A 144,179-nucleotide genomic window follows, 5' to 3' on the forward strand; every position below is an offset into this window, starting at 1 on the left:
TGAGAAAAAACAGAGGTGATTTGTAGCAATGTGTACATGAGCTACAGTGTAATAACAAACTGGCTTACAGTATTACCCTATATATCGACGTAAATTCAATAAGCACTGAATTGATCAGTGTTTTAGTATTAAGTAGCTATGATAAAAAAGTCATGGCATACAATACTCGAGAAGTATTCAAACCTAAGACCTCCTGATCACCGGATGGGCATCATCTTCACTAGACCACCTACTGCGACTTTGCTTTGACAGCAAGAGTTGGTTCTAATCCTATAGAATGTATTGTAACGGGTACTGCGTAATTATTCAAATTCATGAAATTCTTCCGTTAAGATGTTTTCATTATTCATTGCACCTGTTGACAAATTGCCCTGCATCAACGTAAATAAGCACTGAATTGATCAGTGTTTTAGTAGCAGCCATGATAAGAAATCATGGGCATACATACATACATACAGGATTCGAACCTATAACCTCCTGATCTCCGGACAGGCATCGTCTTCAGTAGACCACAGAATAAGGATTAGAACCAACACTTGCTGCTTGACAGCATTCTGGAATAAAAATTCTGTATTAGGCCTACTGATGCAGGAAACTCCGCAGATAAATTTTATGTTCTCATTCACTGGTGGAAACAATGCACATGTACACATGCAGTGAAAGCCTGGCCAGACTCTTCAATGTGGCATGTGATCAGTGGCCTTGATTCTAGTATTATACAATCACAGTTTATTAGGCTTCCCTCCTTTGTTTCAGTTCAGCATAATGTTTAACACTGCATTTGATTGTTTTCACCACAATCTAGCTCAATTGAGTGTTAAAATTTGCTTATGTTGGGGGGAACTAGTGTTTATAGTCGGTAACTCGCGTTACATGCCGGTAACTCGCGTTACACTTTCATTGACATTTTTTAATGTGATAACAGTGTTTATTCAAGTCAACATCCTGTGTACAGTATCAGGGGGTGATGAATTTAGAAAATTTTGATTCCCAACAAATTACCTCCACAGCTTCCTTCAGAATGAAAAATATTTCTTGCTTCGGTAACTCGCATTACATGGCTCAAGGGCTGAACTCTCATGTGGCGATTAAATTTTTTTGAAGGTGCCATAAAAATTTCCTAATTGGACACTGAAGTAGAACCAATTTGCTTCTTTAGAATAAATTAATTGAAGTGCTAGCAGAATTTTTCTATTAAAAAAAATTATATTAAGTTAAGCATGCATTTTAGCAATTTGGATGACTGAAAAATTGTATTCAACATTTGTAGCTGTTTCTTGTGAAATATTTGACCGATTGATATAATTCTTTTAGTTTCTTCAACTTCAATATATGGGTAATACGTAATGAGTAATTCTTTTGCAATATATGATAAACTATGTCCACATTCCCATGGAATTGCCCATATGGAGAATAGAGTTGGTTACATTTTGAGTGCAATAAAAGTGTTTCATCTAACTTATCCAAAGTAACAGCTCTGTTGATTATTATAAGAGAAACAATGATTAACGTTTCTTCAAAGACAAAAATAACACATTTCTAAAAGTGAACAAAAGTACAGTTTACAAAACAATCACAAGTATTCCTCCAAGTGTGAAGAACGAAATTGAACTGACGACGTTACAAGAGTGCGTTGTAATGTGTCATACAAAGCCGTGATATCTCAACATTGAAGTGAAGTGTTACTCACTTTACAAGTAGTAATGTTTGTGTTTATAAGATATGTTGCTATGGTTACACATGTAGTAAGGTTGAATGTAAGAAATAAGATATAGCAAGTCAAACACGCCCATACAAGTAAAGTATTTTCATTATTACTCAAATAGGACAAGTATATTGTGTGAACAACGTATCAAATAATTGCCAAGATAATCCTAAAAAGACAATGCCTTATTAATTAAGTTTCAGTGGTAGTTGATAAATGAAAAAATCTGTGTGAAAAAGAGAAACTTTACTTTTCTAAAGAAAGGGAGATGCCAAATGTTTGAAATTAGTACAGTTTGAACGCACAGACTAGTGTCTAGCTATGCAGCACCAACCGGTTTTGCCGAAAGGGTGCGTTGGGAGCGTTGGGTCGCGTCGCGTTGACTGGAACCCCACCCTTCGTCCAAAGCCCCCCCCCCCCCCCCCCCCCGGTTTTGCCGAAAGGGTGCGTTGGTACTTTTTCTCATGTAATATTAAAAAAAAAATGAATTTATATTTAACCTTCAAACAACCATTTCAAAGAAGCTATCGTCCGGATCGGTTTACACTCTATTACAACTTGGTCTACAGCCAGTTGGTCTAATAGACTGTTTAATATCAGTTGGTCTAATATATACCAGTTGGTCTAGTCATCATTTCGTCCAATTACTGTTTGGTCTAATTGCTATTTGTTGTTTAATATCAGTTGGTTAAATATAGTTTAATATAAGTTGGTTAAATGACCTCCAAAATTCATCAGAGATTCTTTCTTTTATATGCTTTGCAGATGACACAAATTTATTTCTTTCACATCGTAATTCTAATACGCTTATTCATATGTTAAACAGCGAATTGAAACTTGTTCAATCCTGGATTCATGCCAACAAGTTATCACTAAACATTGATAAAACATATTATATGCTGTTCAGTAACTCTTTGCAATTTATTCCTGGTTATGTCCAAATTAATGGCATTAATTTAACGAAGGTTGATATTGTTAAGTTTCTAGGACTGTATATTGATAGCGATTTATCTTGGAAGTCTCACATCAACTTTTTAACCAAAGTTTTATCTAGGAATGCAGGAATTCTAAATAAACTGAAAGATTACTTCCCAACCAATATATTGCAAATTATATACTCGACTATGATTTCCCCTTACCTCAACTACGGAATACTGGCATGGGGTAACACGACCCAGTCTTTGCTTGACTCGCTCTTTCTCTTACAAAAGCGCGCTATTAGAATAATTAATAAGACTGGGTATCTATCTCATACAGATGAATTTTTCCATAAGAACAAAATTTTGAAATTGTCAGATTTGTTTTATTACAATTTAGGGATATTCATGTACAAATTATCCAAAAATGATCTTCCTGATATTTTTTTGCATATGTTTAAAAGAAATTACTCTATTCATAACTATCCCACCCGCCAACGTGACGATTATCACCTACCACGTACCCGAACCATTTTTGCGAAAAAAACAATTATGTATACAGGGCTGAAGTACTGGAACGATCTCCCCATAGAACTCGCAGGTTGTTTGTCTTTGTCGACCTTCAAATATAAATTAAGACATAATTTATTGAATAATTACATTGCGTAAGTCCATTGAAATTTCCTTCTTTCTTGTTTATGTGCCTTTTCCTGCTGTGTTGGTTGTTGTTATTCAAATCAGTTAAGCCTCTCTGTTTGCGCTCTTAAATTCCTTCACACCAGTAACCCTTTTGGTACCCTAAGACTTCGGAACGCGTGAACAGCTGGCTTGTTGTATTCCCCTCAGTGCTATACTGGCTGGTAATTCTAATTAATTCCAAATTTTCTTTGAATGTTAGTACTTGTATGTTCACTCTTTAGGTTTCCCGTATCTCCTCCGAGGACTCGCATGTCGAGCTGTTCTCTTTTCACCATTATTCAAATCATACTACTACACTATTGTCAACATTGTTAAATCAACTGTTCTTACATCTGCAGAATGTGGTTGTCTGTATATCACTATTAATGTATTGAGAAGATTCTGTTAGTGCACCAGGTATTTTTGCCTTTCATTTTTGTTTCTCTTTATTTTGGTCCTACGTTGCATCCGTGCTCCTCATCTTTACACTCTGTTTAGAATTTGGGACCTACGCTTCACAAGCTCGCTTTTAAGTAGGTTCCGTCATATTTCTTTAGCGTTATACATAGAACCAAACGTACGATGATTGACCACTATATGTTTTATATTCTTACATTAATTTACTGTACATCCAAACCGGATATTATGATTCACTATGTTTTTATTATATTTGATGTACATTCCTTCATTGAGAAGTATGAAATAAAAATTGAAAAAAAAATGAATTCAAAACTCGTCTTTTAACCCTATAAAGCCCGGGGGGGCACATTGTGCCCCCTACCAGATTTTCATTCGCCACTCCTTCGCCCTTAATCCAGTTTTAACCAAATTTGGTGACTTTTCAAAAAATCTTATTCCAAACATTTTGATATATGATTTAGCTATATTTGATATTGCTGGTTGCCATGGCAACAATAAAACTGACAACCATGTCAGTCAGATTTTGCATATCTTTCTGTTCCAATTCCAATTAACCATATTATAATGTATGAAATGGGCGTTTCTTGGCTGAAATTTGCTGAAGGAGCAAAATGTGAAGTAATTATGGCCCTGAAATGTTTTTCCTATTATTTCCTTTGTTTTTCTGTGACAATGCCATAAAACAGTAGATATAATAGAGATACTTGAAAATAACAGTATTTTCCAAAGATTGCCATTCTATTTTGTGTCATTTTGATTCCTCCACCCAAGTTATACCTCTAATATCATTTGTTTATCACATTATCAATCTGCAAACTTAAAATTCCGATATTATTGGAATATGAAATATGATAACTATGCATGTACCTATCCCTAACAATACATCACAGGTCTCATAATGTATTTCTTTATTTTGTTATGAATAGCGCCCCCATGTAGTGATCTTGAGAAATTTCAACCATAAAAAATAATGAGCTTTGACTTGCAGATCATTTGTGGCAAATATGAAAAATATTGGTCTATGATAAGACATACTGGGGATAAAGAAATTATACAGAAAAATCATGTTTTTAGCATATTTCCTATGTATTTCTTTATATTTTGGTAAATAGCGCCCTCTATGTGTCACCATGAAAACAATCAAGTATGCGGTCATGTAGACTATGAGTTGCTCTACCCATGTGCCAAATGTGACGATGAAACATCAAACAATAACATCAAAATAGCTTGGGCTTTATAGGGTTACATGAGAAAAAGAGAAAAAGTACCAACGCACCCTTTCGGCAAAACCGGGGGGGGGGGGGGGGGCTTTGGACGAAGGGTGGGGTTCCAGTCAACGCGACGCGATCCAACGCTCCCAACGCACCCTTTCGGCAAAACCGGGGGGGGGGGGGCTTTGGACGAAGGGTGGTGTTCCCATTTATAGTCCGGGAGCCAGCGGGGGTCAGCCTAGCTGAAAAGGTTACCAATTTTTATGTGTATAGCAATTTAGTACATATGCCCCTGAGTATGGAAATGCACGTCTGGCTGGTCATCGGTGGTGGGTGTGGCCAGGAGGGCCACAAAAAGGACCCCCCAAAATTAGGCTAGCCTAGCTGGAAAAGTAACCCCATGAAAACAACTGGAACTTGTTCGTTACACTTACAGGATAAATGAATGACCATTGCCAGACGTTTTAAGTGGTGGGGGGTAGCCGCCAGACGCTCTTAAAGACCCAACTCCAGCTAGGCTAGCCTAGCTGAAAAAGTAACCCCATGAAAACAACTGGAACTTGTTCGTTACACTTACAGGATAAATGAATGACCATTGCCAGACGTTTTAAGTGGTGGGGGGTAGCCGCCAGACGCCCTTAAAGACCCAAATTTTTCCAGCTAGGCTAGCCTAGCTGAAAAAGTAACCTAATGAAACCCACTGGAACTTGTTCGTTACACTTACAGGATACGCCATAATGAATGACCATTGCCAGACGTTTTAAGTGGTGGGGGGTAGCCGCCAGACGCCCTTAAAGACCCAAATTTTTCCAGCTAGGCTAGCCTAGCTGAAAAAGTAACCTAATGAAACCCACTGGAACTTGTTCGTTACACCTACAGGATAAATGAATGACCATTGCCAGACGTTTTAAGTGGTGGGGGTAGCCGCCAGACGCCCTTAAAGACCAAACTTTTTCCAGCTAGGCTTGCCTATATAGCTGAACAAGTAACCTAGTGAAACCCACTGGAACTTGTTCTTTACACTTACAGGATATATGCATGACCGTTGCCAGACGTTTTAAGTGGTGGGGGGTAGCCGCCAGACGCCCTCAAAGACCCAATTTTACCAGCTAGACTAGCCTGTAGCTGGAAAAATAACCTCCTGAAACCCACTGGAACTTGTTCTTTTGATACACTCAAAGGATAATTGAATGATTGTTGCCAGACAATAGCCGCCAGACGCCCCAAAGACCAAACTCTTACCAGCTAGGCTAGCCTAGCTGAAAATATATATTTCATCACTTTATTGATATACAAGTCGAACAAAGGAATACATAAATACAAAACATAAAAGCCCAGGACATAACTGGATGAACAGAATAAGCAGGGCATATACATAAATATCACACAATGTTACAGAAGATTTACGAACATAAACACACATAACTTTGACAGAATCCTACACATATTCAAAGTGTGAAAAAATATTGTATAAGCAGGCAAAAGGATAAGAAATGAGACCAGAAAGATTAGGAGTAGAGAAAATGGAGACATAGAAAGAAAAAAAGGAGAAAAGTAAAATAGCATGAAGAAGAAGACGAAGAAGAAGAAGAAGAAAACTCGGCCAAGTGTAGTACATACATGATACACTTTTCTCTTGACGGCATTTAACATACCTATTGAATTTTAACAAACATTTGCATTATTTTGTATTCCAGTGAGTCCAATATAATAAAGTGGGGCGATTCCGCATACATAAATTATTCACAATGAGACACGGTCATTCATTCCGCGCACATTAACATAACAATAACAATAAATTACATAAATTATTAATATCACATGAGACGACTCAGCCCCGGGGAACCGGAAAAACCCTGGAAAAGCCCAGACCCGGATGGGGACGCACCATTATTATAAACCTTTAATTTATATTCATATACATTAAAATATATATATATATGTTATAATGATAACCCGTCTCACAAAAACTCATGCCCGACAACAAACCCTCCCGAATATCAATCCGATACACAATTAATCCAGTGGCCTCAACCTAAACAAAGGGCCACGGATTGATATAAAATTATGTCAAAACAATGAATTTTGACATTCCCATTTTAATTCTTCCTTAGCCGAATAAATTAAAAATAAAGAAGTGATTGCAAGTGACGGCAATCTGTCCCAGTAAGTCTTAAAAGACACTGGTTTCCCTCACATAACTCAAAATAACAAAATGTATTCAGACTAGATGGACAAAAGAAAAGCCCTTTCCAAGCCTCAAGCCAGAGCCCACCCGACGGCATAACACACCCATCACATAAAGCAATGAACTCGACTAAATGCAAACCCTACACACATCTCAACTATACTTCATAATTATATGTTATAATGATAGCCCGTCTCAGAAAAACTCATGCCCGACATCAAATCCTCCCGAATATCAATCCGATACACAATTAATCCAATGGCCTCAACCTATTATAAACATTGGGTCAAAAATTAAAATTGAATTATGTCAAAACAATGAATTTTGACATCCCCACTTTGGTTCTTCCTTAGCCGAATAAATTACAAATGAAAAAAAAATGATTGCAAGTGACGACAATCTGTCCCGAAAAGTCTTAAAAGACACTGGTTTCCCTCACATAACTCAAAATAACAAAGTTTATTCAGACTAAACGGACAAAAGAAAAAAAAAACCCTTTCCAAACCTCAAACCAGAGCCCATCCGACGGCAGAACACTCCCATCACATAGAGCAATAAACTCGACTAAGTGCAAACCCTACACACATCTCAACTACTTCATAATTATATGTTATAATGATAGCCCATCTCGGAAAAAAAAAAAACTCATGCCCGACATGAAGCCCTCCCGAATATCAATCCGATACACAATTAATCCAGTGGCCTCAACCTAAACATTGGGCCAAGGATTAGAATTGAATTATGTCAAAACAATGTATTTTGACATTCCCACTTTGGTTCTTCCTTAGCCGAATAAATTACAAATGAAGAAGTGATGGCAAGTGACGACAATCTGTCCCGAAACGTCTTGAAAGACACTGGTTTTCCGCATAACGCGAGAAATTTCTTCAGCCTTTGCACATTGTCATTACTAACAAAGCCCCGGGAACCTATTTCAATAGGTAGAAAGACAACAGTGTAACCATTTGCTTCGATGTCAGATACCAAAGATGCATATTTGTTTGACTTCCGTTCATTTGCCTTGAGCAAATTTGTTTCAAAAGGGACTGTGAGCTCAATAATTGCGAGTTTCTTATCGCTTTTCCAAAGGATGCATAGGTCCGGGATTAGGTCAGTTTGCGTGCATTCCAGAGGAACAGTGGACCGATTGGGCCTTATTTCACCTGCAAGATCACTTTGTATGATGATATCCGGTGAAGCTTCACCGTTCCCATGGATACCTAACCGGGCGACCTCAACAATGTGATGTAAAATGTTGTTGTGGTAACCCCATGAAACCCACTGGAACTTGTTCTTACACTTACAGAATAAATGCATGACCGTTGCCAGACGCTTTAAGTGGTGGGGCGTAGCCCCTAGACGCTCTCAAAGACCCAATTTTACCAGCTATAAGGTTCACATATTTCAGAAATGATAGAAGTGTAATTCCATAACAATACCGCATGCTTGCGAGTTCACCTGTCTATAATCTATGCATGCCTTATTCTTTTGTTCTGATTCCTTGAGCCCCAACTCATTCATTCTTATGGTGACTCTCCCATGTCATCATCATTGTTCATTGCAATTTGTTCTATTTTTTGAAAATATTCTTATTCTTCATCCCAATTATCACAAATTCTGAAACTCTGTCCTCAGTATAACTAATTCATAGTTGTACAAATGTAAAAATCTGAGAATCACCCGGAGGTCTCCTTTAATGGGGGAGTTTCTTGAGCGCACAGGGAAACATGCTTTGAAATATCAATAGGGCAAGTGTTGAGACGAAATACTGTAGAAATATGAGAATATACAGTGCTGTGGTTTTGGTAGAAGAAATAGGGTATCTGTATTTGTCCTCAGTGATAACCAAAAAACTTATTTGGAAAGAATAATAGACAGCAAAAAAGAATTGCCCAATCAAACATGTCGGGATTTTTCTCAAACATCAGTGTTCTCATTTTCTTTGCAGTGTAAAACAAAAGTAAAAAACAAAAAACAGGGCCGGGTACAGTATCCGGAAGGAAATTGGTGGGATGGGCCTAAACCCGCGGGTATTATAACATACTGACGTGAAAAAAAAGAAAACAAAAACTACTTTCTTTCTGTGCCCTGAGGAGAAATATTCATCAATTGCATTTTGGAAATGTTGAAAATCACAACTTTTGATGAAATTGTGTCCTACAGTATCTCTTCTTATATGAACGCTTTTTTTTATAATTAAGTTTCTTTCCTCTATGACCGTGATAAAACAAACCCCTGATGATTAAAACAAAAGACAATCAAAACTTGGCAAATGAACTCTTTGGACATTAGCAAAAGGGAATACATTAACAGTTTTTGCAAACATTTGATACAATTGTCTAATACTCCATCAAGCTCATAAAAAATACAATTCTACTGCAACAAGTAATCCATTCAGTAAGACTCGTACTCGGTGTACATAGCTTAAAATGCCAACTTTTTAAAAATAATGCCCCAGCTCTTAAATTTACTTTAAAAAGGGGAAGTAAAGCTCAACACCTTTGGCCTATGACTTTTTAGGTACTTTATCACCTTACGGTTGAGGAGATGGGTAAAGAAAAAGTATTAACGAAATAAAACTTCTAGGAACATGCTTCACATGACCTCACCGTTTTCTTCTCTTAAGAAAGAAACGAAATCTGAAAATTGTTCAAGAGTGTTTTTGAACATAGTACATTGCAAAAGCAGAAAAATTCAGTGTTTTTAAGAAACATAACTCACAACAACAAGGAATTCCTGTCGTGTCTAGTATTGCACGTTTTTGGTTTGGAGGGTTTTGGATGCTAGTAGTTCAAGACAAGTTTATGCTCCGGCACTTCAATGAACTTAAATGTAAAGTAATGATCAACCTCTCTTGCCAATATACTCAACATTTGCTGTTCTTCAGTAAAGCATATGACAGAAACATATGAGAAACATGTCTAAAATTCATATGAATAAGCTCACAGCAACAACAAAAATATTATGTTATCTATAAACTAATACTGCATGTACTTAGTTTCGAGGTATTAAGATGCAAAATGTTATGACAAAAGCCCCTACGTGGCTACCAGCAATTAAACATCCTTCAAATTCTTTAGCAAATGAGCTCATGTGTATCATCTTCTTGTTGAGAAGACGAAGATGAGTAATGATAAAATAACCAAACTATCAACTTTCCTTAACATGTTTTACATGAAATCATTATTGCCTTCTCGTAACGAAATTGAAAAAAAACAGAACATCTGAAATTGTTCAAAATCGCTTCTTGATAACGATGAAAGCGAAGGAAACTTAGTGTTTGTAACCACTATGACGGTTCTGAAATTGTTCAAAATCGCTTCTTGATAACGATGAAAGCAAAGGAAACTTAGTGTTTGTAACCACTATGACACGTGTCTACAGATCTGTCATGCTCATAAGAAACGTAACTCACAGGAATATAATTTTATACAGTAAGTACTTGGTGTGGAGGACATTTAGATGCCAACTTTTCAAGAATGATACTCCAGCACTGACATTAACTGATGAAAAAAAGGAATGCTCAGCTTCTTTATCCAATTAGCTCATAGGTAATTCCTTGTAGTTGAAAAAAAAACAACACGAGTACACATAAAAATATAGACTTCCCGTAACATGTATCACAGGTCATGATCTCCACATTTGCTCCTCTTAACTTAAAAGAAATAAATATATATTTTTTTTTTTTAAATGACCTTTAAACAATATGAAGAAAAAATTCTGTGTCTGCAAAGGCTTGACACGTGTCTAATACTGGGTCACGCTCATATTAAACGTAGCTCACAGGAACAAGGAATTCACGTGTGTATAAAAATACTGCAGAGAGGGTGCAAAGTTGAACCCTTTATTGAGGGTGCGAAAATGTTCCCTTGGGTACATCTTTCTATAGATTGCACCTCTTCTTGAGGGTGCATCTTTCCACCCACACTAAGTGGTGCTAAGTTGCACCTTTCTTGAGGGTGCGATCTTGCACCCTTTACCTTTCGGCGCACCTTTGCACCCCGTGTAGCCTTTACATCTTAGTGCAACTTTACATCCTTTCGTGAGGGTGCAAAGAAACACCCAAAGTTCCAAGATTGTGCCTTGTTTTGAGGGTGCAATCTTGGAACTTTGGGTGCTGCTTTGTACCCGCAAGAAAGGGTGAAAGTTACACCCTCGGGAGCAACTTTGCCCCCTTGAAAAAGGCGCAACCTCGTACCTTTAGGTGAAACTTTATACCCGAAGGATGCAAGAATGTACCCTCTCTTGAGGGTGCAATGTTGTGCCTTATTGGGATGATGTTGCACCTATGTGGTGCTTATTTGCTCCATGACTGCTGCAAAATTGCTCCTTTAAAGGAGCAAGTCAGTATCACTGCCTGCTCCTTCATAGGGGCAATATTGCCCATCATCTCAAGGTGCAACTTAGCATCACATAATCGGGTACGGTTTAGTTCCTTAACTACTCTAAACCTTGAATAGTGCGAACTGATGTATAAGCCTATTTGCTCAGTACATAACTTATGTTGTTGTTGCACTCTGCAAATTAAATAGGATTAGTGTAACTTGGATCTTGTGAATCATGAAATGTGTGTGCGTGTGGAATTTGTGAGTTGTGAAAATGTTGTGTTTGAATTATATACTGAAACCAAAAAATTACCCAATTACCTTTTCAATAAGGTGAGCACTATATCTATCAAACAAACCTTCTCGGCAAGAGTATACTTCTGCATGAAGGAAGAGGTGAAATATGATATGCAGTTGTCTGGATACGTTTTATTCAAAACGTTCTTGAATGCGTACTTATTCACATAATCTATAAGAATAACATATGCTTCTTACCAGTACTCAAAGCCTCTAAAACAAGAGCATGCTTCTAACACTTCTAAGGTATACACCATATCTTTAAAACAAAATGTAAGAGGATTTAAGAAGATGTTTGTATGCATTCAAACGAATCCATATTTCTATCTAAAATCTAAAACGTGTCTTGTCAAAGGGGAATTCGTTTTATAATGACGATGCCAATTGTCTTAAAGTCCTTATCACGACATGTCTTGGAGTTCACGCTTATTGAAAACATGAGATTCTTGGCACGTAGATTATCACAACTATGGTTTAAAGAGTTAACTGAGATACGCATACTGTATACGGGCATTTCGATGAAAACATTTAAATACAAGGTACTGTAAATAATATGAAAATCAAACTTGATACCAGCCCTTATCGGCAACCAATAGAGACTATGGAGGACTGCAGTTATGTGTTCAGATGTTGTTTTGGGTGATACACGCTGCCGACTGATTTGGGATCAAATCGAGTCCCTCGAGCTGAGATTCCGGAACTGCAATGAGCAAACCATCATTATGAATAACAAAGTGACTGAGAATAATGCATGCACCAGTTTCTGTTTCGTTGTTCTATACACAGAAAGTTGTTTCGTTTTCCAATCCTGTGCAGGCACACAGGGATTTACAGAATTCAATCATCTTTGGCTATAACGCCATGGTCGCGTGCAAAATGAATGCAGTTTAACTATGAAACTTAACCTGTAGTTACTGAATAGGGGACTACTGTATATTCAATTTATACATTATAAATTATTAATCGGATGATAGAACCTGTCAAAGAGTAAATTGCGGATATCATTTACCATTGTCAAATTCACTTTTTGTTCTATACATAGTATCAATGGAATGTTATGAACCACTTCAGCATTACTAAATCATGAAGTAGTATATCATTCCCTGAAACGGCTGCATTTGTATGAGCGGGAAGAGTTTGGCATCATACAATAACAAGAGTCGTGACTAAAAAACTAAATGCATGTATTATACAAGGTTTTAGGACACTTTGAATCATGCCCCCCCCCACAAAAAAAAACACCAACAACTTAGTGAAATGTTGTATACCCTACTTCCATATGATCTTTGACCTTTGAATACATGGCCTGCATTTTTTTCAACGAATAGGCATTTGGATGCAACGTAGGTATATATAAAAGAAAAAATGTTTTAGGGAAATACATTTAACCACTTCAGAAATAATTATGGAACAAATAGCAAAATATTGACACGTTCACTTCTTCCGTAATGACATGACAGAAAACTTTCCTCACCGAATCGTTCTGCCGTAATTCATGAGAAAGTCATGGATATATACTTAGTTCGATTATAGGTATACATTGAGTCATTGCAAAAATATCTAATGAAGAGTGTGCTTCAGAACTACCAGAACTACATCATTGTCATTTATTCTATAACACTAATAATATAGAGCTATAGGTCCGCCATATTGCCTAACAGGTCGTTGTCCTCCTCCGACGTTTGTTCAGCAAATAAGGCACAGAATTTAATTTTGCACTTGTTGCCAAAGACTCTAATCTTCTTTACCGCTATTCTCAGACATGATATGCTAGTGCTGTATGAATTAGAAACGGAAGCTTACAACTATATTCACCATCTAACACGGCAAAAGCGAAGTGATGTCTCGTCCACGTATCGACTTTGTGATTACAGAGATTTTCAAATGGTATACTAGTAGTTCATTGACTTTTTGACTGTTGACGTAGTCGGACTTTACCAATATCAACACTTGACAGCAATCATTAGATTATCTGAGGAGTGAATTTGGTGGTCCTATATGGCTCAAAAGTGTGGAAAGTTATTGAAAGAACACCAGAATACTATGTCGACAGTGTTTATCAGGTGAGATACAAACATAGAACAAGTTCCAGTGGGTTTCAGGAGGTTACTTTTCCAGCCAGGGCTATAGTCTAGCTGGTAAAATTGGGTCTATGAGGGCATCTGGCGGCTACCCCCCCCCCCCCCCACTTCTTAAAACGTCTGGCGACGACCATGCATATATCCTGTAAGTGTAACGAACAAGTTCCAGTGGGGTTCATTAGGTTATTTTTTCAGCTAGGCTAGCCTAGCTGGAAAAAGTTGGGTCTTTAAGGGCGTCTGGCGGCTACCCCCACCACTTAAAACGTCTGGCAATGATCATGCATTTATCTTGTAAGTTTAACGAACAAGTTCCAGTGGGTTTCATTAGGTTACTTTTTCAGCTAGGCTAGCCTAGCTGGAAAAATTTGGGTCTTTAAGGGCGTCTGGCGGCTACCCCCCACCACTTAAAACGTCTGGCAATGGTCATTCATTTATCCTGTAAGTGTAACGAACAAGTTCCAGTTGTTTTCATGGGGTTACTTTTCCAGCTAGGCTAGCCTAATTTTGAGGGGTCCTTTTCGTGGCCCTCCTGGCCACATCCACCACCGATGACCAGTCAGACGTGCATTTCCATACTTAGGGGCATATGTACTAAATTGCTATATACATAAAAATTGGTAACCTTTTCAGCTAGGCTGACCCCCGCTGGCTCCCGGACTATAACGCGACGCGCCACCACCCAACCCACCCTTTCGGCACAAGCCGCACCAACCAATCCCCATAGAGATGATGCTGTTGCTATGCTCTATAGTTGCCCCTCTCGAGAAACCCCGGAGGTAGATGTACTACCTCAGCAAACTTCCTTACTTGCACCCAAGACCTAGAAGAATAAAAACATATCAACCTATCACCTGCGTGTTAACAAAGTGTGCACATATACTTTTTGACCAGTGTCCGTTTCTTCCCTTGGGCATCCGATGCAATCGATATCGCTAAAGCATTTGCATTGTTCAAACTCGTCTTGATTGTAATACAACAAACGTAATTACTGCCAAGATCGTGTTCTTATTCTGACTGATTAAAGAAACAACTAAGGAACTCTCTAAATAACAGCCTAAATATTACAGTCGTCATCCTTTGACATCTCTTAGAGATGGGCAAAAGAGGGTGACATTTTCAGAACATGCTCATCACACCTTAGTTTGATGACTATGTGCCTTCTGACACCATTTTTGAAAAAAAGAACGAAAAAATGCGAAATCCAGGGTGCCCCGGCCGAAATCGTAAAGAATCCAAGCTGGTCGCCGTTTCGGCTTTAAAAAGACATTTCTGGTTATAACTCGGCTATTTTTTGGTCAGTTGTGATGGTTTTGGTGTCTAACCCCATGTTTTTGGGGTCAAGGAAATGGATTATATTGATAATTTTAGTGTAAAACCTAATCTTCCACATGATACTAACCTTTTGCCCATATTTAGGCATAAATTTTCCTTGCCCCGTTTACCCCTATACCCCAACTGCCATTTTTGCACTTTTTTCTGTATTTTTTCAAGTAGTATTGACTACCATACTCTTAATAACAAGTTCTAGCTATCAATCTGGTGTTTTCTACCAACAAGAGTACAGCAAGGGTTGTGTCATGCAGATACCGGTATGTGGCTGGTGCATTCAGGATGCATGAATGGTAACTGTGCAACCAGTGCTAATACTGTTTCTGCATTATAGTGCCCATTGCCTGTTGGAAGATATTACCTTTTTACACGTTCAAGTCTTTTCAGGCACAGAATATTCATATTTTTTTCTGTCAATTATTTCTTCGACATTAAGAATTGTAATGATGTTCAGATAAATTCACAGTCAACATAACAAACGAAAATTGCACAATGAAATTACTAACAGTGACATACAGGATAGTAACTATCATAAGAATCTAAGATAAAAATCATAACCCCATTAAAAGGGTATTTCTAACAACATATTCCTTTGTAGAGGGAGACAAACTGAAGAAACTCAAAAACTTGAGCCTTCACCCCTCTGAATGATATCTTTCTTTCATTTAACGTATTACTTATCATAATCAAGAATTGCAAAAAGAAAAAGAAAATCATCAAAGAATGGACTTCTTAAAATATTATAAAATAATGAAGAATAACAGGTACATGCTAAGGAATGAACTCTCCCCTCAAAAGCGTGTTTCCGTCAATGTGTTTATCTCTTGACTAATTTTCAGTGATAAAATGGACCTGCGTTTCTACTTTTTTCGACATTACATGTAGCGTGTACAATGGTAAAAACTTTGTGCTGAGATTTCAAAAACTTTGTTATAAAGATGGACGTGTCTTAGGTAACGCCAACTTTAATTTAAATTTTATATAAAAAGAATACTGTTTTTACAGAGATGAATTTAATTTTAATTTCTAGGACACACACACACAAAAAACCCCATCTCTGTTCAGTATGGGATTGTCCCCCAGGAGACGTCCCAAGGGCGCGGGGCAGTTGTCAGGTGGGAGTTCGTCCTCCGGGGAGTGGTCCCCCGGGGGAGTGGTCCCCTCGGGGGAGTGGTCCCCCGGGGGAGTGGTCCCCCCGGGGGAGTGGTCCCCCGGGGGAGACGTCCTCCGGGGGAGTAGTCCTCCGGGGGGTGTAGTCCTCCGGGGAAGACGTCCTCTGGGGAAGTTGTCATGTGGGAGTAGTCCCCGGGGGAGTCGTCCTCCGGGGGACAAGTCCTAGACCCGTTATGCATACTGCCAGTAATTGCCAGCAGTTGCACCCGGTGCAACCCCCCCCCCCTTAATTTCCAAAGCGAAAAAAAGTATAGCTACAAACGGCAGTTTTTGGACTGTAAAATGTCAAATTTCAAGATCGCTCGCTTCGCTCGCTCGCATTTAATCGTTATGCTATTCTCCTGATGTAAAATATAGCTACAAACGGCAGTTGAGCCCGGTGCGCGCCCCCCCCCCCTTAATTTCCAAAGCGAAATAATATATAGCTACAAACGGCAGTTTTGGACTGTAAAATGACAAATTTTCAAGCTCGCTCTCTTTGCTCGCTCGCATTTATAATCGTTATGCCATTCTCCTGATGTTGCTTCCAGTAATTGCCAGCAGTTGAGCCCGGTGCGCCGCCCCCCCCCCCCCCCCGTTAATTCCCAAAGCAAATAATATAGTCTAGCTACAAACGGCAGTTTTTGGACTGGAGAATGTCAAAATTTTCAAGCTCGCTCGCTCGCATTTAATCGTTATGCCATTCTCGGTGCACCCCCCCCCTTAATTTCCAAAGCGAAAAATATAGCTACAAACGGCAGTTTTGGGACTGTAGAATGCCAATTTTTCAAGCTCGCTCGCTTCGCTCGCTCGCATTTAATCGTTATGCCATTCGCCAGATGTTGCTGCCAGTAATTGCCAGCAGTTGCGCCCCGGTGCGCTCCCCCTTAATTTCCAAAGCGAAAAAATATAGCTATAAACGGCATGCAGTTTGGGGACTGTAAACTAAATGTCAAAATTTTCGAGCTCACTCGCTCCGCTCGCTCGTATATTATCGTTATGCAATTCTCCTAATGTTGCTGACGGTAATTTGTCGTTTCACACCCTCATTCCATAATCCATGTAAGGAAAACTTACAATAGACGTTTTCACATCAGCCCGACTCGAAATAGCGCGCTATTTTCTGACTCGGGAAATTAAAAAATATCTCGAGCTTGGATTTTTATCGGGCTGATGTGAAAACGCCTATAGTTGCTCAATGACTGCGCAGTTGAAAGTATCACATTCCGTAATGCAGCCAGACCGACAGCCGACGCACACACGCACAAGCATACACACCCTCAAAATTACTTTTCCACGAGGTGCCCCCCCCCCCCGCCCCCAATGTCTCGACCCACGGTACGCCACTGAAAATGAAAATAATTAAACAATGAAAAAGTGCCAAATTTCATTGTTTTTTTTAAATCTGACAATAAGGAGGCAGATATTTGATAAAATGTCCGCACTTATATGGAAGACCAAAGAATACATGCCCGGATCTTGGACAAAAATTGGCGGTGATGCGGGATAATGCGAGGTGATGCGGGATAACGCAGCTGGAAGCTGATGACGTACTACAAAGGCTTCTATATCGGGAAATTGGGCGATTTTCAGCATGCTTATAAGTGGAAATCACTGATTTGTGTGGTTCAGAACAAGTGGTGGAAATGACCTGTTTGGCGGAGGTATGCGCTCTCAGAGTGCCTTCATTTTTTTATGCCTCCGCCACGAAGTGGTGCCGGAGGCATTATGTTTTCGGGTTGTCCGTCCGTCCGTCCGTCCGTCGGAAGTTTGGGGTCATGGGGTCATGGGGTCATGGGGTCATGGGGTCATGGGGTCATGGGGTCATGGGGTCATGGGGTCATGGGGTCATGAGGTCAAAAGGTCAAAGGTCAAAAGGTCAAGTAAAATGTTAAATTTTCACTTTTTTCTCTGTATCTTGGAAATTGTTCAAGGTATCTTCATGGAACATAGCATATATATGCATCTACTGACTGGCATTGGTTATCTAGGGAATTTAGGGTTCATGGGGTCAAAGGTCAGGGGTCAAAGGTCAAGGGCAATACTTCAAAATTTTATTATTTTCCTTATATTTATGCAATGCCAGCAGGACTTTTTTTAAAACTTGCTGTATGCATGTATAACCCAATAGAGATTCTCTGGGATTTTTTTTTTTGCTAAGGTCAAAGTTCAAAAGGTCAAAGATCAAGTGAAAGTGCTGAACTTAATTCTTTCTCCATATCTCGGAAGTGGCTCAAGTTATCTTGAAACTTAGTACATGCTGAATTTATGTATGTTCTGCCTGACAGTGATTCTCTTATAAATCAAAGGCCAGATGAAAATGATAACAATTTACTGTTCAATACTGAAATTGCGCTTTTTCTCCATACCTTGAAAATTACTCAGTGCATAAACTTATGAAATGGTCAAAGTCAAGTTAAAGTTCTTAAATCCCCAAATACATGCTGTCGTATTCATCCAATTAAACAGAGGTCAAGGAAGGTAAACATTCGATGCATTTGTGACAAACATGTCATTTTAATATTTTGCCAATTTTGTGAAAATGTAATCACACATTGTCCACATGTACTATAGACCTATTAGGAGAATCATGCATTATGGCGGAGGCATACCAGTCGCCATAGCGACATTTCTAGTTTTCTTTTTATTTTTGTGTTTTTTGTGTTTCTCAAACTTTTCATTCGCTATAATAATATGTATACTCGATTCCACGGATTCGACTTGATTTTTCACTACTCGTCATGCAGTGTGAAGGTTGTATATCCAAAAGGAGTTTCTACAAGACTAGTCTGCGTAAAATTATCATAACATTAACCAGAGTGCTAGTGGAGGACATGACGGCCGAAATACGACAGCCAACCTTCGCAGCTCTCGACTTGGAAGTTACTAGTACGCGGAACCGCTCGCTGTATTGCGCACTGACTGTGTGGTGATGTGTACTAGGATTTCTGTGGAATAGGCTTCCAGCAGGCTAACACTCGCCGCGGAGCGAGTGCAATGCATCACCCTTGACGTTAGTAGTTGCGAGCATGCAAAATATTCGCAGCGCAGCTGGCTCAGCACAGCTAAACATTCTCGTGATCGTCGCGGCGTCGTTGGTCTGTGCAACTTTCTGTACAAAATTCCTGTTGTGTTGAGTGATAATAACACCGCTTTTGAACCCGTAGTCGTCAAAGCTATCGTGAATCGTCTTCACAGAGGAGTTTAATGACCCGCATCGATTCAGACTGGAATGCAGTTTAAATGACCGTGACGACACGCCGTATTCCAGTACACACTTTTCGTTTTATTCTCGATCTCGTAAGAGCATTTGAACTGTTTTCTCACTCAGCTCAGTGTGTTCTCTATGGACATGGAAATGGTGTATACAATCGTCATAGAACTCTATCTGATGTGACCGATTCGTCAACACTGACCTCCCCTGTTTTTCGAAGGCTAAGCTGGTATTTAAGTGAAGCTTTATAACGTTGTTTGTACACCGGCATACTTCAGTTTTAGGATCGTATCGTCCGAATCTGAGTGAAGTCCAGTATGAAGGAAAACGATGACAGCTCATCAGATTCAGACTCTTCTACGGCGACATTTATCATCAATGACCTCCCTGAGGAAATATTAGAACGCGTATTGGTACATCTTTCACCGTACGGTGAATTACAACTTGCCGCGCGCGTGTGTAAGCTATGGAGGCGGTTGATACAAGGTAGGCCTAATAGAAAAAGTGGGATTGTTGGATATCCATGACTTTGTAGGCCTTGTTGGGTAGACCCTTCTGTTTCTGTTCCGGTTCCGTCGGTATGCTCAGAATTAACTGTACTCCACCAACGTTATAACTAGTATGGTCGTTTATGTGCAGGACAGGAAAAGTGTTTCACATTTGAAGTCTATAACTTTATTTGAAGACTGTATATTGGATGTAACCCATGTGTCAATTATACAATGCCAATCAATGGATGAAACAAACGCGCCCATTCCAGTAGCTACATATGTAAAAGATCTTGGAGTAAATTATGACAAGAAGTTAGATTTTACTCATCATGTGGACACAATTTGTACTGCAGCGAATCGTTGGATTGGAATTATCAATCGTACATTTTCTACTTTCAATGAGAAAGGATTTATTAATAATAATAATAATAATACATACAATTTCTATAGCGCCGTTCTCCACTTTGATTAAATGCTCAAGGCGCTTTACAATTGTACATCAAAGCAAACAGATTGAAAATACAAGTACATCACAGTAATAGAAGACAATTATTCATTATTCAACTGTAAAAGTCTATTGTTCATCAGTGTGGCATCCTCATTGGAAGAAGAATGTTGTAAAAGTAGAGAATGTACAGCGTCGAGTTACCAGAATGATACGTCCACTTAGACCTTTGAGTTATGAAGCAAGACTTAAACATTTGAAATTGCCTTCATTGGCATACAGACGGCATAGAGCCGATATGATACAGATTTTTAAGATTGTGAATGGGATTGATGATATGAAGTCCTCAGACTTTTTTGAGTTCTCAGTTGGAGGAAGGACGCGTGGTCATAAGTTTAAGATGATGAAGAAACATGTTAAGTCCAAAGTGAGACAGTGCTCTTTTTCTCAAAGAGTTATTAGTGAGTGGAATAAGTTGCCATCATTTGTAGTCGACAGCCCATCCGTGAATAGTTTCAAGTCTAACTTAGAGAGGTTCTGGAGTCGAGACAAGAACAAATACAACCCCGATGGGATATTTTTTTGTCCATGTTATACTGCACAGCGCCTAACCAAAAGTTATTAATGTCATGTAATGACGACACCGAGGGGCAAATAAGTTAAGTATAACTTTACGCCCACATCCAAGGTATGTAAGGTATGTTAAGGTATGTAACGTTAGACGTGACTGTTTCCTCGTCAGGTTCCAGTCTACTGCTGTCCTATGTGGAAGAATTGTCACTAACTCAGTAACTCACTGTTCTAGACTTCAGTTAGGCCTATCTAACAACAGTACTACTACTAGTCAATAGTCCAATTCCGTAAATTATTTCTATACATATTGACTGTAGCTAGTCTCAAAGTTTAGTCGCATTGTCCTAGTAAATTTAATGGATAGGAGTCGGGACGTTTGTTTCAGTGTTTGAAATAAGAATTCTGATGAACCCACCCACAATGCCCACCTAGTAGAATCTAACGTTAGAGCCTGTCAGTGTCTAGTAGTAGTACAGTAGTACCCGGTACATGTAGTAATATAAAGGCACTGTCCACTGTTAAATTTAACCGTTACGGCGTAAGGGTAGAATAGGGTTCTACTCTAGAATCTTCTATGAACCGACGTTAGAAATAAATTTACATCAACCAACAACCACAAATCAAATTGATTTTATGTAATGATTTAATTATGTTCACCAAACTTATGACTAGACATCTAGAACCTCTATGTTGTTTATTTCAGCTGTGTTTGTAGACCAGTCAAAAGTGTCTAACGTTATACGGTGCAGTGAGTTCGTTTTTTTCTTCAAATTTCTGAATTTTCCTGATCTAATTAATATCCCAAGGCCTATTTGGGAGTGCTTAACATGAATCATATCTAACATTAACAACAGCAAAACAAAACTTTAAAGGTGCATAGTCCCGGTAGTGTAGAGGGCGCTGTTGATGATACTGCCGATCACCGTTAGCATTCATACGAAGATTACCGAAGTCGAGCTGTCATCAAGAGTAAAGTGCATACATGTACAATGAAGATGTTGCTAAGTAACATTGCCTTTGTTGTCTTCTCTGCGCATCGCGCAGTCTGTAGTAATGCTTGGGTGCGTGCATATGTGCTTGTTATTATGACATCACAAAAGAAGTTTGCTAAAGCTGTCATCCCCCTCAGCCGAATCATGAGCCGAACTGTGATCGGAACACTGACTAGATCTACAGTGAATCGGATTTCTTCGGACTCGGGGAAGTGGGCCACAGCATAAGCGCTAAAGAGGAGTCGATAGCATAGGTCTCTATAGGAAACTTGCGCCGTGCGCCCGCGTACGCATTTGACTAAACCACAGGGACCATGCACCTTTAATAAGTGCTCCTTATATGCTGTAAAGCCACCCTTATGAAGCAGTTAATTTGTATTGAAATTCTCTTAGATCTCCGAAAAGTTTTGAAGTTCTAGACCAGCCAAAATACACTTGTAAGTAAAATACTGTAATGAAGAAACAGTCACGTCTACCGCCAGTGTAACCGCACCAGGGCAATTCCATGGTAACTGACTTACTGAAGGATTTTCATGAAATTGTTTACAATCCATTGTAGTTTTGTGAATGAAAGCACCTGGGGCTTGTAATTAGCATTGATGAATGAGTTCATGAGAATGAAGAAATAGGTGGAAAGTTTTTCTCTCAAACTGTATTTCTTATCACATAGCAAGTGAAAATGTGTTGGTAACTGATGTTACGGAAAAAGGACATTGGAAATTATGGTGCAGATTTAAATGGAAATATCTCATGTCCCTGACTGCTAACCTTTATGTTTTTAATATGGCAATATACCTAGGTTCACTTAAGATATTTCCTTTAGCACCATGCCAATTTCAGTGAAGGCATGATGGTAACTAATGTTATGCTTCCATTTGCCATAGGGTTTACACATGCAAAATCATGATTGGGAATACAGTTTTGTGATGTTTTATAATTCTGACCTTTCAGAGTGATTTGTTTGATATGGAATCATACCTTGGTTCATCAATTACAAATACACAAATGAAATGAAACATAAGTCCATTTTCTTTGTGTTCTATGAAAACTTAAAGGTAAACATGTCAGTAACTGACGTTACACATACTTTTGCTATGGGGTTTACAGAGAACTAATTTATTTAACAGGTTATTATACTGCTGCAGTATATCAGTAACAATCCCAGGCATTTACTTAAAAACAAATGAAAACAAAATCTAAAGACACAAATGGGATGGGGCCCTTAGCAATAGGGGGAAAGCTCCCCCCCCCCCCCCCCCCCCGCCATAGCACAGTTGAGCAAAAATAATGTAAATGCACCAGAGGATATTTCTTTACATTTTTTGTCTTAAGAGTGAATGCTTATTTAACAGTTATGATTACAAAGAGCCATTTAGATTCAGCAGTTCCAAGTATAAATATTGACATAACTAAGGGTTTTGTTTTGTTTTTTTAAATGAACAGGAAAGTTTCTGTCTAGAGTGCCCCACCCATAATACCCTGCAGTACTACACAAAACACATATATTTTTTTTGTGTGAAAAAAAAAATATAGATCTTTCAGGTCATGGGGAAAAAACACATACAAATATCAACTCATAAATATGCATTTTGATATGTATGAAATCTACTTTTATATACCAGTATTTCTTTTTCTTTTCTTTCTTCTCCTTCAAGGCATTGTTAGGGCCACAAATAAAGAAATGATCTCCATCATCAATTGACTTAAATAAATAGTGTTACACTTTTGATATTTTTCTGTGAAGAAAAAACATTATGCTTTTTTGGTCAAATGGGCATTATTGGTTTATTCCTTGCTTGAAGTACTGTAAAAGTGGAAATTTTTGCGGTGTTGAAATTTTCGCGCATTTCGCGCAATCAGAAACTAGCGCGAAAATAAAAGCACGCGAATATTTTTGCTTGCCATATGTTCCTGTAGTTGATGTCTTGATACCGCGGAATTAAAAACACGCGAAACTCTTCTTACCTCGCCGAGCGCGAAAAATTAGTTGCGCGAAAATATCCACTTTTACAGTAATATAATTGTTTTTCTTTTCCTTTTCACTGGTATATCAAGGTTTCAAATACATCCCAGATACCAAGAAATACGTAGGACTTTGCAATGAAAGAATTCTAAGATCAATAGAAAAGAATCTTCCTGTTCATAATGTATTACAACATGTCCCTGCATGAATGAAATAAAGTAATCAACAAAATGAACAATTCTTTTCTACCCTAGAATCACCTCTCACTTTGAGCAACATCAGTGTTAAGTTTCAAACAGTAATGACAGTACAATGTACATGCCTTGGTAATGTGTGTACCATAATACAAGATGTGCCATATTAACTAAACCACACATTTACAGCTGTAAGTGCAAGTGAAAAAATATATCTGTTTGTGCATTTGCCTTAAGATAGAAACTTCACTTTAGAAGCTTCCAGAAAAAAAGAAAAATGCAAGCAAAAGCAATCATTAGTAAAGATTATAAAACTGTTGGTATACACCTGTACAAAAGCTTTTTAATAGAAAATGGTGGTTACCATGCAACCACATCATTGATTAGGCCTACAAACTTTGGTAGCTTTATCATCCCGTAGGACTGTAAATATATTGTATAGTAATTTGAGTGCATATTGCATGTGGTAAACCTAAACTTTCAGATGATGTAACCTTAAACTTTTGCTGAACCGAAAATCAAAAGCTCAAGCCAAAAATAAAATGATAATTATGATAAAGAGATAAATGAATAAATGAATAAAAAAATGAAATAAAATGACCAAAAAAATGCATTCATGGACATACCATGGTGATGATGTCATTCCCTATCAAAGGGATTGCTGCTCTTTCTTTATAACCTTAGACTTTCCCGATGTATTGAAATGGCCTTACGTCAAAAAATTTGCCTCGGTTATAATTACTATCATGGTAACTGACGTTACATACTGGTATATGACGTTTCGTTAAACTGACGTTACACATTTTGAAGTGTTCACTTTGACTCTCCAGTATGCCAAGTATCCTTATTTCTGGTATTAAAAGGAATGTATGCCCATATGCCTTCCTGGAAGGTATATGGGCATACATTAGAAATCCCAAGTTACACCATGTACAGCTCATTTATTTTGATGAATAAAGTTAAAAATTCCTTGTTTTTGGTAACTGACATTACATCCATCATTGTCAAACTAATTAAAAGTTTTTATCAAATCCTTTAAAGCAACCAGCTTTTTTTTTTCTATCATGTGGTAAAAGACTTCTCTGGTAACTGCATACTGTATAAAAGATTGTTGTTTAGAGTACTGGTAAAGTGGATATACAGAGAGTAAGTTATGTGACAATACACTCTTTCTTACCAGTACTATTGAGTTATAGGCATGTTTTGGCAGCCATTTTGAAAATCAAAATGGCCGCTTTTATTGAAAAACATAATGATTCTTAAAACTTCAACTCAAGTATTGTCTAAAAATGTATGGTGTTTGAAACAAATATCATTTTGAATTTTCGGCATCTGTGCCTTATATACTGTATACGCTATAATTTTCGCGTACATAAATTTTCGCAAATTGCCGATGTCACACATTTTCGCGAGTGGTTAAATTCGCGATTGGGGGACCAGAGAAAATATGAAGTGGCAAAGAAAGTGTGAATTTTCAACTTACAATGTACTAGCACATAAGAATGATACTAGTTACAGTATACACTGCATGAAAAAGACTTGCCAAACTCTGCGAACTAGTAAGTTAGAATTCAACATTTTTGAAGTGGAAAGTCTATTGCGCTAGATTTCTGACGAGTGGTCCCCTTGCGATAATGGATTGGCTCTCTACAGTATTCGTAAGTAGACGTGGACGTGCGTAAACAAGCTTAGCCAGTATGGTCTGTTAGGTAAGCCGTGACATGGTATTCTAGTACTGAAATGTTCGTATCGTCAAGGCAAGGGATTCATTTTGGAAGGTAATATTTTCGCGTGTTGTTAATTTCGCGAATAGCTCCCGACTCGCGAAATTCACGAAAATAAAACCCCCGCGAAATATATAGCGTATACAGTACCATGGAATTGCCCGCCAGCGACCCCAACCCGTATGAGTTACAGCGCCTTGCACCGGGATTACACCTCCACTTAGGCTCCAGTGTAGTCTTCACACAGAGACTTCAAATTTACTGTGAAACACCTCTGGGTGGTATTGTTTGTATTCTGAGACTGTTTAAGAACATTCCTCAGTTAATTGTATCCCCCGAACAGAGTTTGGAGGATACTATGGATTTGGCCTCGTCGCGCCACGTCTGCCGCCGCAGAGATTTTCTTGTGAGCGCTCTACCAGCGGCGTTTCTTTTCCGGTCATCTTCAAATTTGGCATGAAGGTGTATTATGGAAAGATGAAGAGGGCTATTGTTTTTGGTGATGACGCCCTCACTTGTTCCGTCTTTATACATGAAAAGGTAAATTCAATAGGGTCTGCTTGTGAGCACTCTACTGGCTGCAGTTCTTTTTCGATCATCTTCAAATTTGGCATGAAGGCGTATTATGGTAAGACGAAGACGCCTATTGTTTTTGGTGATGGCGCCCTCACTTGTTCCATCTTTAAACATGAAAAGGTAAATTCAATAGGGTCTGCTTGTGAGTGCTATATTGGCTGCAGTTTTTCTTTGATCATCTCCAAATTGGCATGAAGGTGTATTATGGTAAGACAAAGATGCCTATTGTTTTTGGTGATGGCGCCCTCGCTTGTTCCTTCTTTGTACATGAAAAGGTAACTTTTCAAGGGTCTCCTTGTGTGTGTGACGCTGGCCTTGTTTCTTGACCAATTTTTTTTCAGAAATGGTATGTAAATATATGATAGTCAAATACATCTATACCTATTGATAATGCTGCCCTCACTGTTCCACCTTTTACAGGGTCAAAGGTCATCTTGATCATGTCAAAATTTGCAAAAGTGCTTATTTATGCAATAACTTGATTGTTACCTGATAGATTTTATTCAGACTTGCTAGGGAGGAAAATGGGTGATCATTCTACATGAAGGACACAACAGTTTGTGGTGACGGTGCCCTCAGTGTTTCGACTTTGGATGCCAATGCTCATTTCTTGTGTGTGCTCTATCAGCCACATTTCTTATAAGATTTTCTTCAAATTTGGCAAAAAGGTGCATTATAGTGAAATGAAGATGCCCATATTGTTTTTGGTGGTGGCGCCCTCGCTTGTTTCGTCTTTACACATGAAAAGGTAAATTTTACAGGGTCTGCTTGTGTGTGCGACCCTGCCTTGTTTCTTGACCCATTTTTTTCAAATTGGTATGTAAATGTATCATAGTCAAATCTATACACCTTTACCTATTTTGGATTTTATTGTATCCTGCAACAGTTGCCATATCATACAAAATTCTGGCCTAAAAAGTAATCCAGATGGAGAATGGGAGACGGGATCGGGGGATACATGTGCTCGATTGCGAGTGCTTCTAGTTTAAAGTGAAGTCCATGTCATTTTCTTCAAACTTCCCATACCGTAACTTTGAATCATCCGAAACCCAAATATGCATTGTATATAAAACCACAGGTTCATGTACTTGTTTTTCTTCTGCTGGACTTCAACGCATATTTTGTGGTACAGTGCAGAAATGATACCGTTGGAGGATAAGGCCATGATAGGTAACAAAATCTTTAAGGGCAAATTTAAATCCCCATGATAATTCATTCAAAATCCTCTTTATTTTCTCCAAATTTGCAAGAATTGCAGAGAGAGGTACCCAAAACAAGGAAAATGTTTTAAAAATTGGGGTTTACAGTACACCCTCATTCTTGAGAAAGAAAACCACCGAAATCTATCAAATTCTTGTCAGGAGCATTTTCTGTTACTGTTAGGGGTGGGCTGAAGGAATAGGTTCATAGAACTTGTGCTGTACATTCAACACCCATGTCAATTTTATGACATTTGACCAGATTGTAGAAGAAACGTTACTTGATGCAGAACAATTGTAAAAATGGGTTGTTCGTGTGCTTGTTTCTGTGCTACAATGTGTAGCAGCACCCCCATGTGACAGGAATCATTGTAAGACCCCGAGATTTGGTCATAAACCTATCCAGGGAAGCCCTGATCGTGGGTTCAAGAATCTCATGCTGTACATTCAAAACCTAGATGTCATTTTTACAAAACTTGACAAAATTGTCGAAGAAGTCTTACTACAATCGTAATTGCAGAAAAACAATAAAGATGAGGGGTTTATGCTCATTTTTGTGCTGGCAACACCCACATATGACAGAAATCATCATAGGACCCAAAAATCTGGTTATATACCTAGATCCAGGTGCCCTGAGTGAGTGGGATTCATGAATGTCATGTTCTACATTCAAAACTCTTGTCATTTTCATGAAACTTGGTCAAATTGTAGACAAAGGGTTACTTAATGAAGAACAATTGTAAAAATGGGGGGTTCATGTGCTCACTTTTGTGCTATCAGTGCCTCCGTGCGACAGAAATCCTCGCAAGACCCCCAAATCTGGTCAGGAACCAATACAGGAATACTCTGAGCCTGATAGGATGGGTTCATGAATCTCATGCTGTACACTAAAAACCCCATGTATTTAAAAAAGAAGAAAAGAAAACTTGTCAAAATTGCAGTGGTAGGGTTGAAAATATTCAGGATGGAAGGTCCATATGTGTGTTTTTTAAGTTTTTTTTTTAAAATTTCGCTTACACAGTCCATAATGAGAGTGGACTCTACACTTACAAGTTTGTTTGTTTTACCCACTTGCTGTAACTGTGCAGAAAATGATACTGGAGGAAGAAGAAAAAATATTCAAGGAAATGGGAGTTTTGACATTACTCTGTCCTCCAAAGGAAAAACAATTAAGATATTGCGTTGATTGTAGATTGCATTGTTGGTTGTTGCAGTGGTTGGTACTACAGTGTGTGTTATACGTGTAAACTATGGTGATGTACCTTGAGTAATAATTTAATTATTTAATTCTTCGATTTTCCTTTTGTTACACTAGATTTGTTAATCAAAACTTAATATCTGAATGGATATCTGAATACATGTCTGGTAATACTTTCGTGATCTTGTATTTTGTAACCCAAAGTTAAAAAATGATATTTTTTTATTAGTTATGACAAATTTATTATACAGTGTAGATTTTAACAGAGATACTCAGATTGTTTTTAGTTGTTAAACTTAAAGATGAAATGTGTGCCTTATGTTTTGTTGTTGTTTTTAACACCTACCCGTAGTCTAGTAGACTAGTAGTCCCCGACTACATTGTACACTGTAGGTACCTTAGCACTCAACTTGACCATGTTGATGAACAGATAATGAACTGCATGTCTTAAAACAGATCTACTGAATGAAAATGGAAACGGCTCAGTTCCACTGCCAAGCTTCCCTATTCCGTCGATCAGTGCTGTGCTACCATGACCATGTATACCGTATGTGGCTCGGACCGCTGAACTTAGCGTACATGTATGAGTATAGTCGCCACGCGGGCCGAGCGATCAGGCCGCCCTGCACGGCCGCGGTGGGAAGCTGTCAGGTATCCGGAAGTACACCACACTCTAGCTTGATCTGCTAGTATCTCGGCAGCTCAGCTCAGCTACTGTAGCTCAGCTCATCACTCGTGCATGTGCTTCTACACTCTTTGTTGCATCACTGACCAACCTGCCCAGCTAAGATGCGCACAAACATAACTGAGGAACGTCCTTAAGGATCCTAGCTTCGCAGGTTGGTCGGTGACGTAACAAAGAGCATAGAAGCGCACACACGAGTGATGAGCTGAGCGAGCTGAGCTGAGCAGCTGCTAGTAGAGCGAGCTAGCCTACGTTTGGATATCTGACAGCTCTTCATCGTGGCCGCACTGGGCGGCCTCGCACGCCGACTGTACGCGTTACAATCTGTACGTACTAGGCAAAGTTCAGCGGTCTGAGCCGCATATACATGGTCACAATATAGCACAACACTGATCAACAGAATCGGGAAGCGTGGAACTGAGCTGTTTCCATTTTCACTCCATACAACTGTAGATCTGTTTTGTGACATACAGTTCATTATCTGTTCATCAACATGGTAAATTCGAGTGCTAAGGTAACTACAATTGTACTTGTAGGGCCTGTAACCCCTATAGTCGGGGTACTCAAGGTATGTACAATGTACATCTCCATAGTTTACAACACGCACTTTACCAACCACTGCAACAACCAACAAATGCAATCTACAATCAATGCCATTATATTCAGATTTGTTTTTCCTTTGTAGTCCCCGTCAGACTAATGCCAAAACTCCCATTTCCTTATATCTATTCATCTTCTTCTGGTATCACTTTCTGCGCATGGTTACAGTAAGTGGGTAAAAAAACAACAACAAACAGGCATGTCAAAGTGGAGTTTTCCACGCTTGCGTCCTTATAGGCCTAATAACATTATATGGCTGTGCAAGGGAAATAATAACAAAAACGCACATGGACCTTCCTTTCTGAATATTTACCCACCCTGTCACTGCAATTGCGATGTTTGTTTTTTTTTTAACATGGGGGTTTGAGTGAACCGCATAAGATTCATGCATCCTATCAGGGTATCCCTGCATTGGTTCCTGACCAGATTTGGTGGTCTTCCGATGATTTCTGTCGCAAGGAGGCGCTGTTAGCACAAAAGCGAGCACACGAACCCCCCCCCCCCCCCCCCCATTTTTACAATTGTTTTGCATCAACTGAGTAACCCTTCTTTTACAATTTGATCAAGTTCCATGAAAATGACATGGGTTTTGAATGTACAGAATGACATTCATGAACCCCGTCTAATCAGGGCACCCACGATAGGTTTATAACCAGATTTTGGGGTCCTAGGCTTATTTCTATCATATCGGGGTGCTGCCAGCAGAAAACTAGCACACAAACCCCCACTTTTTATTGTTTTTTTCTGGAATTGGTAAGCCTTCTACAATTTGGTCAAGTTTTGTGAAAATGACATGGGTTTTTAATGTACTGTGTGAGATTTATGAACCCACCCTGTCAGGGCATTTCTGTATAGGTTCCTGACCAGGGCCCCATTTCATAAAAGATGTTAGGATGACAACTCTTGCTGGAATGACCACTTTCCACAGCAAACAGCCAATCAGGAAGCTGTATTCTTGTTGTTACCATGACAATAGTCATTCCAGATAAGAGTTGTCATCAAATAAACTCTTTATGAAATGGGGCCCAGATTTTGGGGTCTTACAATGATATATGTCGCTTGGGGGGCACTGCTAGCACAAAAACATGCACATGAACCCCCACTTATTATTGTTTTTGTGGAATTAGTAAGCTACCTTCTACAATTTGGTCAGGTTTGGTGAAAATGACATGGGTTTTGAATGTACCGTATGTCCCACAAAAAATTACACTTGGACCCTCCGCAATGATATCTTTAAAAATAGTGAATCAATCCAAGTACAAATGGTCAATTCCAGCGTAACGGACATGACATTCAGACCACTTTATTGTGATTCAAACCATCACACAGTGAAATTGGGAGTCTCCAAAAGATTCTAATTGAGTTTATCAGACACATTTAAGTATATGTAATGTACACAGAAAATTTCGTGGAAATTTATCAAGTGGTTGTTGAGAAATTGCATTTTTAGCGAGCGTAACGGACATGACACTAAATGGACAAGGCATTTTGATCTACTTACCATTATGAAAATTCCTGTGAATTTTTGGATAAGATGCAGCTGGTTTGGGTCTTGATTAAACCTTTAGGTCATGCTTTACTCATAAAGTCCTAATTTAGAGTAGTTTTACTGTTCATTCTTTTTTAATAGTTTAAAATACTGCGTAACGGACATGACACTTCGAGTGTAACGGACATGACAGTTTTGTCCACTTTTTGTAAGCTAAGATAATTTTTTTATTACAAGGTATAGCAGATGTTCAATTGTTGGCATAGTAAGGTTAGAACATAGGGACACATATCATAACTGCAATCATGTAATATTTCTTATATTTATATCATTTTAGGGGGATTAGTCTTTGTATATATTTACAAAACAAACAAATATAAAACAAATTCGCTCCTGCACCAGCTAGCTACAATTAGTGACAAATTTCCAGTTACTACCACCCACCATAGCAAAACAGGACATATTACTATCTTATACTATGGTTATTTTTTTCTTAGTGGCCTAATATTTGATACTTAGTATTATACACTAGCGTAACGGACATGACACCCTTGTAAGGTGAACCATAGTTTCACTTCTTTGTTTCAAAATAAAAAGATTAAAATAACTGCACACTGCTAACTACATTATGTTCTTGAACAAAACATCAAAAAGTCCTTTTATTGCAGGTTTCAGTGATCTAACAGCTACTCTAAAGCACATGGAGTACAATGCCCAGAGTACCACAATGACATACAAATTTTTGTACATGTACAACACAGAAGACCATGTCTCCATATCTGCGGATAGGCAGAGAAAACAGAACGAACCAGATCTGTATGAAATAAAAAGTTTGAATACAACATCATTAAAATGCACTCAGGATTGCATCAACTTTTATGCAATGAAACAGGACCACAAAACTGTTTGGTACCATTATCAAATTAGTGTTACCATCTGAAAGAAATAAGGTATGTAAATTTCATTTCTGCAAAGTTCTTTCATTTGGCATCAATGTCATCCTTGGAGTAGAATCATCCTCTGTTATCCAATCTTGGATAGACTATTGTAAAAACTACCACTGCTAGTACCAGTACTTTATCATTGTCAACAAATGCTTTCTTTTCTTGGCTATAGAGTTGAATGATCAAGCCCCTTTTTTCAGAGAATTTTCACAACATATAATCCATTTCCATGTAGAGTGGTCACCTGGGCAACAAAGTATTTCTTGTTTTCTTCATGGCAAATTCAACTCATACAAATTGTATTTAATCAACTTATTGCTTGCTTAGGCACTTCTTAAGGCTTGCCAGAGTGGTGTACTGGTTACATTATTCCCACCAGCTTGTGAGTAGGACTTTTTGAAATACTGGATGCTTTCCCTACCAACTGGTTGTAAATGATTATACAGTCATTACAGTGTACCTTTCAGTGGATAAACATCTTCTCATAGCATCTCAAAATTGTGCTTTTTGTATGATGCTGAGCGCTGTCATATATACCGGTATATCCCTTGGCATAGAGGTACATCTAGTTTAGTTGTATTGATGAAATGGATAGGTACACATGTAGCATTCAGACTGACTTTCTCTGACGATAGAGCTACAATGTATTGTCAACACGCTTAATAAAGCAAACAATTCCATTCTCAGCCCTCTTGGCAAGTGATATCTCATTAACGTGCCACTGAAGGTGTGGATTTATAGAGTCATAGAGATGAGAGAGGTACATGTATGGATGCAGCACAAACTTTAAAAAAAAAAAAATTATGAGGCAACACTATCATTGAAGACATTGATGCTGGTGACATTTGGATTCTTTGTTGTTGTATCATCAGTGATCATGTTCATTGGATGCACGAGGATCCATTTGTGCAGGAGTTCCTGGCTGTTGTGTTGACTCCATGGCAGATATGTGTTAAATGTGGTCTACGATGTACTTATATGTAGAAAGCGCTCATTTTAAGTATTGAAGGGAAGGCCAACAGTGAAAACTCCATTGTCTAAATACTCCTTGGAATGACAGCTGCTGTTTATCAGTCAGGATTACAAGAGGTGGGAATGGATCAAACCGGTGTAAGAGGGGAGCAAGATCATCTAAAATCAACAGTCTTCCAGTGGCAGAAAGCAAAGTCTGCTTGTTTTTGTTTTATTGAGTGATGTGCAGACTTAATTATTTACTAAAGTATAGAAATGTCCTACTATCCTCAAGCAATTAAAACTAATCACCACCCTGTTTCTCTGGGCCACAGTGTTATTTCTGCCACTTGTCTAATATGAGGTGTCATGTCCGTTACGCCATTTACAGGAAAACTAGAAGTGATATAGAAAAGTGGTTTCCACACATGCAAGGGGATTCAATCCTAACATAGAAAATGAATTTGCAGCAACTTTACACTAATTTCCTCTTGGCTATGAAAACTTATAGTAAAAAACGTAACGGACATGACACTTCAAATGTTATAGAAATCACACAACTTTGAGGATCAATGGGTCAAAAACTGATGAATGCTAAGGAAGTTGGTTGTGATTTTCCGTTGATATATGCACTGGACTATAAATTTAAAAGCTGAACAAGGCCTCTAGGACATATCTGGCCTTCTTTAGAGACAGGAACACTAAACTCTTTAAAAATAGCCAAATTTTTGCGTCATTGCAACACATCATACAGTATTTTCATTGACTGAGAAAAATACAAAATTTTGTAATGACAAAGATGCAACTAGTGAAAAATGAAAATATATATGTTACTTTTTTAGAATATTTGAGAACTTAAGTGAAACTCAAAACTTCATTTTTTCACCAAAGTGAACATTTCTCATGGAATTGCCCAAATACAGGGTGTGAAACTATAACTCATTGCTCACATCTTACAGAAAACCCCATTCGATTTGCGCCAGTGGTCAAAGAGAAATGAGGAATTTTGTAGAGGATGTCAAGAATCTCTTCCCTCCAAGTTCTGTCTATTGTTTTCACACGCAAGAGCATCCAAGTGCTAAACTTGGAAGAATAAGACTCATGACATGCTTTACAACAATCCACAATTCTCTGTGACCGCTTAACCAAATTGAATGGGGTTTTCTGCAAAGTAGAGCTAAGATGTTATATTTTAAGACCCTGAAGTAGCGTTTACACAGTTTAATCATATTGGGTGTTATCAATGCGAAAATTTGATTGTAATCTTTTTGAGGGGACAGTTTGTACAGCATGAGATTTATGAACCCACCCTGTCAGGGCATTTCTGCATAGGTTCCTGACCAGATTTTGGGGACTTACAACTTGTACGACGATTTATGTCGCATCGGGGCGCTGCTACAATCTGTAGCACAAAAACGAGCACATGGCCCCTAATAAACCCTAATCTTAAAACCTTTTCCTTATTTTGGGTACCATTCTCTGCAATTCTTGCAAATTTGGAGAAAATAACATGGATTTTGAAAGAATTATGGGGATTTCAGTTTGTCATTGCAGGGGCCTGTCTTATAAAGACTTGTGATAGAAATCAATCACAAGTTTTTTGAGAGCTGCAATGCACGTTGCGATTGATTTGGGGACTTGTGATTGAGTTGAAGGCCTTATAAGACGGGGCCCGGATTTTGTTGCCAATCATGGTCTTGATCCTGTAACGCTATCTATCATTTTGGTCCTGGACTACAGATTGTCATATTCTTCAAAGTCCCGTAGAAGAAAAACAAGCACATGAACCTGTGGTTTTATATTTGGGCTTTGGATGGGTCAAAGTTACGGTACATGGAAAGGTTGAGGGAAATGACATGGACTTCACTTTAACTGAGGAACGTCCTTAAAAAAGAAATCCACGACCTATACAAAGATTATTCATAATATAGTTAGGAAATCCAGGATTCCGATGAGCTTAATAATATACCTCACTTCATAACCGTTGCAGCAAACAAGATTTTTACATTTGGGAATATTTTCAGCCAAACAGTTCAAATTGCTGTACGGAATCGAAATCAATCACGTGACCCGATGACGTTTCACCCTCACATTGCTCGAGCGAAGTTTATTTGCGGAGGAGCTTAGGAGGAGGTCAATACACGTACAGTACCTTGCGCAACTGTGTTATGGTATACACTGAGCTGCATGCATGATATGCATGCTGTTCGACATCGTGCGTGCATCATAACATTGAGCGAAGATGCCGATGTGTCAGGCATACGGGCGTACGAATAAGCCTGGGAAAGGCAAGAAAAAGAGCTTCTTTCAGATACCAAATCCAGAAATGGAAGGGAACGGTGTGCAAAATGGCTCAGCAACATACAAATTTAATCCAAATCGAGTCGTATGCGAAGACCATTTTGAGTTGCACTGGTTCCAGGATGACATTCGTGCGCGCGTGATGGGATATGTGCATCAGCACTGCCAGCAGCGGCAGCCCTCTCGGTCAGTTCTTCTTGATTCCACTCTGGTTGGAAAGCATATCCAGGTGGACCCGACATGACACTTGCAGTAAAACCACATAGAATGAACGTACGGCAATAAACGGAAATTAACAAAATGGGCGCTAATTAGAGCAGAGAGAAAATTATAAACGAAAGAACAAGCGATGTATGAACTGCATGCTGTACGTATGTATATGGTTCACGGTGTAGTGGGACGCGACGCGACGCATGCTGTGAGCTGAACGCTGAACGCTGCGACAACACACGTACATACACACACACTCACACATAGTACTTTATACAAGTGGCACACACACACAATTTCTGTGGCAAGGGCAGGCAGCGATCGTAGAAAACGGAAGTGCAGGTCGTACGTCATCAGGAATTGCATTGTGGTAGAGAACAGTCTCGCTCACTTTTAATGCGTCTCGCAAAATGAAAATATTAAACAAAATGATTAAAAATATTTTCTGTCAAATATTTGTGAAATTAAGAATATATCTGAGCGTTTCATATTTTTGTCTTTCATTTGAGCATGACTTTATGTAGTCCCGGATTTCTTCTTTAAGTCTGCTGTAACAAATCAGTAATTTATATTCTGAACACCATTTTATCGCAATGTTGTAACTTTTGTTGAAAGTTGAAAGTAACTACATGTATGTTGTACATGTAACTGTGTTTTACTGTATCTTGCGCCCTCTTTGCCTGCACTTACCATTGTCTTAACTATACACAGCCCAGTGGCTGTTAAAACACGACAGCGCTGTACCAAGAAGGTCCAAACCACAAAGGGAAAATGTCGATAATGTTGGGTTTTCATTCTTGACATCATTTTTGTCGAGCCCACGGGAGGTCTTCGTCTGTAACACTACAAAAACTTGAATAACTCTCTACTGAAGACTATAATTTCAATCAAACTTGGAGGGAAGAGTGGTTATAGCAAGGAGGTTTAAGAGATGGAGTTCCAACTGGCTGTAATTATTCAAACAGCTGCCATTTTCTATTGATGCACAAAAGAATTCCACAGGTGCACTTGTGCCTTTGATTATCTTATCAGGGTTCCATGTCACCGTCTTTTTGAGCAATCTGAAGATTCATTTTAAACTCTAACATTATATCGTCTATATTCTGCTTGTTTATTTGTCAAATAGAATGAATGTTCCCTTAATAATAAAGCATATGAAACAAAAGTAAATCCCGTCTAAGATTATGTGCAAAAATGTAAACCTGAGCTGTATGTCGTGAAAATATTTGAAACTGTACTCTCACTACAAAGCTGATTTTATCATCTTTCCGATCGCTTCCGACAAATGAAACTGATATGGTATAATTTTCGAATATATAAGTTCTTTATTCATTTATATGTTACAGATGAGTGTAAAGTCATGTAAAAACAAGTAATTTTAATTTTCATTTCATCAATTTTTGTACAATTTTTATTCGCACATCCCCGTGCCTGTACTTATAATGTGCCACTTGTGTTCTAAGTACTCACTACGAAGGGATGGCGAAAAGCAGTTACCATCATAAAGACATATCTTCCTTTGAAAGTGACGAGTCATGATACAATGCCACATGAATCAATTGTCTTCCTATCTGTGAGGCAGCTCCAGTTTAGCACATACTTCAAATATTTCTGAGTGGTGGCATGAAACATGGAATCAAAGGGAATGAGACTGTTGTTACTCCATTTCTCAAACCTCCTTGGTTTAAAGGGATCGTATAGTTTTGGTTGGGACCTAATTTCAGGTTTCTAACATTTTTTTTTGGTGAGATAATGAGAAACCTCTTATGAAATATGAAAGAGGCTGTAATTCCATGAGGAAATCAACATTTATTTGATGAAAATTGGTTTTGAACTGGCTGAGATATCCAAAACAGAGCGATTCCAATAAAGTGTGGGACCCACACTTTATTACGATCGCTTTTTTTGTCCCCGCCGAACGAGTTCGAGCAGGGGACTATGAAACGGGCTCCGTACGTGTGTGTGTCTGTGCGTCCGTCTGTCCGTGCGTCCGTCCGTGTGTGCGTCCGTGTGTGATCAAAATGTTAAATTTGCTACTTCTCTGTCATTTATGAGCCAATTTTGATTCTGTTTGCTTTATATGATAGCACTACATGGGAGCTTTGAAACTTGTACACAGAATTTCAGTTGTGACCTTTGACCTTGACCTTTGACCTATATTGTACATTTTGCTACAAAATGCTACTCCTTCGCCATTTCTAACCCGATTTCGATTCCGTTTGCTTTATGTGATGGCACTAGGTGAGGGCTTCAAAACTTCTACACAGAATTTTGACCTTTGACCTTGATTTTTGACCTATATTGTACATTTTGCTACAAAATGCTACTCCTTCGCCATTTCTAACCCGATTTCGATTCCGTTTGCTTTATGTGATGGCACTAGGTGAGGGCTTCAAAACTTGTACACAGAATTTTGACCTTTGCCTTCTTTGACCTTTGACCTTGATTTTTGACCTGTATTGTACATTGGCTACAAAATGCTACTCCTTCGCCATTTCTAACCCGATTTCGATTCCGTTTGCTTTATGTGATGGCACTAGGTGAGGGCTTCAAAACTTTTACACAGAATTTTGACCTTTGCCTTCTTTGACCTTTGACCTTGATTTTTGACCCATATTGTACATTTTGCTACAAAATGCTACTCCTTCGCCATTTCTAACCCGATTTCGATTCCGTTTGCTTTATGTGATGGCACTAGGTGAGGGCTTCAAAACTTGTACACAGAATTTTGACCTTTGACTTCTTTGACCTTTGACCTTGATTTTTGACCTGTATTGTACATTGGCTACAAAATGCTACTCCTTCGCCATTTCTAACCCGATTTCGATTCCGTTTGCTTTATGTGATGGCACTAGGTGAGGGCTTCAAAACTTTTACACAGAATTTTGACCTTTGACTTCTTTGACCTTTGACCTTGATTTTTTACCTATATTGCACATTTTGCTACAAAATGCTACTTCCGGTGGGGACATATATTACGCACCGCGTAATTTCTACTTTTCCTTGTTTACTTTGTTTTTGGATGTTTCAGTCATTTCAAACCTGATTTTCATCAAATAAACTTCGAATTCCTCTTAAAATGGTGTGCTCTGTACTACTTCATAAGTGGTGTCTTGCAAAAACTTTAAAGCCCAATTCTCATCTCCACCAATACTGTACCATCCCTTTAAAATACAAAGTCACACATTAGGGCCCAATGTCAAGTTTTTACGGCGCATTTCGATTGTGGCTCATAATTTTTAATGTATGTGTCCGTTTGTGATCAAAGGTAGATGGTAGGTGTCCCTTGAGGAGTTCAAGGTCACCACAAGGTCAAAGGTCACAGACAGGGGTCAATGAACTTGTAGGGCCCAATGTTAAGTTTTTACAGCGTGTTTCGATTATGGCTCCTAACTTTTGATCCCTATGTCCATTTGTGTCCAAACTTGGATGGTAGATGTCCCTTGGGGGAGTTGAAGGTCATCAAAAGGTTAAAGGTCACAGACAGGGGTCAATGAACTTTTATGGCCCAATGGCCCAATGTAAAGTTTTTATGGCACATTTCGATTATGGCTCATAACTTTTGATCCCTATGTGCGTTTGTGACCAAACTTGGCTGGTAAATGTCCCTTGGTGAGTTGAAGGTCACCACAAGGTCAAAGGTCATAGGCGGAGTCAATGAACTTCTGGGAGTTATAAAAATATTAATTTCTTCTACGTGAATGGGTGAGACACATTTTGGCACTTGCCGTATTTTACCCCAGAAGTGGTAGTGGAAAAAAAATAGAATGAAACCTTTAAGCACATGTGCTGAAGACCTTCCTTTAATTTGCTTGTCAGCTGAAGAACACCGGAAGTGCAACAGGGCCCTGTTTCTTAAAAGATGTTAGGATGTCAACTCTTACTTGAATGACAACTACCCATAGCAAAAGCCAATCTGGAAGCTGCATTCTTGTCATTACCGTGACAACTGGCATTCCAGCAAGAGTTATCAACTTTTTATGAATTTGTGCTAAAGGCCTTCTTTATTTATTTATTTATTTTTTGCTTGTTAGCTCATGAAACCCGAAAATGCCCCCCGCCCCCCCACACACACACACAAAATGTTGCACTGGCCATGTAAAATACCATCATATTTCACATACACACACACACACGCACACTTATGCGGTTGCACAGCACACCAACACGTTATTTCTACATGACTGGCCCCTGTTCAATTTCTACATTTGTGGGTGACTTTCTACTACATTTGTGGTTGATGTATTTCTACATTGTGGGCATTTCCACATTTGTTGGTTCAACAAGGTCGTAGGTTTGAATCCTGCCCAGGTACATTGTATGTAAGCCCATGATTTTTTTTATAATGGCTAGAAACGTCTATGACTAAACACTGATTAATTCAGTGCTTATTTACATTGATTAAAGACAAGTTGTCAATCAGTTGTAATAAAAAGAACTTGATGCAAGAATTAATTTGTATTTAAAAAGAGGAATTCCAGTTCAGTACCACATGCATGTACATGACATGTGTATGTTGGTCTCGTAAGAAAGTGAAAGCTTATTCAAGAATACCACACTGAAAATTTTATAAAAATCAAGTAAAATGTTATAAAATTGTGAAGTTTTGCTAGTTTCTGCAGAACAGTTCTCATACAAGTTGATATAAAAATGCAAATGAGTGAACTGAGGATGTCATTGCCACCTAAATTTTCCATTGATCATGTACAAAAAATGAAAATTCAGTGTGTCTGTTATCGTAGCGTAAAAATGTTATTCCCAGTGGTTGAATTATAACAGAATAACTAGAAATTTGATTGTATCCCCTGGCACTGGAGAGGGCACAGAAACCATCCACCAACAATATGACCTTTGACCCTATAAAAGACAGCACACTGAAGGCAGCACTTCCAAAATAAATAAGCTTGTAGATGATATCATGGTAGAGCGTCTGACCGAATTTGAACAAAATCTGTCAAGAAATGTAGCCTATAGAGCGCACATAAATCATCCATCAACAACAATATGACCTTTGGCCCTATGAAAGACGGAACACTGGGAGCGCACATACAAAATCTATAGGCTTGTAGATTACATCATGATAAACCTCCATACCAAATTAAAACAAAGTCTGTTAACAAATGCAGCCCTCAGAGCGCAAACAAACAATCCAACTATATGACCTTTGACCCTATAAAAGATGAAACACTTGAGGCAGCAGATCCAAAATCTATGGACTTGTAGCCTATATCATGGTAGACCTTCATACCAGATTTGAACAAAATCCATCAAGAAATGCAGCCCATAAGGCGTACACAAACCATCAATCAACAATATTACCTTTGACCCCATAAAAGACGGAACACTGGGCGGCACATCCAAAATCTATAGACTTGTAGCTCATATCATGGTAGACCTTCATACCAAATTTGAACAAAAACTGTTCAGAAGTGTAGCCTAAAGAGCGCACACAAACCATCCATCAACAATATGACCTTTGACACTATAAAAGACGAAACACTGGGGGCAGCAGATCCAAAATCTGTAGGCTTGTAGATTATGTTATGGTAGACATTCATACAAAATTTGAACAAAATCTGTCAAGAAATGTAGCCTATAGGGCGCACACAAACCATCCACCAATATGACCTTTGACCCTTTAAATGACTGAACACTGGGGGCAGCACATACAAAATCTATAGGTTTGTAGATTACATCATGATAAACTTCCATACCAAATTTGAACAAAATCCATCAAGAAATAAAGCCTATAGAGTGCACACAAACCATCCATCAACAATATGACCTTTGACCCTAAAAAAGACAGAACACTGAGGGCAGCACATCCAAACTCTTTAGACTTGCATCTCATATCATGGTAGACCTTCATACCAAATTTAAACCAAATTTAAACAAAATCTGTAAACAAATGTAGCCTATAGAGCGCACACAAACCATCCATAAACAACATGACCTTTGACCCTAAAAAAGACGGAACAATGGGGGCAGCACATCTAAAATATATAGGCGTGCAGATTACATCAGGATAAACCTCCATACCAAATTTTAATGAAATCTGTTGACAGATATGACCTCTAGAGCGCACACAAACTATGCACAAAAATATGGCATTTTACCGTATAACAGACAGAATACTGGGGGCAGCATCACCCAAAGTTGTAGGCGTGGAGACGTTACTAATATGAACCTCCATACAAAATTTCAAAGAAATCCGTCCAGATTTGTGGCTGCTAGAGCACACACAAGAATGTGACGTGGCGGAGACGGCGACGTAACGCTGCTGAATCAAAAGTATCCTCCAAGCGTATAATACATCTGGGGATACAATGCTGACTGGGCCCTGTTTTATCAAAACATATTATAAAATGGGTTCAAGAATGTAGCCAATAGGAAGCGCTGAAATGAGTCACGTGTGCTTCCTTTATTCTAGTCCCATTGCGGCTCCTTTGAATTGCATGCATACGCGCTGTCAATTCTGTAAACAACTTCTAGTTCGGGCTGCCGGCCGGCCGGCCGGCCTTTCTTCCCACGTGCATAACATGTGTGGCGTACGTATACTCTACTATACGTACACTTTGTACAGTACAGTAGACCAAGCGTTGTGGGACCGGACGCGTACATGGAGTCACTTTGAAGGGCAAATCCAACGATTTAGCAGGTTAATTCTCACGCCATTTCAGAGTATGTTGTCTAGTAGGCCTATATGAGGAGTCTATATCAAGTCTTTAAGGTAAAGGGTGCATATTCTATGTAAAATAAGTAAGTTTTCATGCGGGAACTTAAGTGTCCGGAAACCCAACCCCCCATCATACTTATACTGTATGTGCGGGATTTCCGAGTGCGACATGCGTAAATGTTTGGGACGAACATCTTCGGACGTCTGACCCACAAAGGTACGTGAAAAATGCTGAAAAATGCTGTTAGTTTTAGAATTTTCGACCCATTTTATAAAACAAATGATGCACAGGATTATTTCGTGGCGTTAGTGGAGGCGTAGCTCACTCTCGGGTATTTACAATGTAGTGCAACATGCACGAGGCGAAGCCGAGTGCATGTTTCACAATTGTAAATACCCTCGAGTGCACTATACGCCTACACTAACGCACTCTATCCTGTGCATCATTTGTATAACATCGATTTTAAATTTCCTTACCACAGAAGCTGCCATAGACTTTACAGTCTAAATCAAATATAAAATCAATTTTAACTCCTCATAAAACAGGGCCCAGATATGTTAGATATGTCAGGATTTGAAACTGGGGCATTCTTCCATTTGAGTAAAAAAGTGAATATTTCAAAATAATTGAGTACCAACTAACTACAACTGTATGTGGCAAGTTGTGAGGGGAAATTGAGCACAGAAAATGGGATTCCATCTGGATTTGAACCTGAGACCGCCTGAGCTAGCCCGGTGCTCTACTGACTGATGACATCATCACTTTGCTATTCGCATATTAATATTGACTGTTCGAGAACTGTTTCCAAAAAAAAAAAAATTAGCACGACTTCAAAATGTTGTAACTTCCTTATTTTTCATCCAATTTTGATCAAATTTCCATTCTTGTGTCAAGAAAATTGTACTCCTTTTCAGACTAACTTTCAACTACATGTACTGTAAAAGTGGTTTCTTTCAGGTACAGATACTTTCGCGGTTTCCATCGGTGCAGACTTTTTCGCGTGTGTTTAAATTCGCGGTCGGCAAAATCTGTGTATTCACAGTCGGCAAAAACTGTTTTATTTTGCACATGAAAAACCCAAACTGTAATCCAATTATTCTTTCATTTATCAAATAGAAATCAAAATTAAATGCAGGCTTACCTGAAATTCCATCTCTCGAGTACTTTATAACATGCTTGTTCCTACATTTGTACATTACGCGGTATCGCTGTGTGTATGTTGACCATCAATACACTCAATGCGCGGAATCTTCGTGTGTGCAAGTGCGCAATAGCGTTGTAACAAGCGGCGAGTTCAAAACATTTTCGTGTGATGTTTAATTCGCGGTTCAACCTCAAAGCGTGAAAAGCGCGAAAATAAAACCACCGCGAAAGAAACCACTTTTACAGTACACTGGAATTCCTCTTTAATGTGCAGTACCCACTGCATGCTGTAAGGATTAGAACCAGCACTGGCTGTTGGGGGAGGCTGGGTGGTCTAGTGGACAAGACGCCTGTCCGCTGATCATGAGGTCGTACCATTGTAGGTTTGAATCCTTCCTGAGTAATGTGTACCCATTATTATTTTTTTTTATCATGACTACTAAACACTGATTGATTTTGTGTTTTTTTCGTCAATGAAGGGCAATTTTGTCAAGCAGTTGCAATCACAGGACTTTATGGTTAATTTCATTTAAGTATTTTCTACACTGACTTTTTTTCCCCACCACAGGGGTCATTCTTAAGCGGAAACAGTCCTTTGTCAATGCTGCCTGTGAGGGAGTCCTCAAGTGGAGCTCTTGTGAATGCCCCTCTACACCAGTGACAGGACGTAATTCGCACAGTGTGGTGTATATGAATGGCAAGGTTTTTATCTTTGGTGGCTGTTCTGGCTCTCGAACTGCCTTCAATGACATGTGGCAGCTGGACCTATGTGGGCGTGAATGGACAAGAGTCTTGGCCTCAGGTAAGTACTGTAGAAGCTGTTATTTTTGTGAGGGTGTAGTTTTTGCGAATTTTGTGAATCGCAGTTGGATCACAAATTTAAAGGAATAGTACAGTTTTGGTGGAGATGAGAATTGGGTTTTTAACTTTTTGCGAGATACCAAGAAAACAATTATGATATAGTACAGAACATACCATTTTAAGAGGAAGTCAAAGTTTATTTGATGAAAATCGGGTTTGGAATGACTGAAACATCAAAAAACAAAGTAAAACAAAGCGATCGTAATAAAGTGTGGGTCCCACACTTTATTAGAATTGTTCTTTTTTGATATCTCAGCCATTTCAGAACCAATTTTTATCAAATAAACGTTGAATTCCTCATAGAATTACATGCTCTTTCACATTTTATAAGAGGTTTCTCATTATATCACCAAAAAATGTTAGAAACCTGAAATTAGGTCTCAACCATAACTGTACAATCCCTTTAAAGTAGAAACATAATTCTTGGATGGTTTGAGAACCCGTCTTGCACCATTTCATATTTGCTTGCAATATCTAGTCTACCAAGAAACTTACCTGGCTGACGCAATTTACTGGGATGATGAGTTGTTCAGAGTATTTCTACTATTACCATATTTATACAAAGGCACACGTTCATTTTGCATGCACGCCAAAGAGGTTCTTTGATGAGCGCGTTGTATCAACTCGGCCCATAACTTCGGCCAGCCAGAACGCGAAGCGCTCCCATAGTACAGCACTCTACAATCCAAAGGGACAACTTTGCCCGCTATCAAAGCGAGGCTGAGTTGTCCTTGAGTCTAAGTTAGCCTGACCCCGTTCTGAGACTGCGGCTCTGGCAAACCTTTTTGGTTAATATTTCGCATTTCAATCATTATGCCTCTGCCAACGAAGTGGCCGGAGGCATTATGTTTTCGGGTCGTCCGTACGTCCGTCCCGTTTTGTTTTTGTCGATATCTCAAGAACCGTGAGGTGGTTTTGCATCAAACTTGGTATGAGGGTTTATCTTTTAGTGATCGTGAATTCTGTAATCTCATTGGTCAATCAACCACTTACAAAATATATCCCGTATTACGTGGATATGACGTCATGATACTGTATTACACAGCCAGCTGCGCGTGTACCAAAGACGCTTATAGGAAAGTGCGCGCTAATCCTGTACAAAACAAATGGACAGCGCGTGGTCCTCAAGCGTGTTGCGCACATAACCTGAGACCACTAGACGCTTGATAAACAACAGCAACTTATATCTATCTGGCTACTGCACTGCAGTATCTTATGGCGTGTACGTGTACGTATTTGTATGCGCGCATCGCATGCAGTAATCAGCTCGCGAGACGTAGGCCTAAGTCAACATGGTCATGGCTGACAGCCGGCGATTTCAACATCATTCACGAGGGGAAATCAGCGAGAAGAAGGTTAGCACTTACACTAAAAGATAAAATCGTTACCCCCTGCTTGTTCTTACGAAATACGGGAAATATCTACGGTCTGGTGCCATATTCCATTCGTCCTTCGGCCTCATGGAATATGGCACCAGACCGTAGATATTTGCCCGTATTTCATGAACAAGCAGGGGATAACTAATAATATCCTGGGGGAATGATACTTTGTTTGGATTTTAGGGTCACAGGGTCAAAGGTCAAATGTCACATGTCATTGTGAAAAAAAGGTTGAAATTTCATGTTTTTCGCCATATCTCGCAAATGGTTCAAGGTATCTTCATGGAACTTAGTATATATGCATGTACCGATGGGCAGTGATTATCTAGGGAAGTTGGGGGTCATGGGTCAAAGGTCAAGGTCAACTCCTCAAAATATCACTACTTTCCTTATATTTATGGGTCTGATCCAAAAATCAAGGGAGCGCGACGGGACGGAAATTGAATGGGTTTTTTATTTAAAACAAAAAAAGTTTAAGTGTTAGCAGCCATTTATTACTACAAATGTGTTAAGCTTACATGAAGACATCACACTGCACTATGGACAAGATCAGTATCTGTTTTGTTTCCACGGCAACAACAAATTTTAGTAGCGCGACGGGACGGACAGAAAAAATCACTGGTTTTTGCGAAGAAAATTCAAAGGAGAATTAATTCAAAGTTAATGAGCAATACAGACCATGTCATGTGGTGTTTGTTTGTCAATGTTCCAAACATTACTTGCACAAATAGAGAAACATCTAGATCTAATAGATTTTATTTTTTCGGTAATTTTCTCAAAAGCTGTTGAAGTCCGTCCCGTCGCGCGACGGGACGGACAAAAATGAACTATGTACAAAACAAATGGGAAATTCTAGAGAATCAGCTAATTTTCATCAAAATGTATCTAAACTTTGGAAAACACAGTTTTATAACATCTTAGTGTAGATTAAGCACACCAAGATTCAAACTACTAATGAGTGCTGAAAAATTTGATCAACAATTATTATCATAAGGCCAAAAATTCTCATTTTACAAGAATTCTTACACTTTTGGTATGGTAATCCTTGATTTTCTGTCTGGAGGAAAATTACTTTTCATGAATGATAATGTTGCAATGGCATTTCATTTGCCCAAAGATTGAATCTTTCCACCAAGATTTGATCACCAATGCAAAGGCTGTCTTTAATGACGATCTTGGCAACTGTGGATACTCTTCATATTCTCTGCCATTTTTTGTTTCCAATTTCCAGCGAGAAAAACAAAAATGTGCCTCTGAGTCTGATCCAAAAAATCAAGGGACAGCAATGAGACGGAATTTAAGAGAATTTTTTTGCTCAAAAAAAAAAAAAATGTTAGCATGATAGCAGCCATATGTATCAAGCTTACATGAAAGCATAAAAGTGCACTATAAACAAGGAAGACATTTGTTTTGTTTACATGGAAACAAATTTTACTGGCGTGACGGGACGGAATTGAAAAAATCACTGTTTTTTTTAAACAAAATTCAAAGGAGAATTGTATCAATGTTGATGGGCAAGACTTGCCATGCTACAATGTATGTGGCATTGTTTGCTACCATTCCCTACATTACTTCAACAAAAGAGCATTATAGTTTTTAAGTAATTTCCTCGAAAGGTGCTGAATTCCATCCTACATAATGTATAGCGCAACGGGACGAAACGATATGCCCTATGTACAAAACGAATGGGAAATTTTCAACACTGACTAATTTTCATCAAAATGTGTTCAAGCCTGTGGTTAACACAGTTTTATAACATTTTAGTGTAGAGTACCAAGATTTAAACTACTGAGAAATGATGGAAAACTTCAGTAACAGTTATGACTATTATAGTTAAAGATTTTCATTACACAAAAATCCTTGCACTTATGGTATAGTAATCCTTGATTATATTTTTCCCAGGAACATATTTATTTTTTTTTTTCATGAGTGAAAATGAGACTCATTACGTTGCACGTCATTTGCACAAGCTTTGATTCCACCTCCACGATTTGACTGACTGTGCTATAAAGTCTATACAAGTTTTCAGCGGCAACAACGCCACTCAAAGTAGATTTGGGGAAGTAATTTTGTGATAATGTTAGTATCCAGATGCTGTGTTTTTTTTTTTCAATTTCCATCCACAAGGGGTTGAGCATCATATATTAGGATCACAGTTTTTGACAACCATGCTGTAGTTTTTCAGTTTTAAAACTTCACCTCTTTTTTTGAGTTGCAGTAATATTGTTGACATTTCTTTTTTTTAATATAAATTGTATTTTTAAACTTGTATGTCGGAAGTGTATAAAGAATGGAAACAGTTTTATGTATTTTTTAGATGAAGAATTTTGAATTGTCAATTCCCCATATGTGCATTCCATCATGGGGATGCTCAAAATCAGTGTTTCAGTATTGAAATTCAAACAATTGTCTAAGAATGCTTTTTTCCCCCATTTTTCTCATAAACTTTTTGTGGCAATTTTTCTTCCCTATTTCTCAGACAGGGTAGGAATCTGCATGTTGATAAATATCAATCTCAATTTTAAAAAAAAAATACAGTTCGAACACATGGACAAGAGAATCAGGTTTATCTAATGCAGTATTGACTACCAGAGTAGACTGTGCATTTGTAATTTACAATTAATTTTTTGAAATAAGATGTCTAAATGGGAATTGCCTTGCTAAAAATAAGTTGGTGAATTACATCATGGACAAAATGAAACAAAAAGTAAGCATAGATCTTAGTACATTACTCCAAGCAGTAAAAGGCTATTCATGTACATGTAAAATGAATGCAACTACAAATCAGCAGAACATCAAACTTTAAGGGAGAGTACAGTATTGGTTGAGCTTTTACATTGATACCTTCTTTTTTTTTCTTCAAGATACTAAGAAACCACTATATGAAATAATACAGAGCATACAATTCTAAGAGGAATTTAAAGTTTATTAGATGAAAATCAGTTTTGAAATGGCTGACATATCTCAAACAAAGTAAAACAAATAATATCCATTGCCGAAAAAGGTGGAACCCACTTGGCCTTGTTTTACTTTGTTTTGCATATATCAGCCATTTCAAAACCAATTTTCATCAAATAAACTTTAAATCCCTCCAAGAGTTACATGCTGTTTTATATTTCATAAAAGGTTTCTCATTACCTCACAAAAATAGATGAAAACTTGATGCCCCATCTTGACCAAAACTATACCATCTCTTTAACTTCAATCAACCTCACTAGTCAATCAGATCATGGGATGGGGGTAGAGATACATATGATAATTTAAGAACTGAAGGGAAGATGAAGGATCCATAAAACCCCTTGACCACATACAATGATTATTCTTTTCACAAGTTTGCCAATTACATTGTAGTCTTTTTATTATGTTCAAGTTAGGGACACTCTTTTTCTAGCCCATTGTGGTATAAAAATTCCGTCCCGTCGCACCTACCATTGTTTACATGTACAGTCCGTCCCGTCGCGCCTACCATTATGTACAGTCCGTCCCGTCGCGCGACGGGACGGACATTATGTTGGACAATTATAATTTTCTTATGAATAGAGAATTATTTAATTTAGTGTCATGGATATAGAGCCCCACTAATTCATTGATACATTATGGAATATGAGTGACCAAACTCAAGTCTATCATACAGAAAAAATATAATTTTGTGTCAAAGTACTGAAAAACATGTTTTTTCAAGAAAAAACAAAGATTTCGACCCAAAATTCAACTATAATGAGAAAAATGAATACCAGATATGAATTGCTCCTAGGAAGGGTACTCTATGATAAGAATTGATGTTTCCCCTACTTTTGTAGTTTTTGTGCAAAGTACTTGAAAACGTAAAGTCCGTCCCGTCGCGCAAAGAGGGCGCTTTTCATGTTTTATCGGTAATTTACGGAAAAGTCTGACGTCAAATATATTAGACGCATACTTTTCTGAAAACTGCAGAGTCTCAGCTTTTATATGATATATAACATGAAATACAAGTATCAATATGAAAATTTAGTGCAAGTGAACACTATTTTTGGATCAGACCCTTATGCAATGCCTGAAGGATTTTTTTTAACTTGATGTATGCATGTATAACCCAATATATATTCTGTGGGAAGTTTCTTGCCAAAAGGTCAAAGGTCAAAAGGTCAAAGGTCAATTGAAAGTGCTAAATTGCACTTCTTCCTCCATATCTCAAAAGTAACTCAAGGTATTATCATGAAACTTACACATTTATGCATGTTCTACCTAACAGTGATTCTCTTTGGAACTGTGAGGTCAAAGGTCAAAGGCCAGGTTTAGATGATACTATTTTACCATTTGATACTGAAATTATACTTTTTCTCAGTACCTTGAAAATTACTCAATGCATAAACTTATAAAAGGGTCAAAAGTCAAGTAAAAATCATGAGTTCCCCCAAATACCTGCACTCTACCATTTTAATCATTCATCCAATTGAACCTAGTTCTAGGAAAGTGAACATTCAGCACATTTGTGGCAAACCTGTCATTTTAATATTTTGCCAATTGTGTGAAACTGTCATCACACATTGTCAAGACATTGTACTATAGACCTATTAGGAGAACCATGCATTATGGCGGAGGCATACACCAGTTGCCGTAGCGACATTTCTAGTTACCCAATGAAATTGATATATATATCTTGTTATTACATCATTATTCCACACATTTCTTAGGCATACTTGTACATTTTGGAGTGAAATTCAACAATTGTGCAGGCGTACCAGAACTATGTTTTACCTTTAACGACACACAATAATGTTTCAATGCACTACACTTATAGCGCAGTAATGACAGCGTCAGTGTCAATTCGCAAAAACAACATCCCACGAAAATGTCTGTGACCTCATTCGCGAAAATATCTGTACGCAAGCAGCTTATACAATAGAACAGCTTTGCAGTGGCAAGTCACCAAATTCAAGTTTTACAGCTTGTTTTCATTTATGTTATTGATTTACAGTTCTTACTTGTGGCCTTCTTTCCTCTTGAAAGAAATGAATGGAAGGAAATCATTTGTGGAACTTTAATTCTCTTTTTAGTGAAGAAAAAAAAACGCAAAATTCTTTCTGATGTTATCCTTAAAGATGTATGTTTGACCCTAATATGGGGGGAGGGGGCATAAAAGCCCCCTTGTCAAATTTTGTCAGTGCTTCCACATGCCATAATATTTTGAAACAAATTTCCATGATTTCTTTCTGTGATCCTTCTTGCACGTTTTGATACCAAATTTATGGAAATCGTACATTTGGTACATGTGTCAGATTACATTACACCAAACGCATGTCACTGAACTTTTGCTATTTCTAGATATGTATGACTGTGTATAAACCTATGATATCAGAAACTTTTCAAACTTATGTAAATACTTTCTGGAAAGTATCATAACTTTCTCAAATACTGTAAGAGTGGGTATTTTCGTGTGACAAATTTTTCACGCTTGGTGGGATAAGAAGAGTTTCACATGTTTTTAATTCCACAGAATCAAGACATCAACTATTGGAACATATGGCAAGCAAAAATATTTGCGTGCTTTTGTTTTCACATTGGTTTCTGGTTGTGCAAAATGCGCAAAAGTTTTAACACCACAAAAATTTCCACTTTTATTGTAGTGTAAAACAAATACCACACACACTCTCTCTCAGACACACACACACACACCCACGCACAGCCAAAACAGGTTGAAAGAAAATCAAAGAAATATACACGAAAATTGGAAAACATAAAATACATAAGCAATAAAATCACAAGCTATTATTTTCTCTAGGGCGTTGATGAGGAAAGTTATAAAAGACATATGCACCAAAAAATGAATAGCTTTATGTACAGTTTTGAGTTTCTTCATTTGTCTCCCTCTACAAATGAAAATTGTTAATTTACAGATCAGCAGTTGCGATCTTAAAATTTTCATTGGTAGAGGGAGACAAAGGAAGAAACTCAAACCTGAGCCTTCACCCCTCTGAATAATATCTTTCTTTCATTTAGCTTTATGTATTCCTAAAGCTTTATTCATTGAGAATTAACCAAAGCTATGTTTTCTCACATGAGCATAAATAAATTCATAAAGAATAAAAGACAAGGACTTTTGGATATTCAGTTATACATCTTTATAGATTATTTCATCCTCTACCATCATGCAAAATTTTGAGGCAATTGGGTGATCCTTGGCCGAGATCTTGAAAGGGCCATAATGCACCCCCCCCCCCCCCTGTTTTAAGAATACTACAGATACCAATGTCAGGGTTAAGTCACTTTTTGCAAATAATGATTATTTTCAGGGTTATCTGTAGCTGTCAATGAAGTGATAGTTTGATATAACTTCATTCAACTTCATTCTCTTTATCAGGAACATACCCTAGTCCAAAGGGCTCTGCAACTATGGTCAACTACAAGGGGAACCTGATACTCTTTGGTGGCATGGCTCCACCTGTGCCACACCCACCTCACCTTGCTCCGCAGATCTTCAATGAACTACACATATATTATCCCCACAAGAACAAGTGGTCAGCAGTTGCCACTAGCCTCTGCCCTCCTCCAATGGCAGGACACACAGCAAGTGTTGTCGGCACCAAGATGGTTGTATTTGGTGGCCTCTTGGATGGCCAACAAAGGTAAAAATCCTAATCTAACATTAACAAGATAGAATGGGCTTAAGAATCTCTGCAGTCTGATTGGTCAATTATCCTGCATTGATTTTTATTATAGAATGGGTAGCAAGAATCCTGCGATCTCATTGGTAGAGAGCTATGTGATATTTTGTACTGGCCGAGACAGTGGTAAACATGTTATCGCGCACTTGTAGCAAGAGTACGCGCACTTGTAGCAAGAGTATGCGCACTTGTAACAAAGGTTCGCGCATTAAGCAAGCGTTTGCGCACTTAGTACGAGACGCCTATTGGCTAAAACAACCATGCATCAGTATTTATTGGATGCATGGTTCTGAAGAGAAACCATGCATCCAGTAAAATTGATGCATGGTCGTCTATTGCAAGCCAAAAGGAAATGCATCTAGTAAATTTGTCATCGGGTAACACGATAGAAAAATGGGTTCTTGGCAAGAAAATTACCCATTCTATAAATCAGATGACGCACATGTCTTTTCGTGCGACCGTCGGAATATAGTGTGCATGCGATAACTATGGAATTTAGCCTAAACCCACTCGGCTTCGCCTCGTGGGTTAAGCATTCCATAGTTACCTTATGCACACAATTCCAACTGATGCACTCAGACCCCTGCGTCATTTGTATACTGATCCACACTGAGCCTTGTGTCCAGTGAATTCTGAACGCATGGCTCAAGCCTCGTTTGGTATTGTGTTGGTAGATGTACCGGACGCATGATGGGGGAAAAAGGTTGAATTTCATAAATTTACGGGTGATACGTAGGCCCATTTCGTGGATTGATGAGTTGGATGCTCTTGTTTAACTTTGAAAATGGTCTAAAACCCACTCACTGTGCTTGTCGTTTAAACAGTTCCAAAGTTAAACTTGTGCATCCAATTCTCACCAATCCACTCTGTCCTGTGCATAATGTGTGTATTGATTTGATTGATTTGCAGGCCAGAATGATACGTAGACAGCATTTAATGAATGCAGAACTTGTAACAAAACTGTACACAAGCTGAAAGTGATAAATTCTTCCCATGCACTGGGCTTTTTTACAGGGTCAAAGGTCATAGTTTAGTTGGTGTCTTGTGTGGGGCTTATGGGCTGCACTTCGTGAAAGATTTTAAATCCACATTTGATATGGAAGTGTGTTATTTAAAAATCTCCCTTCCTGCAGCTTTTGGTGGTAACACCCTTGTTTGTTCTGTGCACTGTACAGAAACTGATTTCCAAGGGTCTCCTTGTCTGCACTCTACTGGCCATATTTCTCAACTGATTTTTGTTCAAGCTTTGAAGTACAGAGGTGTACTATCGTCAGATCTTGACTTGTTAGTTTTGGTTATAATGCTGACCTCAATATTCTGCCTAATTTATACACTGCCATATAATATTTATTGTGTATTTATGACAATCCACATTTCCTGAAACTCATAGACTTGCTTCATGGTGAAAATTTTCTCCTGTTTAATTCTGTTCCCAGTGTCGTCTTTGTGGGTGCCTTGTGTGCTGCCATACAGTTGGTGTTTTGTGGTAGAAAGTGTTCAAATTTTGTACTGGAGTGACTGACAGTCAAATGTAGAGACCTGTTGTATTTTGTGCCACTGCCCTTAGCATTCCATCTTAGATCTTAGATCATGGCATAATGCTCAAATTTCACTATTTCCCCCTTATATACCGTAAAGTTCCGTGTATAAGACGCACCCCTACTTTCGGACCTAAAATAAAACTTTGAAAAACACAAAAATTTCCACGCAAATATTGCGTGTGTCATACATATTATTTCAGCTCAAAATTTCCCTGGAATGCAGCATGTATTTGCTCTATTTTTCGTTTCCTTTTATACTTTCTTTTAACGGTATTTATCGGACATCAGCAAAATATGGAAGACGCAAAATGCGAGACTTGTCTCGTTACTCACTTGCTATTATTGTTTTGCCTTTCAATCGTGGTACATGTATCATATCATACTCGCGAGTGTACAGTACGATCTTTGCTATCATATATAGGGTGTCTCGCATATTGACGCATGTCAGACTGGAAGGTTCATTACGAAAAATAAGAAGAACATCAACAAGTGTAGCAGAGGGATCGTACGACGAGATGTACGGTGCGTACGGTAATTACACTCACTGTTGTTCGCCCGGAGGGATTACCAGTAACATATGTGTCTCTTGTACCATGCTTGTATGCACAGTGCTAGCCTTTTGCAAAAGGCAGCTCGCTATAATTTCAGCATACGCACACAGAGAGCAATGGACTTGCACACACCGCGCGCAACGGGCAAGTGCGCTCCGATCCGATCGCTGTGTGCACACGAGTCCATTGCGAGAGCCTCTCTGCAGCTGCTGCCTTTGCAAAAGGCTTGCTAGCTAGCTACATGTAGCTATACAGTGTAGCTACTAGTATGCTATCCTGGCCTCGTGAAGAGCAAACGAACGCCATGGATATGCGTACAATTGTACATACTTCACACATCGTTTACATTACGGTGACATAGTGTCGATCCTACTCCATATTTTACAGCTTTTGTCTATGGCCATAAAACATTGATAAGTTTTACGGTATCGGTAATTTAGTAATGATACCTGCACATCGCGTATTTCAGCTACTACTCATCTGTAGGTTGGCTGTTGGTAGCTTGGTAGACTGATATACAAATGTACATCAGTAGCAGTGCTACAGCTGGTGTTGTCTATGGCCAGATTGATACATCGTTACTACACAAGGCCGATGTAAGTTTATCCCGTATTTCAGCTGTTGCGCGTGTCCAGATTGAAAGATCGCTCATTTATCCGTAAGTTTTAGTGATTGCTTACCCTCCGAACATCAATTGGCATACATGGCCCCAAGTTGACATTATAAAATTGGGTGTACGTGACAGATTTTTTTCCGTGATTCGACTGTACCCATGTATAAGACGCACCCCCGATTTTCCATGTTTTCCGATGAAAAAATAGTGCGTCTTATACACAGAACTTTATGGTATGCAATGCCTGAAGGTATTTTCTTGAAACTTGGTGTGTACATACTAGATTACTAGCACCATGAGCACTGAAAGGTGGGCCTATGTGCTTTATAAGGAGCCACTATATGTATTAGTACCATCATAAAGATTCTTTAAGGAAAATTTCAGGCCATAGGGTCAAGGTCAAATGCTCAAAATTTCACTATTTCACTATTTCCACCATACCTATGCAATGTCTGAAGGCATTTTCTAGAAACTTAGTGTAGATTCTCAGGAGAGAATTTAGATCATGTGGTCAAAGGTCAAGAGAAAATGTTAAAATTTCACTTTTCTTCATATTTCAAAAGGTATGGTTCAAGGTATCTTCATGGGCAGTGAGTTCCTAGGGAATTTTTAGGTCATGGGGTCAAAGGTCAAGGCCAACACCTCAGAATTTCACTTTTTCCCTCATTTATGCAATGCCTGCAAGACTTCATAAAACTTAGTGTATACATGTATAACCCAATAGAGATTGTGTGGGAAGTTATTTGCCGTAAAGGTCAAGTGAAAATAGTAAATTTCACTTCTTCCTCCATATCTCTGAAGTGGCTCAAAGTATCATCATGAACTTAGTACATATTTATGCATGTTCTACCTGACAGTAATTCTCTTTGGAAGTATGTGGTCATAGGGTCAAAGGCCAGGTTAAAATGCTAACAATTTACGAAATTAATACCGAAATTACACTTTTTCTCCATACCTTGAAAATTACTCAAGATGCATGAACTTAAAATGGGTTCAAAAGTCAAGTAAAAATCCTTGAATCCCCAAATACATATACATGCTCTCTTACAAAATATAGCCATTCATTCAATTAAACCTAGTTCAAGGAAAGTGAACAATCAACACATTTGTGACAAACATGTCATTTTTTTCGTCTGTCCATCCTCCGTCTGTCTGTCCGTCGTCCATCCATCTGTAACGCTACTAAAACTTGAATAACTCTCTACTGAGGACTTCAATTTCAATCAAACTTGGAGGGAAGAGTGGTTCATACAAAGTTACACATATTACCAAACATGAAGGTCACCTCAAGGTCAAAGGTCACAGACAGGGGTCAACGAACTTTTAAGGCCCAATGTTAAGTTTTTACGGCATGTTTTGATTATGGCTTAAAACTTTTGATCCATATGTCTGTTTGTGACCAAACTTGGATGGTAGATACCAAGTCCCTTGGGGAGTTGAAGGTCACCACAAGGTCAAAGATCACAGACACGGGTCAACAAACTTTTTGGGCCCAATGTTAAGTTTTTATGGCGTGTTTTGATTATGGCTCTGAGCCTCATAACTTTTGATCCTGATGTCCGTTTGTGACCAAACTTGGCATGGTAAATATCCCTTGGGGAGTTGAAGGTCACTACAAGGTCAAAGGTCAAAGGCGGGGTCAATGAATTTCCGGGAGTTATAAAAACATTAATTTATGTCCGTTTGTGACCAAACTTGGCTGGTAAATGTCCCGTGGGGAGTTGAAGGTCACCACAATGAACTTCCTGGAGACTCATTTTGGCACTTGTCTTGAAATATTTTATCTGAAACTGTCATCACACATTGTCAAGATGTACTATAGACCTATGTCTGTATAAATTAGGAGAACCATGCATTATGGCTGAGGCATACCAGTTGTCATAGTGACATTTCTAGTAGTATTTGACTTAACTTTGGGCACATGTGACCACTACAGTATGTAGATGTGCACAACACATCTTTTGTCGATGTTGAACAATGCGTTACCATGGCAAAACCTCCTAAAATTAAGGAATCTTTAAAAATATATATATCTTCTCTAGAACCAGAAGTGATAGAGCTAAGTTAATACTATGAGGTAGTATATTGATGACTGTAGTTTTGAGTGTGTTCATGGCGGAATCATGGGTGCCCCCCCCCCCCCTTGGGACCCAGGGGAGGGGGATGGGGAGGGGTCCTAATGGGGCCTAAATTGTACATTGTCATCTTCTTCTTGAAAAGCCCATGATGAATTTTCACTAAAATTGGCAGGTAGCATCCCTAGGGGGATAAAATCTCAATTCCATCAAATGGGCACTATGGTCCACCTGGGGGGGGGGGGGGGGTTGGTCCCACCCCCCAGTGAGGAATCTTTAAAGATTTTTCTGTAGAACCAGTGGGGAGGGATCCAAATGTGTACCTAAATTGTACATTTTCATCTTCTTTACAATGATCCAGATCCAGGGGTGCTCCCCTTGGGGGCAGGAGGGTTTGGAAGATCCAAATTAGGGCCTAAATTGTACATTTTCATCTTCTTCTTGAAAACCTCATGATGGATTTTCACCAAACTTGGCAAGTAGCATCCCTAGGGGGTTAGGATCTCAATTTGTTAAAATGGGCACAATGCCCCACCCAGGGGGCCTCCAATCTCCCAAAATTAAAGGACAAGTTCACCTTCATAGACATGTAGGTTGAGAGAATGCAGCAATATTAGAAGAACACATCAGTGAGAGTTTGAGCAAAATCCGTTAGGAGGTTTTGCCATGGTAAAACGGACAATCCGTGTAAACGTTATGAATTTTTGAAGTTTCTGCTCAGTCACGGCTGGATGAAAAGACTACTATAGCTTGTTACATGTATGTCACATGTGTACAACGATATTAAGAAAGAATAAAGAAAATTCAACATATTTTCACTTTTCTCTCATAACAAAAGAATACTCGACTTCTCTCTTTTAGAAGACAGGGGGAATAATATTATCTTCTCTAGAAGCAGAAGTGATAGAAGTGATAGTGGCCTAAATTGTACATTTTCATCTTCTTCTTGAAAACCTCATGATGGATTTTTACCAAACTTTTAGTTCTTCTTCTTGGAAACCTCATGATGGATTTTTACCAAACTTTTAGAAGACAGGGGGAATAATATTATCTTCTCTAGAAGCAGAAGTGATAGAAGTGATAATGGCCTAAATTGTACATTTTCATCTTCTTCTTGAAAACCTCATGATGGATTTTTACCAAACTTGGTAGGTTGTAGCATCCCTAGGGGGTTAGGATCTCAATTTGTTAAAATGGGCACCATGCCCCACCCAGGGGGCCTCCAATCCCCCAAAATTAAAGGACAAGTTCACCTTCATAGACATGTAGGTTGAGAGAATGCAGCAATATTAGAAGAACACATCAGTGAGAGTTTGAGCAAAATCGGACAATCCGTTAAAAAGTTATGAATTTTTGAAGTTTCTGCTCAGTCATGCCTGGATGAAAAGACTACTATAGCTTGTTACATGTATGTCACATGTGTACAACGATATTAAGAAAGAATAAAGAAAATTCACCATATTTTCACTTTTCTCTCATAACAAAAGAATACTCGACTTTCCTCTTTTAGAAGACAGGGGGAATAATATTACCCTTAAAATATGTCAGTAACAAGTCGAAGAAATATGCACTTTATTCAAAAAGTAAAAGTTTTTGTGAAATTCTCTTTTTATTTTCCTTATATCGTTGTACGCATGTGACATCATACACTGTAGTAGTCTTCTCATCCAGCAGTGACTGCACAAATACTTTAAAAATTCATAACTTTTGAACAGATTGTCAGATTTTCCCCAAACTTTCACTGATGTGTTCTACTAATGTTGTTGCATTCACTCAAATCACATGTATATGAAGGTGGACTTGTCCTTTAAGGAATCTTTAAAAATCTTCTTCTCTAAAACCAGAAGTGATAGAGCTAAAATTGATACTATGAGTTGTGGAGGGGGGGGGGGGGGATTGGGAGGGGCTCCAAATTTGGGCCCTAATTGTATATTTTCATCTTCTACTTGAGAATGCCTGGTCAAATTTTAGTAGAGCTGTGTGTAATTCAGATTAGTGAACTTGCAATACTCGGGTGAGCTTAAGACCCCTGGGTCTCTTGTTTTAAACAGAAAATCTTAAAAATATTGTGAATTGCACCAACTCACTCACATAAGACCATCACAGTTTTAACAGGATGATATGTGTCACATAGGCGAAGCCTGAATGTCAGACGTTTTGCAGTGCGCAGACACGAGATTGTTGATGGCAAGTTCTGATTGTTGTCGAGCCCACTGGAGGTGCGGGGAGACTAAGGGATCGCCTGCGGCGTCTGTCCGTCCATCCATAACGCTACAAAAACTTGGATCTGGTCTTGTGTCAGATTAATGGTGTAACTGATGGACAAAATGGCTAAAATTTAGAATTGCTTTTCATGCTTCAAAATGTTGTTGGACATTTCCCTTAGGGTTGGTATTTAATGGAAAAAAAAAAGTTTCAGAGCTCCCGCTTCAATGAAAAGGAAATTACAGGGAGGCAAACTGAAGCATGGAGTTAATTTTATGAAAAATTCATTTTTCCATATTTTGACATAGAAGCATAAAAATATTCAAGTTCTCTTTCCATCATTATCAATATTTCATGCTTCCAATATAGACTCCAAATTTTAGTCAACATTTTTTGATAAGGAGATGTACTTTTTTTATATTTGAGGAGGAAAACTTAAAATATGTCATTTTTTACAAAATGACCATTTCTTTTTTGAATATCTTTATTAAAAATGAGAGTAAATGAATCACTAATGGTGTATACAAAACATGCTTAGGAAGTAACACAATGATATAGGTATAACAGGATTTCAGTCATTTTAACTTGTGATATTTTTCTGACTCGGGTGTTTCGGACGTGACTGTTAACAAAAGGCTATTGTTTCGGATGTGACACAGTAGTTAACATACAATTTAAGTGGAATAACAAAATCAATTTCATTAGAATTCAATTCTTAATGGTGGCCAAGCCACAGTTTATGCATAATAACCCTGTTAAAATGCATTCAACATATTAATAGTATACATGCAGGACATTCGTTTCGGACGTGACACACAATGTTTACACAAATTTGTGTCTCTAATGTTTGATACAAAGCCTTTCACGAAGCCTTAACTATTGTCCTGGCAAAGCAACGCACTTGTATCCCTCAAGCTTGCCTCCCACATTAAAGTGGTGAGGAAAAGAAAATTTATTACCAAATGTCCTATTCACTTGTTGGAAAACGCTGTAATAGCCAATTCATGCAAAGTATTTAGTTATCAAGAAACCTGCCATTACACAAGTCAGATACAGGTAATATTGAGATACAGAAGGATTTAGTGATTCATGTCACCTAAACACATTTGAAAAAGGTCAGTTTTGCAAGTCAAGAATAATGACTGAAGACCACGAAGCTTTATAGATCAGTAAAATCCATAATGTTGTTTCGGACGTGACTCTTAAAAGTTTACATGACACAGAGTGAAATAAAGAGCTTGAAGTACATAATATAGATACATGACACCTGTGCATTCTATGCTGCCAAAAACTTAATCAACCTAGATTGTTTAGTACAAGTTTTCAAGAGTCATGGGCTGCGTTTATCAACTCCTTTTTTCGGCAGAAACAGGTTATCCAAACAGCTTTTAAGGAATTTTTACGAGTTGACAAACGCAAAGCTGTTTTGAAAGCCCATTAGGAAAGCCTTTTACGAAAGGGTGCGTTTATCAACTCTCCTTTCTCGGCAGAAACAGGTTATCCAAACAGCTTTCCAGGAATTTTCATGAGTTGATAAACGCAAAGCAGTTTTGAAAGCCCTTTAGGAAAGCCTTTTCGAAAGCCCCAAATTTGTGACGATCCAAACAGGTTTCCTAAACAGGTTATCAGAAACCTGTTTGTAAAAGCCTTTCGAAGTTGATAAACGCAAAGCTGTTTTGAAAGCCCTTTAGGTCGCCCTACTGTGGTTACGCAACCATGCGTTTCCGGTTTCTGAAAAGACGCGCGCCACGTAAAGTGCACACGAGTACGGGTACACAGGTGTATACAGCTGTGTGTAATGCACGCATATGCTTGGAACAAGGAGGTGTTTCTTTCACCAACAAGGTTTGAGAAATAGAGTAACAACAGTCTCATTCCCTTTGATCCCATGTCTCATGCCGCCACTCAGAAATATTTGAAGTATGTGCTAAACTGGAGCTGCCTCACAGATAGGCCAGACAATTGATTCATGTGGCATTGTATCATGACTCGTCACTCTCAAAGGAAGATAATCATGTCTTTATGATGGTAATTGCTTTTCACCGTCCCTTCTTAGAAAACAAGCGGCACATTAATAGTACAGGCAGTCAGGGCTTTAGGGCTCTCGAAAGGGCTATGGAAAGCGCTTTCGAAAGGGCTATCGAAAGGGCTATCGAAAGCCGTTTAAATAGGGGAAAGTTGATAAACGCAGCCGACGAAAACAAGCGGCACATTAATAGTACAGGGGAGTGGACAGGGCTTTCGAAAGTCGTTTAAACAGGGGAAGTTGATAAACACAGCCATGGAGAATACAGGATGTACAGGTAGTTTTATGTCCTAATGAGTGACCTGTGCTTTGTACATAACAACCAAGTCATGGCATCACTAGCATTTATAATCTCCTATTTATGATTTCTTACACAAATATTCAAGAATCAGTGCATAAATAATATGCATTTGATAAATTGCAACAACATTCTCCTGGTGAATTCAAACACATCCTTCGATTGAAGTAGAGCTCACTTGTCTGCTGAAATTGGTTACTAGCTACAACTTGTAGATAGATTACTACAGTAGTTACCTTTAGAACATTTGTCCAGTTCTCCTGCACATACAAACATGAAATGCTCAATTATTCTGTGCATTTATGCATATTCAAAGTGAGGAATGCTGTTATTTGTATTTTTTATACCTGTGACAAAGATCAAATCATGGCCTCGAAATTTTGTAGAACTATACTGGAATCAATTGGTCCTGCACTGTACCATTAGTAACAAGAAAAAAAATGTTATTTGTAATAAAATGCTAAATATGCTGACTACCATCATGGTATTTGTGATTGTAGGAACACAAGTTAGATAACGTTATGCATACACATATGTGCCATCAAATTTAAATATATTTGTAGGGAACCTTCGCAGGCAAGATCATATTTACATCCCCTTATACCACTTTTAGTTGCCAGTTTGTTTGATTGTTGTTTTTTTATGTGTCTATGTAATCATTAAATTCAAGTTTCATTTTACATTTTCATTTACTTAAATTTATCTATTTACAAGTGCATTGCTTGTTCAAATATATTGCACTACCCTGTCTGTCTATGATGCAATGCCCTTTACTGTATCGTATGTGTTGGGACATCATAATGTATGTATCTAGCTCACTCGGGGATGTACAAGTACAGTTCTTACAATGCGTATATACATGTCCTTTAAACATTCATTTTTATCGGCTATTCTAACGCTAAATCAGCTTCTGGTTGGGAGTGGATGGTATATGATGTGATTTCAAGTTTACATCTCTTTAATTCAATTTGGAGTTTTGATTGTTCTCCATATATTTTATGTCCATATGCACAACCTGTAAAACTTGACTTGTCATATTTTGGTAGAGCAGATTGAGATGCACAAAAGAATGACCCTTATAGAATTGAGAAGGGGAGTTGTAAAAGTATCTTACTGCTCGTAGCCCTCTCCCAGTTATTAGTACTCACACTAGTTTCATACACCTTTAATAATATCCCAGTTCAACTGCACAGTGCACTAAGGTGGAACTTCATGGGGGGGGGGGGGGGAATAGTTGATTAAGGGTAACTTGTCTGGATAAGTTACATTTCCAGATCATGTGATTATTCCTAACAAAAATGTTTATTAATGGGGCGCAGTTTATCTGAAATCAGGATTTACCCTACTCATACACTGTACAAGTAGGGAGAGAAATCTGACATTTTGATTTTCACAGTATTCTCAGTACTACAGTTTGTGTGTTTACAGAAGTTGTTGTAACAAAATATCAATGAATTATTAATGAAACTGATTCACTATTCACAGCACTTTAGCATGACACTAATTTAATAACATACATGTACTGCTGTAGCACACTTATGAGTCACTGTGCAATGTATTGTACAGGCATATAACATGTGAATGTCCAATGAGAACATTATGCAATATACATGTCCAAACATGTATTGGATATTCTTGACAAATAAAGGTGAAAAAGAAAGAAAAATAAGTAATGGTAAGTTGATTTTTTTTTCAAATAGTTTGCCTTGCATTGGTATTTTAATGAAACTGACTTAAAACATAAATGGATGTGAGCAAAATTGTATAGAATTCAAGTAAAAAGTAATGTTAACACTAATGTGTCACATCCGAAACAGTGTTTACTATAATGCAAACATCTGTTGCTTTTCAAACTACCAAAAAAATAAATAAACTGCAGAGAGACTATGTAAGAGATATCAAATATGAGTTACATACTGAAGATATTACACATATTTTGAAACTCTACTCCCCATTTTCCCTCTGTGGATGAGGAAATGAAAGACACTCAGTTATCCCAATCCCAGGTTAAATTTAGGCATACTTGTGTCTCTGGGCAAGTAGGTGCCGTTAAATAATGTTAGTTGTAGTTCATTCTACATCTTGTACCCTGTAAATGATAATGATACAAGTAGAATGAGTGAACAAATGTATATTGCTGTGTCTGGTCCATTTGTCTAAATAGGTTGTTAACACGTCACGTCCGAAACACCCTTTGTTTATATTTATTACTCCAAAATGTACAAATGAACCTGAGCTGACATAATTCATGCATACATATAACCAGTGTGTTGTTATGAAAGTCAGACAAGCAACTATTTACCTGGTAAGTCTGTTCGTGGAGAACCTGACTTGAAAGTTATCATGTGTATGTTTCGGATGTGACATGGTGTTTTGGACATGACATGTGTTAACGGAAAACGTAAAATTCCCAGAAAATTTTTATTAAAAAACAAATACTTTCCTAATATTCACAGACTCTTATGAGAGTAGCAGTGGTGACTTAGAAATGGTGAAAACTGTTAAGTTATATTTTTTTGTATTGATTATCTCAATTTGAAATTTGTTTCGGACGTGACAAGAAGTTAACAGAAAATTGTTAACAAAAAGGTATTTTTGAATGTTTTCTGTTCAAGCATGGGTGATGCCTTCATACTGCTACATGTAAATCTACACATCATTGGCCATGCATTGAATAATGATTTGATGCTCTCTTTTTGAATTTACTTATTCCAAGCACTAATTCTACTAGACCCTAATTTGTTAACGGAAAATGTCACGTCCGAAACACTCCTTTAAAGGTAGTGTCACATGCACATATGAGATGTTGTAGTGTTCCAATGGTGATAGGTACATGTATTTAGTATGACTCCTCTTCTTCTACAACAGCAATAATAAGATTTTAATTTTGGAAAGCTTTATAACATAATATTGATTATCCTAAAACCTTGTAAAATTTGTCCCTGAAGAATGGCACTTTTGGACCACATATGCCTCCCTGGCAAGGAGATGAATTGACCACATAAGTTTGTTATGCTACGGGAGGTAGCACTTTTGGTGCCCTTTCAAACTACCAAAGGAAAAGTGAATACGACTTTGTACTTATTTTTTAGAGTTCATAAAGTAGTCATTTTCAAAGTTACACCGTTGATCTGAAACAAGACCAACTCTCTATTGAGGTCTTCAATTTCAATCAAACTTGGAGGGAAGAATGGTTATACAAAGTTACACATTTTACCAAACATGAAGGTCACCTCGAGATCAAAGGTCACAGGCAGAGGCCAATGAACTTCAGGGCTCAATTTTAAAGGGGATGGCTAGTAACTGATCAGTGGGAATAAGAGGGAATGCTGGGGGATGATTGTTCCAATCCATGTGGGATTCATTTAAGAATACATTATTTATCTATTGTGTGAAAATTGATTGGTGACTGTAGTTTTTAGTTTGTTCATGGCAGATTTGGGGGGGGGGGGGCCAACACATTTTCTTCTTCTGGAAATCTCTTCATATTTATCACCAAACCCAGTGTTTATCACAAGAGTGACAATTTATATACTTAATACAAGAACCCAGAACCCCCATTTAACTCTTTGTGTGCCATGGTGGAAACCCCCTGTGTGCCACATTATTCTGAGACACCAACGTAGTCGTGCTTTGAGAAAACATTCTGTTTTTCAAATCTATATAATGTCTATATAGATTTCAGTTAGGCTGGACATTTAGTGAGCAAAGTTGTAGAAAAAATACCAAGCTTTGCTTTGATGAGAATTGTATGACAGATCGATATTTGTTTTTCTTTGAAATAACCGGTAGCAACATTACAGTAAAGGCATGACTTTTGCACACAAAGCAGTGACACAAACTTAGAATTTACATGCAAATCTATGAGGGAACACTGTTTGATAGTCTATCACCACATAAAATGCAAGCTATATATGTGAGACGAACGGAAGCATGAGAAAAGTTGTCATTGTACTTCGGCATTTGGCTATTTATCGATCCGTTTGGGCGGGTTTGTGGGTTTGAGCAGAATATGCGAAGTTGGCACGCAGTCAACTGAGTCCGATGTGCGCACATGGCACATAAATAGTTAAAAAGCAAAAGTAAAAACAAAAGTTTTGAATTAAAAATACTCTGAGAAATTTATACATTAGTGAATGCACTTCCAAAGTATCTGTTGTAGATCCAAGGGGTTGGTCAGGGATCGAATGGGGAAGGGGAGCAGGCTTTTCATGTGGTCATTTTCAAATGTGAGTGACACGACAATCTGAGAGTAAGAAGGGCACATATCTTCTCACTTGGAGGTTATGAATGGATCATGGCTATCATATTAGGTTCCATGTAGGACTGGCATGTACCATTACCAGTTGGATTTGAATTCTGCCATTAACAAGTAAACTATGATTAAAAAACAGTGCGTGAGTGACACGGCAAATTTTGGACATGGGTTTCTCAACATTAACGGTTACAGCTGAATTCGTGCCAAAGTAGTACTCCAAGAGTACCATGAGTACTAGTACATGAACATCAATAGTGTACCTATCTAACATATATAGTCACAATCAATCTCTCCCTATCTACGAAGGTGGTTAATGGTTCACCCTTACATGCCGTGAGTGACACGACATCCAAAATGTGAGTGACACAACAAGTGCAAAAATTCCACAATTATCTAAATAATGTAACTATTTCTTGGCATTATATGTTCATGGTAACTCTGCACTGATAGGCAATTTCTATTCTAATGAAAACTTAATGCACACGTTGTAAGACTTCAGCAAATGCTCAGTACGCATTTTTGCTATATGAAGGCTTTGTTTTACTTTATTTCTTCTATAATTTGTTGTATATTCACAATCCTTTCTAGGATGAGAAAAGTCTGTTTAGAAAAAATGGTTTATTTGCTTCCACATCGGCTTGAAGCTTCTAAGTGTTTAGTTGTTGTTTTTTCTTTGTTGGTTCATTGTGGGAGAAGGACTACTGCTGTGACTTAATTCTGTTCTAAGAATGGCTCTCCTTTGCTGCACTCAAAGCAATTTTGATGGATTCTTGCCTTTTCAGAAATTTCATACTCCAAGCACTAGCCTCTTTACAAATAGTAAAGTCTGACCACAGTTATCACTTTTCTTGATTGCTCTAAAATAAAGACATCGACTGCATGGCACATGAATGTCTTTGCTTGTTCAGTACAAAATGATTCCTAAAAGTACAAAACACTTGATTCTTTTGCAAAGTAATAGTAATTCAAGACATAAATGTTGCTATGATACAACATTATATTTCTACAAACCAAAATACAGTTTCTAGAAGGAACAAACTGTAGACTCTGAGGAAGGGGTTTTTCCAGCCACATTCCTTTTCATTTCCATATTATTTGAATGATGAAACATAAGATTATCATGTAAATAACTGGATTGAATAGAAAAATGTCTTTTGTATACCCCTAACCCAACTTGCATTAAGTGTCATGCTTGAACACATCTCTCTTATCTGACAAAATTATGTGTTGAGATGGCTACCAGTCACGACATGGTCAGATATTTACAATGTAGGCTGGAATGTGTTTCACAGACAAGTCAGACAGCAACTGACCATAGCAGGGATGTTCCTGTTTCTCTTCTCAAACAATGTTTCAAGAGCTCATAATCTTGCCAACACAGTGTAATCGCTCAGCATGATATGCTGTTGCTGTTACATACAAAGTTGTAGGTTGCATCAATTGTCGAAGAGTTTCATGGTAAAAATATGTAAATCTATAAGAAGATCATAATGGATGCAGAAGATTGGTCAAAACCTTGTTGAACAGTGCACTTATTGCTGATGAAAGTCTCACATCAGTGTTTAATACAAGGGCATGGGCATTCATTATGACAGATATCAATATTGCAGTGTAGAATCCAAACTATTACCCGCAATCATAACTTGATTTTCAATACTTATGCTACAAATGTGTAATGTCTGCAGCATGGCGATGTAATGTCCATAGCACCTTTTACTGAATTATGCAGGTTTTTAAAGAACTGTGTGGATGTGTTGTGTGATATCACATTTCAGCTTTGCATTTGAATTTAGAACAAAATTTGACCAAAACACTGTTTTCTACCAAAACTTGAATATGTCAAAAATGTATATGGACATGGCACTTTGAAAGAGGTTGAAATTTGAAGAAAGAATTAGATGCATATCCCCCCCCCCCCAAAAAAAAAAATTATATTTTATTTTATCAGATACCAAGGAGGATTAATCAACTGAAAGTCATTTTATAGTGAAAATTTGTACACGGCACTGTACTTCAGAAGATCTACATGCAAATTTTGCCAATATGAATATTTTCAGCAAAGACACACCATTTCAATAGCTGAAAAATACTGTTTTATTTTTCCAAATTGGACCAAAAATTGTTACATGTGTATCGGTTTGCTATGACCCTTCCTAAATACTATCCACTGCGAAACAAAGTTGTTTCTGGATATTTGTTTATTTGTTTTTTATTCTTGGGTAACATTTTTAGTGGAGTGCCCACATGGAGAAGATATGGTGCCGATTGCAAACACAAACACATCATAACATGCAGATGAACTCATCATGACCACACTATTCCTGTTGCAATGGGCAAATTTGAAAATAAATAGGGGAAGCTACAGGAGGCTTACTCTTATTCACAGGAATGACATTTGACTATATTCATTGTTTCCACTTAGTATAATGTTTTAATGATTAGTCTCTGTCCTGATTGGTGTACAATATGTTATCATGAGTGACACGACAGAACTTTGACTGTAGATTCTGGCTTTACATATTACAAATTGGACGAAGTTACTACACATGAAATAAGATATGGTGAAACTGTATTTGCTCCTGTATTGGGGAAATGTGATCTTCAAAATACACAGCTCTAGAAAACTTTTATGTTTAAAACGTTAGTGACACGACAACCATTTTTGAAAACTTTAAAGCCCTCATTTGTACTGAAAATAATTTCTGAGAATATGTAATGCTATTCAGGGGATAATACAATACTAAGGTATTATCTTATCAACAAGTACTCTTCAAATACAAATATTTTATCATGATTTGCAGTATGTGAATTTTGATGCAAAAATACACATTTTATGACATTAAATTACCCTAGTACTAAATTTGCTGTATCACAAGACATAATAAATTATTTTACATGATCTTTATGGAAAAATATGGTCTAAGATATCGAGTTTCAGAAAATATTGAAGCCTACTGATTTCTTCCAAGTTTTAATTTTCACCCTCATGTCAACTTTTGTTGAAAATGGCCATTTCAGTCTTCTTTTTTTAACAGCATATTCAAATGTTCAAAAAGCAGTGTACTTAGCAGGCATTTTTACCAGTTTGATGGAATATATACTATGTGAAAAGACACTATGCCCCCATGGAAGCCCTCAAAGCTACCAACCACCCCAAGTTTGCCATATTCTTATATAGTAGTCTGCAAAAATGCATCGAAAGTGAAGTGAACTTAGGATACTCGGGTGAGCGCGAGACACACCCCCTCCCCCCCCCCCCCTTGTTTTTAAACTGCATTGTTCAATTTTCTAGATATAGTGTAATTGGCAGGTACTTTACCAGTGTGATGGAATCTGCAAATGGACACAATGCCCCCATAAAAACCCTCAAAGCTGCCCCCACCCCCTCCCAAGTTTACAATGTTCTCAGGTTGCCAAGTGAATGCGTGGAAGGTGAACTAGTGATACTCGGGTGAGCACAAGACCCTCACATCTCTTGTTGCATTTTCTACTATCAGGTACTGTATTTATCATGGAGGCAATAATTTCTTCAGATGAATCAAAGACGAAATGACAATCATGAGGGAACAAAGACATATTAAAAGTGGTGACCTCTACATAGAGACGTCTTTCTCGTTGTGTTGTATTTTTGCAGGTCAAATAGCGTGTGGGTCCTGGATCTGCGGGAAATGTCATGGAGAGAGGTGGAGACGAGGAGTCATGATAAACCATGTGAAAGATATGGCCATGAACAGGTGAGCAATGTAGTATTCTTCAGCAATTAGGTTAAGCCTAATCATGTTGGTTTTGTTTACTTGGCCAAAATGATTGTAACACAAGGAAGTAAGCAGCATGAAGACAGAGACTTACTGTCCTGAACCAGCAGATGTGTAAAGAAATTAAGGTGATAAATAAGAAAGACTAGCAAAACTGCTAACAAATTGTCACATGTGACATACCCTCATTCAACAGAGACAAGAAATCTGGCTTCTATTCCAGCATAAAACATGTAGAAGATCAGACATGTGGGTCATGGTAATCAACAACCTTCAAGGTAGACATGGTTCTTATGTGGAATGCGGGGGGGGGGGGGGGGGGGGGGGGGGGGGGGGGGAGGTACGGGAGGGGATCCCCCTCCATTGAAGACTTTGTAATGTTCAATACAAAACAGATGAATTTCAACTAAAATGCCACAAATGAGACTTTTTCACCGAGATATAATGAGCGTTGTGAGTGGCATATTTCACAGAAACCATGCAAAAACTCCATACTTTGTATTAGCAGCAGTTCATAAATAGGAAGTGAAAGAGAGGTCAGTGGTGAAAATTCTGTTTTCTTGTAAGCAGCCTATCTTCTGGATATTGTGGAAACCGTAGTATGTGTAGCTACTTTCTTGTCCACCCAGCTACCAATGGATGGTTCACAAAAGTGAAAATGTCTCATGTAGTGGCAGAAAAAAAGTAAAAATCGCGTCGTCATTAGACTTCGCCACATGGGATGTCACATTTCACACTTGTAATACTGTATACACCAATATTTTCGCGTACAGATATTTTCGCGAATCGCGGTATCAGTGGCATTTTCGCGTGTTGTTAAATTCGCGATTGATACTAGTAACGTTAGTAGTAGGGTCTACTGCCAAGCCCGAGAAACATGTTCAAACACTTGCCAACGTACTCGGAACGTTTTTCCATTTGCGTTGTGACTTCCCAAACATGACAATAGAAAGACACAGTAGAAGATTTATAAAATGAACAATTACGGGAACTTGCAGTGAGACACTCACACACGGCATTCACAAGTACCTACCAAATGTTGCAACAAATATAGATGTAGATGACAAATTTTCAGAGCTGCGCTAGCGCTAGCAAAAGTTTTACATGCATCCCTTGGCCTCACCCAACCACATCGAGCCGGTGTTCGTTCGCGCAGGCAAACGTAGCACGTAACTGCGACCAGCAGCCCCGTACGCATAGCGTATAATGGGGCCGCGGACTGTAGCATTCAGGATCATGACAGGGGAATATCGCGGAGCAAATATCAACTTGAAATCGAAAATATTTTCAATTTGAAGACTTACTGGTAATAGTCCATGGGCCAAGACCAGATTTTTACGATATTGGTACCACTTAAAGGGACAAATTCTGCTTATGCATTTTGAAATGGTATGTATCTGTAGATGATATTTTGCTATGATAGCAATTCCAGAGAAGTAGCTTAGTCTCAGTATCAGCCGTTAACCCTCATAACCCCAAATACCTGTTTTAAGCTCCATAAACCATTGAGGGCACAATCCGCTCCCTCTATAATTTCAATATTTTTCTATTGATTGCTCTGAAATGTGGCACAAATGTAAAACAAGACATACCTTACAAAATGGCACCATCAAAACTTTTCTTGGAAACCACAAAGAGGGAGCAATACGTCAAAATACAAAGAAAATAAAGAGAATCCCATGAAATAATATTCAATTAACCAATTTCAAGACATATGTCGGGCAGTTAAGGCAAAAATGCAACTAGTTTTTGATGTTGATTTCTATGTAGACATATTAAGACACATTTGAACTTCATTTTGACCTTTTCAGAGCATTAATTTACAGGTCCAAATCTTAACAAAATGGTGTTTACCACAGAAAAAACAAGACAAAACATAAGAGGGCGCTGTAGCTATTTCAAAAATAATTGAATACTTCCTTTAAAATATATATATTTTAAAGTATGAATAATTTGAATACATTATAATGAGGAAGTTTCAACTCTGTAAGCGCAGGTTTAATACACAGGCTGTTCCGAAAATGATTTTTTTTTCCCCTTTTTTGTTTACTCCAACAGTATATCAGCTTGAAAACAAAAACAATAATTGCAGCTGTCATGTAAAGAACACTCAAACAAAGTCTGCAGAAAATTTGTCAGTCACACATAAGATAATAGATAACAAGAAACTAAAACTGGGTCAAAATGTGAAACAGAACTTGCTTATGTTTAGGCTGTTGCCATGGTAACCAAATACTTTAACACAAATTAAACATATCATCTTATACAACATATAATTTTATGCATAATAAGTTTTAGGAAACGACATCAAATTTGAAGGTGATCAGACAAGATATCAAGAAACTTATGGTGAAGAAAATTTAATTTTCATCATCAGCGGAGCACCTCCCTCTCCAAATTTTTTGCTATTTTGGGGATAATATTCAATTCCTCCACTTTCATATAATCAAATGCGAGGGCATCCCCCATTCCACACACGAGAGCGATTGTATTCTTAGAGTTGTTATTCAACAATGCGATCAACATTGTGTGAAATATTTAGGGGAAAAGAATTAAAAAACGGCATTCAAGGACAATATGAAAGGCAAAATTGTATCTGTCACCTTAAAAAAAAAAAAAATCATGATTACTATAATATTCGTAATCAAATAACTCTGTACTTCTCCAACTAAGCAGAGCCACTATCATCACTAACATTTCGATATCAGTGACCTATATAAGGCACCTCAACAAACAACCCCAAGTACCAACTCGCCAATAGCGAGATATCTACGTCATATTCAGCAAAGCGCGCAACGAGAGATAGCAAGACATCCTTCTTAATGCTAATAATTCTGCCAAACGGGTGAGTTAATGTTACTAAAATATACGAAACACTTTATAGAGCAAATTTACTTCGACACGTAATGGAAAAGGATAAAGTGACATGATATAGGATAGATAGTGCCATGATAATCATACCAAAAGATATACGAAAAATGAACATTAATATCAATTAAAAAAAATAATGAGCAAACACTAAATAGGCACGCAGATGTATATTATGGGCGTTATAATCCAAACCAGAAGGTTTTGGGCGGCTTTATTCTTCTGTTTTGTTTTTGTTAGGTCACCGCCATGTAACTCTAACAAGTCACTAAGCCTCGGTCTATAGCTGGGGAGTAGCAAATGTCTGCAAATGCAGATAGAGCTATGTCGACGGAGCAAATTAGTGTTTGTTGCAGAGTATTTGTCAGAATTTTCAGAGCAATTGCATTTTGGTGGAGTTTCATAAGTCTCGAACAAGGAAGTTACAAACGATCCCCTCTGACACAAGGTATAAAGAAAAAAATCCAAGTAGGCCCTAGATACCGAGGAACAAATAGAATTGCTTAATTGTACTATCTTCCGCTCTGTATAATCTTGTCATTTTGAACTGCCATCTTTGTTGTGATTACTCCAGAATTCCAACTTTCACTGTTCTTTCAAACAGGAAAATTCATTATCACTTATCTTATCATAATCATTCTGTTAGCCTTTATTAGGCTATATCTTAAATATTCATTGATAGTCACTTAGCCAGATGTAACCCTTGAATTGGCTGTAAAACTGTATGAAAACAATTGTTATTTTTTGTTCGGCATAAGATATGAAAAGATGCACAGTGGAATGTAGCAATTTATCGTAAAAATCAATTTCCATGGGTGTTTTTATGGAGAAAATGAATGGCAATAAATAGTAAGAAAATATCGTTGTGCAGTAACGTCTCCCATTCCATACACTTTTTCCTACATAAAGAGAGGTACCATGTAGAACAGCCTGTGGATATAGCCTCGACTGCCTTGAACGTAGACTATCACTCCACAGAGATATACCGCGTTCAAAACAGTGAGCTCCATAGAGACCGTGCTTTATTGTTTTGCGTATAGTCTCGATTCAGACGCACAGGCTTGATTATTAAAGCCCAAAATGCATTGATTAAAGACTACATTTTTCATGACTAAGCTACTCATTTGGAATTGCTATCATAGTTTGACACACTTATATATGTCTAACAAACAAAATGGCACCACAAAGGTTTTGTCCCTTTTGGTGGTACCAATATCTGACCTGGCCCATGTACTATAAAGATGAAGTATTGAAAACAGGGTTCATGCAATGTTTGGTCCTGCCGATAGTCCCTTTCTGTTCGAATTGATGACTTAATGTGACTCGGTCCAGAGGAACCTGGGAGAGCTACACTGAATTGACGGCCAGCGCATACTCACACAGAAATCTGTAAATTTGTGCGCATGTGATGTGTGCACATGCGCTGGCTGTCAATTTAGCGTGGCTCTCAAGCTCTCCCAGGTTCCTCTCGACCGAGTCACATTAAGTCATCAATTCGAACAGAAAGGGACTATTGGCAGAACCAAACGTTGCACAAACCCTGTTGTCAATACTTTAACTTTACTGGTAAGTCTTCAAATTGGAGAAATTTTTTGATATCAAGTTGATATTTGTCCGCGATTCTACTCTGTCGTGATCCTAAATGCTACAGTCCGCAGCCCCATACCGTCCGTACTAGTAGGAGTGTGTGTACGTACTGGCCGGTGTAACAGCCGTGTTGGTCTGGCCAGTGTTGGATGCATTTTGTCATCGATTTGTTCATAAGGTATGACGGGGTAATATTTTCATGTGTTTTTAATTTCGCGATCAGCCCGAAGCTCGCGAAATTTGCGAAAATAAAACCCTCGCGAAAATAACCGCGTATACAGTATGCATGTCCAAGTGATCAGAGTCTCCATGCCATTGTTCGGGGATCCAGGCAGGAGAATCTCCAGGTTTATAACTCCTTTCATAAACTAAATTATGCCAATGATATGCGCATCACCAACTTTGTCACATGCTGATTCTTAAGCCTTCAACTCAAGTATCTTTTGAAAACGTAAGGTGTTAGAAACAAAGATCATTTGGGGCATCTGTTCCCCATATGTCGTGGATTTGTCCTGATGTGAGCGCAATCAAACTACACTCAACTGGAGCATGCAAAGTCGCTCTCAAACTACTGTGACTGTGACTTGCAGGCGGCCCTGTACCCTCCCCCCCCCCCCCCCCCCCATTTGTATTAGGCTTAATCAACAGTGAACTTCTCAATCGGATCTGAAATAAAATCAAAACATCATGAGGAGGCAATTCTGAAAAGATACAAGATTACTTTTGATTTTGCCACGTTCTTTGATATTGAATTGTCAAGGAGTAATCTCTACCTGTATTGACATCCAATTGTGTGAGGATCAAGAATTCATTTTGTCAACTATACTTTAAAAGTAAAGGAATGTGCACATCGAAAGCAAATAGAAGCGTGATTATTATGATATCCCCAAATTCCACTGTATCTAAGGGGAATTTACTCCAAATATACATTCAACAATGATGACACATGGATCTACCCAAACTTTAAAGTAACTTTTTAACAGATTGTCCAATTTTCCTCAAATTTCACCAATGTGCATGACTCTTCTTTCTGCATTTACAGAATCCAAATATATATTAGAGTAATTCTTATATTATAAGCAGAGCAACTCAATGTGAAGTTAGCTAATTCATCCTATATCAATGCTGGCAACAATAATATGTTAACGTTATCTAGAGAAACTCTTGAAAAACCATTCTGTCTTTGGTGCAGGTTGTGATCGATGATCGCCATGTAATGATCATCGGTGGCTGTACCTCCTCTCAAGAGGTAAGTCATGCTCAAGTAAGTATACGTCACATAGAAATGCTGAGATAATTTCATTTACCAATGTAATAGCAAAAAGTGAATGTATTGGCATAAAACATGTCTATTTGGAGGAAGGACTCCCACAGACAGATACACTGTTTTGTTTGTGGGACTGTCATTCCCAAATGTCACAGCAGTTCACTTTCCTAAACCCTATTTCTGTCACATATAAGGTGAAGCCAGACTTCTCAGACATTTTGCAGTGCACAGACACAAGATTGTTGATGGCCATTTCTGAATGTTGCTTTTGACATTAATGTGTCATGTTATACATCATTTGAAAGCTTATAGTCTCAACTTCCATTTAACGTAATAATCTGAGTGAGGACGCCCTTAAATTTTTAGTAGGAAGCCATCTTATGTCACATAATTATCTTTGCAGACGTACTTCTACATGTTTCCACCCCATTTTTTCACACAAAGCTTCCTCTTGTATCATGAAAAAGTCTCACAAATGTTGTTGAGAATTTATTCAGCTTTCAGATGACATGATATTTTTCAGCAATAGCATTAGTACTTTTCATTTTATGAACAAAAGTTTGTTTCAATTCCAACCTAGATTTCACACATTTTGTGCAATTTCTGATTTAATGAGTGACATGTTGGCCTGAAAGTAGATAAGGCATGTGTGTATCTAGTCAAGCTGAAAAAAAAATAAATTGAATTGTGCTTTTTACTTTAAATTCAGATTTTTCATGCCCTAAGTGTAGCAAAAAAAAAAAGCTGCTGAAAACTGCTTATGCAGTAGTTGCGAGCTAATGGAGTAAAATGGAGTCAAAAGGGGCCTGAGCTTTCGATCCTAGCAGAAATTTCGTCAGAGGCAAAATGACAAATAGGCAGGGAAAGCAATCACCCTCCTGCTTTGATCCCCCTTCCTTTACCTGATGGGCTCCTTGCCCATGACCTCCTATGGTGTACCCTCCCCTATTGTTTTCTTTGTTCTGTGTCCATAGCCCTCCCATGACACTGTTCTTGTTGTGTGTAGTCCTTACATATGATTGCTTTCCCTGCCTGTTTGTCATTTTGCCTCCGACGAAGACTCTGCTAGGAATGAAAGTTCGGGCCCCTTTTGACTCCATATTCATGTCCTATAATACAATGTATTGCCATAATGTTATGATAATCTAAGGGTAAAAATTGTTATTGAAAATATTCAGTCTTCAGAGTATCCATTTCAGTTGAGTATGCTACATTGTAGTCTACAACTTTTTGCACTATCCTCATTGAAACAAATTGAACTATTGTACTGTAGTCATTTTCTTCATGATCAACCTGCATTGAACTGAAGTTTCATATAGTGACGGTTTCTTTTGTAATAATGATTAACAGTCAAACATACCCCAACTTCGAGACTGTGTAGCTTCCAGGCGACAGGCAGGAGGCTACTGCGACCCTATTGCTCCTTACACCTGCCCCACTGGCCCTGGCTAACTAGAGACCCATTGCACTGCTATTATAGTCCAGGCTAGAAGGCACCCAACCTTGTTTTTTTATATATACAATGTTTTTTGATGGTTTCTTGTCAGTTCGAGGGTGCTGATTCCAAATCCGATTGATGCCACTTGCGTAACCTTGAGCATTTTCGGCAAAATGCAAAAATCCAAAATGACCGCCAGATATGCTAATTCGGCCGTGATAAACACAATAATGTGCATTATATTATGACCAACTATTCCACCAAACTTTGTACATTATTGTTCCTAGAGTTACTCCATCTGTATTTGCAAGCGAATTTTCATTTCATATAGGTTCATTTAGCATTAAAGCTCATTTTTGTATTCAAAATGGCCGCCATTCCTATGCTTATGTACTATATGAATGGCAAAACATATGCATGGAATATAGAACAAATTTACTGTATTTCCAGTCCCGTACCTACGCTATCATAAAGTGTTGTATGTGCAATATGTTGGGTGTCACTTACAATATATAGGGGAATTACTACATTATGAGCATTTAATATTCATAAACCTTACAATGTTGAACACAATTTCTTATATATTTCATTTTGTCTCAACAAAAGTCTCAACAATATAAGTTCACTAACGTCTCGCAAGGAATGAATATACCATCATAGTCTACATGCCGGTTGAATATAAACATGAAATACTAACACAATATATCAAGGAGCCTAGATACATCGTATTTATCAAATAATGTTGAAAATGGAGGGGAAGCTAGAAAACAAAGCTTGTAATATGCATTCCCCTAAAACCATATTAACAAAGTACAGAAAAATCCTATACAGTAAGTGCAGAGATACATGGTTGCAGACAAAAACACATCGGACATTAATGGCACAACTAAAAGCCCTTTACATTGTAGATTTTTTTTTTTCCAGCAAGGAGTTGGGGGGGGGGGGGGGAGGGAGCAGTCCTGAGGCGAGTTCAAAATGGATCATTATAACCTCCATCACTTTGATATGATTTAATTTAGAAGTGCCGCCTTGATATTATCGAGCAAACCTGATTTTCTTCTTGAATTAAAACAACAACAAAAACTGTTGAGGGCATAAACGAAACTGTCATATAATGCAATACCGTACAAACTATTCATTTAACATCAACCAAGTAGCAATGTGAGATACCTCTTTCAGTTCTCTCACAGTTCCCATCAGGTGTTGATAATACATGTATACACTTTGACATCATGATCTCATTCAGTGTTGTCTTAAAACTAAAACTGTCATTTTTATTGTCTTTAAAGAACCCTTAATTTAATGGTATGTTTAGCAGCAGGCGACATCAGCCCCAAGTTTGCAGAATTCTCAGGCTAAAGATGCATATTAGTCCTGCAATTGTTTTATTTGCAACCACATCTGGTGATGTTCAGCACTTCCTCAGGGGTCAGAGGGCGATTATTTGCCATAGAAACAGGATGAAGACATGAAGACTTGCTTGATCACCACCCGTTGAAGCCCTGTGGCTTTGTTGCCAGGCCAGAGATAGTGTTGTCGGTAACTTGGGTAGTATCAGAGATGACATCAGACCAGCATCTGCACCAACCTGTTTTGGGGTCAAAGCTTTCAAGTTACAGTAGGGAAATCTATAGGCTTGTGGGATTTCAGGCGCATTGATGGCAGGTTGTTCAAGGGGGCATTTCATGAAGTGTTTTGTCAGATCTTTTCTTTTTTACAAACTGTTATAAGCTATTAAATCCTTGCATCTGATTGGCTGAGAGCAAATTTGTCAGACAAATTTGTCTGACAAAATGCTTCATGAAATGCCCCCCCCCCCATGCTATCGTGTTTGGTTGGGGCAAAGTCTCCAGAAGATGAAGTACTCCACTATTGTCTTGAGATGGGTCAGTACTCGGCTCATGTCATCCAAGGACTTTAACCCTGAGACGTAAAGGCAAGATCATCTGCAAACTTCCTACGTGAAGTGAATGTAATGTCACCACATATATGTTAAAAAGACCTCTAGTGGAGTTAATTTACAGCCACCATTAAGGAGGCCATCATTCAGAGTCCTAACACAGCTGGTCTGGTTACCGAGAGCAATCCTGAATCTTCAAATGCTGAAGATTAAAGACAAGCAGTGTGAAGTTGTTATAACACTGCTTTCAGAATAAGGCAGCACTGTACAGATCTCAGAGTCTCCCTCGACATCATGCTTAGGCCTATACTCAAACACATTCACTCCGAAAAAAAAAACCGTGGTAAAATTCATCTACCATGTTCATCTGGGTTAACATTAAAAACTTTGGGGCATTGTTTTCATTTCAGAGATTTGACAACAGGAAGTGAGGTGGTCCCTTTTTCCACTTTCCCCTGCCTCATGTTCTTTCTCGGATGAGGGGACTGAAAAGTTTGTATAATATCGCTTTTAGATAATGTAGAACAGGACAGTTAATTGGAAATTTCATTTGTGTCTTCATCTAGGATTCAGCCTTTTAATTCAGTAAATCAGAATGAATATTTTGATGTTGAACATCTCAAGGCAAGTAAGCATCAAATGTTCATATCTAATAATTCCTGATAAACGATCTTGATGTTGGCGTCAATTCAAGTTTTGGTGGATTTTTCCAAAATTTCAGGTTGAGGTAGCAAATTTGGATGTTTGCATCAAAAAATAAAACAGCCTTTATTAGTAACAACCTTCTGATTTATAATCAGCACACAAATTGGTAAACAGTGTACCTGAGTGACAGAAAAAAAAGAAAATTTGTTTATTTCACAAGCTCTGCCGTTCATATTGTGCAGGGGTATATGAGTGGTGTCCATTTTGAAGTTTTGTATTAAGAAGAATATAATAAGCCTAAAAACAATAAACTTTCTGTTTGTTTGCTTTTTTTGCTTGTTTTGCTAGTGGCACTCATCAGATTTGCATTGCACATGCAAAACTTGATAAAAGCGTAGGTATGTGACTGGAAATTCGTCTTCTATTTTTATGCATATTTTTGCCATTCATGTAGTACATGAGTATAGGAGTGGCGGCCATTTTGAATTGAAAATAAGCTTAAAATACTAAATGTACCTCTTCAAATGAAAAATTTCTTGCATGTGCAAGTAGAATTACTCAAGGAACAAAAATTTTAAAAACTTTGATGGAATAATTTGTCATAAAATTGAAATAACTGGGATTATCATGGCCAAATTAGCATATCTGGCGGCCATTTTGGATTTTTGCATTGTGCCGAAAATGCTCAAGGTTACGCGAGTGGCATCAATGGGATTTGGAATCAGCACCCTCGAATTGACAAGAAACCATCAAAAAACATTGTATATATCAAAAAACAAGGTTAGGTGCACTTTCTATGGAGCCTAGCCTGGACTATTAGTGCTGAATGAACAGTTACAACTGCTGCACTGAATGTGTAGTACTCATCCATTCTACAGATATTTATGAGGCCAATATTACTGCAACTATACCCCTTCACAGAATTTGAAAATGTTGAAATCCCTTTCTTGAATGTTTTTATCATATTTTACTATTTTGAATAACATAAAATAGGCAGAAACTGACCTGTGTGTATGACTTTTTATCGCACGCGGCAATCTTTATAACAGTCCCACATACACAGATTCCTGTAAGTTCTCCACACAAGAAGCTTGTGGCAAAACTGTACACAACACATTGCGGTCTGAATGCAAATAAATATGGGCGGGGCCACCACAGCTTCTTGGACTTTGAGAAGGCTTTTTTTATTGGTGGGGAAGCTTGTTTGACACTAGATTTAGTTTCCTTACACCGTCAACCAATCTCAAATGAGTTTATAGAGTGGTAGCACCAAAGCATTTTGAGTAATCTGTCAAGCAAAATAGGGCTGACTGAATCAGCCAGAGCAATGGCGTTGCAGGCTTTTGGCCATTAAATCGGCCCATGACAGAGATCGGGTTAAAAGAATGTATGTTGTATTCAATTGTTCACCCACAAGGACGCATTGTTATCAAGTTGAATGTATGTTTACCAAGAGTCAGTTTTGGTCATTTACAATTACCCCTTGCTCAAGTAACTTATCATGCGTCTGCCACAAAGTGTTACCGGAGGCATTAGTGCAGTAAGCCCTTTGATGTACTGGTTCGTCTGTGCTAGTTGAAATGTGATGTTTTATGATATCTGTTTTGCAGATGTCCTCTGAAGATGAACAAAGGTATTGAAAGACGACTGCAATAGATGCTCAGCCTTGGCATTCTGTTCCTTGGTCAAATCAGATGAAAGCATAACCCTGCTAGTCGAGAGCCTATGCTACCATACACTGATGGTGCTAGCGACAACACCATCAGCAATCTTGTATTCCTCTTTAAAGTTACCTGTGGTGTAGAATGGAACTTTACAAGAGAAGCATTAGCTGGAATATGATTGCTTCTGAGAATGGGTGGTGTAATCTAGCAAGGATAATTCCTTGTGGCCTTGACAATGATCTTGCACCAGCTATATTAACGTTTTCTTAAAGAGTTGATGTAAACATTCCATCATAGTCTTGAAGGAGTACGTCAGGTTGCAGAGTAAGGATTCTTCCTTGTACATGCATATCGCTCTTTGCTGGTATGGTGGCTGGTCCAATGAGAGCTACATTGCAGTGAAGCAGTATTTGGTACATGTTTCAAACTGCAAGGGGGCTGGTCACTTCAGGCATAGAGAAGGTAGGGGACTCGTGATTCATGCCCATTGTGCTTGGTGAAACAATTCCATCCAAGAATTAGGGAATGACTGATATTTCTGCTATGAAGAAGGGATGTGTTGCAGTTTGACTGCCTAAATGTATTGTAGTAACAGTCATTCCTCAATAATCAATTCGCTCACCTTTCGTTGATTGTGCAGTAATTTCATTCTTGTTTAGTCAACTTCTGAGAGTTGGTGCGATTAAATTCCAGCAAGACCTTGCAAGAGAATGGATTAGATCCAGCAGCCATGTCATCAGAAAACGAGATATGTGATGTGCCTCGTCTACATGAGTCAATCGCAAAAAAATGAAATTTTATTTATGCCTGTATGTGAATTCTACAGACTCTTCGCTTTACAATGATATATGATACAACCCAATTCCACATCTCTATTTAACCGAAATGGCCAGGTTTCCGGCCACGCCAAGAAAGTGAAATAACTCGAAAGGCCAGTTTACCGGCCTCATGTCATGTGACTTCTTTTCAGCTCGATATGACCTCCTGCATGACCCCATTTTCGATCAGATGATCAGTTACAGCAATCTATGCAACTTGTGCATTGCAGGTGTAGTTTTGGTGCATTTTGATTGGAGAAAAAGTGTAAAAATGCGGGGAAAATGGCAAGAAAAACATGCACAGCCAAGGAGGCTCTTGCAAGTGAATACTAGGAGAATCCACGGAAGACATTGATGACTCTGAATATTGTCAAGGTAGTGATTTTGAGGACAAAATTGATACGAGGGATGAGTTGCAGCAGGTATGTTAGTGGATTTAGCAGTTCGTAAGCACCTCCCAGCCTGATGCAAATGGGGGGGGGGGATCATAGTGTGCTGATGGAGCAAGTAGTCACAGCCAAGATGGTGATAGTCACAGCGAGGCACAGAAAAAAATGTTAGTCAGAAGAAAGAAGTCTTCTTATTCTACCTTGTCAGCACATTCCTTCAAATATGATAATCATTATTTTATTTTTATGTGTTATACTTTATAGAGCAGACTACTAGAAAATTTATGTGATTTTGATTTGTTCAAATTCCTACATCTATTGACTTTTATTTTGACATATTTTTGACATAAGTCAAATATGCAAAGTATGTCAAATAATTCAGGGTATAGCTCATGAAATACACAAATGATTCAGGGTTCAAAGGGTTGAAAAAGGAATCACTATGCTAATGATGTCAGTCACTTTCTTGAAAAAAAACAGAAAATTGCTCTCCAAAGTTCAGGTTACGTCCAAGCTCACAATCTGTTTCTTTCCCCACACAAAACAATACAGCAGTTCTACCTAGCGACGGCATTTATTATATAAATTTAAAGCGTGACGGCATGGGTATGTAAGACAATTAACCAATCACAGGACTGGTCTATCATTAATGATTCCAAGCAACACAACAGCCAGAATGTAAACTTTAGTGCGTTTGTGTCCGTGCCGCTGTGTGAATGAGTTGGTACGTTATGTGTCGACCGCATTGTAGTTTTGCCCAATTTTTTAATGCACCAACAATAGCAAACAGAAAAAAAGAAAAAGACATGCCTTTGTATTACAAAAAGCCTCTTTTACCAAGGGCATTGATCACTTCCATTCTCCTCCCATGTTGTTGTCAATGGAAACTAAGATGCCTTTAGAAAGTACCAATACATTCGCACATACATCGTGAGAACATCGCACAAACTGCCTAAGAATGGTTTTCGGCTTCATTGTCGGAACACATTTGGAGAAAAACTTTTCCGAATGTTGGATTCTGCCATTCGTATCCTTTGCAAATCGCTTGCATGCTCCGTTAATCAGCCCTTTACGGCCCAGTCCTACTGGCGTTTAGGGAGATTTGCGCAATTGCGCACAAAATTGGTTCATATTCACTAAACATTCGCAATATTCGTAAAACATGCTTGTATGAGTCGGCCAACGTCCGCACACTTCCGCATTTATCCGCAGAGACACAATTTTCTGTTGCCAGGATTTTTTAGCCGCACAAAATTTTGTTTGCGGATGTTTATCAAATATAAACCAATTTTGTGCGCAATTCATATGCAAATCTGCCTTAACACCAGTGGGACCAGATCCTAAGTAGGGCCTGAGGAACCCATTCTGTAGGCAAGGGTTCAAAGTAAGTTGAGTGAATTAATGACAATCGTCTGTCAAGATCCTGTTCTGATGTTGCAGGACACTTCAAACAATGTATCAAAGACTGCTTTCACGTCTGTTCTATTGCAGCTACTGCCCTAACTTTGTGAAATCCCGCCATAGGCACATGTCCTTTATACAGTCGTTGTGTCGCCCGTCTCCATGCTGCACATACAGTACGTATCAGAAACAAGTGCTGATGTAGGCCTGACAGCTTCATGTTGGGTCTATAAATTGTCTCATGATTATGCTTCTCACACTCAGTCAGTTTGTAATGCTATAGCATATATGAAGAAAAATGGACTTGTAGCTTAAACTTTTTGCCTTTTTATCACCACAATTACAGTTACATTTTTTCCCTGCATTTTGAGAAGCAGAGTAGAGACATACTGATGAATATTTGGAATTAGGTAGGCTAGATAGGCCTCTCTTATTTCATTTTTGGATTCACGAACTTTATAGGAATAACATTTATTTTGCCAATTTTCGGGTAAGCGAACTATCGGAAAACAAACCTCATTTCATTTTTGCGTTAACAAGTCAGAAGATTTTGGATGTCATATTGCTGGTGGATTGTTTTTTATGCGCTTTAGAGGCTATCGTAAAGTTCTGAGTATAAGACGCACCCCTACTTTCGGACCTAAAATCTATTAAAAAAAAACTCAAATTTCTACGCAAATATTGTGTGTGTCATACATATTATTTCAGCTCAGAATTTCCCTAGAATGCAGCATGTATTTGCTCTATTTTTCGTTTCCTTTTAAACTTTCTTTTCATGGTATTCATCGGACTTTGGCAAAGAATGGAAGACACAAAATGCAAGACTTGTATACAGTACTCGCTATATGTTTCGCCTTTCAATTTGTACTAACAGGCATTTTAGTTTGTAAATTCACTGAGATTTTAAGTATCTGTGATGTAATGCTTATTCATGCGATCCTTATCTAAATGATGCTTGACAGCACATCCACCTGATATCAAAAATGGTATTTCGCAAAATAATAGGAAATAAGCTATTACTACATTCAATACAAAACAATGAAATGGATGCCTGCTAAATTATAAAATGATGGGAGTATTCTGATCCCCTGATCTAAACGGAATTTAATTTTTTTTTTTTTTTGAGCATGAATTTCATAAATTATGTGGGGCAAGCTTATGCATAATGCCGCTTTGAAAACGAGTGAAGTGCCGAACCAACTGAGAAAAAAGAAAGGTCATTTGTACCAATGTATGAGCTACAGTGTAATTATGAACTAGCTTATTACCCTACGACGACGTAAATAAGCACTGAATTGATCAGTGTTTAAGTAGTAGCCATGATCAAAAAAGTCGTGGGAGAACATACTCGAGCAGTATTTGAACCTAAGACCTCCTGATCACCGGACAGGCATCACCTCCATTAGACCACCGAGCTTTCGCTCAACAGCAAGTGTTGGTTCAAATCCTTATAGCATGCAGCGGGTACTGCGTAATTATTCAAATTCATGAAATTCTTCCGTTGAGATGTTTTCATTGCAACTGATTGACAAATTGCCCTACAGCAACGTAAATAAGCGCTGAATTGATCAGTGTTTTAGTAGTAGCCATGATAAAAAATCATGGGCATACATACTCGAGCAGGATTCAAACCCGCAACCTCCTGATCTCCGGACAGGCGTCAACTTCAGTAGACCACCGAATAAGAATTAGAACCAACACTTGCTGCTTTATAGCATGCTGTAATAACAATTCTGTAATACTGATGCAGGAAATTAAGAAGATAAATTTCATGTTCTCATTCACCACTGGATGTATATGTACACACGTGGTGAAAGCCTGACTAGACTCTTCAATGTGGCATGTGATCAGTGGCCTTGATGCTACAGGCATGTAGTATTATACAATCACAAACTTTTAGGGCCCAATGTTATGTTTTTAGGGCGCGTTTTGATTGTGGCTCATAACTTTTGATCACTATATCCGTTTGTGACCAAACTTGAACAGTAGATGTCCCTTGGGGAGTTAAAGGTCATCACAAGGTCAAAGGTCATAAGCAGGTCAATGAACTTCTGGGAGTTATAAAAAATATTAGTTCCTTGTACGCGAATGGGCGAGACACAATTTGGCACTTGCCTTGTTTAATGTGATAACAGTGTTTATTCAAGTCAATATCCTGTGTACAGTATCAGAGTGTGATGAATTTAGAAAATTATAATTCCCAACAAATCACCTCCACTGCTTCCTTCAGAATGAAAAATATTTCTTGTTTCGGTAACTCGCGTTACATGGCTCAAGGGCTGAACTTTCATGTGGTGATGAAAAATTTTTGAAGGTGGCATAAAAATTTCCTCATGGGAGACTGAAGTGGAACCAATTTGCTTCTTTGAAATAAATCAATTGAAGTGCTAGCAGAATTTTTCTATTAAAAAAAATATATATTAAGTTAAGCATGCATTTTAGCAATTTGGATGACTGAAAAATTGTCCTCTACATTTGTAGCTGTTTCTCTGGAAATATTTGACCGATTGATATAATTCTTTTGCAATATGATAAACTTGAAATTTTAGTGCCATGTCCACATTCCCATGGAATTGCCCTAATGATACCTGTGCATCCCGTATTTACAGCTACTATGTTGGCTGTTGGTAGCTTGGTAAGCTGATAGACATCGGTAGGCTTTACTGATGATACATCGCGTATTTACAGCTGTTGCCTATGGCCAGATTGATACATTGTTAGGCCGATTAAGTTTTAACATTAATGATACATCCCGTATTTACAGCTGTTGTATTGTATCCAGATTCATACATCGCTCGTTTATCGGTAAGTTGTAATGATTGCTTACCCTGCGGACATCAATGGGGGCTTAACTGCAGAATACCCCGCACAAAATATACTACTACATCGTTGGCCTTCCAACGATCTACAATGTGCTTCCCTGGCAAGCCAACGACCTACGATGTGAATTACCTAGTTGGCGAGCCAACAGCCTACGATGTACTTTCCGTAACATATGTGTGCATGCGACCTACCATAAAGACTACTGCACAATACCTTCCACAAAATATACTACCACATCGTTGGCGAGCCAACGATCTACGATGTGCTTCCCTTTACCTGGCGAGCCAACGACTTACGATGTGAATTACCTAGTTGGCGAGCCAACGGCCTACGATGTACTTCCCGTAATGTATGTTTGCATGCCACCTACCATAAAGACTGCTGTACTACATCGTTGGACATGTTGGTGAGCCAACGACCTACGATGTGGTTTACCTCGTTGGCGAGCCAACGGATCTACGATATGGTTTACCTCGTTGGCAGCCAACGACCTACAATGTGCTTCCGCTACGGCTACGGGTGCAAGCCACCCATACCACATGTACTAGCTACATCTTTGGCGAATTGGGCTTAATTGCAGAATACCCCACCAATACTTTATATGAACGTTGGTCAGCCAACGCCAACGATCTGGCTAGCTGGTGAGAGTACATACCCCCGGCCCCACGCCCACGGTATAATCATTGGTCAGCTTGCAGCCAACACCAACATAACGCGACTTCTTCGTTCATGTGATCGTTGGTCAGCCAACACCAACGATTTGGCTAGATTGCTATTATAGGCGAGAGTACAGTTACATATACCCCCCATCCCATGGACGGTGTAATCGTTGGTCTGCTCGCAGCCAACGCCAACGCAATAATCTAATGCGACTACATAATTATGATTGTTGGTCAGCCAACGCCAACGCAATGCGACTCCATAATTATGATCGTTGGTCAGCCAACGCCAACGATCTGGCTAGAGTATAATACCTGCATAACCCCGGTCCCACGGCACGAGCCGGGATGATCGTTGGTAAGCTCGCAAGCAACGCAAACGCAAGGATCACAGACTCAGTATTATTGGATTTTTCTAGATTTGACAGAAATATCAGTCCCTTATTCAACTCGCCACAATTATTAGATGACTCGCCATGACCAAAATGCAAATCAACATTAAAAATGCTAGTAGTCAAGATGTACAGGTTTACGGTCAGGATGTAAAAAAATATATATATATATTTCCATGGTTATATCAACACTGCAGCTTATGATTAGGGTTAGTGTTACAGTAACGTTGATCCCACAGTCCTATGGTTACATGGACTCTGGTGTCCTAGAGTGACATGGACCCAGGTGTGTCCTAGGGTGACGCGGACCTGATGTCCATGGGTTAGGGTCAGGGTTAGGGTAAGGGTTAGTGTTAGGGTAATGCAGACACCGGTGTCGTAGGGTGACACGGACCCCGGTGTCCTAGGGTGACGTGGACCCTGGTGTCCTAGGGTTACGCGGACCCTGGCTGGTGTCCTAGGATGATGCGGATCCCGGTGTCCTAGGTTGACGCGGACCCCGGTGTCATAGGGTGACGCGGACCCGGTGTCCTAGGGTTAGGGTCAGGGTTAGTGTTAGGGTAACGCGGACCCCGGTGTCCTAGGGTAACGCTGTCCTGGTGTCATAGGGTGACGAGGACCCTGTGTCCTAGGGTTGGGGTCAGGGTTAGTGTTATGGTAACGTGGACCCCGGTGTCCTAGGGTGACGCGGACCCTGGTGTCATAGGGTGACGCCGACCCGGTGTCCTCTTTAAGGGTTAGGGTCAGGGTTAGTGTTACAGTAGCGCAGACCCCGGTGTCCTAGGGTGACACGGACCCCGGTGTCCTAGGGTTAGGGTCAAGGTTAGTGTTATGGTAACGCGGACCCCGGTGTCCTAGGGTGACGTGGACCCCAGTGTCCTAGGGTGACGTGGACCCCAGTGTCCTAGGATGATGCGCAGACCTTGATGTCCTAGGGTGACGTGGACCCTGGTGTTCTAGGGTGATGCAGACCTTGGAGTCCTAGGGATACGTGGTTCCCTGTGGCATAGACTCTTAGACTCTTATCCATTTATGGACCTTCTAAGATTTTCGTTTTACGCACGTAACGCTTCAATTGCCTGAAAAACAGTCAAAACTAGAAAAGGTCTGAGGTCGGTCTGTGGTGGTAGAAACTTCCTTAAATTGTCGATTAGATTCATCTTCATAGGTCTATGATAGGACATACAGATTCGTTTCCATCAACATTTTTTCAATAATACTGTAATTAAAAAACAAATCACATCACAATTACTGTTTTCCATGACTGTCACAATATATATACAACATTGTTATGTAGAAGTTAGAACAGGCCCTATAAATCAACTGCAATGTATTATTCTCTTAATAGGCCTCTAGCTTAGTTATCTTGATAATGTGAGATTACAGTTTCACATGATTGGCAAGAAGCTGAAATGATATTTGAAATATTATGGCACAAACCCCAAAAGTGTTGAATGGTCAAGGGGCAAACTGATGAAGCAAACTGAGATAATTGGAAGGGTATTACCAATTCAATGTTAACAATTTGTCATTATTTGTTTTGTACGAAACTGGTTATGTTTTGAAACAGTTTCACAAGTGACAGCTAAATACTAGAACAACTAGAAGATAATGGTGTCAGTGGTCCTGAGTTGACATGGTTTAACAATTATTTATTGGATCGTTCACAGTTTGTATCTTATAATGGAAAGTTGCCATATAAATTTCACATTGGATCGTTGGCATATCGGTGCGTTGGACGTATAAATTTCACATGTGGCATCGTTGGTGCGTTGGCCACAAATTGTACATTGTGGCATCGTTGGTGCATTGGCCATATGAATTTCACATCGGATCATTAGCATCGCTAGTGCGTTTGGCCGTATAGATTTCAAATCATTGACATCGTCATTGGTGTGTTGGCCATAAATTTAATATCGTTGGTGCGTTGCTTGTATAAATTTCACATCGTTGGCATCGTTGGTGCGTTAATTGGCCACAAGTTGTACATCGTTGGCATCGTTGGTGCGTTGGCTGTATAAATTTCATATCGTTGGCATCGTTGGTGCATTGGCCATAAATTTAATATTGTTGGCATCGTTGGTGCGTTGGCCACAAATTGTACATCGTTGGTACGTTGGCCGTATAAATTTCACATAGTTGGCATCGTTGATGCGTTGGCCATAAATTTAATATCGTTGGCATCGTTTGTGCGTTGGCCACAAATTGTATATTGTTGGTACGTTGGCCAGGATATAAATTTCACATAGTTGGCATCGTTGGTGCGTTGGCCATAAATTTAATGTCGTTGGCATCATTGGTGCGTTGGCCACAAATTTCACATCGTTGCGTTGGCCATATAAATTTCTTATCGGATCGTTGGTGTGTTGGCGGTAATTTCACACAATTGGCATCGTTGGTGCGTTGGCCAAAAATTTAATGCCGTTGGTGCGTTGGCCACAAATTATGCACATCGGAGGCATCGTTATCGTATTTACAGGGCAGGCAGTGACGTCATAGATGCATCGTTGGACATCATTGGTTCGTTGGCAGCTATTCAATCCTTTCCACTTCACATCGTAGGTCGTTGGCTCACTTTTATAACATGCTCTCGTCGTGCGTGGTATTCTGCAGTTGTTCCTTGATGGGAGTACATAGCCCCAAGTCTGTATAAAATTGGGTGTTCGTGACAGATTTTTTTCTGTGATTCGACTGTACCTGTGTATAAGACGCACCCCCGATTTTTCATATTTTCTGACGAAAAAAAAGTGCCGAACTTTACAGTACATTTCATAACGGATTTTGCTCAAATTTGGTATGAAGGTCTACCATGATATGAGCTACAAGTCACAAGATTTTGGATGTGCCACCCCCATTGTTCCATCTTTTATAGGGTCAAAGGTCATATTGTTGATGGAGGGTTTGTGTGACATCTATAGGCTACATTTGTTAACAGATTTTGTTCAAAATTGGTATGGCGGTTTATCATGATGTAATCTACAAGCCTATATATTTTGGATGTGCTGCTCCCAGTGTTCCGTCTTTATGGGGTCAAAGGTCAGGTTGTTGGATGGTTTGTGTCAGTGCCGTATATTAAGAGAGTCTGGCCAACTGCTAATTTGGACGCCATGTCGTTACCGCGCGTATTACGCGTCACAGGATTAGCGTGTACGCTCAGACGTAACAAAATAACCAAGCCAAATAAGGGGCAGTTAACAATGGGCATTGCGTATGAGCTCACTTCAGTAACGACATGGCGCCTGTAGATCACGGGACCAGCTTTTGACCAATCACAGGCTTCAAAACACGTAAGCCAAAAACCGAGTTGGCCAGACTCTCTTTATATACGGCACTGGTTTGTGTGCCCTCTATAGGCTACATTTCTTGACGGATTTTATTCAAATTTGGTATGAAGGTCTGCCATGATATGAGCTACAAGTCAAAAGATTTGGGACGTGTCTATACTTGATGTAATGCTCTCGTTGATCCACTTTTTTTTCTTTTTTTTTTTACAGGGACAAATATCACATTTTAATTTTGTCTTGCCTCCTCTCCGGCAATCACTTTTTTTTTCCAGTTAATTCCATTCAGATTTGTAAGGAGTACCATACATGTACTTTACCTAATTAGGTGATCCGAGTATCCTCTCGGATCACCTTCTGTATCTGTACGGATTCTTTCTTCTTCTTCTTCTTTCTTTATTTCTCCCCAAAAGTTGTGCAGAGGTTAGCTCAGAAAGTGCTATGCCTATCAAATTCAAACTTACACCATGTATGTATCGTGTCCCAAAGATGACAGATCTAGTAAAATCATAGTGATCAGTCGACTGTGACATCACTTTGACGTCATTATATGAAAACACATTCTCAATCATTTCTCATTAATGGAATGGAATTTTTCAATGAAATTTACGTCACATATATTTTAAGTCAAGCGCATTCTACTCATATTCTAACAATTCATCTATACCTTAAAACGTGCGCGTATGCGCGCGTTGAAATATTGGTATGCTCCAATCGAGCTAAAAATTTTTTTGCACACGTTTCAGACCATTTAGAGCATTTTTTGAAAAATTGAAAAAATCGGACGGACGCATACGCGCGCGCGCGCATATACGCACGCACAGCTCATATGCAATAGAAATTTCCCGTTTCTTCACTTTGATCGGATGTCTGAAATGTCAAGGAATATTTCTACCAAGTTTCAAGTCAATCCGACTCAATATGACGTCATATGGGCCCGTCAAAGTTGAAATTCTGCGCGCGCATCAATGGCGATAGACAGTGCAACTATGCCAAAATACCGCCAATTTTAAATCCGATTTTACTCGTCAGGATGGACGGTGACCCCCATTTTCTTTACATATTCTGAAAGCTGATGAGTTGTACATGTCATTTTATGGGTTGTCGATGCTGAAAAAATGATGAAAAGATATCAAATTTCTTAAAAAAGTAAAAAAAGTAAATTTTCAAAATGACGTCATCAGATTTCAAGTTCATTCGAGCGTATCTCACTAATCCTTTGCCAATTTTCACCAAGATTTCAGTATGTTGTAGCTTATTTGATGTTCTTTCATTATGTTAGTAAAAAAAATTTGACTGGATGACGTCATCACCGCGTAAAAATGGATTAAATGTCATCTTGTCAAATTTGACCAGTTTATGTGTTATCTCTATGGGAGTGCAGTTTTTCTGGAAATGAAAATTGACATAACTATCTTTATCGAGCATTAGCTTACTTATGCTTCAGTGAATTTCTCCCAGATTTTAATATGTTGTAGCTAAGACTTTGGGCTATCGTTAATGTGCCGTCCGTTTTTTCATACGATGTCGGCATTACGTCAAAAAACTTGGTTGAAATTAAAGCTTATCTTCGATGTATTGAAATATTTCTTTCTTTCTGCAACTTTCTTTGCAATAACTCAAGAAAAACATACCCTATCACCACCATATTTTGCACATGTTTAGTTCATGTCATGTACATTATTTCACAAAATAACAACTACTTGATCAGACACCATCTTGGGTATGTAAATTAGGGTCAAAGGTCATAAATGTTTCATCCTGTATCTTGGTGAATACATGTCTTATCTTTCCCATATTTTGCACACGCAAAGACCATGTTACAAGGATCATTTCACAAAATATACACTTTTTGCTCAGATGCCATCTTGTCTGTGCAAAGTGGGGTCAAAGGTCATATGTACTTCTTTCTTTATCTTGGTTATGACGTGTTATCTCTATGGGAGGGAATTTTTCTAGATGTGAAAATTGACATGACTGTCTTTATCGAGCACTAGCTCACTTACCCTTGGGTGAATTTCTCCCAGATTTTAATATGTTGTAGCTGAGACTTTGCACCATCGTGAAGTGCCCTTCGTTTTTTCATACGACGTCGAAATCACATCGAGAAACTTGGTTGAAATTAAAGCTTATCTTCGATGTATTGACATATTTCTTTCTTTCTGCAACTTTCTTTGCAATAAATCAAGAAAAACAGCCCCTATCACCCCCATACTTAGCACATGTTTAGTTCATGTCACTTACATTATTTCATAAAATAACAACTACTTGATCGGACAACATCTTGGGTATGTAAATTAGGGTCAAAGGTCATAAATGTTTCATCATGTATCTTGGCGAATACCTGTCCTATCTTTCCCACATTTTGCACACGTATAGACGATGTCGCAAGAATCATTTCACAAAATAAACACTTTTTCCTCAGATGCCATCTTGGGAGTGTAAAGGTGGGTCAAAGGTCATATGTATTTGTTGCTGTATCTTTGTTATCTAGTGTATACAGAATGTGGTACCAAAGATGGCAGATATGACTCCCTTTTCTAAATGAGAATCCAAACATCACACGGCCAATGTCTCTAAACACAGATGAAACCTGTATGGTCATGCCTATTGCGATCAGGACTCGAATTATTGATTTAAAAAAATCGGATCACCTTAATTTGTCAGTAATGACAAATTACAATCTCTAGTTGTCCCCGCCGAACGAGTTCGAGCAGGGGACTATGAAACGGGCTCCGTACGTGTGTGTGTCTGTGCGTCCGTGCGTCCGTCCGTGCGTCCGTCCGTGTGTGATCAAAATGTTCAATTTGCTACTTTTCTGTCATTTATGAGCCAATTTTGATTCTGTTTACTTTATATGATAGCACTACATGGGAGCTTTGAAACTTCTACACAGAATTTCAGTTGTGACCTTTGACCTTGACCTTTGACCTATATTGTACATTTTGCTACAAAATGCCACTCCTTCGCCATTTCTAACTCGATTTCGATTCCGTTTGCTTTAATGATGGCACTAGGTGAGGGCTTCAAAACTTCTACACAGAATTTTGACCTTTGCCTTCTTTGACCTTTGACCTTGATTTTTGACCTATATTGTACATTGGCTACAAAATGCTACTCCTTCGCCATTTCTAACCCGATTTCAATTCCGTTTGCTTTATGTGATGGCACTAGGTGAGGGCTTCAAAACTTCTACACAGAATTTTGACCTTTGACTTCTTTGACCTTTGACCTTGATTTTTTACCTATATTGCACATTTTGTTACAAAATGCTACTTCCGGCGGGGACATATATTACGCACCGCGTAATTTCTACTTTTCCTTGTTTTATTCTGATGCTACCCCAGTGTTCCATCTTTTACAGGTCAATTGTCGCATATTGGTTGCTGTCTTGCATGCACTTGACAGTCACATTTTAAACTGACTTCTTCCAGATTATTTATAGTGAACATCATAGTTTACTCTTCCACAGTTTCTATGCCTCAGCCACGAAGTGTCGCCGGAGGCATTATGTTTTCGGGTTGTCCGTCCAAGTTCTGTCCGTCTGTCGTCCATCTGTCCTTCCATCCGTCCGTCCGTAATCAATTTTTTGGACAGCATAACTAAAAAACTGTTTGAATTATCCTAATAAAACTTGACAGGTATGTGTATGAGGGGGTGAAGTTGTGCCTTTCAACTTTTGGGTGCAGATGCTCATGGTCAAAGGTCAAGGTCAAATGCTCAAAATTTCACTATTTCCCCCATATCTATGAAATGCCTGATGGTATTTTCGTGAAACTTTGTGTATACATGTATTACCCAATAAAGAGTTTCTAGTGAGAGTTTGGGGTCATGAGGTCAAAAGGTCAAGTAAAAATGTATAAAATTTACTTTTTTCCTCCATATCTTGGAAATGGTTCAAGGTATTTTCATGGAACATAGTACATATACATGTACTAACTGATAGTGATTATCTAGGGAATTTGGGGGTCATGAGGTCAAAGATCAGGGGTCAAAGGTCAAGGTCAACTCATTAAATTTCACTTTTTCCATCATATTCATGCAATATCTGCCAGATTTTTCTTGAAACTTTGTGTATACATGTATTACCCAATAGAGATTCTCTGGGAAGTTTTTGGCCAAAAAAGTCAAAGGTCAAAAGGTCAAGTAAAAGTGCTAAATTTCACTTCCTCCATATCTTGGAAGTGGCTCAAGGTATCATCATGAATCTATATGCATGTTGTGCCTGACAGTGATTCTCTTGGGAATTTTGAGGTCATAGGGTCAACGGTCAAGGTTCAAAGGCCAAGGGTTAAAGCCAGGTCAAGATGCTAACAATTTACTTTTTAATACAGAAATTACACTTTTTCTCTGTACCTTGAAAATTACTCAATGCATAGACTTATAAAAGGGTCAAAAGTTCAGTAAAAGTCCCTGAATCCCCCCAAAAAATGCTCTCTTAGAAAATGTAGCCGTTCATCCAATTAAAAAGTGGACATTCAAGACATTATAACATGTCAACATAATATTTTGCCATTTAGATGAAACTGTCATGGCACATTGTCAAGACGTACTGTAGACCTATTAGGAAAATCATACATTATGGCGGAGGCATACCAGTCGCCATAGGGACATTTCTAGTTGATGCTACTCTGATGTTCCTTATAAATGGTCAAATATCACATTTTAAGCCCCAATCACACCGTTACTCAAACAATCCTCTACATCCAGCATTGCATCCCAAAGTCCATTTAAAAATTACACTTTTTATGATGCAACACCAGACTCAGAGCAATGTTTGCGCAACTGTGTGACTGGGACATTGGTGGCTATCCTGTAGCCACTCTGCATGCAGGTGACATATCTTCAGATCTAGTACTTTTGAATTTTGCATTCAGATGCATTATACTCTGATCAATCTATTTACAGAAATATTGTTTTGTGAAGCTGCGCCTATTCTTCACAATATTCACCTTTATGTTTGAAGAAGGGGAGGGGATCTTTGTCCTTCGCTCAAATGTGAATATAAAGCAAAAGCTGCTGCTGGTGCCGGGGAATACAATCGCATTGCGCAGCAATGGACATTTCTAATTAACAGGATTGTCATCAGATATTGTTACCAATGTAATAGCACATGTTGTGTGAACATAAGGAGTGATTGAGTGGACACACTGTAAAGATGAACAGTAAATGCTAAAATATATTGTTAATATGTGACCCTGCATCACAAAACAAACAAAAAGCCGCCAGATATGGATATTTAGTGGAGGACAGATTCTTAAAGATCAAACTCTAAGCTTTAAAGTGATGTGTAATTCATGTCAAATGGACTACCTTATCTGAATACTAGAAAGAAAGTGCACACTCTTGGAAAGTGCGAACTGAGAAAATAGGCTCTGAACTACAGAGTCTATTCAAGCGCTTAATCTTTACCGAGCTGTGCTAGCTGTGCAATGAAAGGGATAAAACACAGGATGTAAACCACCTGAGAAACAACAATGAAGGAATTATTAGATTAAGCTGATATTAAACATGTTCTATCAACACATTCTACCCATGATGAATGCCAACTTTCAAGGCAGAAGAATCATCCTTTCAAAAGTTATTAGACTTGAAAGTGAAGAGTGTCCAAAGGATTTCAAGAAATGAAAAGGGGACGATAAGACATACCTGATCATTCTATTCTCCCCCAAAAATGGGTGTAGAAAAACTGATGAAAACACACTTTCCCATTCATGTTATGATCCCAAACTAAGGAATAGTGTAGAAGAAGGATAGCTCTTTCAGAAAATATTGAAAACTCAAGATTGACTCGGTTGACCCATTTCACCTTTTTTGAGTCCTCACGTGAAATCAAAGGGCGTGACTTTTCGTTCGTTTTGTGATGCACGGTCACATATTGTATAAGGGGTCACACAGTGAGTGGTAATAACAACATCAGCACTGTGAAAACATTCATAAAAAATTTAGCATATCACAGACTCCCCAAAGTAACTTTTGTGACTCTAGATTAAAAGTGACCATTTTGTCTTTTATGTGTGCTTACTTGTGCATGGCTCAACAGATCATTCACATTTTCACACAGAAAGTAGACAATAGGTGTAGGTATACCCCTGCCAAATTAATTTGCTATTACTTTACTATGCTATGTTCAATTATGTTGGTGTGAAAAATACAGAAGTAATACAATAAAATCAAGCCAAACTAAACCAAACTTCCAATATCCCCCCCCCAAAAAAAAGACATTTTTTATTATATACAAATACATGGAAATATGAAAATGAAAATAACATTTAATTTTAGTAATTCTATTTGGCCACTGTCTTTATAGTTCCATTGCATTTATTCTGCTTCTCAAGACAAAAGACATTACAGTTACATTGTTGTAAAGAAAAACAAAACATAATTAAATTACAGGGTAGCAAAACAAATGAGTATCATCTCATATTATATAAAACTACAGTGAATATATTACAAGATATTGAAAAAATATTAACCATATCATGTACAACTTTGAAGAGGTTTTACTCTCTTTTTAAATTTCATTTCATTCTGTTGGTTACATATCCTGGAGGAAAGAGCAGGAATTTGTTTTGTATCATATTTCTCGAGAGGGGCAATGATCTGTGGTGGTCAATGTATTTGGTGTTTTTGGGAGGAGAGTGAGCATGTCAAAGTTGGGATTATCTGTCAATTTCGAAGATTGTCATTCTGAGGTTGTGACTGGTCTGGCCTTCCTCTCTGGTGATTATTGATAAGCAAATTTCAATACTTCAAATGTCATATTATCGTCATCTTCAATTCCTGCGATCCTCAACGGTTGTGGGTTGAAATGTTCACTCTTAAAAAAAACAATGGAAGTCCAGGGTACGATTAACCCTAACTAGGCCCCCCCCCCCCTTCGACGTTTCGCGTGATGTATCGCTAACATGAAAAGCTATCGCCGCGACGTTTCATGACTTTTTTCTTTTGAGTCTCCTGCATCTTTTGACACCAAATTTGCGGTGCCCGGGCACGCGGTTCCGAAGTTGCGCATAAATATGTACGTGCATGTCAGATCAAAAATTGCTCAAAAACGTGAATTTGTGTACAATTTCAGTGCAAATTGTGCTTACAGGCAAATTTCATAAAAGCATGATTATTTTGGGGTTTTATTGATTAAAATCAATTAATAACATATCTTCTTGTTCGAAACAATGTCTTGGACAAGTTTCATTACAAAAAAATGAAAAACAAAGTCGAAAAAACAAAGAAATACATAAGAAATTCAAAAAACAATAAAATACTTTTTTTTCTCTTATATTTGCTCAGGACACTAAAAAGAATATTTACCCAAAAAATGTGCCCATTTTGAGCTTTATTTAGTGATTTATATCAAATTATCAGATTTCATGCATCATTACGTATAAATTAGCATAATTTAGCATAAATAATAACTTTTAAAAAAATTTAATCTGGTGGTACTTTAGATTACGTCATAGGCAATGTGTGTGTGAATTTTCGTCGCGGTCGACGGCCGAGATCTGGAGGGGAGCTTGGGAGGCCCCCCCCCCCCCCCCCCCCCCCCCCCCCCCCGGCTCTATGATCTACCTAAAAAGCCCGGCCTAGTTAGGGTTAATTGTATATTCCCTACATTATCCAATCATACATGTAGCTCAAATGATGGTTGCTCTTGATCCTGATTGTGAAAGATATCGTATCCTATCTCAACAGAGTGAGTCAGTATGTGATGGTCGTACTGGAATGTATCGGAATATATCTGCACATACACCATGTACCAGATAGTCCCAAATCAGGGACCTTGATTGCCACGATCATGTCAGTTCACTATCAATCATGGATTTGATTGGGCAATCCTACGGGTTTGTATCTGAATGGGAGACCAGACCGTGACAGATAGTGTCACGTAAAATTGACTAATCGTAACCATATTGCATCCAAACACACCAAATTATATCAGCACATACGGATTTGCATCACCTTATACCTAAATGTGAAATTTCAGAGAAGCTTACGAAATTTCCACGGTCAAATATGAATGACCAATCATGTTGTTCATAACGGATCGCATGACAGTGGGAACAGCATTATCCAGACAGGTGCTTATATGAAAATCACCCATAAATTGGTTCTATACTTTAGGGAAAATGGTCTCTAAAATAAACTCAGATTGCCTCAGAGTGTCTAGTACCCCAGAGTTTCCAGGGCCCCTAGACAGGCCCTGGACCTTGCCCGAAGAGCCTTCGTGCTTGTGAATTGCACATTTAGGGGAGGGTTTCTTCCTTTCAAAAAGTGTTCCATTTTCTGATTTTCAAATGTTGCCAAGTATGCCTTGGCAATGATTTACTCCATGACATATTCATATTCTCATCAATACTATCTGCATGGTCTCTGTTCAGGTTGCCTGTCCATTATGTATTTGTCTGTCACATATCTCCTCAGTGCAATTAAACAACTTTTTGTAAAATTCATTCTCTTGGTACTTGGCCAAGGAATGCTCCGTTAAATGCACATGAACTCAATGTGATCATGGGCAAAATCGTTCAAGGTCAAACATCCTTGAACTTTTGCTTAAAAAATGCTTTTTCAGCTGGTACAGGCATTGTCTAATGTTAGTATTATATGGTAGAAAATGTAGAAATCAATGCATTACACCTTGCAAGTGTGTTCAGTTACATTTAATGCAGGATTTAGCGGTCTGAATAGAAATAGTTACATACACATGTACTCTTAGAAGTTGTTTTTGTAATTGTGGTGACTCTTGTTGTAGGGACAGTGGTTTCAAATGATATTTCTTTATATGGCTCTATGGGTGATATCTGTTAAACACTTGCATTTTTGGGGGACGTACGTTGTATGTGTGTTGCATGCACAATTAATACAGGGAGCCATATTTATCAACTTTTAAAGAGACAATATACTTCTCAGTTACCTGCAGAACTGTCAATTGTTCCTCTAAAATGTACACACGATGCTTAAGGAATGTGTGAAAGAATGATTAAACACACAGTTTCAGTTGGGTAACAATAAAGATGCAAAATACCAACCAAAAAAGGTTTGCCGGAAGTACTACAGTCTCAGAGCATACCCCGATGGTGGTTGCTTTGTGATGTTTCATATTGCATCAATTACAATATATATAGGGCCACAGCACGGCCGTAATCTGGCAGAACTGTGTATCTCCTTTAACACATTACGCCAGAAATCGGGTTTAAAGATTCAATGTTACACCTTTCTAAACTGGGATACGATGAGTTGCATTTTTCCTCTTTTCTTGGTCATAATTGGTCTAAAGAATTTATTTCCAGCAAAAAAATGACAATTTGACCTTTTTAAGTAGTAATGATTACCAATTTAAAAAACTTACGCAGTTCTGCCAGATTAATCGTCGCCAAATTTTTGCGATCGTAATCTGGCAGAACTGCGTATCTCTGGTCACGTGCCCGGGTTGATCAGCCAGAACTGCATAAGTCTTTGGCCATGTGGGGGGTTTTTCAGGCAGAACTGCGTATCTCTAGGAGATACGCAGTTCTGCCTGATAAGCACGTGTTTCATCAGGTAGAACTACGTATCTTTTTTAGTCGTCAACCACGTGCTTATCAGCCAGAACTGCGTATCTCCTAGAGATATGCAGTTCTGGCTGATAAACACGTGGTTTATCAGCCAGAACTATGTATCTCTGTCTATTTTCCCCCTTACTATTCAGCGGATGCAGTGTCAAAACAATGAATATTTTAGATCGAGTACAATTTTTTGAAATATTGGTATTGTATAAAGTCATCATTATTGATTCACATTCAATTTCATTTTATCCATTCATTCGTATGTGGGAAATAACTTGTTTTCCCCAAATATTGTCAGTCTGTGTCCATGTTTCTGTATTATTTAGCGGCACAAGAAGTACCGCTACCTCAAAAGCCTGGCTGCTGCTGCTTGGGTCATTGTCGATCTCATGAAGCATTGCATTTGGATTAAGAATAATATTAGACTAGATGTTAAGCTATATTGTTCATCAAGACTACAGGTAGGTACTACATTGTAGACCGTCTAGACCGTAGTCCATTCAGGCCTAACGATACACTAGACATCTAGAGACTAGTAGAGCGGTACGTAGGGATCTGCATACGATAGGCCTACTGATCTCATCATTCCTACTCTAAGAGTCTATGCCCAAAGTAAGAGTATGCCTAGACCCTTTTGGCTGAAGGCCTGAACTCTATTTAAACTAAAGAATACTAGGAGCTAGGCCTGACTAAAAGTTTATTTACAGCTTTATTAGAAATAAAAAAATAGACCCTAGGTCTCGTTTGTGTCGACTCCTACTGTAGGCCTACTACAGTACTAACGTTAGGGTAGTAGTGTTCTAACCATTCCTCTCTACGCAGGCCTAAAACGTACTAGAACTCTCGAACTCTTTCTACTCGATTGTCTATTCAATGTTAGGTCTATGTAACATCCAGACGTCTATTTTGGGGCGTCATTAACAGACTAGTAATATCAATGAAAATTAGTTTCTAGTCTAGACTCTAGATCTAGACTCTATATCCAGGTAGAGCTGTCTATTGGGGATCTAGGCCTATTACTATTGTTACTAATGTTATAGTAGATCTAAGAACAACGTAAAGCCTAACCTGCCTATCTAATGACTAACGGTAAGTCTATAAAGTCTTACATAGCCTATAATGTCTAGTATGTAGTAGTATTAGTATACTGTATACGCTATATATTTCGCAGGGGTTTTATTTTCGTGAATTTCGCGAGTCGGGAGCTCTTCGCGAAATTAACAACACGCGAAAATATTACCTTCCAAAATGAATCCCTTGCCTTGGTGATACGAACATATCAGTACAAAACATGTACTAGTATACCATGTCACGGCTTACCGAACAGACCATACTGGCTAAGCTTGTTTATGCACGTCCACGTCTACTTACGAATACTGTAGAGAGCCAATCCATTATCGCAAGGGGACCACTCGTCAGAAATCTAGCATGATGGACTTAACCACTTCAAAAATGTTGAATTCTAACTTACTAGTTCGCAGAGTTTGGCAAGTCTTTTTCATGCAGTGTATAACTAGTGTCATTCTTATTTGCTAGTAAGTTGAAAATTCACACTTTCTTTGCCACTTCATATTTTCTGTCCCCCAATCGCGAATTTAACCACTCGCGAAAATGTGTGACAGCGACAATTCGCGAAAATTATAGCGTATACAGTAGATCACAGATCTAGATCTAAGTTTCAGATCTATTTCTAGGGCTAAATGGTTATAATTTAGCTTTTAACCAGTAGATTCTTGATTCTTCATATTACAGACTTAAAGAATGTCTATGCCGAATCAAATCTAGAAAAATAGAAAACTGAGTAAAGACAGAATAACCGGCGATTCAGCCTAAGTTAAGTAACGGTAGGCCCCAGTAGTCTAGTAGGCCCCTACTGCACAACTCTAAACTGGGAGTACCGGTACGGTACCAGTATTAAAAAGTAAACTTGTAAAAGTGTTAGTATTGGTCAATTTCTGACGTCTGTAGGATTGGATCGAAAATGTCATCGTTATGGAGGGTATCCTAGATATTCATTAAACTTCTCAAGATCAATCCCATAGATCCAAGCCAACTAACCGCTTATTACAAAGAAAAACAAAATAAGATTAAGAAGCCATGCCTATTGATTACAGATATTGTTGTTCGCGTGACCTACCCTACTGCACAGTATATTGATTTCACGTACATTAACAATGGACAAGTGCTGCAGTACTAAGTAGGCCTGAAGTTGACTGGAGCGTGATGTCAGACAAGATGCAAACTATAGCGTTTGTTAGATCTAGAAATGCTCTAGGCTTAAAAAACACTAGATTGTAGCAAAACTTAATTGTAAGGCATACCGCATATTGACCTGTTTTTAAGCCTGCCAGTCTATGAAGGGAAAGAAAGTGGCAATTTCCCCCAAGAGTAACGAGGGTTATTAGGTGATCCGAGTATCCTCTCGGATCACCTTCTGTATCTGTACTGATTCTTTGTTTTTCTTTTTCTTCTTTCTCCTCAAAAGTTGTGCAGAGGTTAGCTCAGAAAGTCCTCTACCTATCAATTTCAAACTCATACCATATATGTATCTTGTCCCAAACATGATAAATCTAATGTATCATAGTGATCAGTCAACCGTGATGTCACTATGACGTCATTATATGAAAACACATTCTCAATCATATCTCATTATTGGAATGGAATTTTTAGATGAAATTTACGTCACATATATTTCAAATTATGCGCATTCTACTCATGTTCTCAAAATTCATATTTTCTCTCAAAACGTGCATTGAAATATTTGTATCCTCAAATCGAGCTCAAATTTTTTTTGCACACGTTTCAGACCATTTGGAGCATTTTTTGAAAAATTGAAAAAATCGGACGGACGCGTACGCGCGCGCATATATACGCACGCACAGCTCATATGCAAGTGAAATTTCCCATTTTTTCACACTTATCGGATGCCTGAAATGTCAAGGAATATTTCTACCAAGTTTCAAGTCAATCCGACTCAATATGACGTCATACGGGCCCGTCAAAGTTGAAATTCCGCGCGTGCGTCAATGGCGATATACAGTGCAACTATGCCAAAAAAACGCCAATTTTAAATCCGATTTTACTCGCCAGGATGGACGGTGATCCCCAATTTTCTTTACATATTCTGAAAGCTGATGAGTTGTACATGTCATTTCATGGGTTGGCGATGCTGGAAAAATGACTAAAAGATATCAAATTTCTTAATGAAATAAAAAGAGTAAATTTTCAAAATGACATCAAATTTCAAGTTCACTCGAGCGTATCTTACTTATCCTTTGCCGATTTTCACCCAGATTTCAGTATGTTGTAGCTCATTAAATGTTCTGTCATTAATGTAATAACAACATTTTAATTGGATGACGGCATCACCTCGTAAAAATGGATTCAACGTAAGCTTGTCAAATTTGACCAGTTTACGTGTTATCTCTATGGGAGTGCAGTTTTTCTGGAAATGAAAATTGACATGACTGTCTTTTTCGAGCACTAGCTCACTTATGCTTCGGAGAATTTCTCCCAGATTTTGATATGTTGTAGCTGAGACTTCGGGCTATCGTAAATGTGCCCTTTATTTTTTCATACGGTATCGGGATCACGCCCAAAAACTTGGTTGAAATTAAAGTTTATCTTCACTGTATTTTCATATTCCTTTCTTTTTGCAATTTTCTTTGCAATAACTCAAGAAAAACATACCCTATCACCACCATATTTTGCACATGTTTAGGTCATGTCACGGACATTATTTCATAAAATAACAACTACTTGATCAGATGCCATCTTGGGTATGTAAATTAGGGTCAAAGGTCATAAATGTATCATCCTGTATCTTGGTGAATACATGTCCTTTCTTTCCCATATTTTCTACACGTAAAGACCATCTTACAAGGATCATTTCACAAAATAACTACTTTTTGCTCAGATGCCATCTTGTCTGTGGAAAGTGGGGTCAAAGGTCAAATATACTTCATTCTGTATCTTCGTTAGTGTACACGGAATTGTGTAACATAGATGGCAGGTCTGACTCCCTTTTCTAAATGAGAATCCAAACATAACACGGCCAATGTCCACTTAACACAGATGAAACCGGTATGGTCATGCCTATTGGGATCAGGAGACTCAAACAATTGATTTCCGAACAGATCGGATCACCTAATTTGTCAGTGTTGACAAATTCCGATTCTAGTTGCTTTTGGATCCATTGCTTTAGCATGACTGTCGTCGTGTACATACTCCGTAGCCGCGCCGTACGACGTGTCTAGCTACCTAGGCACTGCTAGCTTGAACGCGCAGCGCATTCGTCACTACCAAGACCACGCACGCACGTGTTAAGATATACCATGTCCGTGCGGGATGCAGGAACACCTTGGTCCAAGCGTTGTCGTAAGTCGACTTACGCAGTTCTGCCTGATTAACATTGGAAAATTCATTTCGTATCTTGACTTACGCAGTTCTGCCAGATTAATCACCCTCTCTCCTCAGGAATTTTGCCAAAATTACTTTCTAAAAATAACTTTCTGTACCGAATCACAACTTAATTTTTGGCCCACTTGAAAGAGCATGAGAAAAAACACACAAAACACTCAAAATCTGAAAATCGACCAAAATCGACTTAGGGAGTTCTGCCAGATTATGGCCAAGCAGTATCAAACAGGAGAGTGAATTGTGTGCAGCATGTTAGCTGAATGCTTTTCAATACTGCCGCTAGGGCATGATTCAGTCATCACATACGAGAAGTGTATCCAGTATTGAATCAAGAGGGCATTTCAGAAATAACAGTCGCGCAAATCGACTTTTTTATTATTTCACACTTTGATCTAAAAATACTCCAAAACAGTCCAATATCCTGGCTAATCGCATCAGCCAGACAAGTTATTTTGTCGAGCCCACTGGAGGTGCGGGGAGACTAAGGGATCATCTGCGGCTTCTGTCCGTCCTCCATCCGTCATCCGTCAGTCCGTCTGTAATGCTATGAGAACTTGAATAACTCTCTACTGAGGACTTCAATTTCAATCAAACTTGGAGGGAAGAGTGGTTATGTAAAGTTACACATTTTACCAAACATGAAGGTCACCTCATGGTCAAAGGTCACAGGCAGGGGTTAAGGAACTTTAGGGCCCAATGTTTTACGGCGCGTTTCGATTATGGCTCATAACTTTAGATGTCCCTTGGGGAGTTGAAGGTCATAACTTATGGCTCATAACTTTTTATCCCTATGTCCGTTTGTGACCAAACTTGGATGGTAGAAGTTCCTTGGGGAATTGAAGGTCACCACAAGGTCAGAGGTCACAGACAGGGGTCAACAAACTTTTAGGGCCCAATGTTAAGTTTTTACGGCGCGTTTCAATTATGGCTCATAACTTTTGATCCATATGTCCGTTTGTGACCAAACTTGGCTAGTAAATGTCCCTTGGTGAGTTGAAGGTCACCACAAGGTCAAAGGTCATAGGCGGGGTCAATGAACTTCCAGGATTTAGAAAAACATTAATTTCTTGTAGGCGAATGGGCGGGACACATTTTGGCACTTGCCTTGTTTTTTTTTTAGACACTTTCGATGTATTGCATGCAAACTCCAAAGGATGGAAGATGAATTTTGAGCCCTTCTGAGAACTATGTTTTGGCTTTAATAGCATGCACAATATCTCTTGATATTCTGTCCCTGCTACAGGCCCCTCTAGAGATTCTGTCAGATGCCTGGCTGCTGGACATGAGTGGCCCTAAGTGGAAATGGCAAGAAATGAGAGTATGCAATGAAGAGTTTGCTGCTCCTCAGATCTGGCAACATCCCTCCTGCAAGGTATGTGAGACATGATTGAATTTATTTTACACTTTATGCTAAAATGGTTAACTCTTATGTAATGTATTGCTGAAATATGACATTATGTAATAAAAACAAATCGTAATATCATTGAATAAATGATTGGAATGAATGCCTCTTCATTCATTACCTGACCCCCAGATTCAAGTCACCTTTTTGTCTGACATACTATCATCCATCATCTTTCTTCTGTCACCCATTAACTATCTACTTCATATCACTTTACGTACCTATCCATGTCACATGCCATTCTGATCCCATTCAGAATCAACCTCAGTAGCTTAAAAGTTCTTTGCTCTCTCGGTTGCCCTGGCAACCATTCGGGAGCATCATTCCCACACTGCATAATAGACCACTATGAGCGCTATGTATGTCAGATCTTCCCAGCAGTTTTCCGACAATTGAGTTTCGCATGTTTTTAATTCCACAGAATCAAGACGGTAAATACTGGAACATATGGCATGCAAAAATATTTGTGTGCTTTCCCTTTTACAGTATGAGGTATAAGCCCTTTTAAGGGCTTCGTGATCGGTAGTCATGCCGCCTAAACTAGGGAATCAAGCAAGTCTCTTGCAACTACGCTGTCTCAGCGAGCAAGTCTCTTGCGACCACGTCTCAGCGTGGGATGCAGGAGATACCTAACGCTAGTAGGGACGGACAGAAAAGACTGAATCAGTCTGAAATATCAACCAAAGGTCCCCCAACAAAATGAAAACATTTTCCCAAAAGAGTATGAAGGGCAGCAAAGCTACTGCTGATACTTGGAAATGTAAGACAACCAAATCCAAAGAGAAAGCCACTGTGCATGAGGCCATAGGTTAAACTCCTGCCTCCACAGTCGTAGCCAGAGATGAGGCCACAAGTAAACCTCCTGCCTCTCAGGCAGTACAGAACAAAAACCCACCCATGTTGCGACCTGCAACAAATACATGCACGATTACTGGTATTCAGAACACTACCACAAATCCGGCTGTAGACCCAACAACTTTGTGTAATGTGTTTCTGAAGGCTCTTCAAGTGGTGTTTTACAACCGAATATTGGGAACCCTGTCTCCATGAGTGAAGAATACGGCAGGCGCTAAAGGCTATTCCAAATTGAACTCATGCTCAAGCACTCTCGTGCATGAAGTAACATCAGTCCTACCTGCCCCCAAAGACGATATGATATGCCCAATTAATTTTACTCCTATCATCTTAGATAGCTGTATTCTTCATCAGAAATATCTGTCAGATGAATTTGAGGCAGTTGGTAAGTGTGAAGTGCCCCGATATTTGCGGCAAAGTCCAGAGTCGCATCACCCTCGTATTTGTCAGGCTTAAGTGAGGGAGCTGATTGACATTGATAGGGAAAATTAGGTATTTTTCAGAAAATTGCGAAGCCGTGCCAGGGACGGGGTGACCTCTGGGCAATATGAAACCGCAAATATCAGGGGACCTTCACACTTACCAACTGCCTCAAATTCATCTGACAGATATTTCTGATGAAGAATACAGCTATCTAAGATGATAGGGGTAAAATTAATTGTTTGTCTCGCAAAGAAAATTGTAGTAAGGTATGTACAACATTTTGTTTGCTACTACTGAGCTTCATCAGGTACAATGAGACACAGTAGCGCGTGCATGCTCTTCACCCGGCGTGCGTCATGCGTAAACTTTTTACATTTTCATCTTCTTCTTGAGAACCCCGTGACCGATATTCACCAAACTTGGCAGGTAGCATCCCTAGGGGGATAGGATCTCAATTTGTTCAAGTGGGCACCATACTCCACCTGGGGGCCCCCCAGAGGGGCCCAAACCCCCCAAAATTAAGGAATCTTAAAAAATCTTCTTCTCTAGAACTGGAAGTGATAGAGCTAAGTTAATACTATGAATTAGTACATTGATGACTGTAGTTTCAAGTTTGTTCATGGCGGAATCAGGGGTGCCCCCTTTGGGACCCAGGGGAGGGGGGTGGGGAGGGGTCCTAACGGGGTCCAAATTGTATATTTTCATCTTTTTTTTTTGAAAATGCCATTATGAATTTTCACCAAAGTTGGCAGGTAGCATCCCTAGGGGGAAAGAATCTCATTCCCATCAAATGGGCACCATGCCCCACCTGGGGGCCCCAGGGGGGCCTAAATTTGGACCAAATTGTAAATTTTCATCTTTTTCTTGAAAACCCTATCACAAATTTTCACCAAACTTGGCAGGTAGCATCACTAGGGGGATAGAATCTCAATTCCATCAAATGGGCACCATGCCCCACCTGGGGGTCCCCAGGGGACCTAAATTTGGACCAAAATTGTAAATTTTCATCTTTTTCTTAAAAACCCTAGATCACAAATCTTCACCAAACTTGGCAGGTATTGTGATCTTTACCAAACTTGGCAGGTAGCATCCCTGGGAAGATAGAATCTCAATTCCATCAAATGGGCACCATGCCCCACCTGGGGGCCCCCAGGGGTCCCACCCCCCACCCTCCTGTAAGGAATCTTTACAGAGTTTCTCTGGAACCAGAAGTGATTGAGCCAAGTTGATACAATGAGTCAGTATATTGATGACTGTTGTTTCAAGTTTATTCATGGGAAAATCAGGGGTGCCCTACCCCCTCCACCCCCTTGGGACCCAAGGAAGCAGGATGGGATGGGGGGGGGGTCCAAATGCGGACCTAAATTTTCATCTTCTTGCTGAAAACAACATAATGGATTTTCACCAAACTTGGCAAATAGCATTCCCATGGGGATAAGATTTCAAAGTGTTTGAATGGGCACCATGCTTTCCTTGGGGGCCCCAGGGGGTCCAAACCTCCTAGATTAATGAATATTCAATAATATTTTTCTCTAGTTCTAATCAAAAGTGATAGGGCTTTAAGTCTTTTTTCCCCAAGCTGCATAATCCAACATTCTATAAAGTACAGTGTACTTGGTAGGTATCTTTTACCAGTGTGATGGAATATGTAAATGGACACCATGCCCCCACTCTCAAAGCTACCCCCACCATAAGTTTCCAATGTTCTCAGGTAAGAGTCTGCAAGAATGCATGGAGGGTGAACTTGCGATACTCAGGTGAGCGCGTGACCCCCGGGTCTCTTGTTATCATAAAAATTGATAGATAATGACTTACACACAGGATTTAGAAACTAGCTCTAAAGGGGATTGCACTGATAGAACAGCTACAATTCTTCACCTCTCCCATATTTCAAAGTTTTTTTCTTTTTTTTTTAGGGGGGGAGGGGGGCATTGTAGCTTTTATTGCCTGCGTAAAAGCTGTACATATTCTTCACAAAAAAGCTACATGTAAATCAAGACAACACTGGCGTCTTTAAGGTTTGTAGCAAAAGAGTTTTGTGCTCGGATTTTTCTTGCTTTGAACAACCACATATTCAAAGTAAAGAAAGGAGAAAAAAAATAAATTTGTCATTGAGGTATAGTTTACCATTAGGAGAACTGATTGAATAATTGTTTGAGTTATCATTTATATTCCAAAACACAACGTGTGTCTCGCCGAATAATGTGTGATGATAAAGCCAGTACATGTATTTTGGCAGTAAAAGTAGCGGCAACAGAAGAAACTGTCTAACTGTCTAACTGTTATCTGCTCGCGGTAAGCTGTCAGCAGGTGAGTGGAGTGGTGACTTGCTATGTAGCTATGCCTGCCTAGCCTAGCCTGCTATGTCGTGTGTAGAGCACAGCGCACAATTTCAGGAGAGAAGAGTGATCAAACTCCAAGTTCACGCAGAAAAAAGAAAAATCCCACGATGCCAAGGTGCCATGCCAGACTGGCATGGGTGGGGTGGAGAGAGAGAGAGACCAATCAACAGAAGAAACCGCGCGTACTGGCGCATTCTTGGAGGTCATGAACTGTCTGGGGTGTTGGAGATGAACAGGGAAAGGGGCTGTTCCCAGGCCCTCTCTCCAGTCAAGAAATTGACACGCGCGCGCAAATTCTTTTGCCAACCAGCCAGCTGTCGGAATGTGCTTTGAAGTTTATGGCAGCCTGGCCTGGCTGGCATGAATGGGTGTTGAGTTTCAATCAATATCTACTGCTGTTTTATTTTTGTATTTGAACATGTCGTTTCACCTGACAGAAACACGGAAATCGGGAAGGTGTAGGGGAGAGGTTTTTGTTGTGTTGCAATGTGTGTGTGTTTTCCTCGTTTTTTTTTTTTGTTTTTTTTTTTTTGGGGGGGGGGGGGGGGGGGGACCGAGGCCAGAATGGGGAAAGATCAGAGTGAGATGAGTGCTAGTTTCTTGTCTGGATTATTGACTGAAGAAAGATAAATTGATTGTTCCTTTAGTGCTGACATTTTTCATCTGTTTAGACCTTCTGAAGGAATATAAAGACTTGACTAGACAGTAGTACACTGTAAGTCACTTGACTAGCAAGTCAAGAAAGAGGACATTCATAATGATAGTTGATACTGCAGGCCAGGCTTTGATGGTGATACACAAATATGTACTGTCCCACGGCATGATTAACTGGATTACAATGTATTGACTGAAGAAAGATTCAGGTAAATTGATCGTTCTTTTAGTGCTGAAGTTTTTATCAACACTGCTTATTAAACTGATTATCATGTATTCTGTTTGCAGCTTCTAATCAAAGGAATAAAAACACTTGACTAGCATAAAGTCACTAGCTGAGACTCAGAGACATATTTTACTTTGTATATTTTTTTTCCTAATTTGTAGACAGCAGTGTAAACAGTCGTGTAAACAGCAGTGTAAACAGCCCTCTTTATCATCGCCATAATTAACCTTGCAGATTTACACATTATGCAATACTCTTCGAACATTATCACTGTGGCAACCTATTTGTTAAACCGCCATTTGGCAACCTAAAAAACTCTATAGGTTGCCCGGCTGGCAACCAAGGAAAAAAGTTAAGTGACAGCCCTGTGCATGTTTTGACAGTCGAAATAAATAAATTGTCGTACTGATGTTTCATTTCATTTGTCTTCATGGGTGTGTGGTATGTACAGAGGTTGGAAATCATCAGGTATACACTATGCATAACATGTATGAATGTATACACGATTACACAGGCACACAAACTTCAAATAGCAATCTTTTAATTTTTGTTCATTTTTGCATGCAAATACATGTAAACGGAATTTGCATTTTTTGTATGTACAATTCATATGGGAAAACGGAATTTCCGTTTTTTCACCATTTTGAAACGGAATTCATGATTTTGTGAAACGGAAAAGGCAATTTTTTGAAACGGAAAATCACTGCCCCTACATTTGATGTGTATGTGTAGGTCAGTTGTATCACAAAACATCATACCATATAAAAATTTTGCAATAAAGCCTACAATTTGAGGTGATATCACTATTTTTTTCAATAAATGGTAACTGTAGACGGTTTATTCTAGAAGTAATCGTATTGTAATTGTTATCCACATTCAAATATAATATTTAACAGTACTTAACATTAATTACAATAGATTAACATTTTTACGTTGGTTGTCTCTATCCTAACTCTCATCTTAGATCTATTCTGAAGCACTAATGCTGGGTTTTTGTTTCATGAGCAAATGGTAAATAATGCCTTTAATAAAGATAATGAGCACTCGAGAGTAATGATAGCACAATGCTTTAATATATCTATACATGTAGATTAAGGGTCATTTAGCTACTGGGGGAAAAGAAGTAATGTGTTCACTTCAGGGGAAAAGATGTAATCTGTTAACTTCAGCTACATGCTTACAGCAGATGTTCACACAGCTACACATTCTTGACAGTATCATTTTAGGATTATGTCCAATCAGCTGACAGAGCACATGCTGTGTATTGTTTGCTTCAACTACGCCGAAGGCCATGGCTCTCTTCAATAGAAACAGAAATGCTCTTCGTTTTTGTTTATGATCGATCATGCTTTGTTACTTGCACTTGGGCAATGAACGACTTCAGTGAAGTACATCATCACCAGCCCATCAGCTTCGACAAGTTGCTAGGGGGCAGAGCTCATGAACTTGCCTTGCAAAGTCCTTGCTCATACTGTGCAACAAAAATAGATGAGCCAAAAAATTAAAAGCTACAAAAAATTTAATATTTCACACTTTTCTAGTAGATGCAACACCTTGAAATTTGAGCTTGAGGTAGACAAATAGTTTCGGTACCTCAACTAAAATTTGATTTTTCTGGGTTGTGGTGCCAGCAACTTGTGGCTACGGTACTTTTGATGTGACAGATCACATCACACACACACACACATACATTGTACATATATACGCGTCTATGGTGGAAACCGAGGCCTGTCTTACCCATAGGAATTTTACCACATAACCAAGGACCTGTGTGTAAGTAGGACTCTTGTCACCCGAGAACTCATTTGTATATTACCATCCAACCGAGGACTTACTACAATATTGTTAATCAAGAACCTACAAACCTGTACCCCTACACACAAAAGCATGCAAAAGCAGACCATTTGGAATGATCTGCGTACCGAGGACATCCTCGGTTCTGTTTGTCCTCGGTTTAAATGTAAAGTTTGTATGTGTGTCCTTGTTTTACACCATGAATAAGTGCACACATACACACACTTTGATATGTTTTGTATCTTGAATTTGTTGGTTGACTCTCGCTTTCATTTTGTTGCTACTTCTCTGTACACCAGGTTAGGGCATGCTGCTTGTTCAGTCGTCCCCCCCCCCCCCCCCCCCCTTCACTCATATTGTTGCTGTATCACTCTTTTCCCATTCTTTATCACTTTGTTTTTGCTTGTCTTGTGTGATGTTGCCTCTCTATTCATCTTTATCCTTCACAAGTTGCCCTGTGATCCTTTGGATCATCACTGACCCACTTCTGCCGTTTGTTTGTCCACCCTCTTGCTTTTATCCCCCTCCCTAACTTGCTTTTTGGGCCCCCTGCCCTTGACTTCTAACCCATCCCTTTTGTTTTCTCTGTTCCGTGTCCCTAGCCCTCCCCTGACTGTGCCTGTTGTATGTAGTTCTTATTTGTGATTGCTTTCCCTGCCCGTTTGTCATTTTACTTCTGACAAAGATTCTGCTAGGATCGAAAGCTCAGGCTCCTTTTGACTCCATTTCACTGGTGTGACTTGTTTGCGTTGCGGCACTGATGATGCACTGTTTTCATTGTTATGCCTCCGCCACGAAGTGGTGCTGGAGGCATTATGTTTTCGGGTTGTCCGTCCGTCCTTCCGTCCGTAATGAATTTTGTGGACAGCATAACTAAAAAACCTTTTGAGGTATCCTGATGAAACTTGGCATGTATGTGCATTAGGGGGTGAAGTTCTGCCTATCAACTTTTAGGTGCACATGCTCAAGGTCAAAGGTCAAAAGATCAAGGTCAAATACATAAAATTTCACTATTTCCACCATGTCTATGCAATGCCCGAAGATATTTTCTTAAAACTTAGTGTATACATGTATTACCCAATTAAGATTCTCTGGTGGAAGTTTGGGGTCTTGAGGTCAAAGGTCAAAAGGTCAAGTAACAATATTAAAACTTCACTTTTTTCTCCATAACTTGGAAATTAATCAAGGTATCTTCATGGAACATAGTATATATATACATGTACTTACTGGCAGTGATTATCTAGAGAATTTAGGGTTCATGGGGTCAAGGGTCAGGGGTCAAAGGTCAAGGGCAACACTTCAACATTTTACTATTTCCCTTATATTTATGCAATGCCAGCAGGATTATTTTTTTTTACACTTGGTGTATGCATGTATAACCTGATAGAGATTCTCAGGAAACTTTTTTTTTTGTTTTCTTTTTTTGCCTCAAAGGTCAAAAGGTCAGAGATCAAGGGGAAGTGCTGAACTAACTTTTTCCTCCATATCTCAGAAGTGGCTCAAGTTATCTTGAAACTTTCTACATATTTATGCATGTTCTGCCTGACAGTGATTATCCTATGAATTTTAGGGTCAAAGGCCAGATGAAAATGGTAACAATGTACTTTTCAATACAGAAATTGCACTTTTTCTCCACACCTTGAAAATTACTCAATGCATAAACTTATGAATGGGCAAAGTCAAGTTAAAGTCCTTAAATCCCCAAATACATGCTCTCCTATTCATCCAATTAAACCTAGGTCAAGGAAGGTGAACATTCAACACATTTGTGACAAACTTGTCATTTTAATATTTTTCCAATTATGTGAAAATGAAATCACACATTGTCCACATGTACTATAGACCTATTAGGAGAATCATGCATTGTGGCGGAGGCATACCAGTCGCCTTAGCAACATTTCTAGTTACTATTTAGTTTTGCTGTTGCCCCACCCCCAGCAGCTTATATGGACGGATTTTGTGGTAGCAACAGAAATCTCTTTGCAGTATGTACATGCGTTCTTGAAAGATGCTTGACAGGGTTGAATTTGTGATCCTTTTTACGCATATCTCTACCTCATCATTGACCATTATGAGAGAATTAAAACATTCGATTGTGAAATGCAGTGTTAAATGGTTATGTAAAAAATCAGATCTACTAAAATTGTTCAATATCGTTTGTTAATTCTTCTGAACATCAACTCATATAGATTAACATGCACTATTCAACTTGTTTTATACTATTGCCACCCGGCGGGATCACGATTTCATAAATTATTTCAGCTTTAATCTTTTACGTAATGCGGTACATGCCAATATTGACCAACCAGCAAAAAAAAAAAAATCGAAAGGATAATGATAAGCTGCACATGCATTTCAAAAACGTAAATTATCATTCTATTTTCTGCCACGAGTTTCATTAGATGAAAAGTTTTTGAATGAACTTTGTTGGTTTTTTTTTTTACGTTGCAATCTGGTTTGAGCATGTGTATTACAAGAAAAAATCCAATGATTATGTTCAGTGATCTTAGAACATCGGAGGGTATTTGTGTGTCTTATCGGGTGGTTTATAAGAAAACATAGAAAGAATGTTACTTGGTTATTCGTCACTGATAATGGATGATAAAGCACGTTTGTTTCCTCTTTCCGCTTCAGATAATTCATGTCTCAAGAGACAGCATACAGTATATCTACTATGCACATGTGTGTACATTGCACATTACTGTGTTGAGCACAGACTATGAAGAACAAGAAAGAGATTACATTGATAGGGTGAATTCAGTTTTCAGTGTTTCATTTGTCGCATGTTTGAAAGCAGCAGGTCAAGAAATGGAATCTCGTCATTTTAGATCAGATTATGTTTTTCTTTATCATGATGCACCGATAATGTCCTCGTTATAACCGGAATAACAGGGTTTCAGTGTAATATGTGCATGTAGGGGGCCTACATGTGTGTGCATACATGCATGCATTTAGTGAAAGAGAAGAAAGAACAGTGTGCATGTATTGTACACTTTGCATCTGTGTTACTCTCCCTTCTTGATTAGCAAGGTATTTATGGTTACAGCTCGTTATTCCAAAAGTTCATTATTCCGAAGGTTCTTTAGTCCGAAGGTTCGTTATTCCGAAGGTACGTTATTCCGAAGATTCGTTATTCTGAAGGTTTGTTAATCCGAGAATATGATGAGGTTTGTTATTCCGAAGGTTCAGTAATCCGAAAATGAAATAAGGTTCGTTATTCTGAAGGTTCGTTAATCCAAAAATGAAACAAAGCTTGTTATTCCTAAGGTTCGTTACGGACCCTATACCATTTCAGATCAACGAACCTTCGAAATAGCGAACCCTATTTCATTTTCGGATTAACGAACCTTCGGAATAACGCCACAAGTGTTCGGAATAACGAACCATTTTTCATTTTCGGATTAACGAACCTCTAGGTATAGGGAATTTGTGTGTTTCAGATTAACGAACCCTCGAAATAACGAAACTTCGGATTAACGAACCCTCGGAATAATGAACCTTCGGAATAACGAACCTTCGGAATAACGAACAGCATCCGGTATGAATTGCTAGGTGTGATACAGTAAAGTCCCAGAGGTATCGTGTTCAGATAACACTAGCCCTTAAATATCTATAGAAATTTGCTTATCAATTAAAAACCTTCATATTCATTACAGGTTGGAGACACTGTGCTCATCTATTCAACAGCAAAACGGCAGAAGCCATTCGGACTTTCCCGCAAGCGGAATCATACAACCAACACACCATCCCCCACAAGGCCTCATACCAAGCAGTCTGCCATGAGCAGCACCAGAGACTTGGAGCACAAGGGGCGTAGCTCCCACCGTGGTCAGAACAATCTGCAGAGCCTGTTACGTCGCAGCCAGCACCTGTCTGGCCATCAGGTGGCAGTGTCAGGTATCAAGGACAGTATCAACGCTTGCACAAACTCTTCTACAGACAGTGCAGATAATGGCAGTCCTTGTCCAAGCACATGTACTAAAACGAATAGTGTTGTAGAGTCTGTACCAAAGGAATGTGGTGGTGCTCGACCTAAGGACTATGGGGGAGCTAGACCTAAAGTGAAGATCATTAATGGACAGAAGGGGCTTACAAAGAATGTTACCTCGCTTGATTCAACTGTGACAGAAAGCACCACAGAGAGGGCACATTTAAATCTCCTAAAATGTAAATGTCGCCCAGAGGCACAGGCTAGCCCATATCCATGGCCAACACCAGGGCCTCAGCCAAAGAAATCAACATTGCAGCTGTATGTGTTAGATGTTAGTCAGGCAACCACTCAGGCCCTTGTCAGCTGGTTGCCTGTTCCAGATTCAACATCACCCGAGTTCCATGAGAGATTGGTTTCAGGGGTACTCCCAGCCCAGCATGGCCCACCACCAGATTCCACTATCATGGCCTCCTTGACAACAGCTCGAGGTGAACTTGTTATGTTCGGTGGACTAGTGGAAAATCGCAGTCAAAGCTTACTGCGTGGAAGAGGAGCAAGCATGTCATGGGACTATAAGGCAGTGAACAAGATTTACTTCTCATTTTAGAGCATGACACCTATTCTAATAATTAAAAGGGAGTTCATGCCAGATATGTGGATAGTGTAAATGCAGAAATATTAGGAATGCATGTCAACAAATTTTGAGTAACATTGGACTATCTATTCAGAAGTTTTAAATTTTTACCTACAAGTTTTGATCAAATCCATGTGCCGTCATCACTAGACGAGAAGACTAAAACAATGTGTATTGTCACAGTAGGGCAACGATGAAAGGAAAATATATATATTCAGAACCTGACATATTTTGGTTTTTGTAGCATATTGAAAGAGTATGTGACTTACCTCTTTTGAAAGACGGGGGAATAATGTTACACTTAATGTTTGTCTTGTAACTAGTCAAAGGAATGTGTGCTTTACATACAAAATGAAATTTTGTGGAATTCTCCTTATTTTTTTTCACTACTATGTACTATCATTTCTACATTCAGTGAATTTACTCGTGAATATGTATTTATAGTGAACTCCCCCTTCAAATGAAGCTTTTAACTCAATGCTCAAGATGATGGTGAAAGAAGGAATGGTGTGAATTAGAACTGTGATTTTCACAACCCTTCCACCACTTTGTAAAGAAAAAAATTGTGTATTTTGGTTTGTGCTCACCTGTGGGAAGGGCACAAGGGTTAAATTTGACATATACATTTTCAACCTTGCAGTGCATGATCACACACTCACAAAACGTGGCATGGCTCATTCTTTTGATAAGTAGTGAATATGAAGTTGTTTACTTCAAATGTTTTGCTGATAGCCCCAGTGGGACACAGGAGCAGGTTTAAAGGTCCAAACAGTGCATTTCAAAGATAACTTTCTTCTGATCTAGAAGTAGTACAACCGGATCGAAGTAAAGAGAAGGAATGTTTATGGCATTGGCAGAGATGGACTAATTTAGCACCAGAGGGTGTACCAAGTTTAAGATCCAATGCATTGATTGTAGAAGACAACTTCAGATCAAGTGTGACTCTGTAATTGCATTGCATGCATATGCTCTACTTCAAGGGAAAAGCTGACTGATTCCATGGCAGTTCCAAAGATGGGGGCCCCATTTATTAAATTTGGCAGGAATTATCCAAAGTGGGGAGGAAATGCAGAGTTCTTCAGAACACATAAGATTATGTGGTGTCCAAAGTGGCCTTGAGGGCAGGGTTTTTAAGGCTCAGATTATTATTAAGGAGACCTCCTGATAATTCTTAAAGCCTTTCACACAAAAGTATAGTATAGAATATAACATGTTGGAAATGTGTTTGAATCTTCAAAAATTAGCTAGGGATGTCATTTTTATTATTACCTTCGCCAAAGAAGGAGGTTATGTTTTCATCGACATTTGTTTTTCAGTTTGTTTGTCTGTGTGCAAAATAAATCTAAAAAGTTGTGATTTGTTTTGGATTAAACATCTAGGAAAGGTTGGAAGTGACACAAGGAACAGATGATTAAATTTTAGTAGTGATCCGGGTATTATGGATTTTATGAATGATTTTTGATCTTTTGGCAGGAAGTGTCAATGAACTTGGGAGTTCAAGCTGTGCATTTTTGGGGTTTGCATATGCACACTAAAGGGCATGCTTTGCTGGGGTGAGGTGCCGCGCAGCTGGAAGCTGATGACATAACAAAAGGCTTCTATATTGGAAAATTGGGCAATTTTCAACATATATACGTGTGAGTGGAAATCACTGATCTCATTCGGAGAACAAGTGGTGGAAATGAGCTGCTTCGCAGAGGTGCTTCTCTAGTTTTTTTTTTTTTTTTTTTTAGTTCCTGCATGATCAGCCTTAATTCAAGCAATATCGTCACAATGCATTGCACACCTACCCACAGTTTTCAAGCTTAATGTAGAGGGATCAAAGTCATTTCTCTTGCAGCTACTGAGTAATGCTGTGAACATATTTCCATACTCTGCTCATGCTCATATACATGAGTTTATCAATTTTAGCAATTCATTTTGATAACTAATTCATCATTTTCATGCCTCCACCACAAAATGTCACTGGAAGCATTATGTTTTCGGGTTGTCCATCCGTAATCAATTTTGGACGGCGTAACTAAAAAACCTTTTGGGGTATCCTGATGCATGTATATGTGACCCACCACAACAAAAGGATCCGAAAGTCACTGACGGCTGAGCCAAGAATATAAAGTTTGAAGTCAGATCATCAAAATTAGTCAAAACCATCAGATTTCTGTTTTTATTATAATTTTGTTATCTGCCAAAATTTCAAAGCTGAATGATCAAAGGAAAGGCAAGAAATTAGCATTTTTCTCGGCCATAATTTCCGACTTTTCAATGGAACAGAAACATGTCCAAAGATTTGGATTTAGCGCCGCGCGTTGACTCCCCCCCCCTAGCAAAGAAGGAGTGATCTTATTGGTCAGTGCGTGGCATCCTGGTTACTGATTGGTCGTGCGTAGACTGCTGGCGCTAAGCTTGAATGAACATCGCGGAGATTGCTAGGAGCATACCTTCTATTGTCAAGAGAACTGTCTTGCCTCCCCTTGATCATGATTGCGTCTGAAGGAAAAGCGTGTCACCGCTTGTGTTGTTTCGCCAACAAAATTCAAACACTTTTCAGTGGGAGGGGGTGTCATATCACAGGTACAGACTGCGTTCTAAGTTCAAGATTTGTTTCAGAGTTAGATTACACAGCATGTACTGCCTGACAGTGATTCTCTTGGGAATCTTAGGTCATTGGTCAAGGTTCAAAGGCCTGGTTAAAATGCTAAAGATTTACAATTTTATACTGAAATTGTACATTTTCTCCATTATTTTGAGATTACTCAATGCATAAACTTTTTAAAAGGGTCAAAGGTCAAGTAAAAATCCTTAGACCACCCCCCCCAGCTGCTTTCTTAAACAATATAGCCATTCAATTAAACGTAGTTTAAGGAAAGTGAACACTCGACACATTTGTGACAAACGTGTTTTTAATTTCTTGCCAATTATATGAAACTGTTGTCACACATTGTCAAGACATACTATGGACCTACGGGGGGAGAACCACGCATTATGGCAGAGGCATACCAGTCACCATAAGCGGCATTGCTAGTTTCTTCATTCAATGAATTTAAATTGTGAATTTATGCTGTTCATACAAGAATTAAGTAACATGAAGTAGACATTTTAAAACCTTTTTTTTTGTTGAAACAAAAAGTATAACTAGAAAAGCACTCTGAGAGCACAGACCTCCACCAAGCAGAATAATAGATACTTTCCACCGATGATCTTGCTCTTCCATAGAGATCGGTGATTTCCACCCATACGTGTGCATGCTGAAAAATCGCCCGATTTCCCAATAGAAACCTTTCGTTATGTCATCAATGCCAGCTGCGCGATGCGTCTCACCCTAACAGAAACTAGAGCATGCACTTTAGTACGCGTATGAAAACCTTCAAAATGCACAGCTTGAACTCCCAAGTTCATTGACCCTACCTACCAAAATATTGAAAATCGTTTATAAAATCCATAAAAATTTCCGGATCACTACCAAAATTTTATCATCTGTTGTGTCATTCTCAACCAGCCCAGTAAGTTTCATCCAAATCCATTAACAACTCTTTGAGTTATTTTGCACATGGACAAACCAACAAACAAACAGTAATGAAAACAAAACCTCCCTTAGTGGAGGTAATTATGGCAAAGAAACGCATCAATTATGGCTTGTTATTGACAAACCAGTGTATACATTTGCTCAGCTATGCTAAGACACTTGATGCTATTCCAGAAAAAAGAATTATAAATACTTTAGTAGCTACCACAGTAAACTTATGTAAAGCCTCCTGCACCCTGCATGACCCGAGGTCGTATGACTTTCTGACTATGAGACCATGTCATGTGTGACCTGACCTTAGGACCTGCAACCTGTCCTGTAGCAACCATGAAGATGGTATCAGGCTGCGATGCGTGGCACGGGCAGGATGCCGCACCAAATGCCGCTCTGCAAGAGATGGCATGCATGCCGTAAGTCAGAGACTTCTCGACATTTCTGTTTTAAAAATTAAAATGCATGACGTCAATGAAATACTTAATAGTGATTGGTTGAAAGTTGAGATGTGGCTCACAACCACTTGAAAAAATTCAACATGCCAAAACTTTCCAATCAGGTCGTACGACCTAGTCCTACAACCTGACATTTGGGTATTTGGTGATGTCAAACCGACAGTCTGAAAGTCATACAACCTCGGGTCGTGTTGTGCGCTCCAGACTTTACTGTCATCGACAGGCTGTAGTTCTGTTCAGTCCATTTTAATTTTTTATGTTGTTGTTTGCCCACTCTCCTAAAGCTTCTGAAATGGCAGCAAAAAAAGCATTAACTTTGCCATGCCATGTAGTTTCCTATTATTTTCACATAAGATGAAGTGCCAGACATGGGACCCCTTCCAAGGGAGGGAGACCTTTGAAAAAAAGAGTGCCTGGCACTTGCTTGCATTACTCGAGTTCCGAACAGAATTTAAACAAGAAGAGTTAATGTACAACGAGACTCTACCTCAAATTAGAAAATCAAAGGAAATAGAACAAAAGTAATTTTTTTCAATGGTTAGATGAAGTGAATTAAGGAATCCGTCATGCCGTGCAGAGTCTCAACCTGTCATTGCAGCCTGCAGACAAACACACAAGCAAAACCAGACATGTTTACCCTGTGTACATGTTTGCTTGCATGTCTTGCAGCACAGCTGACAATTGAGCTTGCTCAAGTTGGCTCCTTCCTTATGTCAATGTGATCCTGTAACATCAATGCTCCAACTGGCATGCACACAAATATAGAAAATTTGGGGTTCAATTCTTAGTTTCAGGAGTTTGGAAGATAAACCAGACTGCTTTTGATATGCTTTCTAAAGCCCTGTTTTACAGACCTCACTCCTACATCGGGACGTCTTGAGAACAAAATTCCTTGCTTTGGGCAGTAAAATCGCAGGAGAGAGCGAGGGGGCATCATTGTAACAGACACACACCTAAAACCTTTTCCATGTAGGTTTCCATAACAACCTACCTGTTCTTGCACGAAGGGAGTGTGGTTACAATCCATGCACACGATTGGCAAGTAGTGTGTCATTCTGTTTTTAACTATTGCACATGAATGTTAAGTGTATCAAGGGAATATTACTTTGAGAGCCTTTTAACAGAAGAGTTATTAGGGTGAAGTCGGGGTAATTACCTTAGCTGGCTAGGGTAGAAACGGCAAAAGTTTACATGTCAACGTTGGAGCATCATTTTACGGGTATCGTTTTAACAGACAGGGTTGAAAAAAAAAAAATTGCCCGGGCATTGTCGCAGTAACTCTGGTTTGAAAGGCTTTGTTAAAATGGGTCTCTAGTCATTCTGTTTGATAAAATCACATGTTTTCCAACTTTGCAGAAAATCATCTTGAATTGACCTTTATCTTATGATTATCTCTCTCTCCACGGGGTAGATTGCAATATACTGAATAAGTTAAGAAGGAAACGGGGCACCACAGGGAAAGTGCATTAATGTTTAATTTTTTATCATTAAGCTAGGTTGAGCTTCAAAGTTCCCTGGTGCTTATGTTTTTATGGGGGTTCAAAAACAGCAAATCATCGTTCTCTTTTTCATGCTTATGTATGCGTCTTTCCATGTCATTCCAGTCTCGCATGTCTTCTTTCACTGCATTCATGAATATCCTCTCTAGTCCTCTTCTCTTGCTGGTAGTTTCATCTGGCACCCTTCTTTTGGACATGTCTCAGCCATCGCAAGCTCTTCTTCGGCGTAACCTCAAATCGTCATACCGTCACCATCCTAACAAACTGTTTCAGTGTGTATGGTGCAGTTTTGTAATATGGACATTTCTAACTTTTCAAGTTAAAGAAAAGGGGGAAAAAAATCTGTTGTTGTACGTAATAATTGTGCTGCCAATGCATAGTTAGCTTTATACCTGGTAATACCAGCAGCTTCAGTTATAATGAAGAGGTTGGGACTGGCAGTTGTTTTGGTTTTTTTTCGTCATTGATATCAAAATTTCTTTATAACGCATTTGCGTTATAAAGAAATTTTGATATCAAAGTGTATGATGACAGCGCGCAAACCACATGTATAGTGTATTTTGTTTTTTGTACAGTAACCACACATGAAAAAGCAATGTTTGATTTGATGCTATTTCATTTACTGTAAAAGTGGAAATTTTCACGGTGTTTGAAATTTTCGCGCAATCAGAAACTAGCGCGAAATTAAAAGCACGCGAATATTTTTGCTTGCCATATGTTCCTGTAGTTGATGTTGTTGATACCGCAGAATTAAAAACACGCGAAACTCTTCTTATCCGGCCGAGCACGAAAAATTAGTCACGCGAAAATATCCACTTTTACAGTATGTCATTGGTTAAATGTTACATTTCAATTGTTGTACTTTTTATATATAAAGAATGCAAAACAGGAGCAAAATTGAGAACGCATACAGAAAGGGATGGTTTAGGATTTCATGTTTCTTTTCTTTTCACTCCCTGCTTCAAGCATATCAAAGCATTCAAGACACACATGTCGCCATTTTACTTGACTTTCCCTCTCTCTGCTCTCTTCAGGGTCAGATTGTACACTGCACACAGTGCATGAATTACACACACTACTTAATTGGTACAGTATGTACTGTAAAGCTAGAATATTTGCTACATAAAACTTTCGCAATTGTAGCCAACAGCGTTTTTCACAGAATTTTTCATGAATCGCCACTGGCATTCATGGTAATGCGAAACAAAACCTTTCTGGTACATTTTATTTTTGTGAATCCTGCCTCACAAAATTCGCACAATTTTCATGCACGAGAAAATTTGTAGTATTTACAGTATCATGGAGCTACTCATAGCTGCATGAGTACACACTTGCATCATGTAACGTAGCACAGGTTCTTCTCGGAAAGTGTGTAGCACATGGAGTGAGCTCTATTAAATGCACTGAAAGACAATGTTTGCCCATGTAGAGACGATCTGTAAATATGTGCTCTGCTACGTGATTTTGTAAGTGATCACCGTTTCATTAAAACATAGCAAATTTCTTCAGTTTTTTCACAATTGCACATAGAAATTACTTCATTGTAGCAACAGTAACCATGTTCATTGTAAGCAAGTTTTGCACCATAGACTTTAAATGTACTGATTTAAAAAATGTTCAAGTTATCACATTTGAGCATACAAGTATGTGTTGGTAAGTTGTATCACAAAGCATCCTACCATATAAAAATTTCGCAATGAAACCTAAAATATAAGTAGATATCACTATTTTTCTCAATACACCATAACTAAAGATGGTTTGTTCCAGTGCCGTATATAAAGAGAGTGTAGCCAACTCCCTTTTTGGCTCATGAGTTTTGAAGCCTGTGATTGGTCAAAATTGGTCCTGTGATCTTCGTGGAGCCATGTCGTTTCCAAAGTGCACTCATACACAGTGCCCATTGTTAACTGCACCTTATTTGGCTTGGTCATATTGTTACGTCTGAGCGTACACGCTAACCCTGTAACGCGTAATATGCACGGTAACGACATGGCGTCCAATTTAGTACTTGGCCAGACTCTCTTTAGATACGGTGCTGGTTTGTTCTACAATTTTATTATAACTATTGTTCACATTTTGTATAATTAACAATACTTAACATTGTTTATACTAATTACACTTCTCTCCGTAACTCACATTTAGAACTATTTTGAAGAACTAAAGCTGGGGTTTTCTTTCATCTGCAAATGGTAAATGATGCCTTAAATTATATTTACTTTTAGGACCTTAAATTTCACTTTGTTTGTAACAAAATTCCATAAAAAGTATGTACATTGTGTGTAAACTTTTTACATTTTCATCTTCCTGAAAACCTCATGACCGGTTTTCACCAAACTTGGCAGGTAGCATGCCTGGCGGGATGGGATCTCACTTTGTTCATATGGGCACCATGCCCTCCCTCCCCCCCCCCCCCCCCCCCCAAATTAGGGAATCTTCAAAAATCTTCTTCTCTAGAGCCAGGGCCCCACTTTATTAAGCAGGAGTTATTACTGATCGTGAAATCACTGATATCTCCGATCAACGTATAATCAGCTATAACTTTCAATCAGCTACAAGTTTCTGTTTCACGAGGAGACTTCTAACCCATTTATAGTTATTGTTATTGATTCAGTCAAAATAAAAAAACACTGGACGGGGCGGGTTTCCGGTACTGTCTGCTTCAAAACATTGCAATACATAAAAAACAAAACAAATGTTCATGAGAGGGTTGTTTGCCATGCACGTAATAAGCATATTGCGCTGCTCAATGCTGCAGCAACGCTACAGCCACTGCTAGCATGTCTGCGACAGAAAACGTCAAACCCCATACAGCATGTGTGTGTGTGTAGTGCAATCAGAAACGCCGTTTTGAGTTGTATTGACCAAGTGTCTCGCTAGCTTCTGTACTCTGGTATTGATATCAGTAGGTCAATAGATCTAGAACGACCTCCACCTCTAAAAAAAATCGGTGTGATAACGATACATAATACTATTAATTGACATGGATGATCTGACACAGAGGATCTCTGCACTGGGACTGAAGGTGAAGGTCGTGTGTGCATTGTTTTAAGTCTTGTGTTTTAAGATTTTTGAAACTTGAGTGTGATAAATCAATTTTTTTGACAGCTACAGCGCAGATCGGCTTAATAAGGAATAGATGGCGAGTCTACATGTCAAAATTCTAGACCTTACATTAGGTTTAGATCTAGTCGTTCTCATTGTACTCGCCACTACATTACATGCGCTATTATAGAAGTAAGCTCTTTTACATACTTTTTGTTAACTAAACAAAATATAGAATCTTTTGATAAACATTCTCAACGTAGGCCTGCACATGTCAGAAATCACTGTGATGTTTTCCTTGCATATTCTTTGGCATGATATGCATTGCGATTTGCCATTGCACACAGACACTGTTCCACTGCTCCTTTGCTTGCCCTTGCTAGCTTGATGGGTGGGCAGGCCAAGGTGCCGGGCGCGCAAGGTGGGATTGAGACTGCTCTAGGTGTTTACGGCAGCAGACGTGTGAGCAATACATGTCGATTGTGAATTATATGCAAGGAAAAGACCATAACTAGATGGAAGAAATGTAACTCAATGTTAGAGATAGTGAGCAGTTAACAGACAAACATTTGTGACAAGACCCCAGCTAGACTAGGAAAGCGTGACAGCCATCTTTCTTCCGTAAATTGTCTTACAACTTGAGTCTACCTAAGACGATCTCTATTTATAGCTGATTTTTTTATCAACTATAAAGTTATCATTGATTTTTAGAAGTTGTGGAAACTTATACTGATTTGAGGGGAAGTTATGATTGATTTCAATTATGGCTCTCTTGATAACGAAAACAGACTTACAGTTGATTTGGGAGAGTTATCATGGATTTTCGGGACTTATAATTAATTATATCTTTTGATAAAATGGGGCCCAGAAGTTATAGAGCTAAGTTAATACCATGACTCTAGTTTGAAGTTTGTTCATGGTGGAATCAGCCCCCCTTGGCACCTAGGGGAGGGGGTGGGTCCACATGGGGACCTAACTTATGTATTTTCATCTTCTTCTGAAAAAAACAATCATGAATTTTCACCAAAGTTGACAGGTAGCATTCCTAGAGGGATAGGATCTCAGTTTGTTCAAATGGGCACCATACCCCACCTGAGGGGGGGGGGGGGCGCAGTGGGGCCCACCCCCCCCCCCCCAATTAAGGAATCTTCAAAAATCTTCTCTAGAACCAGAAGTGATAGAGCATAGTTAATGTTATGAGTTAGTACATTGATGATTGTTGTTTCAAGGTTGTTCATAGTGGAATTAGAGGTGCCCCCCTCTCCCCCACCCCCCCCCCCCCCCCATGATAAAGGAGGTGGGTCCAAATGGGAACTTAAATTGTACGTGTTCATCCTCTTCTTGAAAACCCCTTGATGAATTTTCACCAAACCTGTCAGGTAGCATGCCTAGGGGGTTAGGATCTCAATTTGTTCAACTAGGCACCATGCTCCCCTTGGGGGCCTCCATGGGGCTTTAATCCCTCAAATCAAGGAATATTTACAAATCTTCTTCTCTAGAATCAGAAGTGACAAAGCAAAGTTAATACTAAGAGTTAGTATATTAATGACCGTAGTTTCAATTTTTTACATTGCAGATCCATGGAATGCCCCCCCCCCCCCCCCAAGAGCCTGGTGGAATCCAAATGCAAGCCTAAATTGTACATGTTCATCTTCTTCTTAAAAATAACATGAAGGATTTTCACAAAACTTTGCAGGTAGCATTCCTATAGGGATAAGATCTAAATCTGCTAAAATGGGCACCATGCTCCTCTTGGGGGCCCCAGGGGACCCAAACCTCCCAAATTAAGGAATATTCAAAAATATTCTTTAGAATCAGAAGTGATAGAGCTTGAAGGGGTTTTTTTTTTTTTTTTTTCAAAACTGCATAGTCTAACTTTCCATTTACAGTGTACTTGGCACATGGCAGGTATTTTTACCAGTGTGATGGATTATGCAAATGGACTCCATGCCCCAGCTCTCAAAGCTGCCCCCCCCCCCCCAAGTTTGCAATGTTCTGAGGTAAGAGTAAGCAAGAATGCATGGAAGGTAAACAGGAGGCCCCTGGGTCTCTTGTCTATCGTACCTGTTTTTTTTTTTTTGTTTTTTTTTTTTAAATTTTACATTGGTTTGTAGCTGGCTTCATGGGAAACGATTAATGAGAGCCAGGCTGTTTTCCTTATATTTACTGTAGGCACATATTGTACAGAATCCCGGCATTGAGACCAGGTTAGCTAGCACCCAGCTCATTCAGAGGGAGATATCCAGAAAAACCTGCTGTGTTCGTTTTTTAGATGTATTCCCTCTCGTATTTCCAAACCAAGAAACTCTTTCAATGGAAAGTATTGTCTGACCTTCTCTGTCAACCTTGTCAGTACTATTGTAAAGAAGAAATGGCGAGAGCTGCTCCTAGGTGTTTCCTGCAGCAACCATGAACCTCTGGTCATTAAGTTATTACTGCTGCGTATTTCAGTCCTTTTATCCTTTCATTGTAAATATCTTTCACCATCCTCCCCTCCAAACTTTTTTTTTTTTACCATGACTCTGTTGGCAGCCTGCCAACCGCTTTCATCATATCTGCAAACATGCAGGTAACCCATTTAGCCTTCTCCATACTGCTTTGTAAATTACAGTTGTACTCCGAGTAGGCAAATACTGCAATTTCCCTACTGGTATCTACCATCTTTGACTCTCTGGCTTATAGTTTCCTGTACATAATAGAGTCCACTACAGACAGCTGCACCTGCCTTCACCATAGTTCAAGTCTCTGCGTATTTTATACACATTATATCACTGAAATTCTGTGAAAATTTACTCTTTATCTAGGAAAAATGCTGATGATTCTAATAAGTTGAGTTAATCAATGCCAAATTTCATAGCTATTATCAAATACAAACAATGTCATTCAGTTGTGTGCAAACTGGAAGTGCCCCCACCTTGCACCTACTGTAGAAAATACATTAAGATGTGTAGGGATCAGGATGGTAATCACAATTTTACAGAGGGTCCAAGCAAAAATAAAGAGTCAACTTATCACAATCATAGATGGCAAAAAATTTTTGTATGTCATAAAAGTGCTCATTTATCAGGCTGTTGAGACCTGACGATGGTAAAAATGTCAGAATATTGATCTTGATGGTTTCTTTTTTCCAGGTTTTCTGGGGTTTTTTTAGCCTCCATAATCTACAGATATGGTGTAAAAGTTATATTTATAACATATCCCAATATTTCAAGATATAAAGTTCAGATTTTAAATTCAAACTGGCCTGTTTCCATCATATTTTGCTCAGTTGAGGTAGCCCTGCAGAGTTCCAAACGCAGAGCACACAGTCTAATACATGCCTTTTTTTGTTTAGTTCGCCTGTAGCGATTCCACAGTAAGTGGCGGTTTTGGGCCCCTGACAAAGTGCAGGTACCCTACTACATCCTACTACCATATCCATCCTTTTTGGGAACATGAACAACTTTTTGCCCTTCTTCAATATTCTCTGTTGCATTCTACCTACCATTTCCTTCTCCGTTATGGCAGCGTAGACCTCGTGATACTACTGTCCCCATGGTTTAAGTTTAGTGCCTATCCATCTACCTTACTCTTATAGATTTCTAAAGTGAAGATATTCTCAAATCCAACTTATCAAGTATATGCGCTTTTAGCAGATATTTTCCTGTCATCACTGTCTATTTTTATGGACATAACTCAAACACTCTTTTCACCTCCATAACCTCTGTTTATATTTTCACGATAGTTACCCATTCACCGTTTCTATGTCTACTTGACAATATTACACGTCATACCCTTTTCCACCAGGGAGGTGGAACATAAATCGACAGCTCCATGTATAGATTTATGGAATTTATTGACATCTTTGAGCAGAGAAATCAATACCCTGAAAAATCTTAAACAAATTACACTGACCAATGTTGATGGCATAGGAGGCTCACATGTTTCAGAAATGAAGCAGTATAACTCCGCTACTATAGCCATTTCAGACATACGTGTATGTATTTCAAGTCGGAGTAACATTTTCTGCCACAGCAATTAAAATTCAAGTTGATACTTATCTTACCACAACCCTGTGTCCACACGACGGTCATGGGAAGAAACTCTGACCAATTTACCACAGTCTTCACGGGGGTCACCGTGGAGGGTCGGTGTAACTTCCGGAAGTGGTAGCGCTGGGCACGTTGACCATACAACTGGTTTTTACTAGCGACATTTGTCTTCTCCATTCTTGTTGATGAGAATATCTGAGCAATGGCTAGCTTCTTCGTCACAATCGGCTAGGTAATAGAATTGTACTGCACCCACACATGTACTCGCAAAATGTCAACATTGCGATTTGACCTCGGAAGTTTTACCTAAGTCGTAAGGTTTGTAATATCATAGATATTCCGAGGCTTGTCCACTCTGGCAGTTTACTCCGACAAGCTACTTAAGTAGTCGTGGTAGCGAGATACACCTGAAAAAATTAAGGAGTATCTTTAATAGTTGGAGGAAGAGGTCATGGTAAGTTCCCCAACCGGAGGAAGTTACCACGACCTTGTTCAGACAGGCACTACTCCAACCTTTCCTCTGACCTTCCTCCGACCAAGCTTCCTCCGTAGTTACTCCGACCAAAACTGCCTTAGTCTGAATGCAGCTGATACTGCTTGCTAAACAAGTTCACCTGTGTAAAATCTATGCATACCTTCTTGTTTTGTTCAGCTTCTTTGAGCCCCAACTCGTGCATTCTTACGGTGAGACTGTCATGTCATCACCCTTGTTCATTGCAATTTGTTTTGAAATCATTCTTATTCCTCATCCCAATCACTATTAATTTTGAAACTCTGTACTCAGTATGACAATTCATAGTTGTTCAAATGTAAAAGTCTGAAAGTCATCTGGAGGTCTCAGTTAAAGCTGAACTGTAAAGTAGGCTACATAGAGATATGTAGATGATAATTTTGGGACTTGGATTATTACTTCGTTATAACAAGAATTTTGTTATAACTGTTTGTTATGACATGAATGCACTGTACCAATCTAAACCCCATGTTCTTTCTCTCTCTTCTCAATACACTGTGATACTTTGTCTCTTTCCACAATTTCCACTGGTACCCTGCTTGTTGACAACACCGTTGTCATGAGTATGGACTAATCCGTTTTAAGAAATATATCCATCATGAACAGAGATAATCAGTAAAATTTTTGTTTTTTATGCAACCCTCCCCAAACTGTAAGCTTGAGACTAATGATAAACTATGTACAATGTTGGTAATATGCATAATTCATGTGTAGGGGCTAGGTTAAAATGTAGCAGCTTGTAAGTAAAATAATCTGTCCTAAATCATTACAACACTACTCAAAGGAAACTCAGGATGCTATCAATATCAATATCAAGCACTGTCACACATGCACTGTGGGATAGCTCAGTAGCAATGTTGCTTCTGGTTGTCCAACTCACATCTTTATCCAAATATGCAATGTAATCAATGTGTGCACTTCTTTCATTACTACAGTAACTCTTGGTGTCAATTTGGGCTGAAAATAAGAGTTATTGGGTTTCAAATTTACTGATTTGTGGCCTTTGGCATCATGCGTCATCATTGTCAGGCTGCAATATGCTGGTCAGATGATAAGCAAGGAAATCATCAAAAATACCCCTGGGTGAAAGACTGGACCTGGGTTAGTTGGCAAGTTCTCTCGTGCATGTGGTGCTTCTTTTCCAACCCATCCTGGTCACATACTTGTATACAAATGCTGTTTACATGCTGGTGGGGAGTGAGATGCAGTGCAGACCAGATCTAGCTTTGCTGCTGAGCCATCTGAAACAGGGCTGGCTGGGGGTATTCGTGTATTGGTAGTACATATACCCTAACAATTGATGAAGTTTGTTTCCAGGCCATTTGGTGACTTGTAGGGCAGGTTACTGCATCCTCAGCAGATCATCTCTCTGCTGTGACATGAATGTGAGTAAAATCACTATTTCAGAAGCAAATTCACAACTTGGCATGTTTATCTTTAAATGTAATTATTTTTTATGCCATTTTGTTTGGTATCGATCTATTTAGCAATTTAAACATGGGACCGGATGGAGTTTTACTGTCTATGTTGCAAATTGACAGCTTAAGCTCGCACTGAATACTTAGTGTTTTTCATGCATTACACACACTGAAAACCGAGATTGTGTGTTTAGTTGTAACCAAGAAATGTAAACTGTAAGAAAACAGATGATGATACACTGTTTATGTGGGGAAAAAGTGTTTTGTAATACATGTACTGGTACCATGTGTTTATGCCAGAGGTGGCATGTATTTGACTTACATGTTGCACATCTATTTGCATTAATGTACATTTACAAAGATTGTAAGATAGTGACTGACTTTCAACCAGTATAAAATTGCACATAGTATAACTTCAAATCAAGTGATCTTTTTTTTTTATCAAACCACTTCTAACAATGAGTGTTGTATGTGTGTTTGATCCGAGCTCTGTTCTGTTTTATGAGTGAAATATGTATATATGAAATAAAAACCAAGAAAGCTTTCTGTATGCAGTTGTATAACTTGTATAAAATGAGGTTTGCATTTAAAGACAAATTAAAAAGCTGGGCTGCATTCATATTTGGGTGAAATACAATGTAGCTGCACTTGCATACACAGACAATTTCATAACAGCTGTGGTTTGAAATCCATAAAGGGAAATTATTTGTAGGCGCCTTCCCCATCCCTACAGACATGAATGGCCTTGGACATTGTTCTGAGGGATTGATGTGCAGGTAAACATATTCAAGGTGCTGCTGGAGATGCTCAGAAACCACTATACAAGAAATGGTGCAATGTTTTCAACCACAGATGGGATGATCCCAACTTTTTTGAAGTTGCAAAATGCAGTTTTATCATACAAACATGTTTCATTTCATAGTCTAGTACCTCATATTATGTCATCACCTATACATTTTATTACATATCTCTAGGATGCATGCAGAATCAGATGTGAATGATATTATCATTATCCAGATGTGAATCTGTATTGCAAAGAAGAGCATCAGAGCATTTATCCACAGACCAGAGTTCTTTCTGTGCCAAGTGAAGCTAGCTGTATAGATTTCTTGCCCTCATTTACCATTTATTTATTACCATGAAGATGATGCGACATATATGTGTCAAATGTTTGTACATGTCAGTAGTTGTACACTTTAATGACATTACAGTTTGAGAAAGTGAATCACTCTTTCATATCCTGTCATGCACAAAAACTGACTTTGACCATACCTTTCTCATCGTGAAACTTACATGTCCTAATTGTTGTTTGTGGCAAAATATGCAAATCACCAGAAAAATTTGCCATGTCATCCAGATACATGAATAAGTGCATATCTTGTATTGGTTTTTTTTTCCTTTTATCATCATGTATACATTTCAGGAGGGTATTACTCCAACTAAAATTGTATCCTTCTGTGTCAAGATCCGTTGCACGATGTTCATCTGATGTGTGTAAAGAAACATGAAATACATATTTATCTTATGATTAGCGTCTTTGACAATGTTTTGTTTTTTCCCCTCATTCTGTAAAATTGCCTGTTCCAAATACTAATTCAAAAAGGTTCTTTCTTTGGTTGACTGGTTGAGTGAGAAAAGTTATTCTGAAGCCAGAATTTCAAATCTTCTTTGTAGTCTTCTTTTGAGCTTCAACCTCCTGTCCTGTTGTTTTGAGTTTGTGCCGCTGCCATGAAATGTCACTGCAGCCTTTATGTTTTCAAGTTGTTCATCTGTCCTGCCATAAGCAATTTTGTTAACAATGTAACTTAAGAACCATTTAGGTATCCAAATGGAACTTGGCATATGAGTGTATGAGTGGACAAAGCTATTTCCTATTAACTTGTTGGCTCACACACTCAAGGTCACAGGTCTAAGTTCATGCTCAAATTCTTACATTTTTGCTATATCCCCATATTTCTGCAATGCTTGAAGGTGTTTTTTTTTTCCCAAGAAATTTGCACTACATGTATTACCAGGTAAGATTCTGTAGTAAAAGTTTTAGGCCATGGGGTCAAAGCTCAAGTGAAAATGCTAAAATTTCACTTTTTTCTCCATACTTTGGGAATGGCTCATGGTATTCATATAACTTAGTCTGTTTTTACTGTCTGACACCAATCCTCTATGGAAGTTTGGTCATGGGGTCAAAAGTCAAGTAAAATGCTGAAGTTATGCCATTTAATGCTGAATTATATTATTTTCCCCATACTTTCAAATGACAGTTGATGAATAGAACAATTAGATTTAATATACATGCATTATGTTTCTGGAGGGAAATATTTGGACTATCTGGTCAAAAGTCATTTGAAAATGCTGAAATGTTTTACCTTTTTCATATTTTGAAAATTATCAATGCAAATTAATGTTACAAAATTGCAATTTGGAGACAGTTGTGGGCCATGAGGTCAAGGCCAAGTTAAAATGCTCAAATTCCCAAATCATTTCTCTTCTAAAACAGTTTTGCCATCCAAATGAAACTTGGTTTATGGAATGTATAACCATTTTGGGGGTTTTCCATCAAACTTACTCTACCGTAGACATATTGGGAAAATGATGTGTTGTAGTGAAGACATACCAGTCACCATAGCAACATTTCTAGTTGAGTTTTTTTGTATTTAAATTTTTTTTTTTTTTTTTTTTTTTGGGGGGGGGGGGGAATTTACGGGGTCATCCCACAAGACTGACACCCACGAGTCATACAGCCCATGAGACCGACATGGAAAGTGGGTCCATGAGTCATACAGCCCATGATTTCGACACTAGGCAAATAAAGCCCATGAGTTAGACACCAGGCAAAAAAGGCTCGTGAGACCGACACTATGCAAAGAAAGCTCATGAGACTGACACTACGCAAACAAAGCCCACAAGACCAACATGATGCAAAAGAGGCTCACAAGACCAACACTAGGCAAAGAAGGTCCACGAAACTGACGATAAACAGCGCCATCTGTATGTCAACTACAAGTGTGTACAGGGTGTTGCATTAATGTCATAGAAGGGGAAAATAACAAGAATGACATATGGCTTCTAGTTTAGGTCTTGTATCCCCCGAACAGAGTTCGGAGGATACTATGCATTTGACCTCGTAAAGAACCCTCTTGCTTCAAAATGCAACATTGATTGTTCACTTCCAATAGTTTTATATTTGACCATTTGCCATTCAAAATATCGTTTGGCTAGGCTTTCAGTTTATGAATTTTAAGTATTCTTAACGTAATCTCTATATTGAGATACTCATTGTCAGCAACAAAAGAACCATATTGTTCCACAAATGACAGTAGTGCATGCTGTGATGGCAGATCCCAAGGGAACTTGCATTTGACGAAGTAAATGGTGACACATTGTATGACAATATGACAGCCACTGTGTAGAAAGAAACAATTGACCAGACTGGTCTGTCTTGCAGGTGTAAACTACCTGTATCTTTGCCAGTTACACTGACCAAATGACAAGATAACTGAATCATTTTATGGGTTTCCTAGCTCTTCATTTGTGATGTGCTAGTTACCTCCACCAAGGGAGGAGGTTATGTTTTTGTTACCGTTAGTTTGTTAGTTAATTTGTCTGTGTGCAAAATAACTCAAAAAGTAGTGAACGGATTGGAATGAAACTTGCAGGAAAGGTTGAGAATGACACAAGTACCAAATGATTAACTTTTGGCAGTGATCCGAGAATTTTTGGGGAATTTATGAAGGATTTTTGATATTTTGGCAGGTAGGGTCAATTAACTTGGGAGTTCAGGCTGCGCGTATTTGAGGTTTGCCTGCGCGCGCCCGCACTAAAGTGCGTGCTCTAGTTTCAGGGTTTATGACGTAACAAAGGCTTCTATATTGGGAAATCTGGCAACTTTCGGCACACAATGCAGTACGTATGGGTGGAAATCACTGATATCTCTACGGAAGAACAAGATCAGTGGTGAAAATGATTTGCATGCTTGGCGGAGGTCTGCGCTCTCAGAGTGCTTCTCTAGTTTTTGTTGTGATTCACAATGACTTTTAGCAGATTAACCCATCTTCCCAATGGCAATGTTGCTCACAAAGATTACATGCCTTCCTAATATTATTTGTTTGTAAATGTTCTCTTACACTATATGTACCTTTTGTTTGTATTTCTTATGCTTGGAATATGCACCTCCTCTGGATTGTCATATTTATGTAGTGCCCAAAGGACCTGTTGCTCCTCGCAGGCTTGCTTCTGTGTGTGTATGTTGCTGCAACTGCTCATGTGTGTTTAATACTTTTTTTTATTAAGAGCTCCCAACATAACTTTTCAGCTCAATGCTGGCACATGTTACTTGCCCTTATCAAAGAGGTAATCAGAAGCACAACAATCACCATAAACAAACATAAGTTTGCCCAAGATACAGCTTTCAGATATATAGACTAGTGTTCTTGACTGTCTCACCTTTCACACTAACCAAGAGTGCTTAATTCCAGACACAATTGTAATGATGGATCACTAAAATTGTGTTTCAGATTAAGCATTCATGGCATGGGAATGCATATTGGAATTGCAGAGGCCAATTCAAATCACAATTCCAATCGTGTTTCAAATGTCAATCTGGAGGTATTTTCTAATCATGTTTCGCCATGATTAATGCAATGAAATTACCGTGAGAACGTAATTGAATTCCACTTGTACTGTTTTGGGATGGAGATTATGGTGAACTTCCAACCACTCCTGCAGAAATATGTACTAAGAATTATTGATGGGAACTTGGAAGAAGCCAAACCTCCCCTCGCTCTGAAATTTAAAACCACAGAATCCATGAAGCCTTCCTCGGTTGTGTGAATGAATAATGATTCAAAGTGCAATTTTGCTTTCATGTTTGTGATAAAGCATTCAAACTAAGCACTCTCGGTATGTGTAACAGCACAGTAGATCTTCTACTGTATATGAAGTGAAATGAAACCACTACTCCATGTTCCAGATAACTTCAGCGGAGATTAGATTTAAAGAGTTCTAACATTTATTAATATCAGGCAATTAATTTAAGAGATGGTTAGAATTGTAAAGTTACAGCTGTTTTCATTAAAAAACTCTAGTTGCAATTAAACGTGCAAATTGCTCAGGCAATATTACCAATACAGTGCACTCCCGCTATAACGAAATGCTCGGGACCGGCAGTTTTCTTTCGTTATAACGAAATTTCGTTATAACCGAACAAATACAATATATAACGAAAACAAGGAAGCCACGCATATATGATATTCTGTTTGTTGAATACTCGTCATACACTGGAAAGCTATGTGAACAATAAAACAAATAGTTAATCAATTTCAGATTATTGTATTACAATAACACAAGTTCCAGTCGGAAACTGCGGCTGACACACCAAGCGCAGACACAGTGATGTGACGCGTTCGCCCATGCAGAGATGCTGTAAATGCCTTTTTCCGCTACGTATTTTCGAAAGCAATTTGCATTTCGTTATAACGGAGCACATTTCTTATGTTTTTCTTTGTCAGTGGTGCTCGGAAAAAACTTCGTTATATCGAAAATTTCGCTATAACCGTGTTCGTTATAAGCGAATTTTGTACCATAGACTTTAATGGCGATAATTTTGGGACCAGAAGTTTTACTTCGTTGTAACGAAATTTCGTTATAACCGTGTTCGTTGTAACGGGAGTGCACTGTACCTTAAAACTCTTGGAGTTATTTGTACAAAAATAAATCTTAAGATAATTTTAAGTTATCTTGGTTGATAATCAAACTAGGTGTAAAGAGCTCTGCAATAATCATATGCAAATGATGAGTAATTCATTTCTTATTACTTTTTGTTACAGCAGGAAAATGTGAAGATTTATGTGCAAGTCTAAATGTGACCATGCATCACAAAACGAACAAAAAGTTGCACGCAGTGATTTTGTATGAAGACTGAAAATAGATGAAATGGGTTGACCTAGCCAATCTTGAGTTTTTTATATTTTTTGAAAGAGCGACTCTTTTGGATCATAAATTGAACAGGAAAGTGTGTTTTTAGCAGTTTTTTGTGTACACTTTTTGTAGAATAGTGTGATAAGGTGTCCTCTTATCAACCTCAAAAACCTCAAACACATCCTTCACTTTCAACTCTAGTAACTTTAAAAAGAATGATGGGCAGTGAGTTGGCTCAGTCGGTAGCGCGTCTGTCTCAAGATCACGCGGCCCGCATTCGAAACCGAGTCTGGTCTGAGCAATGTTGTGTGTAAACATACCATCCCCTCTAGCAAGAGGCAAAACACTCTGTCCCTCAGATAGGACATAAAATGGAGGTCCCGTGTATGCTCAATGAGTAAATACTCATGCACGTAAAAGATCCCGCTTCATTCATTCATCGCAAAGAGCAGGGTGTTTAACCCGGTGAAGTGGTCCCACCTCACATCCAACTGGACCCCATGGAAGACCAGCTTAACGTAACTGAATATGGGCTCTTCAGCCATCTTCTCAGATGGTAAATGAACAAACATACAAAACAAAAACAATGATGCTACTGCTTTGAAAGTTGGCATTAATCATGGATAGAATGTGTTAATAAAGCATGCTCAATTTCAGCTTAATCTGATAATCCCTTCATTGTTGTTGCTGTGGTGGTTTACATCCTGTTTTTTGTCCCATTCCTTGCACAGATACAGCGGCTTGGTAAAGATTAAATGCTTGAATAGATCCAATACTTCAGAGCTTCTTTTCTCAGTTCACACTTATCAAGTGTGTATGCTTTCTTTTTAAGTTATACGTCACTTTAAAGTGTACAATCTGCTCTGACTTTCAGAATCTTGCTTTTAACTAAAATTCAATGTCTGAGAACTTTTTGTTGGTTTTGTGATGCAGGGTCACATATGTTGGTAACAATACCACCTTCAGCTTAGTTGTATTTATTACTGATCATTGTCAACATTCTGTGAAATGTATACAACCTCAAAACTTTCTTTTTATCCAGTGCTCAATTTCAGTTATTGTATAGTGTCGAGTCAAGCTAAACTTGGATTGGCTTTCCCAATGACAAGCTGTATACAACATTTTGCTTGCAGTGTTTTAAATTGCTTTTTGTTCAAAAGTATTCTAGTTTGTCTGATGATTTCCGAAAATCTGGTGATAAACAATAAGAATTGGTGCATTTCCATTCCTTAAAAGGTAGTCTGTACAAGCAGTTAACATTATGATACATTTGTATGCAGCACACAGTCAAACCTTGTACCTCATAAAAACTATGGTAAGAACTGAAAACTTAAGTTAGTATGATTCTGCCATTGACTTTAACAAAAAAACAAACAAACAAACAAACAAACTCTGTTACAAGTCACCTGAGTTTTTCTCAGGTAAAAAGTTTTATGCAACAGGCCCCGGTTGTCAATGTTATTACTTTGGATGGCAATCATACTCTGAATGGCCCCAAAGTAGCATTTGAGTGCCTCTGTCATCTTCACAGCCATTCCTCAGCAAATTTAAACACACATGAGGGGGTAGTTTTTGTACAGTGCATACAGTATCATTTTCCTTTGTGCTAAATCTATTTTACCATAATTGTGTAACTATATTCATAGTTCAAGTAAAGCTAAGAACTTAAGTTAAAACATATTCATATTAATTTTATGTGTGCAGGTAATTTGATACATGTTGAAACAGCAGGAGACTTTGCCCCGTGTTGTTCATTCTCTTGCAATTTTGATACGTGAGAAGTTCTACAACAAGCAGGGAGGATCAATAATTGGACTCCCTAGGTAGGGAAGCTAAATCATCATTATGATTTCATGTAACAAAGTTAAAAGATTGATCCTTCCGTTTAATTCTAGTATATTGACCTAAGTTGTGAATATAACAGCCAACAAATTGAACAATTGAGCATACATGCAGACAGCATGCAGACACTGGGCGATATTTGGCAAGTCACAAATCTAATATGGTTATTGTCATGGACGTTACACTGTGTGAGAGACATTATAACAGAGAAGAGTATCATGAAATGTTTCTTTAATGAAATGTCATCTGCTAATAAATGTCAAAGTCACGTCAACTGTGCTCTGTTTTGTATCTCTTTCGTCTGTATTTTTCACATTCAAGTGAAAATAAAAATGAACACAAATAACACATTATGCACTATTGAGAAAAAGCAAACTAGAAGTGTCGCTATGTGACTAGTATGCCTTTGGCATAATGTGTGGTTCTCCAAGTAGGTCTATAGTACCAGTATTTCTTTACAATATAGAGACAACAGTTTCATTTCATTTTTAAAAAAAGAATGTATCTACATTCAATACAACTGGCCGCCTGTCTCTCAAAAGTATGCTATTCTTCCGGCTACGCCGAGAAACCCGAGATCATGTAAGTAAGCACAGAGAAACCAAAACAAAAACAGTCACCGCACGCACCCTCCGTGCGCCCGCCGTGCATACGCAGTCAGCGTGCAAGAGACCACCATTGAATCATCCTCTTTTACCATTCGCGACTCGCAGCGCTGAGCTCGGAGTCTGTTAAAGTGCAAAAGTGTGAATTGGTGCAAAACCGCGAATTGCCGCCTAAGCTGGTAGAAAATAGAACAGTAGAGGTCTATCACCTGTGATACGTAAACAGTACACACAGCTGCTGGATTTACACACACGTGTGCCGCGCCAGCGATCGCGAGGTTTGATTGTTGTATTATTTCATTGATAATCATGGAGCATGTATCATTTTTTTTAATATAGGCCTACATCATAATTATTGAAAAAGAAATCTTCCTTTTTTTAGATGTTTTCGAACTTGAATTAGAACTCAAGGGTCTATTTTCTTTGAATAAATGAAAGAACTGTGTTTGTGTCTTTATCACAATGTTCATTAAAACCAACTTCAAAAACAAATACATGTAATACATTATATAGGCATAATGTCATAACATTGTCATGCATATTTTCGGTTCACATTGCATGGCCGAAAAGTTTGGACGAAGTTCACAAATGATGAATTTCACTGAGAAATATGATAATATGCAGGGCTCGACACTAACGGTGGCCCGGTGGCCCAGGGCCACCAAAAAAATAAATCAAAAAAGGGCAAATTTGGTGGCCCGCCTCGGGCCACCAAAATTTTGTGAAAAGTATGTCAATAAATTCGTAACTTTTTGCGCCGGAAATTACCAGTTAAATTTGTTTAAAGGATGGATGAAAAGGACTGAATGAGTGCCTGAGAGTGAGTGTTGCAAGTTTGTTAAAGTTTATTTATGAGTAGATATGTCCAACTTCTAATTCTTACTATCATAAAACTTAAATATTTGACTCATTAAAAAAGAGGACTTTTAATGTTTTTTATTGTGTGTTTTTTCGGGCCACCAAATTTTTCTCTCGGGCCACCAAGTTTTTCTCTCGACACATCGGGCCACCAAACAAAAAAGTTAGTGTCGAGCCATGTAATATGGATGGAAAAATCTATAATAAAAAGATGACCCTCGACTGTTTTTAGATATATGATGCCTATCAACAGGATGATAAGGATAAATTTCGTCTTTGTTCGCAGATTAGTCAGATGACATCGGACTTTGTGTGACGGTAGTTTGTCTCCGTTTATGACGACGATGAATTTGAATTAATATTTGATGAATATGATAGCTAAAATATGATTGTTTTTTCCTGTTATGTGTGCAGCGAGTGTGACAGACGAATTTGAATGGTAATTAACAAGAATGTGTGACCAATGACTAAATTGAATAGAGTTTGTTTGAAAATGATCGAAAGAAGGCAAATTGGAAACTAGTAGGCCTATTTGCACAGGCCTATTCCAGATTTCTTGGGATGAAATGGAACTACAAATCTGTTTTATTAAATGAAAACAGTTTGAAATGAAAAGGAACACCTATACTACAAAAATGAAAATAAATAATACCCCGAAAAAAGGCCGAAAATTCAAGTTTCAAGTTTATTTATTTCACAATACTGCAAAGCTCTGCCATAAACAATACAGTTCAGAGTATGCGTATGTATACATTTCAAATATCAAACACAGATATAATCAATAACAATTTTCAATGTTCAATGTGGCATTTCAGTATTCCACAGACAAGGCAGTATATGAGGGGAATCTATGGAAAGCACAGCTTGTTAGAACTAGGTTCCCCAATTTAACCCTATAAAGCCCAAGCTATTTTGACCCCTTCCAGGCCCAAGGGGGGGGGGGGGGGGGGGGATGCACAACTTTTTTTCATGATATATCACCGTTACATTTGACACATGGATAGAGCAACTCATACTCTACATGACCCAACATTTGAAATTTGTCAAGGTCACCTATTGAGGGAGCTATTTACCAAAATATAAAGAAATACATAGGAAATATGCAAAAATCATATTTTTTCTTTATATTTCTTTATCCCAGTATATATGCTTTTATTGTCCCCGCCGAATGAGTTTGAGCAGGGGACTATGAAACGGGCTCCGTACATGTGTGTGTCCGTCTGTCCATGTGTGCGTCTGTCCGTGTGTGCGTCCTGGTGTGATCAAAATCTTCAATTTGCTACTTCTCTGTCATTTATGAGCCAATTTTGATTCTGTTTGCTTTATATGATAGCACTACATGGGAGCTTTGAAAATTCTACACAGAATTTCAGTTGTAACCTTTGACCTTGACCTTTGACCTATATTGTACATTTTGCTACAAAATGCTACTCCTTCGCCATTTCTAACCTGATTTTGATTCCGTTTGCTTTATGTGGTGACACTAGGTGAGGGCTTTAAAACTTCTACACATAATTTTGACCTTTGACCTTGATTTTTGACCTATATTGTACATTTTGCTACAAAATGCTACTCCTTCGCCATTTCTAACCCGATTTCAATTCCGTTTGCTTTATGTGATGGCACTAGGTGAGGGCTTCAAAATTTCTACACAGAATTTTGACCTTTGACTTCTTTGACCTTTGACCTTGATTTTTTACCTGTATTGTACATTTTGCTACAAAATGATACTCCTTCACCATTTCTAACCCGATTTTGATTCCGTTTGCTTTATGTGATGGCACTAGGTGAGGACTTCAAAACTTGTACACAGAATTTTGACCTTTGACTTCTTTGACCTTTGACCTTGATTTTTGACCTGTATTGTAAATTTTGCTACAAAATGCTACTCCGCCATTTCTAACCCGATTTCGATTCCGTTTGCTTTATGTGATGGCACTAGGTAAAAGCTTCAAAACTTCTACACAGAATTTTGACCTTTGACTTCTTTGACCTTTGACCTTAATTTTTTACCTATATTGTACATGTTGCTACAAAATGCTACTTCCGGCGGGGACATATATTACGCACCACGTAATTTCTACTTTTCATTGTTTTGTATCAATCAATTTCATATTTGCCACAAAGGAAGAGCATGTCAACCATCACTATTTGTTATGGTTGAAATTTCTCAAGGTCAGCATATGGGGGCGCTATTCATTACAATATATAGAACGAGATATGAAACTCGTCACACTGAGGACGAGTTAGGTGATACGCTTGGGGTCATCGGATGTCGGTCATCTGTGATCGACAAAGAAAAGAATGTGATGAGGCACCTAGAAGTTATATCGAGCGTGCATGCAAAACCAATTCTCTAACCACTCGGCAACGGGACATCCACGGAAATGGTAAGACAAAAAAAATCACAAAAAAAAAATCACCTCCCATAGACATAACACATAAATTTGTCTGATTTTGAGTCTTTACCTTTAATCCAAATTTAAAGTATGATGATGTCATCAAATTTCAAAACCATGACATGGACTTAAAAGGCAAATGTTCAAAGTATAACATATCTGAATTTGGGTGATATTGAGCTTAAACACTAGAACAGAGATTCGAGCAAATGAATGTCAGAAACAGTACCTCAAAAAATTTAATTCCACTTTTTTTATTTTATATGACGATATGATGACGTCATCGAGTTTTCCTGGCAATATTGATACTTGAAATGTTATTTACAATTCATATGATTTTGTATTATGCAATAAAAACATAGGGTTAACGGACGATTTAAAGAGCTATGGCAAAATAAACAAAGACATGTTTTTTCACTATATTTGCAGAAAGACGCGCACGGATTTTCACTTTGACGCCAGTGCATTCCTTTGTTATAGGTCAAAACTGATCGGACATCAATGGATATTGTTACTTCATGTATCAGGAATGCAAATCAGTCAAAAAAATGCATTTTCATGTTGCATACGCGCTGTGCGCACGAAAATGCGCGGACGGACGCGTAAGCGAGAAAAAGTTTGAAACGCTTAAAATTGTCTGAAACTTCGAGATTTCCC

General features: G+C 38.6%; 1 protein-coding gene across 2 annotated transcripts; it reads left to right on the forward strand.

The window, feature by feature from the left end:
• The first annotated feature begins 19,349 nt into the window (after nucleotides 1-19,349).
• On the forward strand, nucleotides 19,350-118,043 carry LOC139731801 (uncharacterized). 2 transcript variants are annotated; one of them, XM_071642676.1, is made up of 7 exons: nucleotides 19,350-20,003; nucleotides 44,441-44,674; nucleotides 52,453-52,717; nucleotides 69,958-70,057; nucleotides 75,726-75,797; nucleotides 106,415-106,543; nucleotides 116,524-118,043. In XM_071642676.1, exons 1-7 carry the CDS (start codon nucleotides 19,835-19,837, stop codon nucleotides 117,403-117,405), a joined length of 1,851 nt encoding a protein of 616 aa, XP_071498777.1. In that variant the 5' UTR covers nucleotides 19,350-19,834; the 3' UTR covers nucleotides 117,406-118,043. The 2 variants fall into 2 exon arrangements, with proteins under 2 accessions (XP_071498777.1, XP_071498778.1); XM_071642677.1 differs by having other exon boundaries at nucleotides 75,726-75,782.
• The last annotated feature ends 26,136 nt before the right edge of the window (nucleotides 118,044-144,179 follow it).

Source organism: Diadema antillarum, unplaced genomic scaffold (assembly GCF_040938485.1).
Source record: "Diadema antillarum isolate AM-2024a unplaced genomic scaffold, OU_Dant_1.0 seq00000385_RagTag, whole genome shotgun sequence".
Classification (NCBI taxonomy): Eukaryota; Metazoa; Echinodermata; class Echinoidea; order Diadematoida; family Diadematidae; genus Diadema; species Diadema antillarum.

Excerpts from the sequence above, each read along its gene's own strand:
- LOC139731801 (XM_071642676.1), top strand. The coding sequence starts at position 19,835 with ATGAAGGAAAACGATGACAGCTCATCAGATTCAGACTCTTCTACGGCG. Across the intron at positions 44,675-52,452 it reads GACAAGAGTCTTGGCCTCAG|GAACATACCCTAGTCCAAAG; the intron begins GTAAGTACTGTA and ends TCTCTTTATCAG. Across the intron at positions 106,544-116,523 it reads GGCAACATCCCTCCTGCAAG|GTTGGAGACACTGTGCTCAT; the intron begins GTATGTGAGACA and ends TATTCATTACAG.